This window comes from Coregonus lavaretus, assembly GCF_964263955.1.
Source record: "Coregonus lavaretus genome assembly, chromosome: 34".
Taxonomy (NCBI): Eukaryota; Metazoa; Chordata; class Actinopteri; order Salmoniformes; family Salmonidae; genus Coregonus; species Coregonus lavaretus.
The window spans coordinates 13506244-13650422 of record NC_140021.1 but is presented as its reverse complement, the minus strand read 5'-3'; the positions used below and the strand labels follow the sequence as shown (position 1 = coordinate 13650422).

At 44.3% G+C, this 144179-nt stretch overlaps 6 protein-coding genes across 12 annotated transcripts in view; 3 read left to right on the top strand and 3 right to left on the bottom strand.

Moving 5' to 3' along the window:
- The window catches only part of hnf4g (hepatocyte nuclear factor 4, gamma), an 11521-nt gene extending 8575 nt beyond the window's left edge, over positions 1-2946 (bottom strand). Inside the window, exon 1 of the mRNA XM_084151806.1 lies at positions 2609-2946. The gene's annotated coding sequence lies outside the window, so the exon portion shown is untranslated. The remainder of the gene's footprint in view (positions 1-2608) is intronic.
- A 130-nt stretch (positions 2947-3076) lies between these two features.
- LOC311108955 (putative G-protein coupled receptor 141) lies at positions 3077-11686 on the bottom strand. 2 transcript variants are annotated; one of them, XM_084151736.1, is made up of 3 exons: positions 11646-11686; positions 5971-6379; positions 3077-3776 (listed from the first exon to the last, which is right to left on the bottom strand). In XM_084151736.1, the coding sequence occupies exons 2-3, from the start codon at positions 6372-6374 to the stop codon at positions 3248-3250; spliced, it is 933 nt and encodes a 310-aa protein (XP_084007862.1). In that variant the 5' UTR covers positions 6375-6379; positions 11646-11686; the 3' UTR covers positions 3077-3247. The 2 variants fall into 2 exon arrangements, with proteins under 2 accessions (XP_084007862.1, XP_084007861.1); XM_084151735.1 differs by lacking the exon at positions 11646-11686 and adding an exon at positions 11412-11588.
- Positions 11687-22955: 11269 nt separating this feature from the next.
- pign (phosphatidylinositol glycan anchor biosynthesis, class N) lies at positions 22956-43634 on the bottom strand. The gene is made up of 29 exons (XM_084152037.1): positions 43574-43634; positions 43089-43350; positions 42801-42922; positions 40779-40877; positions 40472-40578; positions 40236-40360; positions 39865-39995; positions 39668-39787; positions 39420-39460; positions 39225-39284; positions 37547-37639; positions 37385-37440; positions 37178-37256; positions 36687-36863; positions 36415-36554; positions 36087-36186; positions 35886-35978; positions 35504-35595; positions 35298-35403; positions 35111-35219; positions 34902-35004; positions 34704-34806; positions 31706-31792; positions 31365-31420; positions 29666-29741; positions 27656-27729; positions 27482-27524; positions 26807-26859; positions 22956-23323 (listed from the first exon to the last, which is right to left on the bottom strand). Exons 2-29 carry the CDS (start codon positions 43313-43315, stop codon positions 23200-23202), a joined length of 2796 nt encoding a protein of 931 aa, XP_084008163.1. The 5' UTR covers positions 43316-43350; positions 43574-43634; the 3' UTR covers positions 22956-23199.
- Positions 43635-44270: 636 nt separating this feature from the next.
- Positions 44271-77821, top strand: LOC311109193 (RAB11-binding protein RELCH homolog). 4 transcript variants are annotated; one of them, XM_084152034.1, is made up of 30 exons: positions 44271-44830; positions 49821-49910; positions 52632-52703; positions 52844-52896; positions 53059-53172; positions 53289-53471; positions 53739-53833; positions 54068-54334; positions 54491-54566; positions 54747-54842; positions 55056-55079; positions 58298-58410; positions 58542-58632; positions 58937-59008; positions 63273-63413; positions 63524-63688; positions 64029-64173; positions 64298-64454; positions 64534-64657; positions 64751-64799; positions 65127-65206; positions 65568-65674; positions 65923-66022; positions 68067-68149; positions 69825-69888; positions 70061-70199; positions 70377-70493; positions 72440-72528; positions 72736-72806; positions 76682-77821. In XM_084152034.1, the coding sequence occupies exons 1-30, from the start codon at positions 44380-44382 to the stop codon at positions 76800-76802; spliced, it is 3549 nt and encodes a 1182-aa protein (XP_084008160.1). In that variant the 5' UTR covers positions 44271-44379; the 3' UTR covers positions 76803-77821. The 4 variants fall into 4 exon arrangements, with proteins under 4 accessions (XP_084008160.1, XP_084008159.1, XP_084008162.1 ...); XM_084152033.1 differs by having other exon boundaries at positions 64026-64173; XM_084152036.1 differs by lacking the exon at positions 55056-55079.
- An 8020-nt stretch (positions 77822-85841) lies between these two features.
- On the top strand, positions 85842-114333 carry LOC311108970 (tumor necrosis factor receptor superfamily member 11A-like). The gene is made up of 9 exons (XM_084151751.1): positions 85842-86169; positions 102904-102979; positions 103340-103465; positions 103639-103788; positions 103986-104067; positions 104438-104622; positions 105180-105229; positions 105337-106297; positions 112079-114333. The coding sequence occupies exons 1-9, from the start codon at positions 86095-86097 to the stop codon at positions 112390-112392; spliced, it is 2019 nt and encodes a 672-aa protein (XP_084007877.1). The 5' UTR covers positions 85842-86094; the 3' UTR covers positions 112393-114333.
- A 1194-nt stretch (positions 114334-115527) lies between these two features.
- On the top strand, positions 115528-131167 carry LOC311109117 (retinol dehydrogenase 12; the record flags this gene model as incomplete). Of its 3 annotated transcripts, none has more annotated exons than XM_084151927.1 (7): positions 115528-115627; positions 115807-115922; positions 116545-116700; positions 116806-116910; positions 117055-117264; positions 117535-117727; positions 117886-118345. In XM_084151927.1, the coding sequence occupies exons 1-7, from the start codon at positions 115614-115616 to the stop codon at positions 117986-117988; spliced, it is 897 nt and encodes a 298-aa protein (XP_084008053.1). In that variant the 5' UTR covers positions 115528-115613. The 3 variants fall into 3 exon arrangements, with proteins under 3 accessions (XP_084008053.1, XP_084008054.1, XP_084008052.1); XM_084151926.1 differs by lacking the exons at positions 115528-115627; positions 115807-115922; positions 116545-116700; ... (2 more) ...; positions 117535-117727; positions 117886-118345 and adding exons at positions 119365-119451; positions 120385-120500; positions 122663-122818; ... (2 more) ...; positions 130749-130941; positions 131065-131167; XM_084151928.1 differs by lacking the exons at positions 115528-115627; positions 116545-116700; positions 116806-116910; ... (1 more) ...; positions 117535-117727; positions 117886-118345 and adding exons at positions 122663-122818; positions 122924-123028; positions 130075-130284; positions 130749-130941; positions 131065-131167 and having other exon boundaries at positions 115889-115922.
- Positions 131168-144179: the final 13012 nt, after the last annotated feature.

The following is a 144179-nucleotide window of genomic DNA, read 5'->3' as shown; positions in this document are numbered from 1 at the left end:
GTCTCTCTCTCTCTCTCTCTCTCTCTCTCTCTCTCTCTCTCTCTATCTATCCTTTCACTGGCTCTGCTCCCTCTCTTTTTCTCTGCCTGTCTTTCTCTCTGTCGCTCTCTTTATTTGTTCCACGTTCTTCGCATCACTTTCTGTCTATTTCTTCTTCTTCTTCTTCTTCTTCTTCTTCTTCTTCTTCTTCTTCTGTCACATTCAGTTCTTCAACCTTTCGGAGTGCAGAAAGTAACCTAAGGTCCCTGCTATTTGATTGGTCATCTAAAGTGGGCGGGCCTTGACGAAGACATCTCACCTAGTTGCACATTACTTATCTCTTTCTTTATTTTATCTGTCCTTCTTTCCCTCACTTATCACTGGGATGGAGAGATAGCGGAGAGATAGATATTCTCTGTTTGTGAGAAATATTGGCAAGTTTGACAGGGTGGTGACGATGTCATTAGGTGTGTGTGTGTGTGTGTGTGTGTGTGTGTGTGTGTGTGTGTGTGTGTTGCCAGTATTCTGTGGCCTCCATAACCTGCCTAATCTAATCAATAGCAGAGCAATACAACAGCATCTAATCTACAGGGAGGCAGAGCACAGAGAAAAACACCACTGATACCACCAATTGACTCCCATTATCTTCCCTCTATCCTGTTGTATTGCTGATCATAAACAAGACATGGTTGACCCTCTACTCCTACTATTCACATAGTTTCACTGCACTAAATACCTCTGTTAGAGATTGAACGCAATCTGATTGAGGTAATATAATGAATCTAAGATAATTGAATGGCCTGCATCATTCTGTTTATGATTGGGGCAATAATCATGACGGTGAAAACGTGTTTGCTTCATGACTTTAGCAGCAAACAGAGTGGACATGTTACTTTCTTTTCAAACACTGCAGCCGAACCATATTACAGTCTCTGTCTATGCTGCCTAGCCTCAATGCCTGTCTCTCCCGCAGCACACGTAGTCACATGTCTGGTTGGTGTGTTAGCAACTAGAACCCTACAGCAGGGCCATTAAGCCCAGAGCTAACAGGCTAGCGCTGTGTGAAACACTCATAACCCTGTCTGTCTGACATTTCAAACATTTCAAACACTGTATATAACAGGTATACAGACCACACACACACACAATGCAAAAAATATGGAGCTATCTTGGTCTATCTTGGTCTTCATTTAGAGATTGTCATTAGAAGTGAGTCTGATGAAACCGGTTAAAAAGTACCTTTTAGTTCAAGTAGAGGACGTGAAATGGGTTTTCATGTGATCTTTACCATCCTGTGTGCAACAAAGATATCTTATCTGTTTTACCTCAAGAAAAGACCTGTGTTGTGTAGATACTGTCTCTCTCTTCCAACCAGGGGAGATTATTCTACATTATAAACTGGGTGGTTCGAGCTCTGAATGCTGATTGGTTGACAGCCATGGTATATCAGACCGTATACCACAGGTATGACAAAACATGTATTTTTACTGCTCTAATTACGTTGGTAACCAGTTTATAATAGCAGTAAGGCACCTCTGGGGTTTGTGGTATATGGCCAATATACCAAGGCTAAGGGCTGTATCCAGGCACTCCGCATTGCGTCGTGCGTAAGAACAGCCCTTAGCCGTGGTATATTGGCCATATACCACACCCCCTCGTGCCTTATTGCTTATTTATCCGATTTAGATATTATTACATAGCAAAAGTTGCAGCATCCCAACTTTTGGATTACTTTTAATAGAATATCTTGAATATTACAATTTCACTATCTCAAGCTGGTGTCATTCTTTGACATTCTTACTGAGAGCCAATGGTCTCATATCAAAGACATTGAATTGATTAAATGATCCTTTAAAACCATTGGTCTAATATAAGGAAGTCATGGTCTAGCTCTACAGTTGATGGGTAGGTAGGTCTACATGCATTGAGAACAATGAGGTTGACTACAGCCATGAGCAAACATAAGTTTTATGGAACTGTATGAGGAAGTTCTCACTTCACACAGTTTTTAAATTCACACAAGTAAATTAACCTATGGCATAGCCCAACTACCACACTCTTTAGTTGTTCTATTTGGGGAAAGGTTTATCCCCCTCAGATTGAACTACATGAATTACATTTATTTTAGTAGGCAACTAATAATATGCCATTTAGCAGACGCTTTAAAAGCGACTTACAGTCATGTGCGCATACATTTTTACATATGGGTGGTCCCGGGGATCGAACCCACTACCCTGGCGTTACAAGCGCCATGCTCTACCAATTGAGCTACAGAGGACCACCCATACCATGGAAAGGTCCTGTGTTTTATGTCTGTGGGATATAGGCTAGGCTACCTGAGAGCTAGCTCACCCTTACTGTAACTCCCATCATCTAGCCTACCTGTCCTGTCCTATCCTGTACAGTTGGGGTAACACCCAACTAGACAAACACAGGACCACGTGACAAGTCAATGTATCTACTTGGAGTGCTACGACCCAAATACAGCTGAACCGACAAGGTAAGGTACGAAAGCAGCTGATGTCTCACTTTTAAACACTCAACAAAGTTAATAATCATGCTATTATTCTGTAATAATGGAACTGTGTACATAATGTTAATTTGTATATTTTCAAAGGAGACCGCTTACCTTTTCTTTGTTTGTCAGCTATGTATATTAATTCAACAGAACGTGAGTCCACCTGTAAACTAGCCACCAGCTTTGAGGCGACACTTGTCCCACGGTGTCACCGCACGAAATGGGAGAGTCGTGGGCGAGGAGTTGAAACAACACACGGAAGGTTGGAAGGGAAAGCTATGGGCCTATAATTCATTGAGCGACACATTTGATGGCGTCGGCTTAGGCTGTCATTACATCGATTTACTAAACAAACTGAAAGTAGGGTGGGGACGTTAAACAGTAACTAGCCTCCATAAAACTCAGAGAGAAAGGAATATAGGTGTGTGTGTGTGTGTGTGTGTGTGTGTGTGGTCAGCATTGCCAATTCTGTCGAGACGGGGGTGTAAAGAGTGAAGAGGAGGTCATGTTTCACAAAATAATAGTAGCAATGTATTTATTTATTACAATATTTAGACCAATATGTCGCCAGATCTCGCCCTTAAAGATAGTTTTAGCAAACATTGAAATCGACATATAGAGAGAAACATCATTGGCACGAGTTATTTTAAATTCCAATATGATAATAAATAGATCATAGTCAAGTACACAGTAAGACATATGTAGCTATATAAATAAGCAGCAGATGGCGCTAAAGTACTGTTTAAAAGGTCACACAGACCGTGTTCTGTTACACGTATAGCAGTGTCCCCTCCCTAGGAAGGTAAGCATGTCGAAACAGCTGAGGGCCGTGATACTGAGGAACACCTCATTAGTGTTCTGCAGCTGCAGGTTTCTCAGGTAGTACATCCTGAACACGTGATAGGGGACGAAACACACCAGCAGCACCAAAGCAAAACCCAGGCTCTTCAGCTGAGCCGAGAACTCCTGGTGAGACAAGCAGTCTCGCCCGTACTTCCTGTTCAGAAGGACCATGACATGACACTGTAGTGCTGTCATCACACAGGCCACAATGATGATCACAGAGCTCATGATGTAATTCAGCACTACGGCACCAACGTGGGTTTCCAGGTGACTGCCGAACTGGAAACAGTAGGAGTCATTGGCAGCCATTTTGTTTGTCTTGTTGTCGGTGGTGTTTTCGTGGACATCAGTGCCGTATTTGAAATAAAGGATGGGGGGAATGACCATAAACATCACCACCCACACTGCCACGCTGGCGCCAAAAGCATGCAACTTCCTGGAAAAGAGATGAGACCCTCTGTGATTTTGTGAGAAACTGATATTTGCCTTGCCCATCCCCCATGCCATGACACACACATTGAGAGGCATATGGTCCACCTCTCTACCTCTACTACCTGTAGAACACAGTTAACTACCTGTAGAACACAGTTAACTACCTGTAGAACACGGAGGGTTAACTACCTGTAGATCAAGGTTAACTACCGGTAGAACACAGACTGTTAACTACCTGTAGAACACAGTTAATTACCTGTAGAACACGGTTAACTACCTGTAGAACACGGTTAACTACCTGTAGAACACGATTAACTACCTGTATAACACGGAGGGTTAACTACCTGTAGAACACAGTTAACTACCTGTAGAACACCGAGGGTTAACTACCTGTAGAACACGGAGGATTAACTACCTGTAGAACACGGTTAACTACCTGTAGAACACGGTTAGCTACCTGTATAACATGGAGGGTTAACTACCTGTAGAACACAGTTAACTACCTGTAGAACACAGAGGGTTAACTACCTGTAGAACACGGAGGGTTAACTACCTGTAGAACACAGAGGGTTAACTACCTGTAGAACACAGAGGGTTAACTACCTGTAGAACACAGAGGGTTAACTACCTGTAGAACACGGAGTGTTAACTACCTGTAGAACATGGTTAAGTTAACTACCTGTAGAACACGGTTAAGTTAACTACCTGTAGAACACGGAGGGTTAACTACCTATAGAACACGGAGGGTTAACTACCTGTAGAACATGGTGGGTTAACTACCTGTAGAACACAGACTAATAACTACCTGTAGAGAACATGGTTAACTACCTGTAGAACACGGTTAACTACCTATAGAACCCGGAAGGTTAACTACCTGTAGAACACAGAGGGTTAACTACCTGTAGAACACGGTTCATTACCTGTAGAACACGGAGGGTTAACTACCTGTAGAACACGGAGGGTTAACTACCTGTAGAACACGGTTAACTACCTGTAGAACATGGAGGGTTAACTACCTGTAGAACACGGAGGGTTAACTACCTGTAGACCACTGTTAAGTTAACTACCTGTAGAACATGTTTAACTACCTGTAGAATATGGAGGGTTAACTATCTGTAGAACACGGATGGTTAACTACCTGTAGAACACTGTTAACTACCTGTAGAACACGGTTAAGTTAACTACCTGTAGAACATGGTTAACTACCTGTAGAACACGGTTCACTACCTGTAGAACACGGAGGGTTAACTACCTGTAGAACACGGTTAACTACCTGTAGAACACGGTTAACTACCTGTAGAACATGGTTGACTACCTGTATAACACGGTTGACTACCTGTAGAACACGGTTAAGTTAACTACTTGTAGAACATGGTTAACTACCTGTCGAACACGGTTAAGTTAACTACCTGTAGAACACGATTAACTACCTGTAGAACACGGTTAACTACAGATGTAGGATCTTAATTTGATCACTCTTTTGCAGGAAATGCAGACTTCTAGTGTACATGAGTTTTAAAAACACTTCTAAAGTTTGTAATTTCCACTTTGAAATTTCAGACTTGATTTGCCGTAACGAAAAAATTATCAACCCCTACAAAGATGTTAATTAATTATAATTCACATAATAATTCACATTTCCTGTTGCTGCAGGATTATTTTCCTGCTGTAGCAAACTGGCTCAAATTAAGATCCTACATCTGTACCTGTAGAACACTGACAGTTAACCATCTGTAGAACATGGTTAACTATCTGTAGAACTCGGTTAATCTAACTACCTGTAGAACACAGTTAACTACCTGTAGAACTTGGTTAACTACCTGTAAAACACGGTTGAGTTAACTACCTGTAGAACACGGTTGTCTGTCTGTAGAACATGGTTAAGTTAACTACCTGTAGAACACAGATGTTTAACTACCTGTAGAACACGGTTAACTATCTGTAGAACATGATTAACTATCTGTAGAACATGGACAGTTACCTACCTGTAGAACACGGTTAACTATTTGTAGAACACGGTTAACTACCTGTAGAACACAGACGGTTAACTACCTGTAGGAGACGGTTAACTACCTGTAGAACACGGTTAAGTTAACTACCTGTAGAACACGGTTGAATTAACTACCTGAAGGACACGGTTGAGTTAACTACCTGTAGAACACAGTTAACAATTTTTAGAACATAGTTAACTTCACTACCTGTAGAACTCGTAGCGATCCTTCTTGCTATGGAACCCCAGCAGTCGTATGACGAGGATGACCACGTAGAAAACAAAAGCCATGTACATGTGCACGTGGATCATGGCACTGACCACCTTACACAGCATCTTCCCCAACCCCCAGTACCCAGCAGCATAGTAGTAGATCCTGAAGGGTACGGTGAGCAGGAACAGGAAGTGGGCCAGGGTGAGGTTGAGCAAAGCGATGGTGATGACTGATCTCATGTTGGATTGGAGGATGTGGATCATCAGGGCCAACCCGATGTTCCCAATGACCAGGACCAGGCTGTAGATGGACACCAGGGTCAGGCGGTTGAGAGAGGACAGGGGGTTGTTGGGCTCAGACCCGGACATGGTAGAGTTAGAGGGAACCTGAGACGCCATCTTAGCTGGAGAATGGGAGAGAGAGAGAGAGAGAGAGAGAGAGAGAGAGAGAGAGAGAGAGAGAGAGAGAGAGAGAGAGAGAGAGAGAGAGAGAGAGAGAGAGAGAGAGAGAGAGAGAGAGAGAGAGAGAGAGAGAGAGAACAGAATGCAGTATAGCAGACACTCTTATCAATTCAAATAAGGAGGGTAAACAACCAACCACACAATATCATCATTGTAGGGATTGACGTTATATCAGTGTTGTGTTTGAGACCACCTAAATAGAGTCAGAGTCAAGACCAAGACCGGAGGGGGGGCGAGACAGAGTCAACACCGAGACCGGGAGGGGAACAAGGTGTCCAGAAAAATGTGAGTCCAATTCAAGACCATGACTGTACTTTTGTCAAATCGCCACCATAATAAGAGTAAAAAATGTCCAGCATTTCTGTGTTCATATTTCAGAACAACATATGGATTCTTTAGACATTCAGAATAGTGAATAAATGCATGCTGAGGGAAAATAGAGCCATTCTACAAATTATTACTAACTCAAACACAGTGGGGAACAATGGGCCTTCTATGCCTTCAGAGAAGGGCTAAGGATTTATAAAATATTTAGTATAATTATATAATTATATTATTATTTTCAATGATGTTCTGATCTAAATCTCTTCAGTTTGTGTTGGAAAGGAAAGGGTTACCACTGAAGAGAAAAGAATATCAGGATTTTTCTTTGCTGTCTCTGGTGAGATAAATCTAGCTAGCTAAGTCAGCTATTGGCTAGGCCATCAGAAGCTACAGTAGATAAAGGCATCTGCCATTCAACTGTATTAGGGCAACATTTTGGAGTGACAGTGGAATCAACCAATCACATTTTGACTTAATGTGTGGGACCATTTTTACAAAAACATATGGAAACTACTGCCTTCTTGAAGGCCAACCGGTCACTGCGCAATAGCGAGCAGTAGTTTTCCCACGGTCTAGCTATCTAGCTTTTGCTGTCAGCTAATTAGCAACATCCTCTGTAGCAGCTGCAGCAGGTGTTATCAAAGAGGATGTTGCTAATTTGTTAGCTTCTCCCTTTTCAAGAATAACTTTCAACAAGAAGTTATGTTTCAAATTATCATCATCAGGTGAGTGGAACTGAGTTTTTTATTGCAGCGCGCTTGCTGTTGTTAGCCATCTCTTTGAAAATAACGTATATGTGTGAAATATTGTTGCATTTAAAATGACAGCATTTTAGCAACATGAAATCATATTAAAATCTGTTCATATACACCCCCAGGAAGAATATGACACTTCACATTTTTTTGGGACAAGAGACCACTTAGATATGGTCATTTTCAAATTTTCATAAATTCTTAGAATCTTTGGGAATTATGTATACTAAGGCATTTGTGAAAATTCTATAGCAATATAGAGTGGGAAAGCGGCCGTGCGTTTGGACAATTAATAAACACTGCAGTAAATAAAACCGAATAAAAACATCTGTCTTGTCCAGGACCGGAGTCTACACAGACCGGTGCGCTATAGCCAATCAGAGCTACAGTAGGCCTTTATACAAACAAGCCATTTACCACACAGGCCTGCCATCATTCACTTTGAACTGGACTGTGTGTTTACAGGCAGTTGCAACAGCGCGACTTTAGTTCATTAGAAGGCATTCGCCAAAAGCCACAAAATACACCTGAATGGATTTCTGCACATATGTAAACACCACGGGAGTCCTCATACATTTGGGAACTTTACAGTCCTATTGATCAAACAACCATGAAAAGGTGGGCTCTCTCGCCCTCAGTTATGCACATCAACAACAACAAGATCAACAACTAATGCAAGCAAGAGCAAGATGACATTTTTTATGCAATGTGGCTGACGCAACAGATCAGAACGTTTAGCTTAAAATGTTGATAAACTATTAGGCTATTTCTTCACATTGTAAGCGCAGCAATGCGCACGTGGTAGTAGGCTATAAGCGCAAATGTTCCATTAGCGGAAAACACCATTATCAAAGTGACCGCAAATGCAATTATGCATGTAATGCTTTTATTATAAAGGTGCATTTTTATGGTGAAAATTATCTTCCCCAAACTTGAAACTTACGCGCTGCTTATGTACAGTTGAAGTCGAAAGTTTACATACACTTAGGTTGGAGTCATTAAAACTAGTTTTTCAACCACTCCACAAATTTCTTTTTAACAAACTATAGTTTTGGCAAGTCGGTTAGGACATCTACTTTGTGCATGACACAAGTAATTTTTCCAACAATTATTTACAGACAGATTATTTCACTTATAATTCACTGTATCACAATTCCAGTGGGTCACACTACGTTGACTGTGCCTTTAAACAGCTTGGAAAATTCCAGAAAACGATGTCATGGCTTTAGAATCTTCTGATAGGCTAATTTACATTATTTGAGTCAATTGGAGGTGTACCTGTGGATGTATTTCAAGGCCTATCTTCAAACTCAGTGCCTCTTTGCTTGACATCATGGGAAAATCAAAAGAAATCAGCCAAGACCTCATAAAAAAAAATGTAGACCTCCACAAGTCTGGTTCATCCTTGGGAGCAATTTCCAAACGCCTGAAGATACCACGTTCATCTGTACAAACAATGGTACGCAAGTATAAACACCATGGGACCACTTAGCCGTCATACCGCTCAGGAAGGAGACGCGTTCTGTCTCCTAGAGATTAATGTACTTTCGTGCAAAAAGTGCAAATCAATCCCAGAACAATGGCCAAGGACCTTGTGAAGATGCTGGAGGAAACAGGTACAAAATTATCTCTATCAACAGTAAAACAAGTCCTATATCGACATAACCTGAAAGGCCGCTCAGCAAGGAAGAAGCCACTACTCCAAAACCGCCATAAAAAAAGCCAGACTACAGTTTGCAACTGCACATGGGGACAAAGATCGTACTTTTTTGAGAAATGTCCTCTGGTCTGATGAAACAAAAATAGAACAGTTTGGCCATAATGACCATCGTTATGTTTGGAGGAAAAAGGAGGTGCTTGCAAGCCGAAGAACACCATCCCAACCGTGAAGCACGGTGGTGGTAGCATCATGCTGTGGGGGTGCTTTGCTGCAGGAGGGACTGGTGCATTTCACAAAATAGATGGCATCATGAGGAAGGAAAATTATGTGGATATATTGAAGTAACATCTCAAGACATCAGTCAGGAAGTTAAAGCTTGGTCGCAAATAGGTCTTCCAAATGGACAAGCCGAAGAACACCATCCCAACCGTGAAGCACGGTGGTGGTAGCATCATGCTGTGGGGGTGCTTTGCTGCAGGAGGGACTGGTGTACTTCACAAAATAGATGGCATAATGAGGAAGGAAAATTATGTGGATATATTGAAGTAACATCTCAAGACATCAGTCAGGAAGTTAAAGCTTGGTCGCAAATAGGTCTTCCAAATGGACAATGACCCCAAGCATACTTCCAAAGTTGTGGCAAAATGGCTTAAGGACAACAAAGTCAAGGTATTGGAGTGGCCATCACAAAGCCCTGACCTCAAACCTATAGAACATTTGTGGGCAGAACTGAACAAGCGTGTGTGAGCAAGGAGCCTACAAACCTGACTCAGTTACACCAGCTCTGTCAGGAGGAATGGGCCAAAATTCACCCAAGCTTGTGGAAGGCTACCCGAAATGTTTGACCCAAGTTAAACAATTTAAAGGCAATGCTATCAAATACTAATTGAGTGATTGTAGACTTCTGACCCACTGGGAATGTGATGAAATAAGTAAAAGCTGAAATAAATCATTCTCTCTACTATTATTCTGACATTTCACATTCTTAAAATAAAATGGTGATCCTAACTGACCTAAAACAGGGAATTTTTACTAGGATTAAATGTCAGGAATTGTGAAAAACTGAGTTAAAATGTATTTGGCTAAGGTGTATATAAACTTCTGACTTCAACTGTATGTCAGTTAGGCTCTACACCCCTTGTAAAGCGGATCAATGTGCTTCATTTGAAGAAGTTATTTGGCCACTTTAGTTGTGATATAAATCTTATCAAAACATATAGGCCTATGGTCTAGGATACATGAGGTGTGCGACTATGATTTGAAAAAGTCGCAAAAACAAGACATTGTTTCTTATGCTGGGCATCTTTCACAAGTGATAATATATAATTCACAAGTGATAGGCTAATATTGTCACCCATCAGACGATTCTTGATTTAATCTTGTCTTTACATATACTAAATAATATATGTGTGAAATTTGTTTTGATTTAGAATGGACCATTATCATGCACCTGTATCGAAACAGGGGCAGTGGGAAAAAATACGTCATCTATGCACTTAAATAGCAAATGGAGGACGCTTTTCCGAGTGGTTTATTTTCATGCCAGCCAGGTAGGCTATACTCCTGTTGTAAATATAAGCAATGTGCTTAATATTAGGAAAGTTGAGAAATAAATATAGTAGGCCTAGCCTATAGAAAGCTGATGGGACACTCCTCTTTTTATTAGCTGCCATCACTCTGTTTTCTGTTTTTGCATTGCCTATAGAAATGTTGCGCAACATGAGCTCATGGGCCCTCATGAAGTGTTTGATTAGATTTTCGAAACCATTTGCATTGATGTCAGAGTGATTAGAGGGACAATAGAGTGCTAATTACCAGGCAGTTAGCACGTTTGGTAGGCTACTAATGACCAGCAGCAGCATCAGAGCTTGGAGAAGCCTAGTTACTGTGACTAAACGGTAATGTGGAATTTGACTGCATTCATGACTCGTGACCGCCGATGTGGCAGTAATACGGTCACCGCAAAAGCCGTAAGTACTACAGCACTGCATTATATACGTACTGTCGGTCACAGTGGGCACATATTGTAATACAGTGACTGATTGTACCTGTCCATATCTACTGGGAGTGACAAAATAATGACAATTCAACTATCAGGAAAACACCAATGCGCAACACAATCCTCCTCACAACCTTAAAATCTATCAAGTCTCATGTCACGATTACAGAAGTCTTAAGTTCTGAATAATGACGATAGCATATATAGCAATAGCAAATCAAATAATTCTGTAGACCTACCTTCTGATGGATCAGGTAGAAACTATTCACAGAGAAGGAAACCAGGGTGGTGTGAGTGTCAGAAGGTTTTTGTGAGTGCCAGGGCATACGGTATGTGTGTGAGAGAGTGTGTCCCCTGCACTTTTACCAGAGCTGCTCACACCCTCCCTTTTCTTTGTATAAATGCGCAATGCGTTTGACAGGTCCTTTTTGCATACTGTGTGCAGTCAGAAACACACACAACACGTTACTCACCAGAGGTGATTATACATATGGCTGCTCAGCCACGGAACTTCAACTTCTACCCTCTAACCAGCTCTATGTTCTCACGCTGACAGAGAAGGCTGTTCAACAGAACTGAAACAGGATGTGGTGAAAATTGAGACATATGCCAAATTAGCCAAGACTTCTCTTCCAGTAATCAAGATCATTACTCCATCGTCGTGCTCAGAAACAGCTGAAATACACTCACCGGCCATCTTATTAGGTACACTACACAGTACACAAAAATGTATTGCTCCTACAGACAGTGTGTCACGTGGCTTGCTATATAAAGCAGGCAGACAGGCATCGAGGCATTCAGTTGCGGTTCGGTTGAACGTTGGAATGGGCAAAGCTAGTGACCTAAGTCACTTTGAGCATGGTATGATCGTCGGTGCCAGGCGCGCCGGATCAAGTATCTCAGAAACGGCCACCCTCCTGGGCTTTTCACACACGACAGTGTCTAGGGTTTACAGAGAATGGTGCCACAAACAAAAAACATCCAGTCAGCGGCAGTCCTGTGGGCGAAAACAGCTTATTGACGAGAGAGGTCGAAGGAGAGTGGCGAGAATCCTGCAAGCTAACAGGCAGGCCACAAACAGACAAATAATGGCGCTGTACAACAGTGGTGTGCAGAACGGCTTCTCGGCACGCACAACTCGTCGATCCTTATCTTAGATGGGCTATTGCAGCAGACGACCACACCGGGTTCCACTCCTATCAGCTAAAAACAAGAAGAAGCGGCTCCAGTGGGCACGCGATCCCCAACACTCTTATGTCAAGTGTTATTGAAGTGTTGTGGTTGCAGGTTCACATGGCACATCTAAAGCCTTTTCTTTTGGGGTGTTGATATAGGCCACCAAGTGCTAACAGTCAGTATCTAAACAATATGTGGGAAATGCTTGATAGTGTATGTGATGTAAACAGAGGTCTACTTTCTTGGGGACCTGAATATTGACTGGTTTTCATCCGCTCAAGAGGAAGCTTCTCACTGTAACCAGTGCCTGTAATCTGGTTCAGGTTATTAATCAACCTACCAGGGTGTTTACAAACACTACAGGAACAAGATCATCCACATGTATTGATCACATTTTCACTAATACTGTAGAAATTTGTTCTAAAGCTGTATCCGTACCCATTGGATGCAGTGATCACATATACAGTGGGGGAAAAAAGTATTTAGTCAAATCAAATCAAATCAAATTTTATTGGTCACATGCGCCGAATACAACAGGTGCAGACATTACAGTGAAATGCTTACTTACAGCCCTTAACCAACAGTGCATTTATTTTAAACAAAAAAAGTAAAAATAAAACAACAACAAAAAAAAGTGTTGAGAAAAAAAATAGCAGAAGTAAAATAAAGTGACAGTAGGGAGGCTATATATACAGGGGGGTACCGTTGCAGAGTCAATGTGCGGGGGCACCGGCTAGTTGAGGTAATATGTACATGTGGGTAGAGTTAAAGTGACTATGCATAAATAATTAACAGAGTAGCAGCAGCGTAAAAAGATGGGGTGGGGGGGCAGTGCAAATAGTCCGGGTAGCCATGATTAGCTGTTCAGGAGTCTTATGGCTTGGGGGTAGAAGCTGTTGAGAAGTCTTTTGGACCTAGACTTGGCACTCCGGTACCGCTTGCCGTGCGGTAGCAGAGAGAACAGTCTATGACTAGGGTGGCTGGAGTCTTTGACAATTTTGAGGGCCTTCCTCTGACACCGCCTGGTATAGAGGTCCTGGATGGCAGGAAGCTTTGCCCCAGTGATGTACTGGGCCGTACGCACTACCCTCTGTAGTGCCTTGCGGTCGGAGGCCAAGTAGTTGCCATACCAGGCGGTGATGCAACCAGTCAGGATGCTCTCGATGGTGCAGCTGTAGAATTTTTTGAGGATCTGAGGACCCATGCCAAATCTTTTCAGTCTCCTGAGGGGGAATAGGCTTAGTAAGCCACCAATTGTGCAAGTTCTCCCACTTAAAAAGATGAGAGGCCTGTAATTTTCATCATAGGTACACGTCAACTATGACAGACAAAATGAGATTTTTTTCTCTCCAGAAAATCACATTGTAGGATTTTTAATGAATATATTTGCAAATATGGTGGAAAATAAGTATTTGGTCAATAACAGAAGTTTCTCAATACTTTGTTATATACCCTTTGTTGGCAATGACACAGGTCAAACGTTTTCTGTAAGTCTTCACAAGGTTTTCACACACTGTTGCTGGTATTTTGGCCCATTCCTCCATGCAGATCTCCTCTAGAGCAGTAATGTTTTGGGGCTGTCGCTGGGCAACACGGACTTTCAACTCACTCCAAAGATTTTCTATGGGGTTGAGATCTGGAGACTGGCTAGGCCACTCCAGGACCTTGAAATGCTTCTTACGAAGCCACTCCTTCGTTGCCCGGGCGGTGTGTTTGGGATCATTGTCATGCTGAAAGACCCAGCCACGTTTCATCTTCAATGCCCTTGCTGATGGAAGGAGGTTTTCACTCAAAATCTCACGATACATGGTCCCATTCATTCTTTCCTTTACACGGATCAGTCGTCCTGGTCCCTTTGCAGAAAAACAGCCCCAAAGCATGATGTTTCCACCCCCATGCTTCACAGTAGGTATGGTGTTCTTTGGATGCAACTCAGCATTCTTTGTCCTCCAAACACGACGAGTTGAGTTTTTACCAAAAAGTTATATTTTGGTTTCATCTGACCATATGACATTCTCCCAATCCTCTTCTGGATCATCCAAATGCACTCTAGCAAACTTCAGACGGGCCTGGACATGTACTGGCTTAAGCAGGGGGACACGTCTGGCACTGCAGGATTTGAGTCCCTGGCGGCGTAGTGTGTTACTGATGGTAGGCTTTGTTACTTTGGTCCCAGCTCTCTGCAGGTCATTCACTAGGTCCCCCCGTGTGGTTCTGGGATTTTTGCTCACCGTTCTTGTGATCATTTTGACCCCACGGGGTGAGATCTTGCGTGGAGCCCCAGATCGAGGGAGATTATCAGTGGTCTTGTATGTCTTCCATTTCCTAATAATTGCTCCCACAGTTGATTTCTTCAAACCAAGCTGCTTACCTATTGCAGATTCAGTCTTCCCAGCCTGGTGCAGGTCTACAATTTTGTTTCTGGTGTCTTTTGACAGCTCTTTGGTCTTGGCCATAGTGGAGTTTGGAGTGTGACTGTTTGAGGTTGTGGACAGGTGTCTTTTATACTGATAACAAGTTCAAACAGGTGCCATTAATACAGGTAATGAGTGGAGGACAGAGGAGCCTCTTAAAGAAGAAGTTACAGGTCTGAGAGCCAGAATTCTTGCTTGTTTGTAGGTGACCAAATACTTATTTTCCACCATAATTTGCTAATAAATTCATAAAAAATCCTACAATGTGATTTTCTGGATTTTTTTCTCTTCTCAATTTGTCTGTCATAGTTGACGTGTACCTATGATGAAAATTACAGGCCTCTCATCTTTTTAAGTGGGAGAACTTGCACAATTGGTGGCTGACTAAATACTTTTTTCCCCCACTGTATGCTGATGATTCAACCACATACACATCAGCAACCATAGCTAATGAAGTCACTGAAACCCTTAACAAAGACTTGCAGTCTGTTTTGGAATGGGTGGCCTGTAATAAACTGGTACTGAACATCTCTAAAACAAAGAGCACTGTATTTGGTACAAATCATTCCCTAAGCTCTAGACCTCAGCTGAATCTGGTAATGAATGGTGTTGCTGTTGAACAAGTTGAGGAGACTAAATTACTTGGTGTTACCATAGATTGTAAACTGTCATGGTCAAAACATATACATTGTGGTTGTAAAGATGGGGAGAGGTCTGTCCGTAATAAAGAGATGCTATGCTTTTCTTGACACCACACTATACAAAGCAAGTCCTGCGGGCTCTAGTTTTATCTTATCTTGATTATTGTCCATCATATGGTCAAGTGCTGCAAAGACCTAGTTAAGCTGTATCGTATATGAAGATTATGTCTTTGTTAAATGTTTTTCATGAAGAAATGGAATGTTGTTTATGTTAGTATCAAAAGGGAATGTTTTAGTGTAACGCCACATACAACAGACAGGAAGTGTGTTGTAGACAGGGGAGACTGGTGATTGGCCAGAAGAGGGAGCATCTTTTTGCATTGTTTATAAATAGGGGTTAAACGAAGAAGAAAGTCAGAACGGCCATGACAATCTGAGACGCCGTTCTCCGGACACCGCGGGTCTGTAACTTATGCTGTAACCTTGTGATATTAATAAAAGCCTCTAAATCATTGTGCAGCATAAGCGGACTCTTTGTTGACAGCAATAATTGCCACCATTCACCCGATACGACAGCTGCAGCTGGTGCAGAACAGAGCGGCACGTCTTTCTCTTCATTGTAATCAGAGGGCTAATATTAATACTATGGATGCCAGTCTCCCTTGGCTAAGAGTTAAAGAAAGACTGACTGCGTCTCTTCTTGTTTTTGTAAGAAACATTGTGTTGGAAATTCCAAATTGTTTGCATAGTCAATTACCCCACCAGACATGCCACTAGGGGGCTTTTCACAGTCCCCAGGTCCAGAACAAATTCAAGGAAATGTACAGTATTATACAGAGCCATGAGTGCATGGAACTCCCTTCCATCTTATGTAGCGCAAGTGAACAGCAAACCTGGTTTCAAAAAATAAATAAAGCAACACCTCAAGGCACAACGCCTCTCCCCCATGTGACCTACTTGTTGTGTGTATGTATTGACATGTATGTGTAACTGATAGATCACACACACTAATTAATGTTTTTAAAAGGTATGTATATTGTAAAGTATTTTGTCTGTAATGTATTTTTCATTATACGTCGGACCCCAGTAAGACTAGCTGTCACCATTGGCGTCGGCTAATGGGGATCCTAATAAATCAAATCAAACACTGGACAATTGAGGAGTGGAAAAACAATCTGCACAACTGCGTGATGCCATCGCATCAGAACGGCCCAACATGGACCAACATCCTCGTGGAACGTTTCCGACACCTTGTAGAATGCCCAAAATAATTCAGGCTGTTCTGGAGGCAAAGGGGGTCCAATTCGGTACTAGATGGGTGTACCTAACAAACTGTCCGTTGAGTGTAGTAGTGCCAAAGAAGATAAGATCATGTTCAACCATTCTTGGAGGAAACAGAAGTTCACTGAAAGATGTCTATTGGGGATGAAGGTGTTAAAATAGGTCTTGCCTCTGGATGTATGTACAGTAGAAACACTACAGGACAATGCACTGGCAGTAAATTAACATTTTAATACACCATCCATCTCCACCAGGTAATACATCATATAGTATCAGTTGAAAAAATTGATGTAATATAATATTAATATGATATCAATAACCCTGTTGAATATAAAAATATTTACCACACATCGAAGTACGAAACAATTCAACAACACATTAGTAACACACAAATACATCCCTTATCCAGCTATCCCTTATCAACTATTAAATTAAGTTAGCTAGGCTACTCTTGAGCATGGTCCTTTGTAGCTCAGTTGGTAGTGCATGGCGCTTGTAACGGTAGGGTAGTGGATTTGATTCCTGGGACCACCCATATGTAAAATGGATGAACGCATGACTGTAAGTCGTTTTGGATAAAAGTGTCTGCTAAATGGCATATTATTATTACTCTTGTTCCATTACTTAATGACTTCATTTAAAATTATACATAACAATGCTTTTGTTTTTGGTGAACAGTAGTTGAAAATAGTGTTGACAATATCATATACAGATCATTCAAATATTCAAGTATAACTTGTCCTATACCTAGACTTAAAGGGTAGAAAGCAGGAGTTTTTACTCAACAAAGTAACAACACAGTGTGGTCAAAGACTCAGTAACTTAGTTGTAGTCACGATCTGGTTACATATAACTCCCAAAATAGTTATGTTTTTGTGTTTTTTAAAATATTGATTAACTTATTTTCGGATAACTTCGGGACTACCCACAATGCACTATTGCCACCGTCATTAAGAGATCGAGTGTTGGCAGTGGTGAGCTACAATCCACCAATCACTATGAAGTGTGATGTAAACAAGCTATCGTATTACACACGTGGGGCATTCTGCATGTTCAGCTTCAACAGACTTTGTGACTTGCCTCAGGCTCACAAAAGGGGAAAATCATTTTACATTTTTAGTCATTTAGCAGACGCTCTTATCCAGAGCGACTTACAGGAGCAATTAGGGTTAAGTGCCTTGCTCAAGGGCACCGACAGATTTTTCACCTAGTCGGCTCAGGGATTAGAACCAGCGACCTTTCGGTTACTGGCACTACGCTCTTAACCACTAAGCTACCACATCCCTGCCTGCTCTAATTGTTTAGTACCTCGTCTGTCCTTCATTTGATTTTCATCCTCCTATTTGTTTTGTCAACTTTTCGGCCTGATCTCTGTGAAGTAGGCTACCGGAGCTTTGTTACTTTTTCAACCTTGGCTTAGTGCTAGCGCGCTAGCTGACTGACATCTGAGTTTGGACTGTGCTGTTGTGTGATCATTTCTACCTGCCTGGAGCCTTCCTCTGATCACCGGCTTGTTGACTGTTCCCCTCGTCTCCTGTGACCTCTGGAGTATTGCCTCTGAAATCTATCTACTTTGGATTTTCCTTGCTATTTCGCTATTGGATTCACTGACTCTCCCTTAGCCCGGTGAAACGGCCTCTCCCTCTGAACCGCCTCTCTCCCCGACTCTCGCTTAGTAACTCAGCCACTCTTTTACCATGGGATGGGCCCCAGCCCTCAACCTGTAAGTCTATGCTCTCGCTTTGCTTTTGATCTGCTTGTTTTGTTGAAGTTGTGTTCTGTGGGTTCCTGCCTGTGCTAGTTGGTCTCGAGTTGTTAACAATGTTGGACTCTGGCTTGCTACTTATGCCAACTGTGGTGGTTGGCTAGCTAGGCTAGTTAGCTGGCTAGCAGGCTAAAAATAATGTTAGCTGGCTGGCTAAGATAATGCTAACTGCAGATAACATTCTCTGATAACTGGTTAGATGGCGTTATGCATTTCCAAAACGTTGGTTTACTTTAATGTGGCTGTATTCGCTATTAAAGCTGTAAATTAGCTAGCTATGTGTTGATAGCAACTGGCTGACTCATGCAGTGCTAACGTACAGTGGGGAAATAAAGTATTTAGTCAGCCACCAATTGTGCAAGTTCTCCCACTTAAAAAGATGAGAGAGGCCTGTAATTTTCATCATAGGTACACATCAACTATGACAGACAAATTGAGATTTTTTTTCTCCGGAAAATCACATTGTAGGATTTTTAATGAATTTATTTGCAAATTATGGTGGAAAATAAGTATTTGGTCACCTACAAACAAGCAAGATTTCTGGCTCTCACAGACTTGTAACTTCTTCTTAAAGAGGATCCTCTGTCCTCCACTCGTTACCTGTATTAATGGCACCTGTTTGAACTTGTTATCAGTATAAAAGACACCTGTCCACAACCTCAAACAGTCACACTCCAAACTCCACTATGGCCAAGACCAAAGAGCTGTCAAAGGACACCAGAAACAAAATTGTAGACCTGCACCAGGCTGGGAAGACTGAATCTGCAATAGGTAAGCAGCTTGGTTTGAAGAAATCAACTGTGGGAGCAATTATTAGGAAATGGAACACATACAAGACCACTGATAATCTCCCTCGATCTGGGGCTCCAAGCAAGATCTCACCCCGTGGGGTCAAAATGATCACAAGAACGGTGAGCAGAACCACACGGGGGGACCTAGTGAATGACCTGCAGAGAGCTGGGACCAAAGTAACAAAGCCTACCATCAGTAACACACTACGCCGCCAGGGACTCAAATCCTGCAGTGCCAGACGTGTCCCCCTGCTTAAGCCAGTACATGTCCAGGCCCGTCTGAAGATTGCTAGAGTGCATTTGGATGATCCAGAAGAGGATTGGGAGAATTTCATATGGTCAGATGAAACCAAAATATAACTTTTTGGTAAAAACTCAACTCGTCGTGTTTGGAGGACAAAGAATGCTGAGTTGCATCCAAAGAACACCATACCTACTGTGAAGCATGGGGGTGGAAACATCATGCTTTGGGGCTGTTTTTCTGTAAAGGGACCAGGACGACTGATCCGTGTAAAGGAAAGAATGAATGGGACCATGTATCGTGAGATTTTGAGTGAAAACCTCCTTCCATCAGCAAGGGCATTGAAGATGAAACGTGGCTGGGTCTTTCAGCATGACAATGATCCCAAACACACCGCCCGGGCAACGAAGGAGTGGCTTCGTAAGAAGCATTTCAAGGTCCTGGAGTGGCCTAGCCAGTCTCCAGATCTCAACCCCATAGAAAATCTTTGGAGGGAGTTGAAAGTCTGTGTTGCCCAGCGACAGCCCCAAAACATCACTGCTCTAGAGGAGATCTGCATGGAGGAATGGGCCAAAATACCAGCAACAGTGTGTGAAAACCTTGTGAAGACTTACAGAAAACGTTTGACCTGTGTCATTGCCAACAAAAGGGTATATAACAAAGTAGAGTAACTTTTGTTATTGACCAAATACTTATTTTCCACCATAATTTGCAAATAAATTCATTAAAAATCCTACAATGTGATTTTCTGGATTTTCTTTTCTCATTTTGTCTGTCATAGTTGACGTGTACCTATGATGAAAATTACAGGCCTCTCTCATCTTTTTAAGTGGGAGAACTTTGGTGGCTGACTAAATACTTTTTTCCCCCCACTGTAGTAGGGCTGGTAGGGCTAACGTTAGCAGGCTAGTTGGCTAGAAGCTGATTTTTAACAGTAAATTCATAAAGTATTTGCTTCTAAGTTGGCAGAAAATGTAGTTGAAACCAGTAGTCATGAGTGCACACGATTTGGTTTAATTTGAAGTTATACATTTGAGGGAATAGACTGGCTGGCCGGCTCCTCTATATGACACGTCGCCCCTCAGAAAAATAAATAATCTGTCAGACTTCAGAATTCTGATCGGTTCTGATCAGTTTTATGTACCATTAAAAACGTCAAATTAATAGCCTGGGAGTTTATTTGCTTCAATCACTGAAAACAAAAAGGGGCTTATTAGAGACAAGCTTCTATTTGAGCCAGGTGTCTATTTCACAGCTTTTCCTCATTTGCATATATATTTTTTTAATTCCAGCAATCACTTCCAGCATTTTAATCAATGTCTTCATTTCCTGCACAAATGTGTTATCATTTAAATTGTCACGTTTCTTTTGTCTTAGTATGGCTATCCAGTTGAAGTCGGAAGTTTACATACTCTTAGGTTGGCGACATTAAAACTTGTTTTTCAACCACTCCACAAATTTCTTGTTAACAAACTATAGTTTTGGCAAGTCGGTTAGGACATCTACTTTGTGCATGACACAAATAATTTTTCAAACAACTGTTTACGGACAGATTATTTCACTTATAATTCACTGTATCACAATTCCAGTGGGTCAGAAGTTTACATACACTAAGTTGACTGTGCCGTTAAACAGCTTGGAAAATTCCAGAAAATGATGTCATGGCTTTAGAAGCTTCTGATAGGCTAATTGACATCATTTGAGTCAATTGGAGGTGTACCTGTGGATGTATTTCAAGGCCTACCTTCAAACTCAGTGCCTCTTTGCTTGACATCATGGGAAAATAAAAATAAATCAGCCAAGACCTCAGAAAAATAATTGTAGACCTCCACAAGTCTGGTTCATCCTTGGGAGCAATTTCCAAACACCTGAAGGTACCACTTTCATCTATACAAACAATAGTACGCAAGTATAAACACCATGGGACCGCGTCATACCGCTCAGGAAGGAGACGCATTCTGTCTCCTAGAGATGAACGTACTTTGGTGCGAAAAGTGCAAATCAATCCCAGAACAGCAAAGGACCTTGTGAAGATGCTGGAGGAAACAGGTACAAAAGTATCTATATCCACAGTAAAACGAGTCCTATATCGACATAACCTGAAAGGCCGCTCAGCAAGGAAGAAGCCACTGCTCCAAAACCGCCATAAAAAAGCCAGACTACGGTTTGCAACTGCACATGGGGACAAAGATCGTACTTTTTTGAGAAATGTCCTCTGGTCTGATGAAACAAAAATATAACTGTTTGGCCATAATGACCATCGTTATGTTTGGAGGAAAAAGGTGGTAGCTTGCAAGCCGAAGAACACCATCCCAACCGTGAAGCACGGGGGTGGCAGCATCATGCTGTGGGGGTGCTTTGCTGCAGGAGGGACTGGTGCACTTCACAAAATAGATGGCATCATGAGGAAGGAAAATTATGTGGATATATATTGAAGCAACATCTCAAAACATCAGTCAGGAAGTTAAAGCTTGTTCGCAAATAGGTCTTCCAAATGGACAATGACCCCAAGCATACTTCCAAAGTTGTGGCAAAATGGCTTAAGGACAACAAAGTCAAGGTATTGGAGTGGCCATCACAAAGCCCTGACCTCAATCCTATAGAAAATATGTGGGCAGAACTGAACAACCGTGTGCAAGCAAGGAGGCCTACAAACCTGACTCAGTTACACCAGCTCTGTCAGGAGGAATGGGCCAAAATTCACCCAACTTATTGTGGGAAGCTTGTGGAAGGCTACCCGAAACATTTGACCCAAGTTAAACAATTTAAAGGCAATGCTACCAAATACTAATTGAGTGTTTGTAAACTTCTGACCCACTGGGAATGTGATAAAAGAAATAAAAGCTGAAATAAATAATTCTCTCTACTATTATTCTGACATTTCACATTCTTAAAATAAAGTGGTGATCCTAACTGACCTAAGACAGGGAATTCTTACTAGGATTAAATGTCAGGAATTGTGAAAAACTGAGGTAAAATGTATTTGGCCAAGGTGTATGTAAACTTCCGACTTCAACTGTATTTCTTCCCCCAAAGACCCTTGCCAGAATACCTATAATTATTCTCCTCTTTGACTGTGCATTTTCGGCAGTTCTTACTGCCAATTTCTGGGGGTCTGTACTCCCGAAGTTGTTGACTTTTTGTGGTTGCCAGTTAGCTAGCAGTTCTCAGCTTTTCGCAGCCAATGGCTACCAGCTTATTACTGGCGATAAAAATGGATGATTGCCATAATTTTTTCGAGTCATTACAGGATTTGTGAAATTTAACAAATCAAACATTAAACCTCGTAAACAATTAATGGCAATGCATGGTAACCTTGTAAACAATTTCATTTAGACCCAGCATTTATTTGAAACAGGTGTTAATTTGCTGAAATGTGTGCCGTTCCCCGGCTACTCAAAAGGGACAGGCAGCTATTTGAGACTGTGTTTAATTGAAGTTTTACGGGAATAACGCCATATATTACATGTGGTTACGTTTTTGCTACACTCACTTTAATAAGCCACAGTTTTAATGTAGACCTCTACAGTAATACAATTCCAGTGCACATCAAAAGTTAGTCCAACAGCATCTTGCTTTGCATAATTGTGCACTTCAGGTAAATCTAATCGAGAATGTTAATAAATAGGCATGATAAAAACTCAAACACGCATGCACACACACACACAGACAGGCACAGACAGACTAACACACACACAGAGAGAGAGAGAGATAGTGTTCAGGGGAAGTGCATCTTGCGTGTCTTCCACAGAGAGACTCTCCTGGAGGTGAGGATGTGGGTCATCAGACTGAGCAGCATCAGGAAAATGGTCATGGACATCACAATCACATAGTGGCTGATGCTGGACAGAGAGATATATATGGTAAGGATGTGTGTGTGTGGTTGCTGGTGGGCAGAGATATAGGAGGACGGGCTCGTTGTAATGGCTGAAATGGAATGAATGGAGAGGTATCAAACACATTTCCATTCGTTATAATGAGCCTGTACTCCTATATCTCCGCCCACTAGCCTCCTCTGACAGCATGGGCTAATTAAGCAATAAGGCCCAAGGAGGTGTGGTACAGTGCATTGTGAAATTATTCAGACCCCTTGACTTTTTTCACATTGTTTCGTTACAGCCTTATTCTAAAATGGATTAGATTACATTTTTTCCTCATCAATCAACACACAATACCCTATAATGACAAAGCAAAAACAGGTTTTTAGAAATACCTTATTTACATAAGTATTCAGACCCTTTGCTATAAGACTCGAAATTGAGCTCAGGTGCATCCTGTTTCCATTGATCATCCTTGAGATGTTTCTACAACTTGGAGTCCACTCTATCTCTCTCAGAATGACCTTCTTGATCCAAACCAGTCAGGTTTCAGGACTGGTCATTCAACTGAGACTGCTCTTCTCTGTGTCACGGAGGCTCTCCGCACTGCTAAAGCTAACTCTCTCTCCTCTGCTCTTGTCCTTCTAGACCTGTCTGCTGCCTTTGATACTGTGAACCATCAGATCCTCCTCTCCACCCTCTCCAAGCTGGGCATCTCCGGCGCGGCTCACTCTTGGATTGCGTCCTACCTGACCGGTCGCTCCTACCAAGTGGCGTGGCGAGAAGCTGTCTCCGCACCACGTGCTCTCACCACTGGTGTCCCCCAGGGCTCAGTTCTAGGCCCTCTCCTATTCTCGCTATACACCAAGTCACTTGGCTCTGTCATATCCTCACATGGCCTCTCCTATCATTGCTACGCTGACGATACACAACTAATCTTCTCCTTTCCCCCTTCTGATAACCAGGTGGCGAATCACATCTCTGCATGTCTGGCAGACATATCAGTATGGATGACGGATCACCACCTCAAGCTGAACCTTGGCAAGACGGAGCTGCTCTTCCTCCCGGGGAAGGACTGCCCGTTCCATGATCTCGCCATCACGGTTGACAACTCCGTTGTGTCCTCCTCCCAGAGTGCGAAGAGCCTTGGCGTGACCCTGGACAACACCCTGTCGTTCTCCGCTAACATCAAGGCGGTGACCCGATCCTGCAGGTTCATGCTCTACAACATTCGGAGAGTACGACCCTGCCTTACACAGGAAGCGGCACAGGTCCTAATCCAGGCACTTGTCATCTCCCGTCTGGATTACTGCAACTCGCTGTTGGCTGGGCTCCCTGCCTGTGCCAATAAACCCCTACAACTCATCCAGAATGCCGCAGCCCGTCTGGTGTTCAACCTTCCCAAGTTCTCTCACGTCACCCCGCTCCTCCGCACACTCCACTGGCTTCCAGTTGAAGCTCGCATCTGTTACAAGACCATGGTGCTTGCCTATGGAGCTGTGAGGGGAACGGCACCTCCGTACCTTCAGGCTCTGATCAGTCCCTACACCCAAACGAGGGCATTGCGTTCATCCACCTCTGGCCTGCTGGCTCCCCTACGTCTGCGGAAGCATAGTTCCCGCTCAGCCCAGTCAAAACTGTTCGCTGCTCTGGCACCCCAATGGTGGAACAAGCTCCCTCACGACGCCAGGACAGCGGAGTCACTCACCACCTTCCGGAGACATTTGAAACCCCACCTCTTTAAGGAATACCTGGGATAGGATAAAGTAATCCTTCTACCCCCCCCCATGTGAAAAAAAATATATATATATATATATATTTAAAAAAAATTGTAAAGTGGTTATCCCACTGGCTATAGGCCAATTTGTAAGTCGCTCTGGATAAGAGCGTCTGCTAAATGACGTAAATGGTAAATTCAATTGATTGGACATGATTTGGAAAGGCACCCACCTGTCTATATAAGGTCCCACAGTTGACAGTGCATGTCAGAGCAAAAACCTAGCCATGAGGTCAAGGAATTGTCCGTAGAGCTCCGAGACAGGATCGTGTCGAGGCACAGAACTGGGGAAGGGTACAGAAACATTTCTGCAGCATTGAAGGTCCCCAAGAACACAGTGGCCTCCATCATTCTAAAATGGAAGAAGTTAGGAACCACCAAGACTCTTCCTAGAGTTAGCCGCCCGGCCAAACTGAGCAATCGAGGGAGAAGGGCCTTGGTCAGGGATGTGACCAAGAACCCGATGGTCACTCTGACAAAGCTACAGAGTTCCTCTGTGGAGATGGCAGAACCCTCCAGAAGGACAAACTTCTCTGCAGCACTCCACCAATCAGGCCTTTATGGTAGAGTGGCCAGACGGAAGCCACTCCTTAGTAAAAGGCACATACAGCCCGCTTGGAGTTTTCCAAAAGGCACCTAAAGGACTCTCAGATCATGAGAAACAAGATTCTTTGGTCTGATGAAATCAAGATTGACCTGTTTGGCCTGAATGCCAAGCATCACGTCTGGAGGAAACCTGGAACCATCCCTACGGTGAAGTATGGTGGTGGCAGCATCATGCTGTAGGGATGTTTTTCAGCGGCAGGGACTGGGAGACTAGTCAGGATCGAGGGAAAGATGAACGGAGCAAAGTACAGAGAGATCCCTGATGAAAACCTGCTCAGAGCGCTCAGGACCTCAGACTGGGGCGCAGGTTCACCTTCCAACAGAACAACGACCCTAAGCACACAGCCAAGACAACACAGGAGTGGCTTCGGGACAAGTCTCTGAATGTCCTTGAGTGGCCCAGCCAGAGCCCGGACTTGAACCCAATCAAACATCTCTGGAGAGATCTGAAAATAGCTGTGCAGTGACATTCTCCATCCAACCTGACAGAGCTTGAGAGGATCTGCAGAGAAGAATGGGAGAAACTTCCCAAATACAGGTGTGCCAACTTGTAGCGTCATTCCCAAGAAGACTCGAGGCTGTAATCGCTGCCAAAGGTGCTTCAACAAAGTAGTGAGTAAAGGGTCTGAATACTTATGTAAATGTGATATTTCCGTTATTTTTTTTTTTTTTTTATACAAAATCTAAAAACCTGTTTTTGCTTTGTCATTATAGGGTATTGTGTGTAGATTGATGAAAGGAAAAAAACAATTTAATCAATTTTAGAATAAGGCTGTAACGTAACACAATTTGGAAAAAGTCAAGGGGTCTGTGTACTTTCCGAATGCACTGTATATGGCCAGTATACCACGGCTACGGGCTGTTCTTAAGCAAGACTCAACACAGAGTTCCTGGATACAGCCTTTAGCCGTGGTATATTGGCCATATACCACAAACCCCCGAGATGCCTTATTGCTATTATAAACTGGTTACCAATGTAATTAAAAGAGTCAAAATAAATGTCATACCCATGGTATACGGTCTGATATACCACGGCTTTCAGCCAATCAGCATTCAGGACTCAAACCACACAGTTTATAATGAGCCATAAGACATGCAAAACCTCTCTCTCTGCTGGGTCCTACCTGGTGCCAATGTCCAGCCAGCTCCCATAGTCCTGCACTAGGAAGAAGAAATGCTGGAGAAAAAGAGGAGAGAAGAGAGGGATGGAGAGAGAAAGAGAGGAGAGCGAGGTAGTGAGAGAAATAGTTGATTGGAGAATATGGTGAAATTTCCAGTTTATCAGAGGCAACCATATTGCTAATATCTGTCCCATTCCTTACCAAAGGCAACCATATTGCTAATATCTGTCCCATTCCTTACCAAAGGCAACCATATTGCTAATATCTGTCCCATTCCTTACCAAAGGCAACCATATTGCTAATATCTGTCCCATTCCTTACCAAAGGCAACCATATTGCTAATAGCTGTCTAGTTCCTTACCAGAGGAGACCATATTGCTAATAGCTGTCTAGTTCCTTACCAGAGGAGACCATATTGCTAATAGCTGTCTAGTTCCTTACCAGAGGAGACCATATTGCTAATAGCTGTCTAGTTCCTTACCAGAGGAGACCATATTGCTAATAGCTGTCTAGTTCCTTACCAGAGGAGACCATATTGCTAATAGCTGTCTAGTTCCTTACCAGAGACCATATTGCTAATAGCTGTCTAGTTCCTTACCAGAGGAGACCATATTGCTAATAGCTGTCTAGTTCCTTACCAGAGGAGACCATATTGCTAATAGCTGTCTCATCCCTTACCAGAGCCATCAGGTCAGAAATCACCAGGACGATGAGGAACAGACTGGAAACAAAAGAAGAGAAAATTGAATTATTAATTCAATAATGGCCTCATGAGCTAATTTCTCAAAATACTGTATGTCTTCTGTATGTGTACTTGATTTTCACATGATGGAACCAAGCTAAATAACCTACCTTCTGGAGGAAAGTTGTGTAGAGACCTGGATGGTTTCAAATGTACACATAACAATGATGAATGGGATTATCACCTGAAACAACAACAGTATCACCTTCACTCTGTTAGGCAATGTAGGGAGGTTACAACACAACAATTTTTTTTGTATTTGCAAAGTTGTGATCATTTTTGTTGAAGATATCTGTATTTTTGCTCTGTCAATATGTCACTCAGTGAGTTGAGTGAGAGACTACCAGACAATACTAGAATCCATTAAGACGCATATTGTGTGCGCAGACCAGTATGTAGACCTAAACTAATGTAACCTACAACTGTTGTTAGAATAGTTGTGGTTTACCATCATCTCTTTGACACCATTATGAGTAGAGCATTGTTTCCTTTTAACATACAGTTGAAGTCGGAAGTTAACATACACCTTAGCCAAATACATTTAAAGTTAGGATCACCACTTTATTTTTTATGTCAGAATAATAATAGAAATAATTATTTATTTCAGCTTTTATTTATTTCATCACATTCCCAGTGGGTCAGAAGTTTACAAACACTCAATTAGTATTTGGTAGCATTGCCTTTAAATTGTTTAACTTGGGTCAAACGTTTCGGGTAGCCTTCCACAAGCTTCCCACAATAAGTTGGGTGAATTTTGGCCCATTCCTCCTGACAGAGCTGGTGTAACTGAGTCAGGTTTGTAGGCCTCCTTGCTCGCACATGCTTTTTCAGTTCTGCCCACAAATGTTCTATAGGATTGAGGTCAGGGCTTTGTGATGGCCACTCCAATACCTTGACTTTGTTGTCCTTAAGCCATTTTGCCACAACTTTGGAAGTATGCTTGGGGTCATTGTCCATTTGGAAGACCAATTTGCGAACAAGCTTTAACTTCCTGACTGATGTCTTGAGATGTTGCTTCAATATATCCACATAATTTTCCTTCCTCATGATGCCATCTATTTTGTGAAGTGCACCAGTCCCTCCTACAGCAAAGCACCCCCACAGCATGATGCTGCCACCCCCGTGCTTCACGGTTGGGATGGTGTTCTTCGGCTTGCAAGCTACCACCTTTTTCCTCCAAACATAACGATGGTCATTATGGCCAAACAGTTATATTTCTGTTTCATCAGACTAGAGGACATTTCTCAAAAAAGTACGATCTTTGTCCCCATGTGCAGTTGCAAACCGTAGTCTGGCTTTTTTATGGCGATTTTGGAGCAGTGGCTTCTTCCTTGCTGAGCGGCCTTTCAGGTTATGTCGATATAGGACTCGTTTTACTGTGGATATAGATACTTTTGTAAAGGTTTCCTCCAGCATCTTCACAAGGTCCTTTGCTGTTGTTCTGGGATTGATTTGCACTTTTCACACCAAAGTACGTTCATCTCTAGGAGACAGAATGCGTCTCCTTCCTGAGCGGTATGACGGCTGCGTGGTCCCATGGTGTTTATACTTGCGTACTATTGTTTGTACAGATGAACGTGGTACCTTCAGGCGTTTGGAAATTGCTCCCAAGGATGAACCAGACTACAATTATTTTTCTGAGGTCTTGGCTGATTTATTTTGATTTTCCCATGATGTCAAGCAAAGAGGCACTTAGTTTGAAGGTAGGCCTTGAAATACATCCACAGGTACACCTCCAATTGACTCAAATTATGTAAATTAGCCTATCAGAAGCTTCTAAAGCCATGACATCATTTTCTGGAATTTTCCAAGCTGTTTAAAGGCACAGTCAACTTAGTGTATGTAAACTTCTGACCCACTGGAATTGTGATACAGTGAATTATAAGTGAAATAATCTGTCTGTAAACAATTGTTTGAAAAATTATTTGTGTCATGCACAAAGTAGATGTCCTAACCGTCTTGCCAAAGCTATAGTTTGTTAAAAAGAAATTTGTGGAGTGGTTGAAAAACAAGTTTAAATGACTCCAACCTAAGTGTATGTAAACTTCCGACTTCAACTGTATCTTCATTAGTATGACATTGTAGTGCGTGTGTGTGTGTTTGTGTGTAGGCTGCGGTACCTTCCACATCATCAGGCCTCCCATGATAAAGGGGTTGAAGACAGTGAGGAAGCAGTACACTGAGGCTGGATCAAAACTACAGAGAGAAGAGAAAGAGATAGAGAGAACATCAAAAAACATCAAAAGGAACATAGAATTTGACATACCAATTAGGATCTAGCTAAAAATACATGAATCAGTTATATAACCCATTGCCCTTTATGGTTGTGAGGTCTGGGGTCCACTCACCAACCAATAATTCACAAAATGGGACAAACACCGAATTGAGACTCTGCATGCAGAATTCTGCAAAAATATCCTCAGTGTACAACGTAAAACATCAAATAATGCATGCAGAGCAGAATTAGGCCGATACCCGCTAATTATCCAAATCTAGAAAAGAGCTGTTAAATTCTAGAACCACCTAAAAGGAAGTGATTCCCAAACCTTCCATAACAAAGCCATCACCTACAGAGAGATGAACCTGGAGAAGAGTCCCCTAAGCAAGCTGGTCCTGGCGCTCTGTTCACAAACACAAACAGACCCCACAGAGCCCCAGGACAGCAACTCAATTAGACCCAACCGAATCATGAGAAAATAAAAAGATAATTACTTGACACATTGGAAAGAATTAACAAAAAAATTGAGCAAACTAGAATGCTATTTGGCCCTAAACAGAGAGTACACAGTGGCAGAATACCTGACCACCGTGACTGACCCAAAATTAAGGAAAGCTTTGACTATGTACAGACTCAGTGAGCATAGCCTTGCTATTGAGAAAGGCCGCCGTAGGCAGACCTGGCTCTCAAGAGAAGACAGGCTATGTGCACACTGCCCACAAAATGATGTGGAAACTGAGCTACACTTCCTAACCTTCTGCCAAATGTATGACCATATTAGAGACAAATATTTCCCTTAGATTACAGACCCACAAATAATTCAAAAACAAATCCCATATCTATTGGGGGAAATATCACAGTGTGCAATCACAGCAGCAAGATGTGTGACCTGTTGCCACAAGAAAAGGGCAACCAGTGAAGAACAAACACCATTGTAACTATTTGCACATCATTACAACACTCTATATAGACATATGACATGTCTTTATTCTTTTGGAACTTTTGTGAGTAATATTTAATGTTAACTTTTTATTGTTTGTTTCACTTTTGTTTATCCATTTCATTTGCTTTGGCAATGTAAACATATGTTTCCCATGCCAATAAAGCCCCTTGAATTGAATTGAGAGAGAGAGAGTGTGTAGAGGAAGAGCAACAGAAAGAGAGAGAGCGAGAGGGAGAGAGTAGAGTGAGAGCGAGAGGGAGAAAGAGTAGAGAGAGAGAGAGGGAGAGGGAGAGAGAGAGTGTAGAGGGAGAGCGAGAGAGAGTAGAGGGAGAGAGGGAGAGCGAGAGGGAGAGAGTAGAGGGAGAGCGAGAGGGAGAGAGTAGAGGGAGAGTGAGTAGAGGGAGAGCGAGGAAGAGAGGAAGAGACAGAGAGAGAGGAAGAGACAGAGAGAGAGGAAGAGAGAGAGAGAGAGGGGAAAAGGAGAGTAGAGGGAGAGAAGGAAGGCAAGAAGAAAGAGGAAGAGTAGAGAGAGAAAAATAGAACCCAGAGAAAGACAAGAGGGGTTTCAGAGGTCAGAGAGAGAGAGAGGGAGGGAAAAGAGAGAAAGAAAGAATGTAAATGTGAAAACCAACCAGCCCCAGTCTCCACCATACAATACCTGTTAATGGATGCTATGTTCCCTGTACCAAAGAAGGCTGTAATTATGAAGAAAACCTGAAAGGCTAATGTCAAGGAACCAGACAGTGGTTTTACAGAATAGCCAGTGGTTTAGAGAGAGACGGTCAAAATTATATTTGTTTGCATAAGGTCAAGTTAAAGTTGATGTTAGGGTTTGTGCTTAAAAACCAATGTGACCAGATAGCACGGTTCTTCTTCTTTAGCCAGCTCAGACAGCAACTACATCAGATAGGGACAACTATCACCAGGGTTAAACTAGCGCCACCTATAGGTCATTAACAGTCATAGCAGTCATAGCAGTGTCACCAAGGAAAAGGATACAAAGAAGTAGGATCTTCTGATGTCATCCAGCTTTAGTTGTCTGATCTTGGTGATGTCAATGTTTTCAGAGAAGTCAAGGGTGGACAGCTGAAAAACAATGACACAAACCTATTTCATAATAAAGACACAATGACTTGATACAGTGTAACACTGCATCGTATAATGCTATACCCGACATTCTACACCAGGGGTGTCAAACTCATTTTAGCTCAGGGGCCACATGGAGGAAAATCTATTCCCAAGTGGGCCGGACCGGAAAAGTCATGGTATATATAACTTAAAAACAACAACTTCAGATTGTTTTCTTTGTTTTAATACGATCAACATACAACATAAAGCTGGAGCCTGAGGACAGTGTGTCCAAAATAGTACAAGCACAACATCACTATTAATCATAAAACACGTCAAGTTTATTTGAAAATTCTAAAGAAAAAGAACACACAAACACACAATGCCTCAGTGATTAACAGAACTGTTTCACAGATCACAGAACTATATCAGGGTGTCATTTCTCAGGCAGAAATGTAGATAAAAAGAATGAAATCCTGTTCCCCAAACAAGTGCAAGAACCACAGAGTCAAGAATAGGTTAAATATACAAATAAAATAAATTAAAAACAATAGCACATCAACATAAAAACATATAAACATAAAGCTGGAGCCTGAGGACAGTGTCCAAAAGCACAACATCACTATTAATCATAAAACACCTCAAGTTATTTGAAAGTTCTGAGGACAAAGAACACAATGCCTCAGTGATTCACAGAAGTATATCACAGATCACAGAACTATATCAGGGTGTCATTTCTCAGGCAGAAATGTAGATAAAAATAATGAAATCCTGTTCCCCAAACAAGTGCAAGAACCACAGAGTCAAGAATAGGTTAAATATACAAATAAAATAAAATCAATTAAAAACAATAGCACATCAACATAAAAACATATAAACATAAATCTGAAAGCGTTGCTCAAACTCCCGTAACAGTCCCGTTATTTTATCTTTGAACCGCTTCATGTCTGCCACATGTTGGGTCGCGCACACATTTTTCAGACAGGGGAAGTGAGCTGCATCACCACCGGCAAGTTGCGTCTCCCACAATGACAGCTTCAACTTGAAAGAACGTATGCTGTCATAATACTGCGTGACAACTTTGTTGCGCCCTTGCAGCTGTTTGTTCAAGTTATTCAGGTGCTCTGTAACATCCACCATAAATGCAAGGTCCTGCATCCATTCTGCGGAATGAAATTCTAACACTGGTTTGCCCTTTTCTTCCATGAACTGTTCAATTTCTTCTCGTAAATCAAAGAAACGCCTCAGCACAGCACCTCGGCTTAACCATCTTACCTCAGTGTGGTATGGCAGGCCATAGATGTGGTCTTTCTCTCTGAGAAGGCTGTCAAACTGACGGTGATTCAGGCTTCTGGATCGGATGAAATTAACAGTTTGGATGACCACCTTCATGACGTTATCCATCTTTAATGACTTGCAACACAAAGCCTCCTGGTGCAAAATACAGTGAAAAGTCAAAAAATCACGTCCTCCATTTGCAGATTGCACTTTCTCTCTGAACTTTGTCACAACGCCTGCTTTTTTCCCGATCATTGAGGGCGCACCATCTGTAGCCAGGCTGACAGCGCGGGACCAGTCCACTCCGACCCTGTCCAGCGCGCCGACGAGTGCGGTAAAAATATCAGCTGCTGTCGTTGTATCTGTCATCGGCACCAACTCCACGAACTCCTCGGTGATGGTCAATGTGTCATCAACTCCGCGGATGAAAATGGCCAGTTGTGCAACATCTGTAATGTCCGTGCTTTCATCAATTGCAACCGAAAACGCAATAAATGACTTTACTTTTTGCTTCAACTGGCTGTCCAAATCCACTGAAAGATCAGAAATCTTGTCTGCAACTGTGTTTCTTGTCAGGCTGATATTTGCAAAAGCCTGCCGCTTTTCAGGGCACACAATCTCCGCTGCCTTCATCATGCATGTTTTTACAAATTCACCCTCACTAAATGGTTTTGAAGCCACTGCGATTTCATTAGCAATGAGGTAGCTAGCTTTCACTGCAGCGTCACTGATGTCTCGGCTGTGAGTAAACACAGACTGCTGTTTCTTCAGACCCGCCAACAGTTCATTCACCTTCTCTCATCTCCGCTGTCCTTGAAAGTTGTCATATTTGTCGGCATGAAGACTCACATAGTGGCGACGAAGGTTATATTCTTTCAGCACTGCAACATGCTCTGAACACACCAAACATACAGCTTTCCCATTCAATTCCGTGAATAAATAGGATGACCATTTTTCTTGGAACACTCTGCACTCTGCGTGCACTTTTCCCTTTTTTGACAGAGACATATTGGGGCAATGAGGGTGCCAAAGCACATAATGTTAAAAGTAGAAGCCGTAATAAATATCGCGGGCAAAACAAAGTAGCTCATTGGCTGCACGTGCTTGACCTACTTGCTCTGCCCCGGTATAAACAGTTTGCTTGCTTAACACAATTGCTGTTGCGCCATCCAGTGGACGCAATTGGAACAGCAGTTTATTTTATAGAAAAATTGCAGCGCATTTTTATACTTTACAATTATTATTATTTTTTATTTTTTATTTTTTTTTCAAAATCATCTCGCGGGCCGGATTAAACCCGTTTGCGGGCCTGATCCGGCCCGCGGGCCGGACGTTTGACACCCCTGTTCTACACCAATAGGGTTTTCTTCTACGCTCAGAGGATTAACCATGGCATTGTGCCAAGTGGAGGGACTAGTTGTGGTTACCTTGTTTACCAGGAAGTAGCTGTATTAGACAAGGGTGATTAACATGAGACTGGTCCTTGACACAGTGTCAGTGCATAGAGGGTGTTGTGTATATATTTACATGGCTTCAGTCATTTAGCAGTCACTCTTATCCAGATCAACATGCAATAGGAACATTCAACTAAAGTACATTGCAAGTAGAACCATTCTTCAATAGAAAACAGTAACAGCGTAAAGGTATATACCTCCTGTCTCCCAGAGATACCCTGAGAGAGCATGGCTTCCTGTTCCATGTTGATCCACACAAACATCAGCCAGGACAGGACTGGGGGGAACAGAGCCTCAGACCTGACACACACACAAACAATTAGTACAGGTACGATACCGGCTAATCACTGCAGTGTTAGCTTACACTTGTTGAACATTGCCTGACTATCTCTTACCCGGTACTCAGTAGTAGGTAGGTGGATGTGAGGGAGAGGAAGATACTGAGCAGACGATGGAACAGACGAGTAGAACTCAACAAAGGAACAAACAGAGAAGAACCTGGGAGAGAGAGATGTCAGTTATCTTTATAAGCCTGATTTTGATGATCATACAGATATTTCAAGGACTTTTATCATAAAGAAAGAAAAAGAGAGTTGGTGCCCACCCAGTGTAGTCCAGCTGATGATCTGGTTGAGGAGAGGCAGACCCTGTTTCAGCTGCAGACTGGAGTGGGTGCTGGTGGGCACATAGGCACACACTGCTACATGGAGCATCTATAGACATAGGAACAATACTGATTAACACACACGCACGTGCGCCCATGCACACACACATTCACACACTCTCGTTACCTGGGAGATGAAGAGGTAGCGGTCAGTCATGTGTAGTGTAGTCCGTTTCCGTGCTGACCAGAGGTAACAGGCGGAAATGAACAATGAGAGTACACCTGCACAGGTACTACAGAGAGAGGAAAGAAAGATACATATATCATGCTCATTTTAAAAAAAGAGTGGCAAGAAGCATTGCTGTAATGTTGTAGAAAGGTTAGAATACTTACACCATGTGAATGTTGGGTTCTCTCCCCACAACTGGCATCATGGGAAATGTGGCCAGAAACAAACAACCCAGGACCCAGCTTACTGACCTAAACTACAGAGAGAGAGAGAGAGAGAGAGAGAGAGAGTGAGAAAGAGAGGACAGAGAGAGAGAGGACAGAGAGAGTTATTTAGAGTGAAAGAGAGGGAGAGATATTTAGAGTGAAAGAGAGGGAGAGATATTTAGAGTGAAAGAGAGGGAGAGATATTTAGAGTGAGATATTTTACAGGTGCTTTGTACTCCTGCCATATTTCTTGCTATCCAGTCCTTTCAGATTTGTGCACATCAAAAGGGAAGGAGCTAGACCAGACTACCTAAGAACTACAAGCCACTCCTTGTCTTACCTTGGCCTTGCTGTAGAGGCCAGAGAGCAGGGGCCAGAGAGAGAGAACCCCCAGGCCTACAGTCAGCATGGCCCGATGGAAGAAACTCACCACCTGGGGGAGACAGACACAGAAGCAGCTTTTTACAAGAGCTCCAGTAGAAATGCAGATTACATTGAATTGAGCCATTAGTGAGATAGTGACTGTATGATGGCTGCTTACCAGAAGTTCAATCCCAAATGTGACCAGGACAAAGTAGCCAAAGCATTTACCCAGTGGTAGCGAACTGTACGAACGAACCAGGTCTGTTAGAGTTCCAAACCTGAAACACACACACACACACATTTGTATGGTTGATAACATCAAAATAAACACAGAACAAGTAAAATACCTCCCTTTCATCCATTCAACTCATACAGCATGAATGAACATCAGATCACTTCAAAGCTGAATAATCATCAAATGATCAAACGCTCATTAAAATTCTATTAAAATCCACATCGACCAAACGTGTGCGTGTGTATATGTATGTATGTGTGTGTGTACTCACTCTTTGAGGACAGAGTACCAGACAGGGACAGGCAGTAGACAGTAGATGTAGTAGGTAACTGGACTTCTCTGGATCGTCAGGAACATTCCAATCAGCAGCGTTGCTCCCACACCCATCCACCACAGGGTTTTACCAGACACCTACAACACACACAAAGGGTTTGAATTGTGAACGCATCTCTTCAGTATCGTCAGAATGATATAGGAGGTGTGTGTGCCTGCCTGCATGTGTGCGTCCATGTACAGTGTGTGAGTGTGCATGTGTTTCGTCACCTGGTCAGTGGGTGGTCTCCTGAGACTGGCGTGTGTCTTCAGTATAACTAGAACCACGTAGGAGGTCCAGCCTGTGAACCCCAGCACAACACTACAGCCCAGGAAGAACCGGTCATAGGTGTGGTAGTAGGACAGACCCTCCAACGCATGGCCCATCAGAGACCTACACAGAGAGATCTGAGAGAGAAGGAGAGGTGAGGGGAGAGAGAGAGAGAGAGAGAGAGAGAGAGAGAGAGAGAGAGAGAGAGAGAGGTGAGGGGGTAGAGAGAGAGAGAGAGGTGAGGGGGTAGAGAGGTGGGGAGAAAGAGGGGGAGAAAGAGTGAGAGAGAGAGAGAGGGTAAATGAGAGAACATTCAGTATATTAGCAGCAAGTGTCTGTCATCAGTCATCATGACAATCGTAACCCAAGAAAAAACATAGGCTTTAGCTCAGTGGGCTAACACGGTATTCAGTTGTACAGATAACCGGGGTTTGATATCCAGTGTACTTACAGCTTCTTCATATTCCTCTAGCTGGATCAGAACCCTGGCCTTGTTGATAAACTCTGCCTGGCGTGACTCTGTCAGCAACCTGAGGGACAGACAGACCGGAGGACACACTGGAGTTACACACAACTGGTCATGTCACTCTCTTTATACGAGTTGTACTATAGAATTACCATTACATTCAGTAGTTATATCTCTATGGTTGGTACTTACTGGTATGGTGTGAAGAGAAAGGATAAAGTTGTTTCCTTTTTCTGAGCCATCTTCACCTGGAAACAGAGCAGAATAGAGATGGTATTTTAACAAATACATTTGGTTATGTAATGTATAATATAATCATCATAACAACAACATTATTGTTATCCTCCATGTTACCTTAAACTGTTCCAGTATCTGGATGGCATTAGAGTACATACTCTCAGCTTTAAACTGGTCACTGTTGTTCAGGTACTGCAGTGGTAACACACCCTACACAAAAAGACAGTTATAAAACATATTACACACACTTTATCAACATAATAAAGACACCATATACCCAATTCCATATTTCACACACTCCCTATTGAGAAGGTACTGTATATATGACATGAGATGATACCTTAATCGTCTGCACATACACTACCGTTCAAAGGTTTGGGTTCACTTAGAAATGTCCTAGTTTTCGAAAGAAAAGCAATTATTTTGTCCATTAAAATAACATCAAATTGATCAGAAATACAGTGTAGACATTGTTAATGTTGTAAATGGCTATTTTAGCTGGAAACTGCTGATTTTTAATGGAATATCTACATAGGCGTACAGAGGCCCATTATCAGCAACCATCAGTCCTGTGTTCCAATGGCACGTTGTGTTTGCTAATCCAAGTTTATCGTTTTAAAAAGGCTAATTGATCATTAGAATACCCTTTTGCAATTATGTTAGCACAGCTGAAAACTGTTGTGCTGATTAAAGAAGCAATAAAACTGGCCTTCTTGAGACTAGTTGAGTATCTGGAGCATCAGCAATTGTGGGTTCGATTACAGGCTCATAATGGCCAGAAACAAATAACTTTCTTCTGAAACTCGTCAGTCTATTCTTGTTCTGAGAAATTAAGGCTATTCCATGCGAGAAATTGCCAAGAAACTGAAGATCTCGTACAACACTGTGTACTACTCCCTTCACAGAACAGTGCAAACTGTCTCTAACCAGAATAGAAAGAGGAGTGGGAGGCCCCGGTGCCCAACTGAGCAAGAGGACAAATACATTAGTGTGTCTAGTTTGAGAAACAGATGCCTCACAGGTCCTCAACTGGCAGCTTCATTAAATAGTACCCGCAAAACACCAGTCTCAACGTCAACAGTGAAGAGGCGACTCCGGGATGCCGACCTTCTAGGCAGAGTTGCAAAGAAAAAGCCATATCTCAGACTGGCCAATAAAAAGACAAGATTAAGATGGGCAGTCTGAGATATGCTTTTTCTTTGCAACTCTGCCTAGAAGGTCAGCATCCCGGAGTCTATTTAATGAAGCTGCCAGTTGAGGACCTGTGAGGAGTCTGTTTCTCAAACTAGACACTCTAATGTATTTGTCCTCTTGCTCAGTTGGGCACCGGGGCCTCCCACTCCTCTTTCTATTCTGGTTAGAGACAGTTTGCGCTGTTCTGTGAAGGGAGTAGTACACAGTGTTGTACGAGATCTTCAGGTTCTTGGCAATTTCTCGCATGGAATAGCCTTCATTTCCCATAATGGGCCTCTGTACGCCTATGTAGATATTCCATTAAAAATCAACCGTTTCCAGCTACAATAGCCATTTACAACATTAACAATGTCTACACTGTATTTCTGATCAATTTGATGTTATTTTAATGGACAAAAAAATTGCTTTTCTTTCGAAAACAAGGAAATGTCTAAGTGACCCCAAACTTTTTAACGGTAGTGTATATTTTATTTTGCATCTCAGAGCAGCTCTGTAACCACAGTGCAGATAGTAGTTCTGTACAACAGCATTTCCGCTGAGATGTCTCTGTTGATTATGGTATTATAAAGTTACTGACATACTGTCATGTGGCGTTACTCACCACAGAGTTGAGAGGGATAGGTACTCCAATAAGAGATGACATCAGTGGTGCTACGTCTGCCTGTAACACACATCTAGCATCAGACTCGGAACAGATTACTGTTGTTTTTGGACTATTTTCAACACACAGAGGAAATATGTGGTTGTGACATCATCAGTCAGCGCCAGATGCTGTGAGGCTACATGGGTGTCTCACCTGATTGACATCAACCCTGCGGAGGCCCTCCAGCTGCCATTCTGAAAGAGAAACACCAACAAACACATTGTTTTATGTCAGCATTATGACCGTTTTATACAGGTAAAACAACTGATGGTTGGAGTAAAGTGTTACAGAATTATACAATCTCTGACCTCCCTTTTCCCCTCTAGAAGAGTTGAAAGAGGAGAGGAGAGTAGGAGGACAGACACACACATACACACACCAATAGTACTGAGTTATTGTACCTTGTAGGTATCCATCTGAGTAGTTCTGGGGGTCAGTAACTCTCTGAGCAGTGTGAACCCCAGCCCCCCACACCAACAACGGGGTCAGGGTCTCAGAGGGGTGGCCTGCACCGTGGGAGCCTGGAGAAAAACAGCAATAAATGATCTACTACTTCACTACCATGGTGACCACCTTTCTGAGCTAGCTGAAGTCGTACCCCAGTTGGTCATGCCGTGGTCAGAGGTGAACACATAGGCTGTTCTTCCATCGTTGTCAAAAAAGTCCTCGACCATGGAGACCAGCTCTTTCACCCCTGAGTCAACCAGACGTATGTTCTCTAGATACTCCCTGAGCACAACGCACACAAAGGGGATTTTTAAGAAACAAAATCAAACGGGTTCATTAGTGGTCTAATTGAGTCGGTGTTTCCTGCCATCCATTGTGTAGACCCCACTACTGCAGTCCTTCATTTAAAGGTACTAGAGAATAATGTATCACTTGTTTGTACATGGTTTCTGTACATTCTGTATATTCCTGTACATCTAGAACATGTGATATTTCTGGTCTGTAGAGGGTGTCTTATCTCACTGTGACATGGGTCTGTGGGCATGTCCATTGGTGTCAATGCCCAGTAGGTGGAGGAAGAAGACATTCTGATCCTTCTGTAGACTGGACATCAGACTGGAGTTCTCTCTGGCAGACTGGAGGAACCACTGGGAGAGAAGAGGTGGGGGAGAGAGCCAAATAGATACAGTGTATGTACACCCATGCTGAGACAAACACACATATCCTAACACACACCCTATTCTCATCATCAAAACTACCTTGACTTCATCAAAGACCCAGGTGTCCAGTCTGGAGGCGTCGGTGGAGGCAAAGTCCTCTCTCTCTGCTGGGTAGGTGTGGGTGTACACATGGTCCCCACTGGCACCTGCAGGAGAGGGGGGCAGAGGTGTAGATGGAGATGATGGCAAGAATGATGAAAAGAAAGCGATGGGGGGGGGGGGTCGAGAGAGAGAGAGAAAAGATAGGATGATTTTATTTCCGATCTAATAAGCCACACGTGCATGGTGGTGTATGTGTGTATCTCCTGTATTTTAATGGTTGTGTATTGTACATGTGTTTGTTTACCTTTGGCGAACATGGGCAGGATGTCAGGGCTGCCCCAACACCAGGTGTGTCTGCTCTCATTGAACACTGAGTCAAACTCCACTGGGTTCTCCTTCCAGCCTACACACACACACACACACACACACACACACACACACACAAAGAGAAACGATTATGACACTAGGGAAATTCCACAGTATACCTTGTGAGACTCAGATTTTTCACTTTAGAAATGTACAGTACCAGTCAATGGTTTGGACACACCTACTCATTCAAGGGTTTTTCTTTATTTTTACAATTTTTTACATTGTAGAATAATAGTGAAGACATCAAAACTATGAAATTACACATAGGAATCATGTAGTAACCAAAACAAGTGTTAAACAAATCAAAATATATTTTATATTTGAGATTCTTCAAATAGCCACCCTTTGCCTTGATGACAGCTTTGCACACTTTTCTCAACCAGCTTCATGAGGTAGTCACCTGGAATGCATTTCATCTAACAGGTGTGCCTTCTTAAAAGTTAATTTGTGGAATTTCTTTCCTTAATGCGTTTGAGCCAATCAGTTGTGTTGTGACAAGGTATACAGAAGATAGCCCTATTTGGTAAAAGACCAAGTCCATATTATGGCAAGAACAGCTCAAATAAGCAAAGAGAAATGACAGTCCATCATTACTTTAAGACATGAAGGTCAGTCAATACTGAACATTTCAAGAACTTTGAAAGTTTCTTCAAGTGCAGTCATAAAAACCATCAAGCGCTATGATGAAACTGGCTCTCATGAGGACCGCCACAGGAATGGAAGAACCAGAATTCCCTCTGCTGCAGAGGATAAGCTCATTAGAGTTACCAGCCTCAGAAATTGCAGCCCAAATAAATGCTTCACAGAGTTCAAGTAACATACACATCTCAACATCAACTATGCAGAGGAGACTGTGTGAATCAGGCCTTCTTGGTCGAATTGCTGCAAAGAAACCACTACTAAAGAACACCAATAAGAAGAAGAGACCTGCTTGGGCCAAGAAACACGAGCAATGGACGTTTGACCAGTGGAAATTTGTCCTTTGGTCTGGAGTCCAAATTTGAGATTTTTGGTTCAAACCGCCGTGTCTTTGTGAGACGCGGTGTGGGTGAACGGATGATCTCCGCATGTGTAGTTCCCACCGTAAAGCATGGAGAAGGAGGTGTTATGGTGTGGGGGTGCTTTGCTGGTGACACTGTCTGTGATTTATTTAGAATTCAAGGCACACTTAACCAGCATGGCTACCAAAGCCTTCTGCAGCGATACGCTTTCCTATCTGGTTTGGGCTTAGTGGGACTATCATTTGTTTTTCAACAGGACAATGACCCAACACACCTCCAGGCTGTGTAAGGGCTATTTTACCAAGAAGGAGAGTGATGGAGTGCTGCATCAGATGACCTGGCCTCCACAATCCCCCGACCTCACCCAATTGAGATGGTTTGGGATGAGTCAGATGGCAGGAAAAGCAGCCAACAAGTGCTCAGCATATGTGGGAACTCCTTCCAGACTGTTGGAAAAGCATTCCAGGTGAAGCTAGTTGAGAGAATGCCAAGAGTGTGCAAAGCTGTCATCAAGGCAAGGGGTGGATATTTGAAGAATCTCAAATATAAAATATATTTTGATTTGTTTAACACTTTTTTGGTTACTACATGATTCTATATGTGTTATTTCATAGTTTTGATGTCTTCACTATTATTCTACAGTGTAAAAACATTTAAAAATAAAGAAAATCCCTTGAATGAGTAGGTGTGTCCAAACTTTTGACTGGTAGTGTATGTCAAACAAAAACCAATGATTGTAAAGTTAAACAAATCATACAACTCTATGCACAAGGACTACTTTTAACAATTACTTCTTTTTTTTATTCACTAAAAATATTTATATAACATTTACTTTAAGAACAGTGCAGATACATACATTTTTAAGTGGAACATTTGGGTCTCAGTGTCACTCTGTTACTGTGGAATTGCCCACTGCCATTAGTAACACGAACAAACACACACACACACACACTGACCTTTAGCTACAGCGCTGACATCTTCGTAGAAGCCAGCGATCAAAGCAACGTGTCCAGGTCGAGACTCAGTGGGAACACGAGTGTGTGACACACCCCAACTCCCTGTTTCCTCCATCACACTCCTTCAGAACACACACACACACATACACACTGTGAGAAATGCATCTACGCGCCTGAGCATACACATACACCACTCCGATTCCACACACTCCCCCACCCCCATCTCACAAACCATCTGAGTCCACACACACTTCCATACAGCCAGTTAATCTGAAAGAGCTCAGTTACCTTAAGTAAGGTGCCCTGGTGGACCCATTGGCATCAGGCTTATAGAGGCTGTCTGCCCTGAGTCCATCTGCAACCACCAGCAGCAGGCGGGAGGCAGGGGGAGGCAGGGGGGACACCTGGGGGGCCATGCCGTGGACCAGGGGCGACGTGAAGTAGATGTCAAAGATGGAGATGAAGAAAATGACATGGACCAGAAGTCCAACCAGGAAGAACATTATCATCCTCATGATGAAGACTGGAGGCTGGGGAGACCCCAGAGGTTCTGGAGACAGGGATGAATGAATGGAGAGGAACAGAGAGAGCAGAAAATAGTTATTATCGACAAAAGAGCAAAGCAGGGAAATATAGGCATCAGATAATCTGTAAGGTGCTACCGTCCATTCATACATTGTCAGAAACTCTAGCTATCTCATCCACTCACTAGAACACAAATGTGTTCCACATGTCAACAACATCAGACGTGCTAAACAGAATAAAGATCTTACCTTTCCACACTTTCTTGTTTCAAGCCGGTGGCAGACTAGTCACTTGGAATCTTGAATAAATGAGAGTTTCAAGTCATTCAAACACACACAAGACACACACCTGCCACTGCTTGCTGTCTAGCGACCCAACTTCACCCATCAACAGAGCCTAGTTTCAGGTTAACTAAATTAAGAAACACACTTATACAACCTTTAGGACAGTGTGTCACGCTTATCTACCGGCGCGACAGGCTTTAAAAACCTGCTGTCTGTCTTTCTAAGCAGCTTAGAAAATAAATCAGTCCACACTTTAACGCTACAGCGCCACTTCCTTGTTGTAAATATGACGTTTCAACTGAGCTACAGCAATGGTCCGTGGGTATTGTAGTTCTAGTACTGGCATTTTATTTCGCAGTTGGCTACAGAAATGAAATAGGTCATTGTCGCTATTTGGGATTCACATTGTTATAACTATATAGCAATGGTCCGTCCATCCATGCATTATTTTAGTGATGGTGAGAAAATGATCACTCTCCACCAGCAAGGTTAGCTAGCTGTCAAACCGATGCTGTCAGCTGTCAAAGCTCCTGCCCTGCCCAGTTTCTCCCTAAACACTCCCGTATCCAATCCAATCCCGCTATTACATGGAGAAGGCGGGTGTTGGAATGACATTCAACCAAACGCTACCCTGCATTCACCCCTTTTCATGTTGATCGGGGAAGGAAGGGTTCAGCCAGCTAGCCTCCTAGCTAGCCATCCGTCCAGGAAGACGGGTCCAATTCTAAGCTAGCTAGCTAGCTAGTTTGCTACTAAAATCTAGTGGGAAAATGGCGGCGGGTAACGTCAACCCGTTTAATCTGAGCGATTCTGACGATGAGGCAGAGCAGAGAGCAGAGGACGGGGTTGACATCGAAAAGAGCCCTAGCGATGGAGCGCCAGGCCCCCTGTCCAACAACCCATTCTCCCCGCAAGCGGACGCCGAGGCCCCGGGCCTTTTAGTGTCCAGCACCCGGACCAGCCCCAGTGTGGAAGGCATCTCGGTATCGGCCTCAGCTGCCGCTATGGCAGAGACCCGGGTATCCGTAGATGTGATCGCCGCTCAGCTAATACGGGATCATTACATCCTCACGGCCCTTGAGTTTCATACCGAACTGTTGGAGTCAGGGAGGGAGCTTCCGCGGTTGCGTGATTATTTCTCCAACCCGGGCAACTTCGAGAGGCAAACCGGCACTCCGCCCGCTTGTAAAGACCAAGGACTGGGGCCAGGGGGACCGCTAAGTAAGTAGCTAGCTAGCTAGCTATTAGTTAACCTTACTAGCTAACAACCCAATGCGTTATGATGTAGCTATCTGTGTGTGCTAGTTCGCTTCCTGACAGTATTATTATTCAATGGGGAAACAATGCTGGTAGAGTAACGTTATAGCCAGTAGTCTACTGCTCGCACTGTGCTTATCAGCCAACATTGGGCTGGTTATACAGAATAAACGAAATTCGATACGATACCTGTCTTTCTCTCCAACTGGCTAACAATGGAAACAACGGAAACTTCAACGTGATCATGATTATTCACTAATCATAGACAATTAGCGCACCTACCTTCGTTAACCTGCTGTGGGGTGAGTTTCTCCCCAGCCTATGTGCCAGCTGGCTTTGAACAGGTGCAACCAGAATAGTATTGACCATGTATAGCTGGCGACCTGAAAAGGCCTATCAGACATTCATGTGCAAATGATGCCTGGCACCTTCTTTATAGTGTAGTAATTAATATATTTGCATCATGCCATCATGTAGGCTGCTGCTAAAGGTGGCTATACATGGCGCTGTGCTACTCCAACACTAACTAGGCCTGTCTCTCTAACTGCCTTTAGCTGTCTGTAGGCCTAGATGGTGGACTTAGGCATATTGATCATTGTTAGAGCCATCATTACATTGGTATTACACAGTGGTACATGGTATTATAACTCCTCTCTGTGTTCATTCAGCATGACAATGGTAGAATAGTTGGCTACAGTACATAATAAATCCACCTGGCCTACAGGTTGTAAGGAATTATTCCTAGAAGTTGAAGAGGAGAGTGTAGGGTCAATGGGTAGATAGAGGTGTGTCTCCTGTGGTATTTGCCCCCTTCCCCCTTCTACGGCATTGATTTGAGACACACAACACAAATAGTACGCTGACACAAATGAGCTCCTAGAGTGTGCAGCTCTCCTTATCTTTTTCAAATTGGTGCACCACCACGACTGCTACTGCAACATCAAACCACACATTCAACTGCCCCAAATCTTAAGGGAATGGGTTCTTTGACATTTCCATCACTGAACACAGGAATGCATGTGTAGGCCTAGTTCAGATCTGTGTATTCTGTGTTCTACTGTTGCAGGTACAATCAAGGTGTGTGACCTAATTAGCAATTTTGCATCCCTTTCTACTACTAAAAGCTACGATAAGAACAGTGGCCTGAGCTGTGTAAACTACATTTCCATGATTGTGTGACGTGCCTCCCACTTTCCTTCCTACCTGATCTAACACAACTGGATAGATGAATGCAGGGGTTCCGTTACAAAGCCTTCACCAGCCCAGTCATGTGAGGTCAGTGATAAGGCTGTCTTGGGAGGGAGGAAGGATGCTTGTCATGATATAATTATTTAAATTAATGTACCTAATAGCCTCTATCTATAGCTGCCATTGTTCAGCGCATGGCTAGGCCTAATTGCTTCTGTCTGTCTGGCGCCTCGCCGGTTGTTGTGGAGCTTGAGGACTAAGGTATCCCAGGGGGCATTGCTCTCTACGGATGGGAGGGGGCTTGGCAAAAGGCCTCAGAACAGCAGTGGCATATGGCACTACAGGCAGCCACACCCAGTGTTTCCCTATATGCATTTAGCAGAGAGGCACACATAAAAAAATTTTATCAGGTAGATGTATGCCCCCAGGATGAATTTTTTTGTGGGGTAAGGGGGGGGTTAGAAGGATTACTTTATCCTATCCCAGGTGTTCCTTAAAGAGGTGGGGTTTCAAATGTCTCCGGAAGGTGGTGAGTGACTCCGCTGTCCTGGCGTCGTGAGGGAGCTTGTTCCACCATTGGGGTGCCAGAGCAGCGAACAGTTTTGACTGGGCTGAGCGGGAACTGTGCTTCCGCAGAGGTAGGGGAGCCAGCAGGCCAGAGGTGGATGAACGCAATGCCCTCGTTTGGGTGTAGGGACTGATCAGAGCCTGAAGGTACGGAGGTGCCGTTCCCCTCACAGCTCCGTAGGCAAGCACCATGGTCTTGTAACAGATGCGAGCTTCAACTGGAAGCCAGTGTAGTGTGCGGAGGAGCGGGGTGACGTGAGAGAACTTGGGAAGGTTGAACACCAGACGGGCTGCGGCATTCTGGATGAGTTGTAGGGGTTTAATGGCACAGGCAGGGAGCCCAGCCAACAGCGAGTTGCAGTAATCCAGACGGGAGATGACAAGTGCCTGGATTAGGACCTGTGCCGCTTCCTGTGTAAGGCAGGGTCGTACTCTCCGAATGTTGTAGAGCATGAACCTGCAGGATCGGGTCACCGCCTTGATGTTAGCGGAGAACGACAGGGTGTTGTCCAGGGTCACGCCAAGGCTCTTCGCACTCTGGGAGGAGGACACAACAGAGTTGTCAACCGTGATGGCGAGGTCATGGAACGGGCAGTCCTTCCCCGGGAGGAAGAGCAGCTCCATCTTGCCAAGGTTCAGCTTGAGGTGGTGATCCGTCATCCATACTGATATGTCTGCCAGACATGCAGAGATGCGATTCGCCACCTGGTTATCAGAAGGGGGAAAGGAGAAGATTAGTTGTGTGTCGTCTGCGTAGCAATGATAGGAGAGGCCATGTGAGGATATGACAGAGCCAAGTGACTTGGTGTATATAGCGAGAATAGGAGAGGGCCCAGAACTGAGCCCTGGGGGACACCAGTGGTGAGAGCACGTTGTGCGGAGAGACAGCTTCTCGCCACGCCACTTGGTAGGAGCGACCGGTCAGGTAGGACGCAATCCAAGAGTGAGCCGCGCCGGAGATGCCCAGCTCGGAGAGGGTGGAGAGGAGGATCTGATGGTTCACAGTATCAAAGGCAGGATGCTGAGGAACTCAGCCTGTCCTATGTTGTGTTAATTTCACTGATAAACAGGAAAAGAGATGAGAGAGGGGGGCAGCTTGAGGGTCTGTCCCTACTAGAGACAGTAGGTCTACAGCCCAGGGTGGGTTTCCTTGCCAATGTCCCCTCTGCTTGCTCTTTCCAGGTTTTGGTCAGGACTGTACACAAATACAATGACATTGATTTGTTAATGTGGGGTTTAAGATCCAGTAGTAGAACTAAAGAAGTGGCAGTTGATGTTTTAACATTGAATGTTAGAAACTCCATTTGATGCCACATCATTTAAAACTAATAGGTGTCATGCACCACGTCGGGAGCGTATGGAAAAATATAGGAAAAGGTTTTTAGTGGTCACTGGGTAAAGAAGCTGTCTCACACAGGCCTAGGCTAGGCATCAAAATGGTCACTTGTTGCTGTTAGCACTCCCATAATATTATGATCTGGCTAGATTTCTGTCACCACCCTGCTAATTTAACAGACTTAGCAGCAAGCATGCTACACTGGTCACCTGCAGCAGGCCTCTCACTGCACAACTCAACACCATAACCCACTGAGCTGAAGCCTAAGCATTATACCTAATTCCAGGAGCTAATACAAGTCTTCAGGTTCTGAAGACTCAGGGGGTGGTTAGGCTATTCATCGAGCAAGAATAGCTGGACGAGCCACCATCCATTTGCACAATGCTCCTCTCGCCCACTCTCTCTCTCGCCCTCTCTACCCAGCTCATTGTTTTCTCCTCTGTAGCTCGCTGATTAGCATCTCGCTACAGTCTGCTTGTTCAACTCCCAGTTCAATCAGAGACTAAGGTGTTAGCATTAGCGCTCCATTTTAGCTAGCTACTCTGTTCCTTGAAAGACTTAGCTAAGGGCTATCCTACTACCCTGCTCTCTTTGGCACTAGCAGGCACACGCAGGCAAGCACACACTTGCTCACACAGATCAAGAAGAACACACCCTTAATCGGTTAGAAGAAATCACTCACATAAACATGCACGCAGTCAGAAGAAAACACACAGACACAGATTTGCTGCAGGGCTGTGAGATGCTGATTAATCACACTGTGGGACGTTTGGCTCTGCTCAACCTGTTTCTGTTCTGGCCTGTCTGAGCTCCTGCTCATCTCTACCTTTTATGTGTGTGTGTGTGTGTGTGTGTGTGTGTGTGTGTGTGTGAGTGAGAGAACGGGTGTGTGTGCACATGCACATCTCAGTGTGTAGGCCTACACTGTCTGTGTACCTGATCATCCATGCTGTAGAACACATCTATTGTTATATTGAGTCTGTTTTGAGACTTTATTTGAACAGGGAGTCCCATTGAGACCAAGGTCTCTTTCGCAAAGGAGCCCTGCATACACACAATTTACAAAATACAATATGTGTCACTGTTCTTCACGTCCCTGTCAGTGGGTATAGAGGTGAGGAGTCTCCTGTAGAGTCAGACAGCTGTTGGGCCAGCCAGGCCTAGAACCATATATAGAGCTTGAATAAGCCTACATCACACACACACACACACACACACTGTCTTTGATATGAGTGAATTGCAGGGAGGGAGGGAGGAGCAGTGCAGTGTAATCACCTGGACTTGGAACATCCCCTCTGGTTTGGTAAGGAGAGGAAGAGGGGTAGGCCTTAGGGAAGAAAAGCCAACTACCCTACTCTGCACTACCATACAATCCCTACTCATTACAGGGTAATTCAGTCTTAGTCTCAAAATGAATGGTCATCTCTCCCTTTACTTTCGCTATGCTATCTGTGTTGAGATGGGAGTGAATGGCAGGCTATATAGTTGGACAGGCATATGAGGTTACTAGAAGGAAAGCTAACTCTGTCACTCACTGAAACAATAGTTATAAAATGGTCCTTATCACATTCTACATCTAGATCTACATTTCCATTGTTTAGGTATGTTTCTGAAACCAGGGTGATCTATTGCATAGAAAACTAACCGGTTTGGGTGTTGAGTCTACCCCCATGTTCTCTCCTGTCTACACATATAGTGTTTGGTTTATATTCTGTTATGATTTCTTCCAAGCTGTTGTTTATAGTCAAGGTGATGAGGTGAATACTGTAATAATCACTGGACGCTCTGTTAATGAATATGCTGTTTACCATTGATTGATTCATTGATTGATTCATTGACAGCGCTCTGTCTCTCTCCCATCAGACCGAGCGGGCAGCATCAGCACATTGGACTCTCTAGACTTCGCTCGTTACTCTGACGACGGGAACCGGGAGTCGGACGAGAGGGTGGCAGGTAAGACGAGGCGTACCTGTGATGTCCTGACCGGGCGGAGACTGAGAGACGGACATGAAGAAGGAGAGAAACAGAGAAAAGGGAGACAGACAACAGACAGAGAAGAGCAGGGGAATGAAGAGACAGAGACAGCAGAGTATACAGGACCTTTCCTTGTCCTTTATGATGTCGAGGTGTAACTACAGCCCTTTATAATGTCACAGAGTAACTACAGCCCTTTATGATGTCACAGTGTAACTACAACCCTTTATGATGTCACAGTGTAACTACAACCCTTTATGATGTCACAGTGTAACTACAGCTCTTTATGACGTCACAGTACACACCCAGCCCTTGATGTCATAATGTAAATCCAGCCCTTTATGATGCCATAGTAGTACTCCAACCCTTTATGATGTCACTGTAAATCCAGCCATTTATGATGCCATAGTAGTACTCCAGCCCTTTATGATCTCACGGTGTACATCCAGCCATTTATGTCACAGTAGAACTCCAGCCCTTTAGGATGCCACATTAACATTTATGGCATCATTAGGCCACACCAGCCCTGTAGACTTCACTGATGATGACTATGGTATCACTATGGTTCCATTCCAGATTTACCTACCCATTCAAATATCCCTGTTTAACCTACCTAAGCCTTCCATGGGCCTTTCTAGTATGTCTACAGCTCAGAGAGATTTACCTCCATGTTCCTCTTACTAAGCCTTCCTGGTTTACATAAAGCAGCAAATGTAATTGAGACAGTGTTATTTTCCCTCACAGGACCTGTCAGTGTCACTGGATGTTGTGAAATTGCACACTTAAAAAAAAAAAAAAAGCTGTTCTCACAACACCCACCAGCTAATCTTTGCTGAATACGTTAAAGATCAGAGGATGAACTGAATACGTTAAAGATCAGAGAGGATGAACTGAATATGTTAAAGTGCAGAGAGAATGAAATGAATACGTTAAAGATCAGAGAGGAGGAAATTAATACATTAAAGATCAGCGAGGATGAAATGAATACGTAAAATATCAGAGAGGATTAACTGACCAAGACGACGAGTAGAGGACCAAGGTATCCATCCAGGAGGGGCTATACTACACAGACCTCTCTGTTTGTTTTCTACATTTAGCCAGACAGGATGTGATGACTAGAGACCAGTACTGTGAATAAGATGCAAATTACTATAACTGGAATACTGATAACTGGACACTCTGCTCCACATAGGAGCTCATCTTTTTATGTGACTGTTAATTGGCCTGTTGTGTTTTATTTTCTGAATGCCAAAATGCCAAATGTCAATTCCAACCCTTTAGCTTTGTAAGATGAAAGTTCTGGACAATTCTCCAGGAACCATGCAGCAGAGCAAGCCTGTGGTCCCTTCTTCACAACCACAGACCCTCTACTCCTCCATCCTGCCATCCCTCCATCCTGCCCTCCCTCCATCCCTCCATCCTGCCCTCTCTCCATCCCTCCATCCTGCCCTCCCTCCATCCCTCCATCCTGCCCTCCCTCCATCCCTCCATCCTGCCCTCCCTCCATCCCTCCATCCTGCCCTCCCTCCATCCCTCCAATTTGGCATCTCCTCCTCCCTAAACCTGCCTCTCCTCCGTCGTCCCAACATGTCGCCCCCAGCTGTCTGACTCTGGGTTTTCTGGCTGTTCTGATCAAACCCTGGCCCAATACTGGACATCCCTCCATCCAGGCTAGCAGCTCTCCTCTTTTTTCCCCCCTTTTTTTCTTCTTCTTTTTTTGGGGGGGGTTCTTCAGTTTTTTCTCCATTTTGTTGTCTTTTGTTGCGTCCTGTGTACTCTTGACCTGCAGTGGGAAGTATTGTCTGGACCTCGTTAACTAGGACAGAATTGAACAGCCACTGAGTCCGACTGCTGAAGCGGCAGATCTTCAGTTCACAGCCATGCAACATCTCCTCTCTGCTCGCCATTGCTTCTCTTCCTCCCGTGTGGTTTTCTTCAATGTGTCTGAAGAGCAACCTGTGGAGTATTTCCCTGCTCATGCACTTGTTATTTGATTGAATCTCACTACTGTAGTCATTGATAGACTTCTTACATGAGGTTTTAGAGCCCTCTTAATGTAGCATACTGTAATTACAATCCATATGTTAGTTTTTCTCCTGTATGTAAGTAGCGGCTATAGTATCCACTCCTATGCTTAGGCCTAATCATATACTGTATTAAAACACAGAACATTTGACCAACCACAAATCAAAAAGTGCCACTTCAAATTTGAGCAGAGTCTAATGTTTTGCATAGCCTGGAACTCACTTTTTTATCTATTGATTGTACAATCCCTGGTCAGACAGCTATTAGCATATTATTTAGGCTGCATTCCATTTAGTGGTTTCATCTCTCTGTCTCACTCCTGTCTATACTGATCTTAAACAACTGGAAAGGTGAAAGCAGATTCATAGAAGGTATCCTCCACATTGCTTTTACCTATCCTGGGTTTTCAGATCGGTGCAAAGGAGATGAGGAGAGGTAGCTGCTTGACATTCTTTCGATGCACCCTTAGACACTTAGACACTATTCCTTAGTCAGCTATCCCAGGATCCTCTGCTGCATGCGTTCATTAGACCCCATAGTTTGCATGTCTCCTGTTTTCAAAACAATTTTTGTTTGTTTGTTTCATTTTTCATGGCCATGTTTTTGTTTGTTTGTTCCCACTCCTTGGTTGGATGCACTTCCTTCCTGTGTGTTGTGATGTCACTTCCTGTCCAGTGCTGGAGTTTGAGCTACGGAAAGCCAAGGAGACCATTCAGGCTCTACGCACCAACTTGACTCAGGCAGCAGGTGGCGTACTTAACACTTCTACTCCTCCATTTCATCCCTCTCTCGTCTCTCTCTTTCTAAGGAGATTCTCTCTAGCTCCTCCCCTGTTTTACTGAAGGGTGGAAGGGTTCATCTGTTCTGTTGCTTTATTGTCTTTCTAGAGAGCGACACTCAGGAGAGAAACAAGAACTACAGTTCACATCCTGAGACTCAGGTAGGCTGGACACTCTCCTATACAGTGCTAGTAACTGTATGCAGTTCACTTGTGGAGTACCACTGCAGCAAATACACAATGTTTCTTAAAAAACACTGTTTGTTGAGAAACTTGACTTTTCAAGTTGATTCATGGTTTATTTCCCTCTGTCCTCTTCCCCAGGAACCTATCCGCCCACTAGAGAAGCGAGCCTTAAATTTCCTTGTGAATGAATATTTATTAAAGAATGAATACAAACTGTCGGCCATCACGTTCTCTGATGAAAATGATGACCAGGTAATGTTTGTTTCTTTGAGTTGTTGGCCTGAACATTTTACAACTAGAACATTTAGTGCTGCACAAAATGCTATATAGTAAACGTAATCGTGATCCCATCTTTTTTTGTCGTTCAGGACTTTGAGTTGTGGGACGACGTGGGCCTGAACATTCCAAAGCCTCCCGACCTATTACAGATCTACAGGAACTGTGGCTCCGCCCTCCCGTCGCCACGGGATACCGTGGACGTAGCCGTGGGGGTGGAGTCAGGCGAACTCACTGGGAACTACATTACCCAGAAATCGGATCTCTTACAGCAGGTAGGCGAGAGAGAGAGAGAGAGAAATTGTGGGTGTGTGCATTTGTGTTCTGCAGTGATGTGACTTGGAAACTAAACAAGCCACTCAGAATGTTTACATGCCAGTGTGATTTTGGGTACAGAGCTTATTGATTTAGTCTACACACCTTTTCTCCATTGGCAATGTATACTAAAATCCTCTCCTCTCTCTCTCTGTCTCTGTCTCTCTGTCTGTGGCTTCTCTCTGTCTCTTTTCTCTCTTTCTCTCCTCTCTCTCTCTCTTCTTCAGCAGCAGACGGAGGTAGTTGAGGAGTTGGAGTATCAGATTAGTCTACTGAACGAGGAGAAACAGAGTCTGGCTGACCAGATCAAGAAACTACAGAGGTGTGTGTGTGTGTGCGTTGGGAGAGGATGGGGTAATGGCTTTAGACTACCCTATGTGGTCACAGGTAGATGCTAATTAAAAATGTTACTGCCACAACATGTGACCTTTACCCTTTGAACTGGCATTTTCATCAGTCAGCTCTCTGTCCACCCAGGGCCTATTCAGTTGGCTGCAATCCATCAGAACTTTACAGCTATTCTGAAATTATTTGTTTTCTGTCCTCTCTTCTCCAGTGAGATCCAAAGCCTGAGAAGGACAGTGTCACCCCCTCCTCCTGACCAGGGCTCACAGCCCAACACCCCCTCCTCCTCCACCATCCCTCCCCAGCCCCCCCTGGAAAACGGTCAGTACCTGGATATCAGGGGCGCCTCAGAACCTGACAACCCCCCCACTGAGAGCAACCCCTCCACTCAGACTGTCAGTAACCCTACACACACCTCTTCACAACCCCATGCCAAGCTAAAGAGCAGAGGGATGGTGGTGTTTGACCAGCCCAACAGGTGAGTCTGAAAATAAAATTTATTTACTCAGTATGATCAGTAGATGGAGCCAGTGGTCCGTAATAAACAGTCTGATTCTCCCTCAGCTTGACTGGAATGAGCTTCTTGATTCCTGTTCACTCTCACTCTCGTCTTTTTGTCATTTCTTGTCTACAGGAAGTTGTCCCCGGCATTCCAGCAGGCCCTGCTGTCCTTCTGTAAGATGTCAGCTGACAGTCGTCTGGGGGCAGAGGTCAGAGGTCACCCCTAATCACGGTCACATGACCATAGTGTCAGATATCTATGTCTTATAAGTATAGTATAATACTACTGAAACCATTTGAATACACAGTCCTCAGAGCAGTGACATATCAAAAAGTATCATCTGCATCTCTCTCTTCCCCCCCCCCCCCTCCCCCATCTCTCTCTCTAGGTGTCGAGGATAGCAGACAATGAGGAGAGTGTGATGCTGATGTTGGGTCGCTGTCTTCCTCACATCGTCCCCAATGTCCTCCTGGCCAAACGAGAGGTACCTCCCTCCTCTCCCCCCTCCTCACCCCTCTCCCCCATCCTCCCATCAACACGGTCTTCTTTCTGTCTTCAGTTTGGAATTCAACGTCTGACTCCACAGTTTTTTCACCGGTGCTCATCTCTCATCTCTCCTTCTCCCTTTCCTTCACTTTTTTTGTCCTTTCACTCTCTCACTCACTCTCTCGCTCTGTGCATGCCTCTCTGCTCCTAGAGAATGGTTGCACACCTGTGCCAGGTAAGTTAGACGCCCCCACATCTGCATGACCTCACTTGACCTCACACCCAGGTGTAACACAGACCCACGCCACAGGCTATAACCACCCAGTCTCTCATCTGATTGGCTAGTTATTCAAACTCGAGCAAGACAAAGTCATGGTAGAATTTGGATAATTTATGAAAACACTTAGGTTAGGGGTATTGTTAGTTTTAGTCATTAAGATTGCATCTGTGGTTGTGGTCTGTATAGTGGACTGTTTTACCTCTCTTACCCTGTGTGTTCTCACCTTGCTCCTTTCTGATTGGTTCCCAATAGCACACATTCTTCTCATTGAGTGATTCTTTAATCTCTGATTGGCTGAAACGGTGGCCAATCAGAGCTGATTGAACGACTGTGTGCATTTTGTCTAATTTCACGAAACATTTGTATTTGATTTATAAACTAATTGAAGTGCATTGTGTAACAGACATGCAGTGTAACTGACTAACCTATTAGAAAAACGCTATCTGGCGTTGCTGTAAAGTAAGTCATCACTCTTAATGGTAAATGCTGATGGTTTCTTTCCGTGCATTAGTCTACAGCATGTTTAAAGAGCTAGTGTGGTGAGCTAGGTTTGGAATTGTGTGTGTTTTTGTGTGTAACAGTGTGGTCTGTGTGAGGGAGTGCTAGGGAGAGTCAGGTGGGCTCACCACACTGTATGTGATTTGTATATCACAGTTGTGGTTTTAATGATCTACTGACAGTTCTGAAGAATTCCTGCCCAAATCTAGGGAAAACAAAGTGGAGGAGAAGTAAAGAGAGATTGTCTTGTTCTGCCTCCGGGCGGGAATGGACTTTGTTCTGCGACTGTTAGGCAGACAGAATCAACACACACACACCTTTGTGCTCCTACTGTTTGTAAGTCACCTACTGCCAGCTCAAAGACACACCTTAGTTCTTAACTCTACAGACTATGGACTAGGAACAATAGACGTTTGACTTTGATGACTGACTGAATGAGTGAACAGCAAAACAGTAAAAACCTGCCTGCCACCTGTCGCCTATACTATCAATGATCATAAATCATTATAGTCTTATGGCAGACAGACCAAGCCTACTCTAAGATACTGCCCAATACCTGTATGGGCTTCTGGAGAACCAGGACCATAAAGAGAGTCAACAATCCCACTTCCTTTTTTCTCTGTTTGAGGTTTAATGACTACCTGATCTACCTGGCAGAGAGCCAATTATACCATGACATTCGGGGGTCTCTATTTTGTATTGGCCTAATAGTAAAGACAAGTCGTTTAACGGTACAAATGTTTTACCGGTCCTTTTTAATGTGGCATGAACAACCAGTCATGATGTTTTAATCTTATTGTTAAACAAATCTGTGCACGTTTGTCCACACAAATAATTCCAGCATCCAAACAGAGCACTGTGCCTCTGCTATTTGATGAATGAAAAGATACATATTTTACAAAGCACCAAATAGTTTAATGACATTTGGCAATTGTCATTAAGCCTACAGTCTTGTAGCCTGAATTACAACATGTTACCATGGTGTCACTGCTATAGTTGCTACTTGGCCTCTGCAGGTCTAAACATGTTACCATGGTGTCACTCTGCTGTAGGTCCTAGTTGGACACCCCTGGTCTAAACGTGTTACCATGGTGTCACTCTGCTATAGGTCCTAGTTGGACACCCCTGGTCTAAACGTGTTACCATGGTGTCACTCTGCTATAGGTCCTAGTTGGACACCCCTGGTCTAAACGTGTTACCATGGTGTCACTCTGCTATAGGTCCTAGTTGGACACCCCTGGTCTAAACGTGTTACCATGGTGTCACTCTGCTATAGGTCCTAGTTGGACACCCCTGGTCTAAACGTGTTACCATGGTGTCACTCTGCTATAGGTCCTAGTTGGACACCCCTGGTCTAAACGTGTTACCATGGTGTCACTCTGCTATAGGTCCTAGTTGGACACCCCTGGTCTAAACGTGTTACCATGGTGTCACTCTGCTATAGGTCCTAGTTGGACACCCCTGGTCTAAACGTGTTACCATGGTGTCACTCTGCTATAGATCCTAGTTGGCCATCTCTGGTCTAAACATGGTAGTACCATGGCGTACCCCTGGCCGCTCTACCTACCCACATGTTGACCCAACGTTTTTCCTTGGAACAGATCTGACTGTCGCTTGGTTCTGGAATAGAACAACGTCAGATAGGGTTCACTGAAGAAAAAGTCATAGAAGTTTACGCTTTCTCTTTCCTCAGAAGTAAATATCTGAAACAAAATAACAAACTTTGATGGTAACAGCTTGTTGACCTTTACCTTTTAATGTCCCATTCCTTCTTTTAACGCTTGTGCCACTTGCAATATTTAATTTAAAAAAGAAACATACATGTTGGGGAAGTTGTTTACTTAACACTGCCCAAGCATCTGTTCTTTAGCTTTTAAAAATATTTTCTCTAACATTTGGTGAAAGCATAATCAGAATACTTATTGTCAGTGCCATATATGTCTCTGGTGGTTGTGTTGTATGTGAAGCACGTAATATATTTTATTTGAATCAATGACAGTTGTACTCACCATCTACAGACATCCAGCATACATTCACTGAGTGACTCATTTCAGGTCTCCCCCTCCCAAGCCTCTCTTTGGTTGGGCTTGGTTGTTCTGCCAACATTCAACTTTGGGTTTGTTTCGTATGCCAACATTCAGCAGGAAAATATGAAACCTTCCTGGAAAACCCTGCTGGTTAAAAAGAAAATACATATTTTGAACTGTGTTTTTAATAGTGTATCCTTTCTCTCTAATTTGGTTGTGTGTGAGGCAGGAAGTTTGAGCTAACCACAGTTTGGCCACGAGGCAGTATGAAAGGCCCCACCTCGGCCTGGGACTACGCTTTAGTTTTAGTTCTCTCTCTCTCCAGGCTGGCTCTCGCATGAACTTCATATGAACTTTACTGTTCATAAAGGAACTTGATGTAAACCAGGGGGTATCAGTCATTCAGATTAGAAAACCATGAGACATTGTCATCATGATACATAGATGTATATAACAGCACATTGTTTCATTTGACCCTCTTCCTGTTTCTGTTGGTGGTGGTGTTGTCCTCTCTCCTACCCATAACCCCCACCCACCCACCCCTGCCTGCAAACCCTTTCTGTGCTGTGAATGCCCAAAGAGCCACAAACCCAAGCTGATCTCCCTCTTTTCATATCTGTCTCTCGCCATCCCTCTATCTCTCTCTAGGAGTTGATTCCTCTCATCCTGTGTACGGCGTGCCTCCACCCGGAGCCTAAAGAGAGAGACCAGCTCCTCCACATCCTCTTCAACCTCATCAAGAGACCTGACGACGAACAGAGGTGTGTGTGTGCGCGTGTCTGCGTGTGCGTGTGTGTTCTTATACTTAGCTGTTCTCTCTGTGTGTTTATGGGCTGATGATCAAGGGTGATCTTGACGGTGTGTGTATATTGACTCCTGGTTGTGTTTGTAGGCAGATGATCCTAACAGGTTGTGTGGCGTTTGCCAGACATGTTGGTCCCACTAGAGTTGAGGCTGAACTCTTACCACAATGCTGGGAACAGGTAGCTACTCCTCTCTCCTTACTCCTTTTCTCTCTGTTTTTCTTTCTGAAAATATTCCTCATTTATGGGGTTTTCTTCATGTGTGTAAAGTGTTGATACACAAACAATTATCTGTTACTATGGATACGACCAATATTTTGGGCCATAGGTCCAATAATATCCCAATAAAGACTCAGAATCTCATGTTGTCTCTTTCTTTCTCTGTGTCCCCCTCACCCCATCCTCCTCTTTCTCTCCTTTCCCTCATTAATATCGCTCTCTCTCTTTCTCTTCTCTATCTCTCTTATTCTCTCTCTCTCTCCAGATCAACCATAAGTATCCAGAGAGGAGGTTGTTGGTAGCAGAGGCCTGTGGTGCCTTAGCACCTTACCTGCCTGTAAGACTCTCTCACACACACACACACACACACACACACACTTGCTAGTGATGCGTAAGTTGACTCATAACCCTCAGTCCCCGCTGTTATATCCGCGGGGCGGGCGGGTTTAGGGGTCATTCAATATTGTGTGGATGAAGGGCGGGTGGGTGGCTGGCAGGTTGAATAAAGAGAAAACATAAAGAGAGTTGAAAATAAAGACATTGGAGGGCCAGAAAAGTCATGTTTGGGATAGATTTGGTGAAGTGGTAAAAGAGGATGATAGCAGTGTCAGCTATGTTATGTGTGATTATTGTGAGGCGCTATACAAATTTGACATTCACAAGATGGGGACTTGAAATAGGCCTATGGCACGTCAAGGGAACTGTAGCCTACTGTTCAGATGGGTTAAATGGAAACTGAAATCTGGACACTGACTGTTTGATTATACACCAAATGTAGGCTAAATTGTGACTTTCTTTCAGCATCTTGAGAGAATGTGAATGTGCGGTTAGATACTGTCTGTAAAGGTGCTATCTTTATCAGCATCATAAAAGCTGATAGTATTTCAACCACATAAAATATGCATCCAAGCCGAACTGAAATCTTATCAGAAACATGTTGGGTCATTTTCACAGCTTTAAATTTCCTTACAACTGGTGAAACATATGTCATTTTAAAGTTTTGCACAGAAAATTGTTCCCTTTTTTTTTTGTAATTGCATTTTCTCCCCAGTCCCTAAACGTCTTTGCTCTGCGAAAGAATCAGAGATGACAGAGAACTTTAGCGATGTCAACTATATTGAAGCATTCATTCTATTGATTTATGACATTATTCTGGTGAGCAAGGGTTTATTTAGTCTTCTAAGGCAACATGTAATGACAGAAGAGAAGCTGCATGTATCTAATTATTGACAAGTTGACTAACAAACAGCCTATCAAAATGTTGGAAATTATAAGCAGAAACATCTCTAAATCAGGCAAAAATAAATCCTGCATCCCCTGTCCAAAAATCGTTCTTAGCGGGTTAGGGTCGGGTGCGGGTCTAGGGCTGTGGCGGTCATGACATTTTGTCAGCCGTGATTGTCAATCAAATAACTGCCGGTCTCACGGTAATTGACCGTTAATTAACATAAAAACATTTAGCATCTCCTGGCTTTCACACATAGCCTACAAGCCACTGATGCAGACCTTTGGAGCATCTACATTTTAAAAAGTCAAAAAAATCAATTTAATATAGCTACACTACCACAATAAATCCATGACTTATTTTAGACCGGTCTAAAGAAACATGATAGGAAGAAAATGTAGTCTATTTCAGAAGAACAGAATAGCATACTCTGAGTTGTCCTTATGTTAGGCCCTGATCTGGCTATGCCATATGGGTGTGGGCTACACTAGTTAATATAGCAAACAAGATTTGCTTAGAATTCCGTGGCATTATTTTATATTATTTTATAGTATGAAGAATAGAACAGTTGAACATAGCTGAATTAAATAGAAAGCATGTTTTCTCCAAACGATTTCTGAGGGAGTGCGCACATGCAGCTAGCTATTCTGTGTTGAGCTGTTAACAAAGAAATAAGTCCTCCTGTGGTCGTAATGCCCCTAAAAAAATCCATGCCTTTTGCGGCCAGTGGCCGTTCTGCCCTTGGGCTGAATGTAATAATTATAATTCCCTTCTCCCAGCTGCGTGTTCCGAAGCACCTCTCACTCACATGGCTCTCTCAGATATCTAAATTCTTCTGTGCGAGAAATAAATATTCCAAACATAGTCTGGGACAGTTGTGGGATGCGATAGATCCCAAATTAATATAACCACTCGCATCAAAAAACATTTTAAAAGCAATGAGGCTGATGCAACGGATCAAACTATTAGGCTATTTCTTCACATTATAAGCGCAGTGATGCGCACACAGTGGTAGGCTATAAGCATGAATGTTCCAAAATGCAATCAATTATCGGGAAAACACTATTCTCAAAAGTGACAACAACTGTGATTATGCATGTAATGCTTTATTTTAAAGGAGCATATTTATGGTGAAAATAATCTTCCCCAAACATGAAACTCACACGCTGCCTATGTATGCCAGTTAGGCTCTACACCGGTTGTAAAGCGGATTCATGTGCTTAATTTTAAGAAGTTATTTGGCCACTTTAGTATTGATACAAACCTTATCTAAACATATAGGCCTATTGGCTAGGCCTAATGATGTGTGCAACTATGATTTAGTATTGATACAAACCTTATCTAAACATATAGGCCTGTTGGCTAGGCCTAATGATGTGTGCAACTATGATTTGAAAAAGTCGAGAAAAAAAGGCATGCACTGTTTCTTCCCTTACAGCACACAAGCTGGGAATCATTCACAAGTGATAATATATCATTCACAAGTGATAGGCTAATATTGTCACTCATCAGACTATTCTTAATTTAATCTTGTCTTTACATATACAGTACCAGTCAAAATTTGGACACACCTACTCTACTCATTCAAGGTTTTTCTTAATTTTTACTATTGTCTACATTGTAGAATAATAGTGAAGACATCAAAACTACGAAATAACACATATGGAATCATGTAGTAACCAAAAAAGTGTTAAACAAATCAAAATATATTTTATATTTGAGATTCTTCAAATAGCCACCCTTTGCCTTGATGACAGCTTTGCACACTCTTGGCATTCTCTCAACCAGCTTCACCTGGAATGCTTTCCCAACAGTCTTGAAGGAGTTCCCACATATGCTGAGAACTTGTTGGCTGCTTTTCCTTCACTCTGCCGTCCGACTCATCCCAAACCATCTCAATTGGGTTGAGGTCGGGGGATTGCGTAGGCCAGGTCATCTGATGCAGCACTCCATCACTCTCCTTCTTGGTCAAATAGCCCTTACACAGCCTGGAGGTGTGTTTTGGGTCATTGTCCTGTTGAAAAACAAATGATAGTCCCACTTAGCCCAAACCAGATGGGATGGCGTATCGCTGCAGAATGCTGTGGTAGCCATGCTGGTTAAGTGTGCCTTGAATTCTAAATAAATCACAGACAGTGTCACCAGCAAAGCACCTCCACCGGTCTAATGTCCATTGCTCGTGTTTCTTGGCCCAAGCAGGTCTCTTCTTATTATTGGTGTCCTTTAGTAGTGGTTTCTTTGCAGCAATTCGACCATGAAGGCCTGATTCACACAGTCCCCTCTGAACAGTTGATGTTGAGATGTGTCTGTGACTTACATTTATTTGGGCTGCAATTTCTGAGGCTGGTAACTCTAATGAACTTATCCTCTGCAGCAGAGGTAACTCTGGGTCTTCCATTCCTGTGGCGGTCCTCATGAGAGCCAGTTTCATCATAGCGCTTGATGGTTTTTGCGACTGCACTTGAATAAACTTTTTGAAAGTTCTTGAAATGTTCCATATTGACTGACGTTCATGTCTTAAAGTAAGCTCTGTGGAGTGTATGGCTTAAAGTGGTCCTATGGACAGATACTCCAATCTCCGCTGTGGAGCTTTGCAGCTCCTTCAGGGTTATCTTTGGTCTCTTTGTTGCCTCTCTGATTAATGCCCTCCTTGCCTGGTCCGTGAGTTTTGGTGGGCGGCCCTCTCTTGGCAGGTTTGTTGTGGTGCCATATTCTTTCCATTTTTTATAATGGATTTAATGGTGCTCCGTGGGATGTTAAAAGTTTCGGATATTTTTTTATAACCCAACCCTGATCTGTACTTCTCCACATCTTTGTCCCTGACCTGTTTGGAGAGCTCCTTGGTTTTCATGGTGCCGCTTGCTTGGTGGTGCCCCTTGCTTAGTGGTGTTGCAGACTCTGGGGCCTTTCAGAACAGGTGTATATATACTGAGATCATGTGACACTTAGATTGCACACAGGTGGACTTTATTTAACTAATTATGTGACTTCTGAAGGTAATTGGTTGCACCAGATCTTATTTAGGGGCTTCATAGCAAAGGGGGTGAATACATATGCACGCACCACTTTTCCGTTATTTATTTTTTAGAATTTTTTAAAACAAGTTATTTTTTTCATTTCACTTCACCAATTTGGACTATTTTGTGTATGTCCATTACATGAAATCCAAATAAAAATCCATTTAAATTACAGGTTGTAATGCAACAAAATAGGAAAAAAGCCAAGGGGGATGAATATTTTTGCAAGGCACTGTACACAAACACCTGTACACACATCTTTCATCACATCTTATCCACCTGTAAGAGACTTGGCTACACCTGTGTGATTGTGTGTGTGTTCTAACTCTGTCTGTGTGTGTGTGTGTGTGTGTTAACAGAAGGAGATCCGTAGTTCCCTGGTGTTGTCCATGCTGCAGCAGATGCTGGCTGAAGACAAGGCAGACATGGTCAGAGAGGCTGTGGTCAAAAGCCTCGCTATCATCATGGGATACATCGACGACCCTGACAAGTACTCCCAGGTGTGTGTGCGTGCATGCGTGTTAGAAAGGCTTTCTGACCATTCTTGTGTTTGTTTGTGTTGAATGTGGTCGTGTTATACTGACTGTGGTTGTGTTCATGCTGCCGTCAGGGTTTCGAGCTGATGTTGCTGTCCCTTGGTGACCCATCCGAGAGGGTGGTCAGTGCTATCCACCAGGTGTTCATCCCAGCATTCGCTGCCTGGACCACAGAGCTGGGAAACCTCCAGACCACTCTCATCCCCTCTCTACTGGCCCGCATAGAGAAACTACTCAAGGTAGGTAGACCCACAGGGCTTTGTTTATTTGGTATATGTAAGAAAAGCTTTGCTTTTGATCCCAATGGTGACACTAACATTCTAGAATCTAGGTATAGAAGTGAACACTCTAACTGCCCTCTCTCGCTCCTTCCCTCTCTCTCCTTCTCTATCTCTCCTTCATCTCCTCCCTCTCTCACCTCCCTCTCTCTCCTTTCCTCTCCCTCCCCCTCTCTCTCTTTCTCTCTCTCTCCTTCCCTCTCTCTATCTCTCCTTCATCTCCTCCCTCCCTCTCTCACCCCCCTCTCCCTCCCCCTCTCTCTCTTTCTCTCTCCCCTCCCTCTGTCCTTCTCTCCAGCAGGGTGAACATGGTCTTGATGAACACAAGCTCCACATGTTCCTGTCTGCCCTCCAGTCTCTCATCCCTCCTCTGTTCTCTGTGGTGATTCAGAACGCTCCCTTCACACACAGAGTTAACCTGCAAGGAGACATCCCCCCCATAGAGGGTAGGAAGCACAATCGGTGACCAGTAACCTTGCTATATTCTGACTACAATATTCTCCCAAAATCTCTAGTATTTTCCTTCCCTGAACTTTAACCCCAACCTCTGACCTCTGTTTGACCCCTCAGTGACGCGGTTCCCTCGGCCGGCGTCTCCTCTGCAGGATGTAGCGACTATCGTGGGCAGCCGGGAGACGCTGAGCGCCCTCCTCATCCTGTATGATTACCAGCTAGAACATGAAGGCACTACAGGCTGGGACAGTCTGCTATGGGTGGTCAACCAACTGTGAGTGGTCTATACAGGACACACATTCACACACACACAGCCACACACTAACTCCTGACGCCCTCTCCTCTCTCTCTAGTCTTCCCCAGCTGATAGAGATAGTAGGTCGTATTAACGTAACCTCCACTACGTGTGTCCATGAGTTCTCACGTTTCTTCTGGAGACTCTGTCGCACGTTTGGCAAGATCTTCACTAACACTAAGGTAAGAGTATACTGTAGGCCTTGTGCCGGAAAGAATCTGCGCTGTTTTATTAATTTCAATGGTGCAGACTATAGCAGTCTCTCTTTCTTTCAGGTAAAACCACAGTTCCAAGAGATCCTACGGCTCTCTGAAGAGAATGTGGGTAGGTGGAAGACACACACACACACACACACACACACACACACACACTAACCTACACACACACACACCCACACACACCTACACACACACACACACACACACACACAGTAGGATTTTAAAGTTAAAAGTTAAAACAGGCGTGTGGTCAGATATCTCTGCCAAGAGTTTTAGTTTGTTGTTGTGGTTTGTGTGAAGTGTTTGTGTCAGGCCTTGTGTGCCTGCCAACTATTCTCTGTTTTATAAGCTCACTGAACTGGAAATCAGTTACATGGTCATATGTCAATTTCTCATTTTTTCTCTAATCTATTGTGTTTTCTGTTTCTCCTAGATGCTTTAACTGGGAATGGTATTCTGACCAAGGCTACTGTCCCCATCTATGCTACAGGAGTACTGACATGCTACAATCAGGTAAACATGTCTGTCATTGGGACAGTCTGTTGATACTCAGCATATAATGTTTGTATTAATAATGTATGTATTATATAGTGTGTACATTATATAATGTGTGTATTATATAATGTGTGTTAATAATGTGTGTATTATATGTGTGTATTATAATGTGTGTATTAAAAAAGTGTGTTAATGTATTAATAATGTTTGTATTATATAATGTGTGTATTAATAATGTGTGTATTATATAATGTGTGTATGAATAATGTATGTATTAATATATTAATAATGTGTGTATTATATAATGTGTGTATTATATAACATCTGTATTAATAATGCGTGCGTGTGTGTGTGTGTGTAATATGTGTGTTTCCTGCAGGATGATGATCGTAAGCTGCTTGTTGGTTTTCTAGAGGACGTCATGATGACACTGTCTCTCTCTCATGCCCCCCTGGACAGCCTCAAAGCCTCCTTTGTGGAGCTGGGGTAACACACACACACACACACACACACACACACACACACAGACACACACAAGTAAGAATGAATGGGCAACAATCACCTAATAAACTGTTTACTGTTACTTACTTGGATCTCCTTCTCCGTCTCTCTCCACCTCCCTCTCTCTCTATACCCCCCCCCCCCCTCCATCTCTCTCTCTTTGTCTCTCCACCCCCCTTTATCTCTCTCTCTCTCTCTCTCCCGCTCTCTCTCTCCTCTTTCCTCTCTCTCAGGGCTAACCCAGTGTACCATGAGTTGTTACTGACAGTCCTGTGGTACGGAGTGGTCCATACCTCCGCTCTGGTCCGCTGTACCGCCGCACGGATGTTTGAGGTCCGACGCCCTGCCACAACACGCCACACTCAACACTTTCACACACACACACACACACACACATTCGCTCACTAAATAACATGCTTTATAGTCTAGTGGCTAATGTCAGACGATATAAGAATGACACTGTATTTTGTTTGATGTATGTTGTATCTAAAAATGTTTATTGAGACCTGTTTTGTCATGGACTAGAAGTAGTTTTCTTGCTGATTTAATCTTACAGTTTTAATAAGTAAGGATTGTTGGAACACTGACTGAATTGTAAAGGTTTTTGTGTTGTATTATGCAAACTATACTGGTTTGAAATGCCTCCCTATGTCTTTCCCCTGATGCAGCCTCTGCTTGTTATTGCCTGCCCCCTCTATGGCCTGATTCCATTTAGATCCCTAGCCCCTTCCCAGAGCCCCTACCCCTTCATTGTGAACACCAAAGAGGTAGGAGCTAGGGAAAAGCATTGGATCGAAATGGAATCAGGCCTACATAAAATACACTTATGGTGAGGAGGAGGTGTTGTAGCACTATCCCCCTTCACTGTCATAGTGGTATAGACATCCCCCTTCACTGTCATAGTGGTATAGACATCCCCCTTCACTGTCATAGTGGTATAGACATCCCACTTCACTGTCATAGGGGTATAGACATCCCACTTCACTGTCATAGGGGTATAGACATCCCCCTTCACTGTCATAGTGGTATAGACATCCCCATTCACTGTCATAGTCGTATAGATATCCCACTTCACTGTCATAGTGGTATAGACATCCCACTTCACTGTCATAGTCGTATAGATATCCCACTTCACTGTCATAGTGGTATAGACATCCCCCTTCACTGTCATAGTGGTATAGACATCCCCCTTCACTGTCATAGTGGTATAGACATCCCACTTCACTGTCATAGGGGTATAGACATCCCCCTTCACTGTCATAGTGGTATAGACATCCCACTTCACTGTCATAGGGGTATAGACATCCCCCTTCACTGTCATAGTGGTATAGACATCCCACTTCACTGTCATAGGGGTATAGATATCCCCCTTCACTGTCATAGTGGTATAGACATCCCCCTTCACTGTCATAGTGGTATAGACATCCCACTTCACTGTCATAGGGGTATAGACATCCCCCTTCACTGTCATAGTGGTATAGACATCCCACTTCACTGTCATAGGGGTATAGATATCCCACTTCACTGTCATAGTGGTATAGACATCCCCCTTCACTGTCATAGTGGTATAGACATCCCACTTCACTGTCATAGTGGTATAGACATCCCACTTCACTGTCATAGGGGTATAGATATCCCACTTCACTGTCATAGTGGTATAGACATTCCCCTTCACTGTCATAGTCGTATAGACATTCCCATTCACTGTCATAGTCGTATAGATATCCCACTTCACTGTCATAGTGGTATAGACATTCCCATTCACTGTCATAGTCGTATAGACATCCCCCTTCATTGTCAGTGGTATAGACATCCCCCTCCTCCCCTTCACTGTCATAGAGGTATAGACACCCTCCTCCCCCCTTCACTGTCATAGTGGTATAGACACATAACCCCCCTATCACCATCTCATAGTGGTATATCCCTCCCTACCATTATCTGCAGGCTAGGCAGAAGTTGCCCCTAACCACAGATCTAGGATCAGATCCCTCTGCCCCCAGTCCTAAACATGACTATTAGGGCATGAACAAAGATCTGACTCTGGACCACTGGTTAGGGGGTAACTTCTACCAACTCTGTTCAGCAGCTCTGTTTGCTTGGCTTCTCACTTATTATCAGTTTTTCTTTTTTTTGTTTACGTGTGTGTGTGTGTTTACATGTGGGCTTGCGCGTGCGTAACATGCGTACCTACCTTGGCGCTGCTGCTACTTCTTGTCGTTGTATATCACTTTCTTTCTTTCTTTCTTTCTTTCTTTTTGTTTTCCTTTTTCCCCCTCCTCCCTCTCTCGGCGTGTTGCCATGACACTGCTGGCTCTGTCCATGCCCCGCCCCTGGGCTGTGACATCACTGTGACCTCACGGATGTGTTGTCCAATCAGCTGCTGGTGAAGGGGGTGAATGAGACGCTGGTGGCTCAGAGGGTGGTGCCCGCTCTCATCACGCTCTCCAGCGACCCTGAGATGTAAGTGTCTCCTGCTGCCTCGTCTGGCCACCTCGACCCCTCCTCGAACCTCGCAGGAAGAACCCTAACCTCTATGATGAGGAGATATATTGAATAACACCAGATCTTTCAGGACTGTAGTTGTTATGGAAACATACAACCCTTGTTAAAGGAGTCAATGATTTGACTTAGGAATTTTTTCTCAAAACTCAGGGACAATGAGGCTTTGCAACATGAATCAATTCCAAAGTAGGTGCTTTCTCTAAATGGTGTATCTTTATGGTAGTTGCCCTGTCTGTGCTCCTAGATGGTTCAAGGTCTCTCTGACTCTGGGTAAAAGTCTTCTTTGGGCTTTCTTCCTGTAGAGGTTGAGGTGCGGTCAATGCGGTTCTGTGTTTACTGTCACTAACACCAGGCATCATCAGTGTGCGACACTAACCCACACCCCGCTAGTCACTATATAACCATGCTTGAAAGGACAGAAGTATGATGCTTTCTAAACACTAACCCAAACCCTTACCTCTAACCTTAATCGTAACTAGTCCTCAATTAAGACAAAATATGTAATGTACTTGCTCATCAGTTCTGACAATATAGGTCATTTTGTCCTTTCTGGCATGATCTACCCAATCATGTTCATCGCATCATCAGTCTGCTACACTACCCCAACTCGCGCTCTGATTGGCTGCATGTGGAAAACATCCCAGCATGCTCAGCTGTAATGCCTTACCCCCCCTCCCCCTTCCTCCTCCTCACCCCCCTTTTAGCAGATCCTCCCTAACCCTCCAACCCTCAGGTCCTGGATGATTGTCTTCACCCCTACCTCACTCTTCCTCCCTCCTAACCTCTTCCTCTCTCTCTCCCTCCCTCCTAACCTCTTCCTCTCTCTCTCTCTCTCCCTCCCTCCTAACCTCTTCCTCTCTCTCTCTCCCTCCCTCCTAACCTCTTCCTCTCTCTCTCTCTCTCTCTCTCTCCCTCCCTCCTAACCTCTTCCTCTCTCTCTCTCTCTCTCCCTCCCTCCTAACCTCTTCCTCTCTCTCTCTCCCTCCCTCCTAACCTCTTCCTCTCTCTCCCTCCCTCCTAACCTCTTCCTCTCTCTCTCTCTCCCTCCCTCCTAACCTCTTCCTCTCTCTCTCTCTCCCTCCCTCCTAACCTCTTCCTCTCTCTCTCTCCCTCCCTCCTAACCTCTTCCTCTCTCTCTCCCTCCCTCCCTCCTAACCTCTTCCTCTCTCTCTCCCTCTCTCCCTCCTAACCTCTTCCTCTCTCCCTCCCTCCTAACCTCTTCCTCTCTCCCTCCCTCCTAACCTCTTCCTCTCTCCCTCCCTCCTAACTGTTTCCAGTTGATTCTGCGAGGCATGTCAGAGGCTTTAATAGACCGCCGGGTGGCCCCGGCTCTTATAACACTGTGCAGTGGCCCTGAATTGTGAGTCAACGAAGATGAGACGTTTCCTCTCCTCCTCTCTCTATCCCTCCTTCCTCAGCATCCTCTTGGTTCTATTTAGTGTATTATATTATTTAAATCCATACGGACACTGGAATGATCTAACATCACCATTAACATTGGCATTAACATACATGATACACACTGATGATTGGTTGGTGTTGGTCAGTTTTATATTGTTATCTTCTGAGCTGCATCTTGTAGTTTTAATAAAGCAGAGACCTGGTTCTATTCTAACTCCTGTCTGGGTTATAGTTCAGTCAGGATATCTACTATCCCTGCCTTTGGCACCATCATGGAGACGGTGACACAAAAAGAGGTACGAACATGCAGATTTGCGTATATGCACATACTACACACTCGCATTAAACAAGTCTGGGTTGTATGATTGAGCACAGGTGTTTTTAGTATTGTGGTATCGTATCCGTGTGTATAAGGGGGAGTATCCATGTTGGCATACATGCATGTATTAATGTGTGTGTGTGTCCCAGCTGTTGGAGCGTGTGAAGATGCAGCTAGCGTCGTTCCTGGAAGACCCACAGTACCAGGACCAACACTCTCTACACATGGAGATTATCAGGACCTTTGGACGGGTCGGACCCAACGCTGAGCCACGCTTCAGAGACGAGTGTCAGTACTACTGATAACACACACCACTTAACCACGCTTCACAGACGAGTGTCAGTACTATCACACACACACACACTAATGCAAAGGCACACTAAAACAAGAGCGCAGACACGCACACATGGACTCAAATCCACACACACATACTCAGTGATATTGTCTGTGTTTTCTGTCTTCCAGTTGTGCTGCCTCACCTCCACAAGCTAGCGTTGGGTAACAACGTCCAGGCTACAGAGAGTAAGAGGATAGACATCGCTACTCAGCTGTTTGAGGCCTACAGCGCTCTCTCCTGCTGTTGTATCCTTCACCCAACACTGACGTTTGTGTGTGGATGTGCGTGTTGTTGTGTGTGTCAAATAAAATGTATTCGTCACATACAGCAGGTATAAAAGGTGCAGCGAAATGCTTGTGCTAGCTCCCTCAACAATGCAGTACATGAATCAATAATAACAATGAAATGAGTCAAGTCAAAAATAACAAGTCATAGAAGAGGTACTATGCATAGTAATAATGCACTGTATGTACAATTATAAAGTGGGTAGTGGAATCAATATTATATAATAGAACAGCAGCTTTGTCTGCCTGTATGAGTTGTGTGTGTGTTTATGGGTGTTTGTGTGTAAGGGTTGGCTGTGTGGGTAGTCAGTGAAAATAATTTCCAACGTGCATATAGTCTCTCCGGTGCAAATACTCTGTAAGGTGCAGGTCTGTGCAGGGAGACAACTAGGTTTAGCTTTTCAGCAGTCTGATGGCCTGGTGGTAGATGCTGTCTTGGAGCCTGTTGGTCCGAGACCTGATACTCCGATACAGCTTGCCAGATGGTAACAGAGTGAACAGTCCGTGGCTCAGGTGACTGGAGTCCTTAACGGACTTTTGGGCCTTCCTCAGACACCGCCTGGTGTAGAAGTCCTAGAGGGCAGGGAGCTCACCCCCCAGTGATGTATTGGGCCGTCCGCATCACCCTCTGTAGAGCCTTGCGGTTGAGGGGGATGCAGTTGCCATACCAGGCGGTGATGCAGCCGGTCAAGATGCTCTCAATGGTGCAGCTGTAGAACTTCTTTAGGATCCGAGGGCCCATGCCGAATTTCTTCAGGTGCCTGTGGTTGAAGAGGCTGTGCTGCGCCTTCTTCACCACTGTGGTGTGATTGGACCATGTCAGGTTCTCTGTGATGTGCACACCGTGGAAACTTGTTACCCTCTCCACTGCAGCCCTGTTGATGACAATAGGGGCGTTCCCTGTAGTCCTCGATCTGCTCCATGGTGATCAGCTGTGTGTGTGTGTGTTCCCTGCTACTGTGTCCTTCACTTACAGAACTTACCTCACCCTTTATTAATGGTTGAGGCAAACAGCTACATATTAATGAGTTGTGTCAAGAGGCCTTTAAAAGGAAAAGCTAAAAGAGGGCAATAGTTCATGAACTGCTTTTTAAATGTGTCCAACTAGCGGTATGTACTTATTAAGACCTTTCAAGAACTGTACCCAGAGCAGTGTGTTGGCTTGGCTAGGGTTCAGGGGAGAGGTTTTATTTGACTTTCATAGCTGTACATGTGTTTATGAAATGGTTGCCTGTCCTGCTGGTGAGTTGAGAAAGGAAAATAAACTAGAGAGAGAGAGAGAGAGAGAGAGAGAGAGAGAGAGAGAGAGAGAGAGAGAGAGAGAGAGAGAGAGAGAGAGAGAGAGAGAGAGAGAGAGAGAGAGAGAGAGAGAGAGAGAGAGAGAGAGAGAGAGAGAGAGAGAGAGAGAGAGAGAGAGAGAGAGAGAGAGAGAGAGAGAGAGAGAGAGAGAGAGAGAGAGAGAGAGAGAGAGAGAGAGAGAGAGAGAGAGAGAGAGAGAGAGAGAGAGAGAGAGAGAGAGAGAGAGAGAGAGAGAGAGAGAGAGAGAGAGAGAGAGAGAGAGAGAGAGAGAGAGAGAGAGAGAGAGAGAGAGAGAGAGAGAGAGAGAGAGAGAGAGAGAGAGAGAGAGAGAGAGAGAGAGAGAGAGAGAGAGAGAGAGAGAGAGAGAGAGAGAGAGAGAGAGAGAGAGAGAGAGAGAGAGAGAGAGAGAGTACTGTGGCCCTCGGTAATGTAGTCATAATAACCTCACTAATCTTACTTACTTGTTTTTCAACTCTGTGTTATAATATTAATTCAGTCACCACGGTTCAGTAGTCTTTAACTCTGTGGTGGTGTTTGGTTGTCCGGTAAGTGTTTGCTTAAACTTTGTGTTAGTGTTTGGTTGTCCGCTCCTTGACGTCCTGCTCCAGTCATCTCAGAGGAGCTGATGGTGAATCACTTCCTGCCTGGCCTGAGGTGTCTGAGGACCGACATGGAACAGCTATCTCCTGAACACGAGGTACACACACACACACACACTGACCACACAGTAGCTCTCCCAAACTACATCAAATGACCTGTTTCCCATGCCAGCTAAAGACCAGCTGATCCCATGTCCCAGACCACTTACCACACAGCGTGGAGGGAAACTTACCAGGCATACTTTCCACAGCACAGCAGTCTTAACTGGTATATTTTATGCTGTGTGTCTCCTGTCCTGTTGCAGGTGATTCTGAGCTCCATGATCAAGGAGGGGGAGATGAAGGTAGAGAACAGAGGGATCGGACAGGCCGAGGGGTGAGTACTAACACACCCCAGTAAATCAGAGCCCATGTGTCTGTGTGCTGTGTCTGTGTGTATGTCGGAGCATTCAAAATAAACACACACAAACAAAACTCTCCTAGCCTTTATCCGCTGGTTTTCATCCCACACCATGAGTGCTGTTGACTTGCTGACCCTCTGGAAGCCTGGCTGCATAAACAGTAGATCATCTTGGAAACTACAGCCTTTAGATTCAGGACAGTGGTGAGGGAGGGAGGTTAGGGGGAGGAGAGAATAGAGCCTGTAAAGAGCATTGGGACCCAGCCATAGTGTGGGTGAGAGAGGGAGGGGAGGTAAGGGAGTAGAGGGAATCAACTATTAAAGACTGTTGGACCACAGCCCATAGTGTGGCTGTCTTTGGGAGAAGTTTCTCCATCTTGTGGACATGTGTTTCTGCCTCATTAAATGTGTGTGTGTGTGTGTGAGGCTGTAGCCTAGCAACACACAGTCACACACCCCAATGATTTTCTGCCTTAGTCGTATTGAGTCTTGTTTTGAGGTTGTTGTTTTTCTCATCATGTTTAATTATAACTTTAGAATCTCTGTCATCATCATCATGCACATTGTTAGAGACAAGAGATGGGTCTGTTTTAGACTTAAAGCATCTGTCAACAACCATGTTACTACACTACGCCACTCAACTCCAGCATTTTACATAACTTTAATTTGACTACTGACCATATTTGTTCCCCTACAGTTCTTTATCTGCTGTTGTTCAACCAGAGTTAGCCAGAGAGGGAAGAAGAGGAACTATCCTAACTGTCAGTCAGTAGAGAACAGAAGAGACTGTTACTGTTAACACTTAGGAAACAGCTTTTACAATTACCTGTCCAGATATATGGACAGAGAGACTGAGACAAGAGCAGAACAAAGCAAACAAATTAGCATCTTGCATCTGACAGTTAACAACAGACTGTCAATCACTCTTAACTGTATGTTTAGGGAGAGAGCGGGAGAAAGATTGTAGAGATTATAGGGAAATATTCTGGATGAATGATTTGTATACAGATTATTGTTGTACAGGCTATATAAAATACAGTATGTGCCATTCTATAGGCTATATAATATATCCCATTCTACAGTATTATCATCAATACCCTGTGTAGCCCCTGTGTAGCTCAGTTGGTAGAGCATGGCGTTTGCAACGCCAGAGTTGTGGGTTCGTTTCCCACGGGGGACCAGTATAAAAAAAAAAGACAAAATTATGTACTCACTAACTGTAAGTCGCTCTGGATAAGAGTGTCTGCTAAATGACTAAAATGTCAAATGTAATATAACCCATATATACACTCAGTGGACAGTTTATTAGGTACACCACCCCGTTCACAAAAATGGTCACGTGGCTTGTTACAGTGGGGGAAAAAAGTATTTAGTCAGCCACCAATTGTGCAAGTTCTCCCACTTAAAAAGATGAGAGAGGCCTGTAATTTTTTTGTTGGCAATGAAACAGGTCAAACGTTTTCTGTAAGTCTTCACAAGGTTTTCACACACTGTTGCTGGTATTTTGGCCCATTCCTCCATGCAGATCTCCTCTAGAGCAGTGATGTTTTGGGGCTGTCGCTGGGCAACACGGACTTTCAACTCCCTCTAAAGATTTTCTATGGGGTTGAGATCTGGAGACTGGCTAGGCCACTCCAGGACCTTGAAATGCTTCTTACGAAGCCACTCCTTCGTTGCCCGGGCGGTGTGTTTGGGATCATTGTCATGCTGAAAGACCCAGCCACGTTTCATCTTCAATGCCCTTGCTGATGGAAGGAGGTTTTCACTCAAATTCTCACGTTACATGGCCCCATTCATTCTTTCCTTTACACGGATCAGTCGTCCTGGTCCCTTTGCAGAAAAACAGCCCCAAAGCATGATGTTTCCACCCCCATGCTTCACAGTAGGTATGGTGTTCTTTGGATGCAACTCCGCATTCTTTGTCCTCCAAACACAACGAGTTGAGTTTTTACCAAAAAGTTCTATTTTGGTTTCATCTGACCATATGACATTCTCCCAATCCTCTTCTGGATCATCCAAATGCACTCTAGCAAACTTCAGACGGGCCTGGACATGTACTGGCTTAAGCAGGGGGACACGTCTGGCACTGCAGGATTTGAGTCCCTGGCGACGTAGTGTGTTACTGATGGTAGGCTTTGTTACTTTGGTCCCAGCTCTCTGCAGGTCATTCACTAGGTCCCCCCGTGTGGTTCTGGGATTTTTGCTCACCGTTCTTGTGATCATTTTGACCCCACGGGGTGAGATCTTGCGTGGAGCCCCAGATCGAGGGAGATTATCAGTGGTCTTGTATGTCTTCCATTTCCTAATAATTGCTCCCACAGTTGATTTCTTCAAACCAAGCTGCTTACCTATTGCAGATTCAGTCTTCCCAGCCTGGTGCAGGTCTACAATTTTGTTTCTGGTGTCATTTGACAGCTCTTTGGTCTTGGCCATAGTGGAGTTTGGAGTGTGACTGTTTGAGGTTGTGGACAGGTGTCTTTTATACTGATAACAAGTTCAAACAGGTGCCATTAATACAGGTAACGAGTGGAGGACAGAAGAGCCTCTTAAAGAAGAAGTTACAGGTCTGTGAGAGCCAGAAATCTTGCTTGTTTGTAGGTGACCAAATACTTATTTTCCACCATAATTTGCAAATAAATTCATAAAAAATCCTACAATGTGATTTTCTGGAGAAAAAAATTCTCAATTTGTCTGTCATAGTTGACGTGTACCTATGATGAAAATTACAGGCCTCTCTCATCTTTTTAAGTGGGAGAACTTGCACAATTGGTGGCTGACTAAATACTTTTTTCCCCCACTGTATATAAAGCACGCAGACAGGCATCGAGGCATTCCGTTACTGTTCTATTGAACATTAGAATGGGCAAAATGAGTGACCTAAGCGTCGGTGCCAGCCGCACCGGTTCCAGTATCTCAGAAACGGCCGGCCTCCTGGGCTTTTCACGCACGACAGTGTCTAGGATTTACAGGTATGGTACAACAAACAAAAAACATCCAGTCAGTGGCAGTCCTGTGGGCGAAAACAGCTCATTGATGAGAGAGGTCAAAGGAGAATGGCAAGAATCGTGCAAGCTAACAGGTGGGCCACAAACAGACAAATAACGGTGCAGTACAACAGTGGTGTGCAGAACGGCATCTCGTAACGCATAACTTGTGGGCCCTTGTGAAGGATGGGCTATTGCAGCAGACTACCACACAGGGTTCCACTCCTATCAGCTAAAAACAAGAAGAAGCAGCTCCAGTGGGCACACGATCGCCAACACTGGACAATTGAGGAGTGGAAAAACATTGCCTGGTCTGACGAATCCCGGGTGCGTCATGCTGATGGCAGAGTCAGGATTTGGCGTAAGCAGCATGAGTCCATGGCCCCATCCTGCCTGGTGTCAACAGTACAGGCTGGTGTCGGTGGTGTAATGGTGTGGGGAATGTTTTCCTGGCACACGTCAGATCCCTTGATACCAATTGAGCAACGTTTTGAAGGCCACAGCGTATCTGAACATAGAATCCATGCCCTGAAGAATTCAGGCTGTTCTGGAGGCAAAGGGGTTCCAACCCGGTACTAGATAGGTGTACATAATAAACTGGCCACTGAGTGTAAATAGCTCCCTGTGTGAGGATGATGCTATGTCTAACCTCCTTTAATACATGTACACATTTACATTTTAGTGATTTAACAGACACTCTTATCCAGAACTACTTACTTAGTGCATTCATCTCAAGATAGCTAGGTGGGACAACCATATATCACAGTAGTAAGTACATTTTCCCTCAAAGTAGTTATCAGCAAAGTCAGTGCTAGTAGGAAAAGTCATGCTGGCCAACATGTGTTCATTGTGTTTCTGTTCCTGTAGCTCTGTGTCCATTGCTGCCAGTCTGGTTGGTGAAGACGCTAAAACCAAGTTCCTGAGTAAGATGGGTCAGCTGACCACGTCCGGTGCCATGCTGGCCAACGTCTTCCAGAGAAAGAAATGATCTATCCTTCCGCCGGCTGCCTGGGGCCCAGTGCACTACATATCCCATCAGCCTCCAGTGTCTGGGAGCACCGGCCCAGCCACCAGTGATAGGCCAGGTCAGGGTCTCTGTTCGAATACCTTCTAAATGCATCCTTCACTCCTCCCTGACTTGAAAGGGGAGAGCTATCTGGCTGAACCCTAGGAAGGGAGGGTGCGCTTTGAAGTATTCAATCAGGGCCAGGGTGTATATCAATACTCTGAAGTGACTTCCTCCGCTCGTCTCAAGGAGAGAAGACGAGATGAGTAGAGGAAGTCATTATAGACTATTGAGATGCACCCAACTGGGTTTGATTTAGAATTTTTGCTTGCGCCATGTCGGCACCAAAAGCTTTATGAATGTTGCAGTCCAGTCTAGTTAGAATGTTAGTGGCGTTCTATGTCAGAATGTGATTGTTCCGGAACCTTTTGGTGTCAACATGGAGAGGACTAGCTTACTAACTGACGTCTGTATGTTCATGGCTCTGGGGAATCGCCTACTTGAAGTCAAAATCGCCTGCCTTTATTTCGTTGTTGTTTTGATAGTCTCTATTTTATAACTTATTTATGTCTTAAGACTTTATTGGTCCAAAGAAATGTGCACATCACTTTATGATTATCTTCTCTTTATTCTGTGTATGTTGATGCAGAGTCGTCTTATTATATATGATGTACATGATCATCACTATTCATTGGCTTTGTTTGTTTCTGTTGGAAATGTCAAGATGAAGAGAACACTGATTCCCTCTCTCGATTCCTTCCTCCCTTCCTTCCTTCCCTGTCTCGTTCTGCCTCTGCGTGTTGGTTCTTATCTAAAGTGGCTGTTCTGATTTGGGTTTTGTTCTTTTCTCTTTGGATATGCTCTACAAGTAAATAACTGTATGATACACTGAAATGAAAAGGACTGTACCCATATTATTATGTACATTTGAAATTGGTGTCATGAAATAATAAAAGACGAAAGAAACAATTGTGTACTCATATACAGTGCATTCGGAAAGTATTCGGACCCCTTGACTTTTTCCACATTTTGTTACGTTACAGACTTATTCTAAAACGTTACAGACTTATTCTAAAAATCCCTCAACAATCTACACACAATACCCAGTAACAGATTTTTAGAAATGTTTGCAAATGTATTAAAAATAAAAAAACAGATATCACATTTACTTAAGTATTCAGACCCTTGACTCAGTACTTGAGTATTCGCTTGGGTATGACGCTACAAGCTTGGCACACCTGTATTTGGGGAGTTTCTCCCATTCTTCTCTGCAGATCCTCTCAAGCTCTGTCAGGTTGGATGGGGAGCGTTGCTGCACAGCTATTTTCAGGTCTCTCCAGAGATGTTCGATTGGGTTCGAGTCAGGGCTCTGGCTGGGCCACTCAAGGACATTCAGAGACTTGTCCCGGAGCCACTCCTGCGTTGTCTTGGCTGTGTGCTTAGGGTCGTTGTCCTCTTGGAAGGTGAACCTTCACCCCAGTCTGAGGTCCTGAGCACTCTGGAGCAGGTTTCCATCAAGGATCTCTCTGTACTTTGCTCCGTTCATCTTTCCCTCGATCCTGACTAGTCTACCAGTCACTGCCACCAGTCACTGCCACCACCATTCTTCACTGTAGGGATGGTGCCAGGTGTCCTCCAGACGTGACGCTTGGCATTCAGGCCAAAGAGTTCAATCTTGATTTCATCAGACCAGAGAATCTTGTTTCTCATGGTCTGAGTCCTTTAGGTGCCTTTTGGCTTCATGTGCCTTTTACTAAGGAGTGGCTTCCGTCTGGCCACTCTACCATAAAGGCCTGATTGGTGGAGTGCTGCAGAGATGGTTGTCCTTCTGGAAGGTTCTCCCATCTCCACAGAGGAACTCTGGAGCTCTGTCAGAGTGACCATCGGGTTCTTGGTCACCTCCCTGACCAAGGCCCTTCTCCCCTGATTGCTCAGTTTAGCCAGGCGGCCAGCTCTACGAAGAGTCTTGGTGGTTCCAAACTTCTTCCATTTAATAATGATGGAGGCCACGGTGTTCTTGAGGACCTTCAATGCTGCAGACATTTTTTGGTACCCTTCCCCAGATCTGTGCCTCGACACAATCCTGTCTCGGAGCTCTACGGACAATTACTTTGACCCCATGGCTTGGTTTTTGCTCTGACATGCACTGTCAACTGTGAGGCCTTATATAGATAGATGTGTGCCTTTCCAAATCATGTCCAATCAATTTAATTTACCACAGGTGGACTCCAAGTTGTAGACACATCTCAAGGATGATAAATGGAAACAGGATGCACCTGAGCTCAATTTCGAGTCTCATAGCAAAGGGTCTGAATACTTATGTAAATAAGGTATTTATATTTAATACATTTGCAAAAAATTCTAAAAATCTGTTTTCGCTTTGTCACTATGCTGTATTGTGTGTGTGTGTAGATTATTTAGGGGAAATACATATTTTATCGATTTTAGATAAGGCTGTAACGTAACAAAATGTGGAAAAAGTCAAGGGGTCTGAATACTTTCTACATGTACTGTGTACACCTGCCTCTGATGGTTATTGTGCGTGTGTGTAAAAACATCCACCATTGCCATACAATGCACAGCTCAAAGTTTCAGCAGGTGTTCAGAGTAGTAAAACTAAGCCGTTGGTAAATATACAGAATCCCCCCTCATCTGTCACACACCCACACACACACACACACACAGCCACTACTACTATAACTTCAAAGAGCGTTATGTCCCTTTGTCTGTCCAGGATTCCAAAGTTCAGTAGATGGGACAGACAGAGTTGCTGGCCTGTAGACTGGGTCAGAGCCATTACAAAGTCCTAGCTTGGGTATACAGTGTACTGTAGGGAGTGATGTGTGACGCTACGCCCTGTTCTGTCAATATATCACCCTGTCCCCACCCCTCCACAAAGAACAGAATTTGCATATTCACTTTAATATTTAACATTGTTACTGATTACTCACCAGGTTGACAAATAATGTATACATTTTAGGACCGTGTACTCTATGGGTAGGAATGGAACATAGTGGGAGCATGTTGGTATTTGTCAGCGTATAATAATAATACACTGAACAAAAATATAAATGCAACATGTAAAGTGTTGGTCCCATGTTTCATGAGATGAAATAAAAGATCCCAGAAATGTTCCATATGCACAAAAAGCTTATTTTCCTCAAATTTTGTGCACAAATTTGTTAGTGAGCATTTTATACTTTGTCAAGATAATCCATCCACCTGACAGGTGTGGCATATCAAGAAGCTGATTAAACAGCATGATCATTACACAGGTGCACCTTGTGCTGGGGATAATAAAAGGCCACTCAAAAATGTGCAGTTTTGTCATGCAACACAATGCCACAGATGTCTCAAGTTTTGAGGGAGCGTGCAATTGGCATGCTGACTGCAAGAATGTCTACCGGAGCTGTTGTCAGAGAATTTAATGTGAATTACTATAAGCCGCCTCCAACGTTGTTTTAGAGAATTTGGTAGTACGTGCAACCGGCCTCACAACCACAGACCGCATGTAACCCCAGCCCAGGACCTCCACATCTGGCTTCTTCACCTGCGGGATCGTCAGAGGTGGGGGAGTGGGGGTGCTGAGGAGTATTTCTGTCTGTAATAAAGCCTTCAGGTGGGTGGGCCTGGCTCCAAAGTGGGTGGGCCTATGCCCTCCCAGGCCCACCGATGGCTGCGCCCCTGCCTAGTCATGTGAAATCCATAGATTAGAGCCTAATGAATTTTTTTCAATTGACTGATTTCCTGATATGAATTGTAACTCAGCAAAATCTTTGAAATTGTTGCATGTTGCGTTTATATTTTTGTTCAGTATACATGGGATTTAAATAGCGCTTTTCAAAGACCCTAAGTCGCTTTACCATTGTAGAAATGAAAAGAAAAACAGGAGTCAAAACAAAACATCAGACTAAACAAAAACATGAATAAAGAGAGGGGTGGGCTCAAATAATGGAGAGAGTTTGATTTATCAGTGTATGGGGAGGGTTGGGATTTGGATACGAACCCTGTTTAGGGTAAAGGGCGGGATCGGGGTTAGGATACGAACCTGGTGTAGGGTAAGTGTTTGCGTTAGGTGCTGCTCAGTATGGTGAAGAGAGGAGTTTCTTTGTAGTGTATTTCTTTGCGTGTGTGTGTGAGAAAGAGAGAGTGTGTGGGTGATTTGCATGAGAGTTTAGCAATGTTTGCAGTGTGTCAGAAGAGGCTTTTAAGCCCAACTTTGGTGAATGATGACTTTCTTGGGGCCCTGTGTTTGTGGAAAGGGCCTCAATCGGGACTTCTTAGTCATACGACTGACTTTGGGCGAGTGTGTGCTGTGGTGACTCAGAAAATCATGTCTGTTTCCAAAGCAAGCAGCAGAAATGGTCTTCAAGTCTCAACCATGGGAACATGGTGCCTCTACTCTGCAGTTGTTACTGCTCTCCAGTGTGGCTGTGTGTGTGTGTGTGTGTGTGTGTGTGTGTGTGTGTGTGTGCCAGTGACACGACTGCAAACAGGATACGGAAGGAACCCTTTGAGCCGAGTCCAGTGCTGTGGTCACTTTTATGGCAGAAAACACACACACACACATTCAGTGTGTGGCAGACCACTAGAGAGCTTATTAATGGAATCCTTCCCAGACCTTTCCTCCTTTTCTGGTTGTCCGTGTTTTACTATCCCTTTATGAGTGGGTTGCCTGTAGAAGAAATTAGGGTGGGCGCAGGCTTATTTCTTGAACATGCATGACCAATGAATTATTTGCTTTTGCCTTTTGGGCAATGTTTAGCCTTGAACACACACACAGCCAGATGGCTCTGTGGCTTTAGCCATGTTTGGTGTCAGAGGCTAAATTGAAGCGTTGAACTGTTAGCGATATGTTCAGAGTTTAATGTTCAGAGTTTAAGTTGAGGCATTTCATTGCTACACTAGTCAGTTCCAGCTCCTAATTGCCCCTCTGCTAACTGTAGGGAGGCTCGCCACAAATATGCCTTGCTCAGCGGGAGCTTACGGGAATGGCTAGGGAGAGAGAGAGAGAGAGTGAGGGAGGAGGAGAGACAGAGAGAGGGGGGAGCAGAGTGAAAGACTTACATTGGCTCTAACTGAGAAAATAATACGTTATAATACATACATTTTAAACATGTACTTTTTTTTTAACTCTCATTATAAAGCTCTCATTAATGAAAGAGAGAAACTTTAGTGGCATAGAAAGACTGAGAACTTACATAAAAGTGTAGGCTCTATAACAGGAACAAGAGCAACAAATCATAATGTGTTTTCAAACATACACTGAACCAAAATATAAACGCAACATGCAACAATTTCAAAGATTTTACTGAGTTACAGTTCATATAAGGAAATCAGTAAATTGAAATAAATGCATTAATCTATGGATTTCACAACTGAAAATACAGATATGCATCTGTTGGTCACAGATACCTTAAAAACCAGTCAGTATCTGATATGACCAACATTTGCCTCATGCAGTGCGACACATCTCCTTCGCATAGAGTTGATCAGGCTGTTGATTGTGGCCTGTGGAATGTTGTCCCACTCCTCTTCAATGGCTGTGCGAAGTTGCTGGATATTGGCGGGAACTGGAACACGCTGTCGTTCACGTCGATTCAGAGCATCCCAAACATGCTCAATGGGTGACATGTCTGGTGAGTATGCAGGCCATGGAAGAACTGGGACATTTTCAGCTTCCAGCAATTGTGCACAGATCATTGCGACATGGGGCTGTGCATTATCATGTTGAAACATGCGGTAATAGCGATGGATGAATGGCACAACAATGGGCCTCAGGATCTTGTCACGGTATCTCTGTGCATTCAAATTGCCATCGATAAAATGCAATTGTGATCGTTGTCCGTAGTTTATGCCTGCCCATACCATAACCCCACTGGTCTCAGACAATCCTGCTGGTGAAGAAGCCAGATGTAGAGGTCCTGGGCTAGCATGGTTACACGTGGTCTGCAGTTGTGAGGCCGCTTGGACGTAATGCCAAATTCTCTAAAATGACGTTGGAGGCGGCTTATGGTAGAGAATTGTGTTGTGTGACAATACTGGACATTTTAGAGTGGCATTTTATTGTCCCCATCACAAGGTGCACCTTTGTAATGATCATGCTGTTTAATCAGCTTATTGATATGCCACACCTGTCAGGTGGATGGATTATCTTGGCAAAGGAGATGAAAACAAATTTGTGGAAAAAAATTGAGATAAATAAGGTTTTTGTGTGTATGGAAAATTTCTGGGATCTTTTATTTCAGCTCATGAAACATGGGTCCAACACTTTTCATGTTGCGTTTATATTTTTGTTCAGTATACATATACACTACCAGTCAAAAGTTTGGACACACCTACTCATTCAATGGATTTTCTTTATTTTTACTATTTTTTTACATTGTAGAATAATAGTGAAGACATCAAAACTATGAAATAACACATATGGAATCATATAGTAACCAAAAAAGTGTTAAACAAATCAACCAGCTTCATGAGGTAGGCACCTGGAATGCATTTCAATTAACAGGTGTGCCTTCTTAAAAGTTAATTTGTGGAATTTCTTTCCTTCTTAATGCGTTTGAGCCAATCAGTTGTGTTGTGATAAGGTAGGGGGGGTATACAGAAGATAGCCCTATTTGGTAAAAGACCAACTCCATATTATGGCAAGAACAGCTCAAATAAGCAAAGAGAAACGACAGTCCATCATTACTTTAAGACATGAAGGTCAGTCAATCTGGAAAATTTCAAGAACTTTGAAAGTTTCTTCAAGTGCAGTCGCAAAAACCATCAAGCGCTATGATGAAACTGGCTCTCATGAGGACCGCCACAGGAATGGAAGACCCAGAGTTTCCTCTGCTGCAGAGGATAAGTTCATTAGAGTTACCAGCCTCAGAAATTGCAGCCCAAATAAATTATTCACAGAGTTCAAGTAACAGACACATCTCAACATCAACTGTTCAGAGGGGACTGTGTGAATCAGGCCTTCATGGTCAAATTGCTGCAAAGAAACCACTACTAAAGGACACCAATAAGAAGAAGAGACCTGCTTGGGCCAAGAAACACGAGCAATGGACATTAGACCGGTGGAAATGTGTCCTTTGGTCTGGTGTCCAAATTTGAGATTTTTGGTTCCAACTGCCGTGTCTTTGTGAGACGCGGTGTGGGTGAACGGATGATCTCTGCATGTGTAGTTCCCACCGTAAAGCATGGAGGAGGAGGTGTTATGGTGTGGGGGTGCTTTGCTGGTGACACGGTCTGTGTTTAATTTAGAATTCAAGGCACACTTAACCAGCATGGCTACCACAGCATTCTGCAGCGATAAGCCATCCCATCTGGTTTGGGCTTAGTGGGACTATCATTTGTTTTTCAACAGGACAATGACCCAACACACCTCCAGGCTGTGTAAGGGCTATTTTACCAAGAAGGAGAGTGATGGAGTGCTACATCAGATTACCTGGCCTCCACAATCCCCTGACCTCAACCCAATTGAGATGGTTTGGGATGAGTTGGACCGCAGCGTAAAGGAAAAGCAGCCAACAAGTGCTCAGCATATGTGGGAACTCCTTCAAGACTGTTGGAAAAGCATTCCAGGAGAAGCTGGTTGAGAGAATGCCAAGAGTGTGCAAAGCTGTCATCAAGGCAAAGGGTGGCTATTTGAAGAATCTCAAATATAAAATATATTTTGATTTGTTTAACACTTTTTTGGTTACTACATGATTCCATATGTGTTATTTCATAGTAAAAAATAAAGAAAAACCCTTGAATGAGTATGTGTGTCCAAACTTTTGACTGGTGCTGTATATCTGTTTATTCACTGTGTGTTTGGATGTACTGTACAATTTCAGATATGACGTCACCGATGCAACACATCTCTGCTTCTTTGCATCATCGTTATCAGAAGCAAAATGTATGGTCTCTGTCACAGCTGAGGTGGTGAGCAGAGCTCTAGACTTAGCTCCAGTAGGTTCCGTTGTGTCACGGAAACCTGCAATGACAGAATTAGAACTCCAAAAATACCTGTCTGTTCTGTGTTCCTGGAACATGGAGTTCTATCAAGTTCCAGAGAATGCCTCCAGGAAATATTATCCCGCTCTCTCTCACCTAGTAAAAAAATAAGAAAAAATAAAGAAAACAAGAGCGTAAAGCCTCTGAATTTGCATGTGAGGTTATGCTTGTCCCTGGCAAGGGAGAGGAGAGAGTGGCGCAGAGCTGAGAAAAGGTGAAGAAAGCCTTCCTTCTAAAATAAAGTGACGGTTATGCAAATATTAAATTACACCTGAGGGCTTAGAATGGATGCAGGAGGAAGGGAGGGAAGAGGGGTAGGCAGGGGGAGCAAGGTAGAGAGGATAGATGAGGCTGTTACAGAGGATCCCCAAATACCACTCACCCATTTTGTTACATATAAGATACCAGCCAGCGTAGAAGGCAGGAGAGAGACAAGGGGAGCAGTAGCTGCCTAGTGGTGGCTATTCAGCAGCCTGATGGTCTGGGGGTAGAAGCTATTGGCCAGTCTCACAGTCTGACTAGGATCCTACAATGGCAATGAATATATTACAACATTCCTCACAGAATGTCATGTCAGTTTAAGACAGTAGAGAGGAAGAGACAAACTAGATTTAAACAATTATGTTCATTTAAATGGATAATATGGGTTCATTTACACTGTGAAACAACATTAGGGCCTACTTTAGGTGTGAGACTCACATTTACAGTATGTCTGAGGCAATCGACACCCACACACACATTATGTCTGAGGCAATCCAACACACACACACACTGATTATTTTCTTCAATGGCATGGGAGGAGTTTAGACTATGGGAGAATCTCAATTGTATACTCCTCGCGTCCTCTCTCCTTGTCTCCTCAAAACCCATTGGAGGAGAAGGTCAGAGAGGCGGGACATCTGGCTTTCTCATCCAATGGGTTTTGAGAAGGAGACGACGCGAGAGGACACGGTGAGAATGCAATTGAGATTGTCCCCAGCTCGCTCTCCCCTAGTCCTAGTAAATTTACTGTGTTTCCACCAGAGGCTGCTCACTCAAGAACGCGTGGGTGACACTAGAAGAGAGCAGAGCGTGCATTACCGGGCATGCGAAGCGAGAATGCCAGACTGGTTTGGAGGCGCCACACTGTATCCCCAAAGATCCCTATAATTACCGACAAAAACAGATATCCCTATAATTACCGACAAAAACCGTACCGGTTACTTTGATATCGACAATATCGATAATCCTAAATCTGTACAAGACAATTGGATTTCTTCTCTGATTTGTGTCTCTAGCAGGAGAGATGAGAGTTAACTTCCCTACCAGTTGGATATTTCAAGGCTGGGTCACCCATCTGGTTCTCACTCTGTGCGCACAGGTAAGTCATAGGCTACTCAAAAACTCATCGCATACATAAAAAAAAGTGCTGTATATAGATACTAGTTTTATTTAGTTGATGTATAGAGTTTTCTCTAGATCTAGAATAGGCCTTCATCTAGCCATTGTTATTGCTCTGGAGGAGTTGGAAGAAAAAATACATTAAAAGATTAGTTTATGCTTGAGCATCAAGTGGAAACATTTATGTTTGGGTCGTATCCATGCGCCCCCCGCCCTCTACCGGTACGGTAAACCACAGAAGCCGCGCTAGGCTTGATGCAGCTGGATGCACTCTTGCTGGCCTTAAGGTTGTTTTTACCGGACGTTCCCGTTTCGGCTCCAATATGTTGTGGGGGTGTTGTTTTGTTACAGTGTAAGTCAGGATCATGTGTCTGGGATTTAGGACGTTTTCTCTTCCGTCTTTCTCCCCATCCTACGGGTTTGTGTTGCAACTGTCTGAGGAATAGGCTGCATGTCAGATATTCCATTGAGAAATGCAGGACCTACAGTTGCCTTCAAGTAAATTGGCACCTTTGCACTTACCCCATTCATAGACGGCTACCTACCTTTAGGACCTATTGATGATAGTATCGTCTGGCCTGCGAAGTTTTGTTAAAAGCCCCGACGCTTGTTCTAAACGTACGGTTTTGGAAACAAAAGGAACGTATCTTTCATATCAGCCAGAAATAATTTTCCAAAAACAAAAGCTTAAATTACTACACACCTGTATAGGGTTAAGGTTCCCACATGGCCATATTCCCATGTTGCAGCGCTTGTTTGGTGAAAGAGGGAAGAGAGAGTGGACTACCTGTACTAATTAGCTAGGACTATCTGCGTTTCCAAACACCTGTGAGTAAGTCGGACACGCCACAAAAGTGTTGTCACTGAAAAATACTGTTGGCTGAAATTGTGTTACAACAGTGTACAGTAAGTGTGTATTTAGTATTTGTGGAATTATTTTGATCTGATGTGAAGGTAAAGGGCTTTATGTTTCTAGAACCTTACCACAATTGAGAATCGATTCAAGTTTAGATGGAGAATTTGGCTGTTTTGGCTGCCAGAGCCAATTCGCCTCTAAACAAAACATGTAAGGTTATTGGACAATAAGGAGTAACTTTAGGCTCCTTTAGTGCAGTTGTACACCAAACGTTTTTTGTAAATGTCAGTCTATTTGGCCTCAACTGTATACCATTTTTAAGTCACTGAGTTGTACATGTCCATCTTTTTAATGGCAAAGCTCTTGTTGTTACCAAAACATACATTTCTTGTCATATTTTCTCTTGTACTGACTCTCTTCTAATGAGAGATAATTTGTCAGTCTTTTATGCAATACCAAACACTAGTATTCATTCAGTCATTTATGTTTTGTCTACTGTGCAGGCAAACGATAAGTGTCTACAATATCTAAACGATAAGTGTCTACAGTACTAACTAGACCAGCCCAGGTGTTGCCTCATTCTCACTCCTGTAGGACAAGTCTTAACCTGACAGAGTGACAGACGAAGAAACCAACCAAGTTATGGACTGTGATACACATGGCTTCTATTTTGGGAGAAAATACATTCTTTAAAACGAAAATATATTGTAGAACCTAGATATAGGCCTATATATAGTATAGGCTGTTTTTAACCTTCAGCCTTATGACAGGTTTAAATGAGTTCCCCAGCCAGCCGTTCCGCACACTAAAATCACAATGTTTCCATTCCTTTAACCATTTATATACAATAATTATAACCGTACATGATTTAATGAAAAGCATTAAACATACACATTGTTTCACATTCTTTAATAACAGACTCATAAACACAGTCACGCAATAGGGTACCGCTTGCTTCACAGTTTCCCGGGTGTTTCACAGCTTCCCCCGCGAAAACGTGACTTAATGGAGCCTCGCGCGTACTAAAGAGTAGTGGACGAAGGAGTTCGCTTCTGCTGTAGCGTTCGTGGTAAAATATAACGCGTTGTGGTGGTGCTTCGATGACAGACAGACAGTCTACCACTGCCCACGTCCAGAGGCAGACAATACTTTAGATGGAGATCTGTATATAAAGGGCTGTAAACCATTGTTACATTTGTTAACCATTAGTAAACTGTTTGTAAGTCGTTACATATCATTTATATCACTTGTTAAGTAACATGAATGGACATGATATTATCATGCAATAATTCACAAAGTACCTAGATTTTAGTCTCTAGTCTACAAAGACCCAAGTGTTAAATCCTTAATGTGAGGGAAGTTGTTCTTGGCCAGATGTCAGAGCTTGGGGTGGCAGTTATGCAAATCTGAGAAAGTCTGGAATATATCTCATGTCAGAGGAGATGATGGGGATCAGGGATCACATCTCTCTCTCTCTCTATCTATCTATCTCTCTCTCTCTCTCTCTATCTCTGTCATCTGATCAAAACAAATAAAGATAGTATTCTACAGGTGCTACTGGTTGTGAGAACTGTCAGACACTCTTTCTCTAGTCCGCTATCTCGCTCACTCACTCATTCACACATGCACACTCAGTCAGTCACTCATCTCTCTCTTTCTCTCCCGCTCTCTCTTCCCCTCTCTCTCTCTTCCTCTCTATTTCTCTATTTTATTCTCTCGCTACCTCTCTCTCTGAATTCAATTCAATTCAAAGGGCTTTATTGGCATGGGAAACATATGTTTACATTGCCAAATCAGTGAAATAGATAATAAACAAAAGTGAAATAAACAATAAAAAATGAAAAGTAAACATTAAACTCACAACATTTTCAAAGGAATAGAGACATTTCAAATGTCATATTATGGCTATGTACAGTGTTGTAACGATGTGCAAATAGTTGAAGTACAAAAGGGAAAATAAATAAACATAAATATGGTTGCCCTTTTCTTGTGACAACAGGTCACAAATCTTGCTGCTGTGATGGCACACTGTGGTATTTCACCTAATAGATATACGAGTTTATCAAAATTGGATTTGTTTTCGAATTCTTTGTGGGTCTGTGTAATCTGAGGGAAATCTGAGTCTCTAATATGGTCATACATTTGGCAGGAGGTTAGCACCTCGTTTTGTGGGCAGTGTGCACATAGCCTGTCTTTTCTTGCGATCCAGGTCTCTCTATCACGCACTCTCTCTTCCTTTCTCTCTCTCTCTCTCTCTCTCTCTCTCTCTCTCTCTCTCTCTCTCCCCCTCTCTCTTTCTCTCTATCTCTCTCTCTTCTCTTTAAGCTTTCGATGGTTCACAGCACACACAAAAACAGTTTGGGAACCACTGTTTGTAACAGAACTGACTGTAGTTGCACTCTCAGATCAAGTTAGAATGGATGGAGGTTAGAGGAGCCTATGTTATATCCTGGCCTTTCTCTCTAGCCTGTAATCATTTAGGGTGGATCCAGCCATGCTCTTATATATTTAGTGAATTAAAACATATTGCAGCAACGTCTCATAATTATGGCCTGATGTTCGGAGGCAGTGGAAACAGAAATACGATTCCTAGCATTCTTTTGGTTTCCTGTCCCCTTTCGCCCAAATCTGTCACTGACCAATACTGTCTGTCAAGGTTGGGTGTCAATAGTCTCACCCTGCCTTCTTCCCTCACCTCCTTCCTTCATATCCTTCCCTCGTCTCTGAAACAATGATCCATCACAGTTATACAGTAAGGCAGCGTTTCTAAAACTCGGTCCTCGGGACCCCAAGGTTTTTGCCCTAACACTACACAGCTGTTTGAAATTATCAAAGGTTGATGATTAGCTGATCTGAATCAGCTGTGTAGTGCTAGGGCAAAAACCAAAACATGCACCCCTTGGGGTCCCGAGGACCGAGTTTGGGAAACCCTGCAGTATTAAAGGCCTATCTATATATGGCCCATCCAGGAATCAAACCCACAACTATAGTGTTTCCAGCATCATGCTGAGCCATCGGAACTTCTTCTTCTTCTTCTTCTTCTTCTTCTTCTTCTTCTTCTTCTTCTTCTTCTTCTTCTTCTTCTTCTTCTTCTTCTTCTTCTTCTTCTTCTTCTTCTTCTTCTTCTTCTTCTTCTTCTTCTTCTTCTTCTTCTTCTTCTTCTTCTTCTTCTTCTTCTTCTTCTTCTTCTTCTTCTTCTTCTTCGATGTATGGGAACTGTGTCCTTCTCCAACAGCTGTATGTTGATGCATGGCAGCATTGCTCTGATCTCAGTCAGCTTGTCTCCTCTAACACATGTTGATCATTATGACTGTGGTCACAACTATGAGTGGCATTCATCATTAAAAGCAAAACAATGACTGATGTGAGACACTGTGGAAGTAATTAAACACTGGTTGGGATCTCTGGCACTACAGACACACAGACTAAAACCATATCAGTGGGGTTTTTCAAAGGGTTGGTCGCAGAAAGCTGATTTGTTCTGAGTTGCAGCTTAAGACGTGGCCACAGACTTTGTTTTTGTTTACTTGGTGGGTCACAAGAAAAACTTGAATGAGAAAAGCTTTAGATGAGTTTCTGTAGTCTTTGACTGGGGGATGGGACAGGCATGGGGGAGAGGGGCACCGACAGCAGAGGGAGGGATGGAGAGGGGCAAGTGTTGTACCATGTGACAGTAAAGTAAATCTACTGTAAGATGCTTTAGGTTGGGGGCCAGTAATACTAGGCAGAAGCACTCTGTGCCTGTGGTGTTTGTGAAGGTTTATATAAATGGAGTATGAGATGTTTTTGTTAGTTCAATTCCTTCACAAAGAAACTGTTGGTTCGGCATATTTTCTCTCATAACACAATTATTCTGTAATTCAGCACACTGGCTGGCTGGGGGGTGGGGGGGGGGGGGTACATGCATATGTGTGTTTGTGGTGAGGGGTATTATATTAGCTTACCATTGCACCCCTGCCAACAGCAGTGGGTGGGTAGACCACAACACGATCAGTGTTCACAGCAGAGAGATACTCATAGACTCATGTTTTAAGTGTCCATTATACAGATGTAGGATCTAAATTTGAGCCAGTTTGCTACAGCAGGAAAATAATCCTGCAGCAACAGGAAATGTGAATTATTAGGTGAGTTATAATTAATGGCGATTTATGTAGTGGTTGATACATTTTTCATAAGGAAAAATCAAGTCTGAAATTTCTAAGTGGAAATTACAAACTTCAGAAGCCTTTTTAAACCTCAAATAAAGTGCATTCGGAAAGTATTCAGACCCCTTGACATTTTCCACGTTTTGTTACATTATAGCCATATTCTAAAATTGATTAAATTGTTTTTCCCCCTCATCAATCTACACACAATACCCCATAACGACAAAGCAAAAACAGGCTTTTAGAAATTTTAGCAAATGTATAAAAAATAAACAACTGAAATAATAAATTTACAGTGGCTTGCGAAAGTATTCACACCCCTTGACATTTTTCCTATTTTGTTGCCTTACAACCTGGAATTGATTTTTGGGGGGTTTGTATCATTTGATTTACAAAACATGCCTACCACTTTGAAGATGCAAAATATATTTTTTTGTGAAACAAACAAGAAATAAGACAAAAAAACACGGACTTTCAACTCCCTCCAAAGATTTTCTATGGGGTTGAGATCTGGAGACTGGCTAGGCCACTCCAGGACCTTGAAATGCTTCTTACGAAGCCACTCCTTCGTTGCCCGGGTGGTGTGTTTGGGATCATTGTCATGCTGAAAGACCCAGCCACGTTTCATACATGGCCCCATTCATTCTTTCCTTTACACGGATCAGTCGTCCTGGTCCCTTTGCAGAAAAACAGCCCCAAAGCATGATGTTTCCACCCCCATGCTACACAGTAGGTATGGTGTTCTTTGGATGCAACTCAGCATTCTTTGTCCTCCAAACACGACGAGTTGAGTTTTTACCAAAAAGTTCTATTTTGGTTTCATCTGACCATATGACATTCTCCCAATCCTCTTCTGGATCATCCAAATGCACTCTAGCAAACTTCAGACGGGCCTGGACATGTACTGGCTTAAGAAGGGGGACACGTCTGGCACTGCAGGATTTGAGTCCCTGGCGGCGTAGTGTGTTACTGATGGTAGGCTTTGTTACTTTGGTCCCAGCTCTCTGCAGGTCATTCACTAGGTCCCCCCGTGTGATTCTGGGATTTTTGCTCACTGTTCTTGTGATCATTTTGACCCCACGGGGTGAGATCTTGCGTGGAGCCCCGGATCGAGGGAGATTATCAGTAGTCTTGTATGTCTTCCATTTCCTAATAATTGCTCCCACAGTTGATTTCTTCAAACCAAGCTGCTTACCTATTGCAGATTCAGTCTTCCCAGCCTGGTGCAGGTCTACAATTTTGTTTCTGGTGTCCTTTGACAGCTCTTTGGTCTTGGTCATAGTGGAGCTTGGAGTGTGACTGTTTGAGGTTGTGGACAGGTGTCTTTTATACTGATAACAAGTTCAAACAGGTGCCATTAATACAGGTAACGAGTGGAGGACAGAGGAGCCTCTTAAAGAAGAAGTTACAGGTCTGTGAGAGCCAGAAATCTTGCTTGTTTGTAGGTGACCAAATACTTATTTTCCACCATAATTTGCAAATAAATTCATTAAAAATCCTACAATGTGATTTTCTGGATTTTTTTTCCTCAATTTGTCTGTCATAGTTGACGTGTACCTATGATGAAAATTACAGGCCTCTCTCATCTTTTTAAGTGGGAGAACTTGCACAATTGGTGGCTGACTAAATACTTTTTTCCCCACTGTACCTTCTTCCATATGTTTGGGGAGTCCCCCACATGCCTTTTGGCGAACACCAAACGTGTTTGCTTATTTTTTTCTTTAAGCAATGGCTTTTTTCTGGCCACTCTTCCGTAAAGCCCAGCTCTGTGGAGTGTACGGCTTAAAGTGGTCCTATGGACAGATACTCCAATCTCCACTGTGGAGCTTTGCAGCTCCTTCAGGGTTATCTTTGGTCTCTTTGTTGCCTCTCTGATTAATGCCCTCCTTGCCTGGTCCGTGAGTTTTGGTGGGAGGCCCTCTCTTGGCAGGTTTGTTGTGGTACCATATTCTTTCCATTTTTAAATAATGGATTTAATGGTGCCCCGTGGGATGTTCAAAGTTTCTGATATTTTTTTATAACCCAACCCTGATCTGTACTTCTCCACAACTTTGTTCCTGACCTGTTTGGAGAGCTCCTTGGTCTTAATGGTGCCGCTTGCTTAGTGGTGCCCCTTGCTTAGTGGTGTTGCAGAATCTGGGGCCTTTCAGAACAGGTATATATATACTGAGATCATGTGACAGATCATGTGACACTTAGATTGCACACAGGTGGACTTTATTTAACTAATTATGTGACTTCTGAAGGTAATTGGTTGCATCAGATCTTATTTAGGGGCTTCATAGCAAAGGGGGTGAATACATATGCACGCACCACTTTCCCGATATTTATTTGTTTGAATTTTTTGAAACAAGTTATTTTTTTCATTTTACTTCACCAATTTGGACTATTTTGTGTATGTCCATTACATGAAATCCAAATAAAAATCAATTTAAATTACAGGTTGTAATGCAACAAAATAGGAAAAACGTCAAGGGGGATGAATACTTTTGCAAGGCACTGTACATAGGTATTCAGACCCTTTACTCAGTACTTTGTTGAAGCACCTTTGGCAGCGATTACATTCTCGAGTCTTCTTGGGTATGACGCTACAAGCTTGGCACACATGTATTTGGGGAGTTTCTCCCATTCTTCTCTGCAGATCCTCTCGAGCTCTGTCAGGTTGGATGGGGAGCGTCGCTGCACAGCTATTTTTAGTTCTCTCCAGAGATGTTCGATCGGGTTCAAGTCTGGGCTCTGGCTGGGCCACTCAAGGACATTCAGAGACTTGTCCCGAAGCCACTCTTGCATTTTCTTGGCTGTGTGCTTAGGGTCGTTGTCCTGTTGGAAGGTGAACCTTCACCCCAGTTTGAAGTCATGAGTGCTCTGGAGCAGGTTTTCATCAAGGATCTCTCTGTACTTTGCTCATTCATCTTTCCCTCGATCCTGTCTCCCAGTCATTACCACTGAAAAACATCCCCACAGCATGATGCTGCCACCACCATGCTTCACCATAGGGATGGTGCCAGGTTTCCTCCAGACGTGACGCTTGGCATTCAATCAGAGTTCAATCTTGGTTTCATCAGACAAAATCATCTTGTTTCTCATGGTCTGAGAGTCCTTTAGGTGCCTTTTGGCAAGCTCCAAGCGGGCTGTCATGTGCCTTTTACTAAGGAGTGGCTTCCGTCTAGCCACTCTACCATAAAGGCCTGATTGGTGGAGTGCTGCAGAGATGGTTGTCCTTCTGGAAGGTTCTCCCATCTCCACAGAGAAACTCTGGAGCTCTGTCATAGTGACCATCGAGTTCTTGGTCACCTCCCTGACCTCCACCTCCCCGATTGTTCAGTTTGGCTGGGCGGCCAGCTCTAGGAAGAGTCTTGGTGGTTCCAAACTTCTTCCATTGAAGAATGATGGAGGCCACTGTGTTCTTGGGGACCTTCAATGCTGCAGACATTTTTTGGTAGCCTTCCCCAGATCTGTGCCTCGGCACAATCCTGTCTCGGAGCTCTACAGACAATTTCTTCGACCTCATGGCTTGGTTTTTGCTCTGACATGCACTGTCAACTGTGGGACCTTATATAGACAGGTGTATGCCTTTCCATATCACATCCAATCAATTGAATTTACCACAGGTGGACTCCAATGAAGTTGTAGAAACATCTCAAGGATGATCAGTGGATGCACCTGAGCAAAATTTAGAGTCTCATAGCAAAGGATCTGAATACTTATGTAAATAAGGTATTTCTGTTTTTTATTTTTAATAAATTAGCAAAAAAATATACAGTACCAGTCAAAAGTTTGGACACACCTACTCCTTCAAGGGTTTTTCTTTATTTTTACTATTTTTTACATTGTAGAATAATAGTGAAGGCATCAACACTATGAAATAACACATATGGAATCGTGTAGTAACCAAAAAAGTGTTAAACAAATCAAAATATATTTTATATTTGAGATTCTTCAAATAGCCACCCTTTGCCTTGATGACAGCTTTGCACACTCTTGGCATTCTCTCAACCAGCTTCTCCTGGAATGCTTTTCCAACGGTCTTGAAGGAGTTTCCACATATTCTGAGCACTTGTTGGCTGCTTTTCCTTCACTCTGCGGTCCGACTCATCCCAAACCATCTCAATTGGGTTGAGGTCGGGGGATTGTGGAGGCCAGGTAATCTGATGCAGCACTCCATCACTCTCCTTCTTGGTAAAATAGCCCTTACACAGCCTGGAAGTGTGTTGGGTCATTGTCCTGTTGAAAAACAAATGATAGTCCCACTTATCCCAAACCATGGCGTATCGCTGCAGAATGCTGTGGTAGCCATGCTGGTTAAGACAGTGTCACCAGCAAAGCACCCCCACACCATAACACCTCCTCCTCCATGCTTTACGGTGGGAACTACACATGTGGAGATCATCTGTTCACCCACACCGCGTCTCACAAAGACACAGTGGTTTGAACCAAAAATCGGCAATTTGGACACCAGACCAAAGGACACATTTCCACCGGTCTAATGTCTATTGCTCGTGTTTCGTGGCCCAAGCAGGTCTCTTCTTATTATTGGTGTCCTTTAGTAGTGGTTTCTTTGCAGCAATTAAACCAAGAAGGCCTGATTCACACAGTCCCCTCTGATCAGTTGATGTTGAGATGTGTATGTTACTTGAACTCTGTGAAGCAGTTATTTGGGCTGCTTTTTCTGAGGCTGGTAATTCTAATGAACTTATCCTCTGCAGCAGAGGTAACTCTGGGGCTTCCATTCCTCTGGCGGTCCTCATGAGAGCCAGTTTCATCATAGCGCTTGATGGTTTTTGCGACTGCACTTGAAGAAACTTTCAAAGTTCTTGAAATGTTCCTTATTGACTTCATGTCTTAAAGTAATGATGGACTGTCATTTCTCTTTGCTTATTTGAGGTGAGACCATGGCCGTTGTGGAACGGGTAGGGGTTGTAACTTCCCCCTGGGCAGGTGTCTAGGCGCCTTACACTGGGCGCACACCGAGCAGGAGGAAACATAAACCCTCACATCCTTCGCTAAAGTAGTCCACCAGTACTTCCCATTAAGGCAGTGCACTGTCCGACCAATACCCGGATGACCAGAGGAGGGTGACGTGTGAGCCCAGTATATCAAACGATCGCTAACCTCGAACGGCACGTACTTCCGACCCTCTGGACACTGTGGAGGAGTAGGATTGGAACGTAACGCCCGCTCGATTTCCGCATCAACCTCCCACACCACCAGTGCCACCAGACAAGACTCCGGGAGTATGGGAGTGGGCTCAATGGACCTCTCCTCTGTGTCATATAGTCGGGACAGGGCATCTGCCTTAGCGTTTTGGGACCCTGGTCTATAGGTGAGCTTAAATACAAAGCGGGAGAAAAACATAGCCCACCTTGCCTGGCGAGGGTTCAGCCTCCTCGCTGCCTGAATGTACTCCAGGTTACGATGGTCAGTCAGAATGAGAAAAGGGTGTTTAGCCCCCTCAAGCCAATGTCTCCACACCTTCAGGGCTTGAACCACAGCTAGCAGCTCCCTGTCCCCCACGTCATAATTGCGCTCCGCCGGACTGAGCTTCTTAGAATAGAAAGCACAGGGGCGGAGTTTAGGTGGCGTACCCGAGCGCTGAGACAGCACAGCGCCGATCCCAGCCTCGGAAGCGTCCACCTCCACCTGGAATGCCAAAGAGGGATCCGGATGCGCCAGCACCGGAGCCGAGGTAAACAGGTCCTTCAGACGTTTAAACGCCCTGTCCGCCTCAGCCGACCACTGCAGGCGCACCGGACCCCCCTTTAGCAGAGAGGTAATGGGAGCTGCTACCTGTCCAAAGCCCCTGATAAACCTCCGGTAGTAATTGGCAAAATCCAAGAAGCGCTGCACCTCCTTTACCGGTCAATCTCCATCTCTACCCCTGACGCGGACAACCAATGTCCCAGGAAGGAGATGGACTCCTGGAAGAACAGACATTTCTCCGCCTTCGCATACAGGTCATGCTCCAACAGTCTACCAAGCACTCGACGCACCAGGGACAAATGCTTGGCTCGTGTAGCGGAGTATATTAGAATGTCATCAATATATACCACTACACCCTGTCCATGCAAATCTCGTCCACAAATGATTGGAAGACTGAAGGAGCATTCATTAAACCGTATGGCATGACGAGGTACTCATAGTGACCCGAGGTGGTACTGAATGCTGTCTTCCACTCATCTCCCTCCCTAATGCGCACCAGGTTATATGCGCTCCTGAGATCCAATTTTGTGAAGAATCGCGCCCCGTGTAATGACTCCGTCATACTAGCAATCAGAGGGAGAGGATAGCTGTATTTGATTGTGATCTGATTGATACCACGGTAATCAATACACGGGCGTAAACCCCCATCCTTCTTCTTCACAAAAAAGAAACTTGAGGACGCAGGGGAAGTGGACGGCCGAAAGTAACCCTGTCTCAGAGGTTCGGTGACGTAGGTCTCCATAGCTGCCGTCTCCTCCTGAGACAGAGGATACACGTGACTACGTGGAAGCGCAGCGCCTACTTGGAGGTCTATCGCACAATCCCCCTGTCGATGAGGTGGTAATTGAGTCGCCTTCTTTTTACTGAAGGCGAGTGCCAAATCGGCATACTCAGGTGGAATGTGCAAGGTGGGAACTTGGTTCGGGCTTTCCACCGTCGTTGCCCCTACGGAAACGCCTACACACCGCCCAGTACACTGATCAGACCATCCCTTGAGAGCTCTCTGTTGCCATGAAATGTTGGGGTCATGAGATGTTAACCAGGGAAGCCCCAACACCACGGGAAACGCAGGAGAATCAATCAAATACAAACGTAATATCTCCTCATGGCCCTCCTGCGTTTTCATCCGGAGAGGCGCCGTGACCTCCCTAATCAATCCTGACCCCAAAGGGCGGCTATCTAGGGCATGGATAGGGAAGGGCACATCAACAGGTACGATAGGAATCCCTAACTTATAGGTGAACTGGCGATCGATACAATTCCCAGCTGCGCCTGAATCTACTAGCGCCTTATGCTGGGAGTGAGGAGAAACCTCGGGAAACACCACTTTAATACACATATGAGCAACAGAGAGCTCTGGGTGAGTTGGGTGTCTACTCACCTGGAATGACTCATCAGTGCGTCGCCCACTGCCTCGATTCCTAGGAGACCCTCCCCAGCACCGACCAGCAGTGTGTCCTCTGCGGCCACAGTTGGTGCAGGGGACGGCTTCCCTCCTGGTCTCCCTCCTGGTCTCCCTAGCACCAGCACCCCCGAGCTCCATAGGGGTCGGCTCGGAAGTGCTGGGGGATGGAATGGACGGCCCCGAATCCGGACGTCCGCGGGTAGCCAACAGGGTATCCAGGCGAATAGACTTGTCCACCAGTTGATCAAAGCTGAAGTTGGTGTCCCTGCAGGCCAATTCCCTGCACGTCCTCCCTCAGGCTACATCTATAGTGGTCGATGAGGGCCCTCTCATTCCATCCCGCGTTGACAGCCAGCGTCCGGAAGTCCAGCGCGAACTCCTGCGCGCTCCTCCTCCCCTGTCTAAGGTGGAATAGACGCTCACCCGCCGCTTTACCCTCTGGTGGATGATCGAATACTGCCCGGAAGCGGCGTGGAACTCCGCATAGTTGACCGTAGCGGCGTCTATCCCACCCCACTTGGCGTTGGCCCACTCCAGTGCCTTGCCGGACAGACAGGAGATGAGGGCGGACACGCTCTCGTATCCCGAGGGCGCCGGGTGAATGGTTGCTAGGTAGAGTTCAACCTGGAGTAGGAAACCCTGGCACCCGGCCGCTGTGCCATCATAAGCCCTCGGGAGCGAGAGCCGAATCCCACTGGACCCTGGAGGTGAAACGATGGGCATCGCCGATGGTGGTGGTATCGTTGGAAGGGGTATAGGTAGACCCCCTCTTTCCCATCGCTCAATGGTGTTCACCACCCATTCCATGGCGGTGCCGAGAGCCTGGATCATGGCCGCTTGGTGTTCGACGCGTGCCTCCATAGATCCAGCTGGCACCGCCGCTCCTGCTGACTCCATGAGTGGTGTGTGATTCTGTCAAAGTGCGACGTGAATGCAGTAGGCGAAGTCAAACGCAGGACACCGAGCTACTGGAAACGTACTTTTACTAACAAAGTAACCAGAGTACAAAACAACCTCCAAACAGGGAGGAGAATACCCGCACAATAGCAACTGCCGAAAATGACGAAAACAATCACACACAACACACAATGAACGACAGAGGGTTATATAGGGAATACAATACAACATAATAGGAAACAGGTGTACACAATCAAGACAAAACAAGTCAAACACAGAAACATAGATCGGTGGCAGCTAGTACTCCGGGGACGACTAACGCCAAAGCCTGCCCGAGCAAGGAGGAGGAGCAGCCTCGGCTGATTCCGTGACAATGTGGAAAAAGGGAAGGGGTCTGAATACTTTTCGAATGCACTAGACACTACAAGTAACACATTTAACAGGGAAGTTGTAAAAGGAAAGTTCTCCTGCAACAGAGTGATCAAATTAAGATCCTACATCTGTACACCAAGCTTTAACGAGCCACTGAGGGGACCACCCTCCCTCCACAGCCTAGTATCCACTCTGTTGACTACTAAGGTGCCTGTATGCACTGCTGAGGTGGGCACTATTTGTATTTTATGGTTTTGTTTAAAAGGGCTTGATCGTTAGAACAGTTTGGAATCAAATCATTAGAACAAAGTTTTATTCAAGCAATGTTTTATTCCAAAAGGAGTTCTGTTGACAGTGAGAATGTTTGCAGTGGTAACAGACATAAGCCATGGAATGCCTTCAGGGGATGAGGGATTGGGGGTTTTCTGTTTCTTTCTTTCTTTTTTTTCAGACGACAGGAAAGAGTTGGGCAATCCTCCTCTCTTTCTCTCCTACAACCACTGTTTAGTCTTACAGATAGACGTATGTCTCATGTCTACAAATTAATGAAGGAATGAATGACCCTTACAAAATACACACATGATAAATGAGCATTTTCACATGTGGAATAGCTGTTTTTACATGTTGAGCTGAAATTTTCACATGTGAAAAGAGACACGTGAAGTCAGTTGTTCACATGTAAAACCATATGTTCACATGTATTAAAGTCCATTTAAAGTACACGTTTTCTCCTCACATGTCTATTGCCCATTCACGTGTCATTTTTCACATGTTGTAACGATGACACTGGGAGTCGAGAAGCAGGTGGCGCGTGGCTCCAGCCGCAGGACGACGCCTGCCAGGGGGATGGCCCTGAGGGTGAGGAGCGGGCCGGTCAAGGCGGCGAAGGTGGAAATCACGGATGATGTTGGGATCCAGAATGTCCTCCACCGGAACCCAACACCGTTCCTCTGGACCGTATCCCTCCCAGACCACCAGGTACTGGAGCCGACCCCCACGACGTCGGGAGTCCAGTAGGGATCTGATGGCATAGACGGGACCTCCCTCGACATCCAGGGCGGGCGGAGGGGTGTCGTGGGGGACAGCCTCATCCAGGGGACCAGGAACCACCGGCCTGAGAAGGCAGACTTGAAAGGAAGGTGAGATACGGTAGTCACTGGGGAGCTGTAATCTATACGTCACCTCGTTGACCCCCCGGAGAACCTTGAACGGCCCCACAAACCGGGGGCTCAGCTTCTTGCAGGGCAGGCGGAGTGGGAGGTTCCTGGTAGAGAGCCAGACACGATCACCAGGATGGAACACGGGAGTCTCAATGCGGTGGCGGTCCTTCTGACGTTGGACGGCGTGCTGGAGTCTCACGTGGGCATCGCTCCACACTTCGTCTGTGCGCCTGAACCACTCATCCACCGCAGGAGCTTCGGTCTGGCCTGGGGTCCATGGAGCCAGGGCCGGCTCATAACCCAGAACACACTGGAAGGAATTCAGTGTGTTCTGGGCGTACTCCGCCCATGGAAGGAATCGGGCCCACTCCCCCTGCTGGACCTGGCAGTGTGGTGCTAGGACAACAACCTCTCTCTCAACATAAGCAAGACAAAGGAGCTGATCGTGTGGATGGGAAAGCAGGTCATCCGGTATTCGGGTGCCCAGTCCGTGATTTTCATCCTCGACCATGAGATGGTGGGGTTATGGCGTTGGAGCCATGGGAGGCCGAGGATGATCTTGTGAGCTGGTGCACTAGTGATGAAGAAGGGAATGTTCTCCTGATGGATGGACTCCACGGTGAGGGTGAGTGGTGTGGTGATGTGTGTGATTGTCCCGGATCCTAGTGGCCGATTATCAAGGGCTTGAACCAGAAACGGAGAGGAGAGCAAGTATGAGGTGATGTTAGGAGAGGAGGCAAGGGTCTGGTCAATAAAGTTCCCTGTGGCACCGGAATCCACTAGCGCTGTAGAAACAGTACATGAGGGACAGTCTGCTAGTGTGATCGACACTAAAAAGGGTTTGGCAGAAAGTGATGAAGAGGGGATACTCACACCTGCCCCAGGGGGTGGAAGATCACGTGACCATCCCTCTGCTCTCGTGGATCCCGAGTTGAGACGTACCGGACAGTACTGGAGCTGGTGCCCTCCTTGACCACAATAGAGACAGAGCTCCAGCTGTCTCCGTCCCTCCGCCGCGGGGAGGTGTGTGACCCCTACCTCCATGGGTTCAGGCTCTGAAACAGAGTGTTCACTGAGGGAGGGAGAGAAGCGATGAGGGTACCGATGCTCCCCAAGTAGGTTACCCAGACGGATGGCCATCGCGATGAGTGCGTCCAAGCAGAGGTTGTCGTCTCAACATGCCAGTTCCGTCTGGACCTCCTCGCGCAGTCCTCTTCTGAATAGCATACGGAGCGCCGGCTCATTCCATCCGCTGGATGCTGCTACTGTCCGGAAGGGGAGGGCGTACTCGGCAGCGGTCTGGCCATCCTGCCGTTGTTGGAGTAGTCGCTCACCCCCCCCCTCTCTGCCCTCCGGTGGATGATCGAAGATACCTCTGAACAGAGCCATGAACCCCTCATATGAATCCAGACCCTCCTCTCCTCTCTCCCAGACGGCCGTGGCCCATTCCAACACCCGCCCAGTCAGTAGAGAAATAGCGTGGCAACCCTGGACCTCTCGGTGGTGGGGGCTCCCATCTGGTGCGCAAAATAGAGGGAGCACTGTAGTAGGAAGCTACGGCATTTAGATGGGGTTCCGTCATATTTATCCGGGAGGGACAAATGGGCATCGCTGACCTGGGCGGGCTGCTGAATGGACTGGTGTGCATTGCTCGCTGGGTCGACTGGTGGCATAGTATCCTCCGCTTGTTGAAGGCATAGCCGTCCCCAGTTGCGCCAGCTGGTCGTGGTGTTGACGAAGTAGGTATCCCTGTTTGTCGACCGTCTGGGAGATGTCCTGATGGAACGATACCAAACAGGAGTAGCGTCTGGACATGAAACACATAATCAATACTGCCTGTGGAATGAACCTAAGGGAGTGACAGATATAAGGGAAGTAATCAGTGAAGTGATGGAGTCCAGGTGAATCTCATGATGAGGCACAGGTTTGTGTAATGATGGTTGTCAGAGCCAGTGATTAGTAAACCGGCAACGTCGAGTGCCAGAGAGGGGGAGCAGGAGTAAACATGACACGTCCCAAAACCACCTTTTTTAACATACTTTTTTTCATGTGTTTTCTTTTTGTAAGGTGATTAAACGAATGAATGACATTTTTCTTACATTTACTGTCAACTGCCAATAGTTGTTTTAGGCCTTGACACAACCAGATTGGCCATAGTAGTCTGTGTTTTGTCTTCCAGAGAGCCCTCTCCAGACCCACCTGTACCCAGCAGCAGTACCTCAAAGACAAGAGATGCTGCAGCAAGTGTGAACCAGGTAAACTAAACCAGAGAAATACATGAATGGCCATTACCACCATTGCCAACCAATATGACCACTCTACAGTACCAGTTGTCTGGGCTTTAGCAGTGAGCTTTAGCATGGAAGAAAGAAACTGCCATGTTTGATTTTTCCTGAAAGGATGTCAAAGAGGAACTGACTTGCTGCAATACATACACGTGCACACGCACACACCCTACACATGCTCTAATCCCCAAATAACTGTCCATCTCTAAGCGTGACGGAAATGTATCTATTTTAGCCTCTTCCTCTTTCCTTTCTCTTACCTCAGTAGATCACTGCAACCTTGGTATATTAACCTGTGGCTAGTCTAACCCTCTCTTCCCCACTCCCCAGGGTCCTATGTGTTTGCAGAGTGTGCTGGGTACTCTGACACCAAGTGTCGTCAGTGTGGTAGTGATGAGTACCAGCCTGACTGGACCAACGAGACCAAGTGTCTGCCACAGAAGTTCTGTGACACAGGTCAGTAGGTGACTGAGGGAGTGGAGTCTAGTCTAGTTGAATGGACTTTAAGTCTATTGTTGAAGCTTTGTTTTCTATACATTTTAGCAAAGGCTTTTAGAGATGTTGATGTCTGTGGTGTTTGCTTTGGTTAACCACTAACCCCTGACCCCTGAACTGTGTGTGAACCCCAGGTAAGGGTTTTAACCGTGAGAGGCCCAGTAACCCCCAGGCTGCGGTACCCTGTCAGTGTCAACCTGGTCTAGAGTGTTCTCCTATCAACTGTGAGTTCTGTGAAAAGATTCCTACCTGTGGACCAGGATATGGACTGGAGACTGACACTGGTGAGAGGGACATACAAACGCAGACATGCACATGCACACACTCGCACACACACACACACACACATGCTGGCATACATATACACACACACATGAAGGCACAAACACACACACACACTTATGTGTTGCACGTCTGTGTTGCCACTGTTGTCAGCTGTCCAGTTTTTAACTATTCTCTGTCGTGTGTGTTTTAAACTCAGAGGGCAGGAGAACTTGTGTTGCGTGCAAGAGAGGATATTTCTCTCCCAACACCTCTATAGAACCATGCAGACTGTGGACCAAGTGAGTTAACACACACACATATACCGTGTCCCTTCATACACTGTCCCATTCAGTAAGGCAGGAACAGGGTTCTGCAGGCGCCCAAAGCTCCACCACACCGGTGTTCTGACTAATGCTGCACCACTTCCACTGGAACACAGAGCAGCTTCTACCACTGCCAGGCTCTGTGGTCAACCAAGAGAACAGAGAGAGAGAGCAGAGAGAGAGAGATAGAGGGAAAGAGAGAAGGATAGATGGAAAGAGAGAAGGATAGAGGGAAAGAGAGAAGGATAGAGGGAAAGAGAGAAGGATAGAGAGAAGAGGGAGAATGCCTGAATTGCTATAAAACAGAAATAATTACCATGTGTCCTTGGGTGTTTTCTCCTTCCAGTTGTAAAGGCCTGGGGAAGAGTGACAAAAAGACTGGGAGTGACCAGACTGACGCTGTCTGTGGACCCCATCTCTCTGGTTCCTCTACCTCCTGGGTCCTAGTGTGTGTTCTGTCAGCCATCACTGTCCTCTGTCTCCTCATCCTCCTGCTCTTCTGCTACAAGGACAAACTCAAACTACTCTCAGGTACCTGAGTGGGAGATTACATTTGTCCGCCTTGTCTCATAGACTAGACGTAACATAGTAGAACTTAAATCCTGGACACTCGCGGTCGGGGTGGATGGGTGGGTATATAATGTGAACATCTAGCAACCCAAAGGTTTTGTGTTCGAATCTCATCATGGGCAATTTTAGCTAATTAGCAACTTTGCAACTACTTAGCATGTTAGCTAACCTTAACCCTTTAACCTAACTCCTAATCCTAACCTTAACCCTAACCTTAACCCCTAACCCCTAGCCTAGCTAACATTAGCCACCTAGCTAACATTAGCCACAACAAATTGGAATTCGTAACATATCATATGAAATGGATGCTGGACATCCACAAATGAATTACATACCATACGAAACATAACATATTATACTAAATGGAGGGAGACAGATTTACGTTTACTATGTTATGTCTACCCAGGTTGAATTTGTTGCAGAGGACAATAGTCTTGAGGGAATCATTTTTTATAGCAATATGCCTTGGCATAAAATGTATCTGAAATTAATGACTGTCATCCTCTTATGTCTTACAGTGAATTTGCGATTATGTGTCCAGAATCTGAAAAGGACCAGGATACAGCAGGTAGGGTAGACTCTTTTTTAGTGGCAGAGATGACATGCATAAACAGTAGACTAAATAAAACATTCAGTGGCTCTCAGACTAACCTATCTGTCTGTCTTTCTCTCCAGGAGACTCTGGCCCCTCTCTACCACAGTGGGGGTGAAGGAGGCGGGGTAGGGGGTCAGAACTGCACCCTGTGTGAGAAAACCTGTCTGATTGGCCTGGCACACACCCCCTCTGAAACCCTACACACCTGTCCTACAGCCATACCTGGTGACCGGGTCAAACTACCACCCATTAAAGAGATGAAGGAGGAGAGGAGGGAGGAGGAGGATGAGGGGATGGGAAGTGAGGGGTCAGGGGAGGCGGAGGAGGTTTCCGAGGAGGGTGTGTGTGAGGAGGGTGTATCAGAGGGTGTGTGTGTGTCTCCAATGTGGGCTGGCTCCTGTGTGTGTGTGTTGTCTGTGAGGGAACCTTTAGAGGTAGGAGAGAATGAAGACTGTAGTCAGGCCGTCAACCCTGGAACCCTCGGGACCTGCTCCTGTGGAGGAGAGGGGGAGAGCAGGGATGGAAAGAAGGATGAAAGGAAAGATGGAGGGAGGGAGAGGGCCAATGTGGTTGAGGGCTTGCAAGGGAAGAGCTCTGAGAGGAGCTGTAATATCTCCCCCTACTCCCTCTCTCCCATCTCCTCTCCCCTTTCCCCCGCCATGCCGTCATGTGACCTCTACCTGCTGCTGACCCCAGCCAGGTCAGAGGTAAAAGGTCAGCTGATTGACAGCTCACAGGGGAAAGGGGATGGGCTATACAGACTGAACTCTAGCATAAGCTCCACCCCCACCCCCACCCCCACCCCCACCACAGACACCACATCCACTTCAACCTCCACAACCTCTCCTGAACCCTCTGTAACCTCTGTAACTGTGGGAGACTGGCAGTCCAAGCTGAGCTCTGAGGCCTCCAGCAGTGAGCCAGACCAGGGACTTTCCTGGAGGGACAGTGGAGGAAACAAGCTCTTATCTGGGGGCGCGGAGCTGGAGTGTGCCCCTGATAGCCTCCAGAGCCAACTCGCGGAACCAGCACTCACCTCAGGTAGATACTGCACAGCAGAGCCACACTTTTACAAGAAAAAGGCTAAATACAGTATTCATACCCCTTGACTTAGTCCACATTTTATTGTGTTACAGCCTGAATTCAAAATTGATTAAATTGTTGTTGTTTTTTCTCACCCATCTACACACAATACCCCATAATGACAAAGTAAAACATGTTTTTAGAAATGTTTGCTAATTTATTGAAAATGAAATACAGAAATATCTCATTTACATAATTATTCACACCCCTGAGTCAATCATTTGTAGAAGCACCTTTGGTGGAGATTACAGCTGTGAGGCTTTTTGGGTAAGTCTCTTAAGAGCTTTGCACACCTGGATTGTACAATATTTGCTCATTATTCTTTTTTAAATTCTTCAAGCTATGTCAAGTTGATTGTTGATCATTGATAGACAGACATTTTCAAGTCTTGCCATAGATTTTGAAGCTGATTTAAGTCAAAACTGTGACTATGTTGTCTTGGTAAGCAACTCCAGTGTAGATTTGGCCTTGTGTTTTAGGTTATTGTCCTGCTGAAAGGTGAATTTGTCTCCCAGTGTCTGTTGGAAAGCAGACTGAACCAGGTTTTTCTCTAGGATTTTGCCTGTGCTTATAGCTGTATTCTGTTTATTTTTATCCTAAGAATCTCCCTAGTCCTTGCTGATTACAAGCATACCCATAACATGATGCAGCCACCACCATGCTTGAAAATATGAAGAGTGGTACTCAGTGATGTGTTGCGTTGGATTTGCCCCAAACATAGCGCTTTGTATTCAGGACCAAAAGTTCATTTCTTTGCCAAATATTTTGCAGTATTACTTAAGTGCCTTGTTACTTTTATTTTTATTTATTTTTGTTACAAACAGGATGCATGTTTTTGAATATTTTTATTCTGTACAGGCTTCCTTCTTTTCACTCTGTCATTTAGGTTAGTATTGTGGAGTAACTACAATGTTGTTGATCCAACCTCAGTTTTCTCATATCACCACCATTAAACTCCCTGAGCAGTTTCCTTCCTCTCTGGCAACTGAGTTTGGAAGGACGCCTGTATCTTTGTAGTGACTGTGTGTATTGATAAACCATCCAAAGCCTAATTAATAACTTCACCATGCTCAAAGGGATATCAGCGGCTGCTTTTTTAATTTTTACACATCTACCAATCGGTGCCCTTCTTTGCGAGGCATTGAAAAACCTCCCTGGTCTTTGTGGTTGAATCTGTGCTTGAAATTCACTACTCTATTAAGGGACTTTACAGATAATTGCATGTGGGGTACAGAGAGGGGGTAGTCATTCTAAAATCATGTTAACCACTATTATTGAACATGGAATGAGTCCATGCAACTTATTATGCGATTTGTTATGCAAATATTTACTCCTGAACTTATTTAGGCTTGCCATAACAAAGGGGTTGAATACTTATTGACTCAAGTCATTTCAGCTTTTCATTTTTTATTAATTTCAAAAATGTTCTACAAACAAAATTCCCACTTTGACATTTTGGGGTACTGTGTGTAGATCAGTGACACAAAATCTCAATTTAGTCCATTTTAAATTCAGGCTGTAACACAACAAAATGTGGAAAAAGTAAAGGGGTGGGAATACTTTCTGAAGGCACTGTACACATACATTCCAACCATTGTTAAAGAGGAAAGATAAATACATCCACTGGTGTTTCTCCTGGGTTATTGCATCTGGGTTATTGTACACTGTTTTGTCTAGGACTGTAACTGTGAAAAGACGTTTCTGAAATCTCAATGTTGCTCCTCCAAAATAATTATATTGGTTTCCTCCTAATATCCTACACTGTTGGCTTGTTTTAAAGACCACACACAGTAAGAATGGGAATCTGTGTGATGAGCCAGTGATTACACCAGAACCACGCTGTAACATTGTGTGTGTGTGTTTAACTCTCTGAGTGTTAGCTCTGCCCACCACAACACTCCTGTTTACCCTGTTACAGAGTTCCACAGGGTTTTGGAAAGTGACCACAGGTCTAATTGAAACAAGATGTGGTCTGAATACACATCCCTTGAGTAATACCCAGACTCACACACTTTCAGACTCTCGTTGATCACTGTATACTTTAATTATGCCCCAAAGCAGCAGTAAGTAAATAAACATCATTTCTCATAATGCAGTAATAACATGTCATTAACTGGACTTCCCGCTCAGAGAGGTTAATTATGGCAAAACCTCCCAAACCTTTTCACTCAGAGCCCCCCTTCCAGCATTGGGGAACATCCCACTCCCCCCTGCGCGCGCACGCACACACAACATGTCTATTTCTATAGAAACAAGCACTGTTCATGACACAAACTGTTCACACCCCTCTTGTTGGTGGAAATGTTGCAGGTTTAAAGCTTATTTCCTGCAATTCTACACATTTTGTCATGGGGTGCAAATAACATTTAGCTGTTTTAAATCACATTTTCTTGCAATTCTATATATTTTGCCATGTCTAATGTGTATTCGTGATATTTGAGTGACAAAAAAATTACAACAATATCTATGGGCTAAAAAATCTAATTAGAAAAACGTTAGTTGACGTAGGCTAGTTGATCTGGACATACAGTGGGGAGAACAAGTATTTGATACACTGCCGATTTTGCAGGTTTTCCTACTTACAAAGCATGTAGAGGTCTGTAATTTTTATCATAGGTACACTTCAACTGTGAGAGACGGAATCTAAAACAAAAATCCAGAAAATCACATTGTATGATTTTTAAGTAATTAATTTGCATTTTATTGCATGACATAAGTATTTGATCACCTACCAACCAGTAAGAATTCCGGCTCTCACAGACCTGTTAGTTTTTCTTTAAGAAGCCCTCCTGTTCTCCACTCATTACCTGTATTAACTGCACCTGTTTGAACTCGTTACCTGTATAAAAGACACCTGTCCACACACTCTCAAACAGACTCCAACCTCTCCACAATGGCCAAGACCAGAGAGCTGTGTAAGGACATCAGGGATAAAATTGTAGACCTGCACAAGGCTGGGATGGGCTACAGGACAATAGGCAAGCAGCTTGGTGAGAAGGCAACAACTGTTGGCGCAATTATTAGAAAATGGAAGAAGTTCAAGATGACGGTCAATCACCCTCGGTCTGGGGCTCCATGCAAGATCTCACCTCGTGGGGCATCAATGATCATGAGGAAGGTGAGGTATCAGCCCAGAACTACACGGCAGGACCTGGTCAATGACCTGAAGAGAGCTGGGACCACAGTCTCAAAGAAAACCATTAGTAACACACTACGCCGTCATGGATTAAAATCCTGCAGCGCACGCAAGGTCCCCCTGCTCAAGCCAGTGCATGTCCAGGCCCGTCTGAAGTTTGCCAATGACCATCTGGATGATCCAGAGGAGGAATGGGAGAAGGTCATGTGGTCTGATGAGACAAAAATATAGCTTTTTGGTCTAAACTCCACTCGCCGTGTTTGGAGGAAGAAGAAGGATGAGTACAACCCCAAGAACACCATCCCAACCGTGAAGCATGGAGGTGGAAACATCATTCTTTGGGGATGCTTTTCTGCAAAGGGGACAGGACGACTGCACCGTATTGAGGGGAGGATGGATGGGGCCATGTATCGCGAGATCTTGGCCAACAACCTCCTTCCCTCAGTAAGAGCATTGAAGATGGGTCGTGGCTGGGTCTTCCAGCATGACAACGACCCAAAACACACAGCCAGGGCAACTAAGCCGTAAGAAGCATCTCAAGGTCCTGGAGTGGCATAGCCAGTCTCCAGACCTGAACCCAATAGAACATCTTTGGAGGGAGCTGAAAGTCCGTATTGCCCAGCGACAGCCCCGAAACCTGAAGGATCTGGAGAAGGTCTGTATGGAGGAGTGGGCCAAAATCCCTGCTGCAGTGTGTGCAAACCTGGTCAAGACCTACAGGAAACGTATGATCTCTGTAATTGCAAACAAAGGTTTCTGTACCAAATATTAAGTTCTGCTTTTCTGATGTATCAAATACTTATATCATGCAATAAAATGCAAATTAATTACTTAAAAATCATACAATGTGATTTTCTGGATTTTTGTTTTAGATTCCGTCTCTCACAGTTCAAGTGTCCCTATGATAAAAATGACAGACCTCTACATGCTTTGTAAGTAGGAAAACCTGCAAAATCGGCAGTGTATCAAATACTTGTTCTCCCCACTGTATTTGAGAAGTTATAAATACTGTAGTTTTCTAAGGTATGCAATGACTAACATGACAAGAGGAACTGATGATGCACTACCCAATTTCAAAATTGCACCTTGTGCATTTTACTATTACAACTTTCAAGAGTAAGTTTAAAGCCGGACTAAGTTCCTTTAAAAGTTTTTTTTTTACGTTGTTTTTTGCCGACCCATTGGTGGCGCGCCCCACAGTTTGGGAACAACTGAATTATGGGATCACACCTCGGAGAGAAGATGGGCTGCATCTCAATAGTCTATAGAGGTTTCCTCTCCTTGTCTCTCCTGGACATAGACCTGCACGATAAGTGAACATTGTATAGCGAGCGAAGCAAAGACAGTTCTTCCACATAACTACATCAGCTCCATAAGGAGATGAGAAGCGGAAGCCACTTTAGACTAGAATGAGATGCAGAGCAAGTTTCACAATCAGTTTATGTCTGTTCCATTCTTTCCCTATCATAGTTGATGTTATCTGCCCTCCTAGGGTAGTTAAACTGTAGACAGTCTGCTGTAAACAGAGACACAAGGGGTTGTTTGTTTTCGTGATGGTGGTGAAGTGACATTTTTACACCAGGCTGGCCAGACTGGTATTCCAGTTCCAGTAAATGATTTCAGATGGGATTCCAGACACTGACACATAATATGTTATGATGTGTGTGCATGCATGTGTGTAAATGAGGAGAGAGAGAGAGAGAGATGTAGTTTTCCAGTTGTGTTTATAAATACCGTCAGCGGTGTGAACTATGAACATGGAAATAAGGGACTAGATGGCAGTTTGTTCCTCTTCATTTGAATGCAAATGCCAGAGTTGTTCCGATGGCTCAGTTGGTTGGAGCATGGTGCTTCTCACAAGTTGTGGGTTTGATACTACATTAGCTGTAATTTGCTTACGATACAAGCGTCTATAACAGTAATTCTATTTCAGCAGTGAAACGGACATGTCGTCTGTAATAATGTTATGACAAACTATACTTCTCTACGTCTAAGTGGCGGCTTGAATAAAGTTTGACATTTTCACATACAATGAAAACTGCTGGTCACACTGAAACCCTGATGTTAAATGATATGGTGATGATGTCCTTGACCAGGACTATGGTCAAAGGAACCGCAGCCGACCACGGTCTTTCTATGGTCACTGTGCACAGTCATCATCACTCCTACTCGCTATTAGTCATCTGAGGTCGCCCCTAACATAAACAGTTTTTTATATCACAACTTAGAGGACGCTGTGTGTTTGTGTGTGTTACTGCATAATTACACAACCATATCATGCATTGGCCTCTGTACATATTTCAAAAGAGGTTTGGTTCTCTGCGTTGGTTACGTCCCTTAACCTCTGGTAGTGAAATCAAACCTGATACCAGCTTGGGAAAGAGGCCACAATGCCTAGACTCTTAACTAGGCTAACTGGCTAAACTGACCCCTTAATTCTCTCTCTCTCTCTCTCTCTCTCTCTCTCTCTCTCTCTCTCTCTCTCTCTCTCTCTCTCTCTCTCTCTCTCTCTCTCTCTCTCTCTCTCTCTCTCTCTCTCTCTCTCTCTCTCTCTCTCTCTCTCTCTCTCTCTCTCTCACTTTCTCTTTCTCTCTCTACGCCAGGTCAGGTGACGGGGAACAACAACACCACCTTCATCTCCAGCGGTCAGGTTATGAACTTCAGCGCTGATGTCATCGTCGTCTACGTCAGCCAGACATCGCTAGGCAACGAGGAAGAAGGGCCAGATGATGCGTTCGGAATCCCCGTCCAGGAACAGACCAATGAGAGAGCTCCATTGTTCCAAAGTTCTGTGTCCTCCAAAAGTGTCAGTCATTCACCACCACTGTCTCCAGGGAACTCCATTACCCATAACCCCCCACAGCAGGATGACAACCTGCCAGTTCAGGAAGTGACTGATGAGTGGCCCAGTGACTGATGAAGTGAGACAAGAAAATGGTGGATAGTGTACCATAAGCCATGAGAGTAGTGACGTGACACACTTGTTGCCACTCCAAAACCTATCGCTACGACCTACTCCAAACAATAGTCCATAATCTTCCTGGGTAGGTGCTAGGAATTGGAACTGGGCCATAGACTTAGAACTGGAACCTGGAGGACTGTGATCCTCATCTGGACCTTATGGCTGTCTCAATAGTCTCATGTAGCTTCCTTTCCTTCATTGTCTCCTTTCTTTCATTCTCACTGATCTAAAAGAGCTGGACAACTGAAATCAGGTCCATAAGTTTGACTCTCTTCTTGTTGTTATCCTTGGTGTTGATTTGTTCTCAGAGCACCACGAGTGCGTTTAGTTTTTAAGAAAAATGCTATGCATTTGTTGAGTTATATACTATACATGTAAATGTGTTGTTTGTTTTCTAAAATGTTTTTGATGCTGTCTGATGTTGGACTAATGAAGAAATCTTTGGAACGAAAAGCCTTATTGTCGTACTACAAAAACCATGGAAGTGGATCGGTGATCCACACTCGTGTGATGAGTAACCTTGTCTAAAAATACTTGTGTTAGCTTTAGCTCAGAGGGCTAACACAGTCGTGTGGACAGCAGGAGACCCGGGATTCATCCACCTTAATCAGTTGTGTTGACCCAAAGAGAATACTTTGACCCAAAGTAACTTAATCTGTGACTTAAAACTACCCTATGCAGAAATCACTCTGCCATATCCTGGTTGCTAAAATTGGAATAGTTCACCTAATTTCAGTTGATGTGACAAAACAAGCATGTATAGTGTAGAGAATCATTGTAGCATCTAAATCGCTGCGAAATATATTTTCCATAACCAAAAATATTGTATTTTCAGCTGTTTGAAGCTGGTGTACAAAACTGAAAGTAAAAGAAGCAAAAACCAAACTTAAGAACGGGAAGCATAGAAATAGCGCATATAGAACAGATCTACTGCTTCTTAGACTTGCTTTGAATGATAATGACAGATCGATAACTCCCGTTTCTATGTGAATTTGGTTGGGTCGCCCAAAAAGTTACATATTGCAGCTTTAAGACTTTACCTAGTTGAACAACATAGTGTCTCAGAGGATTTCGTATTATTCTATATGTAAATCTGAGATGCTCCATTTAGTATGATCTGTTACGTTTTGTATGGTATGTATTCATTTGTGGATGCCCATCATCCATTTCGTATGATATATTACGAATTACAATTTGTATGATATGTTACGAATTTGCAAAATGTACAATATGTTACAAATTTGCAAAATGTACAATATGTTACAAATTTGCAAAATGTATGATATGTTATGAATTCCAATTTGTTGAGGCTAACGTTGGCAAGGTGGGTAGGATGCTCACATTTGCTAGCTGGCAAACGTTAGCTATGCTAGGGGTTAGGGTTAAGGTTAGGAGTTAGGGGAAGGGTTAGCTAAAAAGGTTAAGGTCAGGGGAAGGGTTAGCTAACATGCTAAGTAGTTGCAACGTAGCTAAAAAGTAGTAAGTTGTTGAAAGTTGCTAATTAGCTAAAATTGTCTGTGATGAGATTCGAACACACAACCTTTGGGTTGCTAGATGTTTGCATTATACGCCCACCCATCCACCCCCTGTCCTTTCCTTTTTGCCTTAAGTAAGCTTCTGTCTTATGTAACCATACCAAACGTAACATATACTCATTCTACTGTCTCGGTTTTACATTTACTATGTTACGTCTAGTCTATGAGACCAGGCTCGGTTGAAATGAAAACCAGCTCACACAGTAAATCTACAAGACCAAGTCTGAGACCAGCTATTGAATAGCTAACCAATCAAATAAAGCTTTCGAGAGTTGAAAGTGGAAACTTTTACCTTGTCTGTAAATAAACTATAAATATTGATTCAAATCAAATTTCAATAAATTACAGAACTGTTTTGATTAAAATGTAATGTTTTTTTGTGACAGCAGTCTTACCGTTATTCCATGGTTTACTGTCTGCTATCTGGTAATTACATTGAAGAGTTATTTATCTTCTCTCTGAGCCATAATGACTGGAAAACAGAACTAATTACACATGTGGCCGGGCTTCAGTTTCTGTCACTGTCCCAATGCAGACAGACAGACAGACTGACAGTCTTTCATTATCACACAAGATAGCTGCCAGTATAGGGCCAACGTAGCATTGGCCACGTTTAGCTAGCGTAGCATCTAGGATAGGGCTATTTTCTCTAAAACCACATGAGAAGGGCTGGCGACGCTGATTTGGGGCCTGGTTTGGGTCGTTTGTGTTTGTGTGCAAGTGTGCATGCGTGTGTGCCCTTGGGAACCAGAGGCCCACCAGGAGAGGAGGGTATTTTCTGTTGTCTGTGAAAACAGGAAGTTATGACTAGCCTGCACATGGTTTACATCAGATGCCATCAACTCAGCTGCTTCTAGAGAACATAAGAATAGAGAGTGTGTAGATTTAGAGGGTAATGTATTGGAGAACATTGGCACTAAACTATGATAGGCTGCCACCTAGTGGAGGATTTATTACTTGTATTACATGTATTGTACACAAACACATACACACACACATACACACACACACTGCATTCCATGTAGGGATGCAGTGTTCTGGTTCGCTGCTGGTGACACAGGTCAACAGGTTCTCGCCTGGAAACTACCAGAAACTTCTTAGACAGAAATGCTGAAAGTGGAATATCTTCACCTGCTGTTTAGACAGGCTTGAATTACACCTGAGGTGAAACAGAACCTGTATGGAAGTGTGAGACTCCATTCTTATGTAGGGACCTGGGTTTTTACTGACCATACATGTGACACTAGGATTTCACAGTCAAGTCACATGGTCAGGATAAAACATGGTGGCCCACTAATAGGAGGAGCCTACGGCTGGATATCTCTCTTGACTAACTCCCTCCACATTTCTACTTATCACAGAATACTGTTACTATTCAGATACACATTTTGTAAGAAAGAGTTTCTCTATGACACACTAATGAATTAGATACAGCTCTCCCCTGATGAAAGAATGGTTTATCTGGAGCCTATCAATAGTCCGTTAAGAATTTGGAGGCATGACACACACACACACATAAGAGTCTCAACACAGCTTCCTCCAACACATCAGTTGGAGAAAAGACAGAAAGACAGACTGGTTGAAGAGGGGATTTCTGAAGTCTCCCCAGAGGATATCAGTTTTCTATCAGAAAAAACAGAGATGGAAAAGATCAGGTAAAACCAATCCCTATGGTGCTACTGTAAATAGATGTAAGGACATCAGAGAGAAAATAACTTGAATTCAACATTTATGCTGTTAATATTAATGTAATTAATTGTGTTGTTCCAGTCAATATCAACAACAAATGTCAAACAGTTTATTTGTTTATCATATCAGTTCTCTCTTTTTCAAGGTCCCTAATTACTAAGCGCTGGTCGTCTGACGTTCGTCTGGACGGGAAAACTGCGATCGTGACGGGAGCTAACACTGGCATCGGCAAGGAGACCGCCATGGACCTGGCCAAGAGAGGTAGACCATACCATCTTCAATTCTCTTCCTCTATATTCTATTGCTTCCCTTCTCTTCCTTACAGTCGATATCTGCGCCCCTCGTGGAAATCAAATTAGCATAATAAAAACATCCCCATAAAGATCTGTCTGTTTAAGCTAGACACATGGGTTGCGTCTCAATCCACCACATCCTCCGATGTCGGCCTTCTGCATCTGCGGTGAAATGTGGCAGTGCTACAGCAGTGTTTGTCAGATCATGAGACATTTCGAAAATTGGTCTTCTCACGAAAACGTCTGTAGCATCCAAACTATTATGACCCCTCTATGGAAAGACGAGACTCTGAGCCCCACAATCGTCACTGGACTGAAGTCGGTACCGCCGATCTGCCAACCTCTGTCTGTAGCGTCCGAACAGTTTGGGCTACACACTAATATGACCCCTCTATGGAAAGATGACTTTAGGGGTATATTATTAATGAGAGAGGTAGGAACCAGTGGTGGTGCATTGCAGTGTATATGCCGGGAGTTTTACAGGCTACTGAAGTGTCAGAAATGTGCTAGACATCATGGACAGTATGGTAGTTTGATACTTTTTGTAAGTGTAAAGATAATTGAATAAAAAAGGGTTTCTCTTTCTCTAGGTGCACGTGTCATCCTGGCCTGCAGGGACATGGAGAATGCGGAGCTAGCGGTCAGTGACATAGTCAGGGAAATGGGAGGGGCCAAGGTGGAAGCCAGGAAGCTGGACCTCGCTGACACCAAGTCCATCTGTGAATTTGCTGAAAACATCTACAACAGTGGGTTAAAACACACACAAACAACACCATATAATGTAAAACCTATTAAATACCATACTGTCAGGGTTCCGATAAAGAGGCGTTCTGACTCTTTTTGTTCCCTAGCGGAGAAGGTGCTTCACTTCCTGATCAACAATGCAGGCGTGGCCATCTGTCCCTACAGCACCACTGTGGATGGATACGAGATGCAGCTTGGAGTCAACCACCTGGGTACGAGGCAAAACATCTGGTTTATTAACAAGACTGCAAGCAACACTTTTTTCCATTGCCACATAAAGAGAAGATATTATCACTGATTGATTGCCATTGATTGAAACCTATCCATATTAACTACTTCCTGTTTCCCTTTTCCAGGTCACTTCTTTCTGACTTTCCTCCTATTGGATCTGCTGAAGCACTCTGCCCCCTCCCGTGTCATCACTGTGTCTTCATCGGCCCACACCATGGGCAGGATCCACTTTGAGGACCTGAACAGTGAGAAGGAATACCACCCTGTCAAGGCCTATGTCCAGAGCAAACTGGCTAATATACTGTTCACTAGAGAGCTGGCCAAGAGGACCGCGGGTGGGTATGGGTGTATGTGTTTCCATGCGTGTGTGTTCACCCTGCAGCATCCTGTAGAGAATGGATCTAAGCGTACACCAGTGCGAGTGTCTCATGTCTTAACCACCATCACTCTGTGGTTGGAAATAGAGCAAAGATGCCCTGAGTACTTGGACAATGTATGTGTTTGTGTTTGTGTGTGTGTGTGTGTGTGTGTGTGTGTGTGTGTGTGTGTGTGTGTGTGTGCGTGTGTGTGTGTGTTTGTGTTTGTGTGTGTGTGTGTATTAACAGTTCTAGGTGTGACAGCCTATGCAGTGCACCCGGGGGTAGTGAACACTGATCTGATGCGTCACATAAAGCGCCCCCTACAGGTCATGCTTAAGAAGTTCAACTACTTCCTCAAGACACCAGCAGAAGGAGCCCAAACCACTCTGTACTGCATCCTGACCCCTGATTCTGAACTCACCTCTGGGGGTTACTACAGGTCAGTGACCTTTCACCTCTCATCCCTGACCCTGAACACTAACCTGTACTGTACTTGATTACCCCTGAAAGAAGGGTGTAAACTAAAATAATTATTTATCTCTCTCTCTCTCTCTCTCTCTCTCTCTCTCTCTCTCTCTCTCTCTCTCTCTCTCTCAGTGAGTGTGCACAGGCAGTGAGTGCCAGGGCTGGTAGTGATGAAGGCACCGCTCTCAAACTCTGGGCTGTTAGCTGTCATCTACTGGGCATCTGCTGGAGATGAACAGACATACAATAATACTATCTTTACACCAAATTGCTTCTTTCTGTCACGCCAAATACTGCAAAAATATTGCTGTCATAAGTCCTACTATGTCAAATGATAAATGTGATGGTACAATGTGAAGAGGGAGACAGACAGGTGATGTATGATGGGGCTGATGGTGAGCATAGGTGGAAGTGGTACAGACAGGTTCTAGAATATTGAGAGACTGTTGCTGTCAGTAAACTATCTGAGACTGGTCAAGGAAAGCTATATGTCATATATTCAGTTAAGCTAAATCATGTATTTCTCTTCTGTTTTTACGTCTTCGATTCCTGAGCTTTCTGGAGAAAGTAAAATGCTATCAAATGCTGTACCAACAGTCTGTTGCCTTTTCTTGTTGGGAATAATTTAGGCTTTCTAACAATTATTTAGACCAGCAATAGCTTTCTCTACAGAAATTATCTATTAGAACACGATTTAAGAGGTCTGACAAGTATCACTAAAATTGGCCTATGGGGACATCTAGTGGCCAAAGCTTCAGACTACAAGACGAAGTCTTAAAATGAGCGCTCAATCTGCTCACTGACATAGCATAACAGCGGTAGAAAATGATGATGATGATGTAGCCAATTGAACCTCGGATTATAAAAAGGAAAGGTTGTGAGTTTTCTACAGGATACTCTGTTAACCGCGTCTCACAAACGTTGTTAGTCACTCAGGATGTGTGGGCCAGATTTTTCCAGGAAATGAAAGTTATATTATTTGAACAAGGAAATATAGTTTGTAAACATTTGTTCTCTGACTGTCAAGGTGTGCCTACCTTGTTCAGGGCGAAACGAGTAGTAATGTCAACTGCCATAATAAACCAATTCGTTTAGTGTCCTTTTATATTCTAGGGAAAAGGAACACACATTGTGGGCTAGGCCTTTACAAAACCTGAATTGGCTACCAGTAGGCTATCTCAGAATTGTTAAAAAAACTGAACGGATCCGATAAAAGGCAATAATTCCACTGAATCAACTTCGAGCGCCTCATTTATCACATCGTCTGGTGCGCACTGACCTAAATCTCACTCCACTCATGGGGAAATTGGTCAGAGAGGACCCCTGAGCAGTCATCAGTTCGAGACAGTAATTCAACATAGTCATGCTGCGCATATATTGTAAGATCTCACAACATCTGGAGAATAAGTTAAACTATTTTCTTAAGTCATTCATTTAACCATTGTTCAAACAGACAACCATAACCAGTTCTCAATTAACCACTACTATATTATGGTAATAATAAAATAAATATTATTTGCGCAGCACAAAGACGGGCTGGAACACACCCATAGTGTGACAGACGTCGGGTGTGCGGGCTGCAACGCTGAGGAATGTATCCGTTGATAAAACCTTGGGTCGATAGGAAACTCTTGTTTAGATGAACTTGAGGTGTTGAGGAGAAAGTTTGTTCACTGGGAAAGGAATGCATTCAATCAGGTAGGTCAATTACTATTTATATTGGGAAAAACAAAGATGCTATGGTGGCAGTCATTTTCTCTTTCAGTATACAGAACTATTTTATGTTATTTTTAATGTTATTTTCAAATTTGAACTGTTATTACTGTTGTAACTATGAAACATTGAGCAAATTGTTGTTACCACTATAGGGTACTGATATTAAATTGCTATTAGACTAGTCCAGGGCTCTCCGACCCTGTTCCTGGAGTGCTAGAGTCACTCCAACCCTAATCTAGCACACCTGATTCTAATAACTAGCCGGTTGATAAACTGAACCAGGTCAGTTATAACTGGGGTTGGAGCAAAAACTTACAGGAGGGTAGCTCTCCAGGAACAGGGTTGGAGACCCATGGCCTAGTCTATATCATATTAAAGTAAATTAAAACAAAAACATATTTCTACTTCATAACACATTTTATTATTGGTTTTCACTAAAACAATATTATTTATCCAGTTTTGATAGCCGATCTATTGAATTATTTCCATCTATCTGTAATATTTAATCTAGTCTTATGCTCCATAGAAGATCATAATCTTTTTCACTTATCTACAGTTAATCATAAAACTAAGTATTTATATTTTATAATGTGGTTCCGTGCTTAAGCTGGTATTCTTACTAGTAGCTAGTTACTTCATTGACTTGCTGACATCTACGTTAAGTTGACATTCTGTTTGTTGTCTGCTCTGGGTGTCAGAGTAATGTCGTGTGTCTTATGTGTGTAATATGTATGCTGTTGCGTTATGTTGTAATATCACTACATTTCCTGTCTCTGTAATAAGCTGTTTTACCACATCCCCGAAACGATTTCTACTGTGTTTAACTCTGTGTTGGTTGACTGTGTTGATTGACTGTGTTGATTGACTGTGTTGATTGTGTATTTGACTCTTGCTGTGTGTATCTGACTCTGTCAGGAACTTCTTCTGTGGCCGCTGGTCATGTGACGTGCGTCTGGATGGTCAGACTGTCATCATCACAGGAGCTAACACTGGCATTGGCAAAGAGACAGCCAGGGACCTGGCCAAGAGAGGTAGAGAAAACACACACACAGTTTTGTATTGCTATCGTTGTGGGGACCAAATAATTGATTCCCATCCAAAATAATGTTTTCCCCAACGCCTCACCCTAAACCTAACTGTAACTCCTAACCCTAACCTTAATTCTAACCCTAACCCTATTTGTAACCCTAACCCTAAACCTAACCCCTAAGCCTAAAATAGCCTTTTTCCTTGTGGGGACCGGCAAAATGTCCCCACTTGTCCAAATGTTCCTTGTTTTACTATCCTTGTGAGCACTTCTGGTACCCACAAGGATATTTAAACAAACACACACACAAACACACGCACAAACACAGAAGCCGAAGTCTACTCCCCTTCGCCGGTGATTGGTCAACAGTACTACTCCTTGTCGGAGTGGGAACTATGGACAAGATTCTTCAATTAAGTATTTGTTGTCATTCAACGAGACGACTAATTTTCATTCACATTTTTTCACTTGAGAAATGCTGCACCAAACATCTTAGTTCGATGTAAAATTGTGTGAAGAAGACCTCCTTGGCAAAAACGTCCAAATTAATTACAGATTTCTTGATTTATCTTAGATTAATTCGGACTATTTTGAGGAAGGCTATGTTGTTGCTATGGTGTCTCAAGAGGGACACATTTTTTATGTTTATTTTTTTTAAAGCCATTTTCTTTTTTCTAAACCTAGTGTGTGGGCGCCTTTAGCCTAATGATATTCTCAGTAGCAGTCAATAAGGATCCAGGAGAGGTGAAGACAGAGAGGGCATTGTCAGAGTAGACCGTTAACCATCCGTCCTTTGCATGCGATGGGGCACGCACACACACACACACACACACATGCATGCACACACACAGAGGGAGATTAAAGCTGGTTCTGTGTACGTGGTCTGATTTGTTCCGTTGGCTGCACTTGAAAAGCTCTGTGTGGAACCAACTTCCTCTTACAAAACACAACCGTTTGTGTTTGTGTGTGAGTGTGAATATGTGTGTGTATTGCAAGCATCGGGGCTCTGTTAAAAGACGTTATCAGAATGACGTTTCACTCATTCACGACTGAGGTTAGAGCTGGGAACGAAAGATTCATAACTGTCTGTCATTTTATTTCCTAAAGTAATTTGTTATATGAGGAAATATTGATCATACTTTACGATGTCAAGAAGTAGGCTAGAGGAAATAAATGAAAGAGAGTGGTTATATTAAATTATCAATGTAATTGTATAACCAATAGGGTAAATTGAGATTTGGTTGTCTTTTTTTAGACAGGCCGGGCCAAGACAAAGCCTTGCATGCATCACGTTCTATTTCCTGGCTTACTGGAAAACAGTCTTTTACTTAAAGATCTGAAACTAGAATCCTCAAGTTACCTTCCTCTGTCCTTCAACTCACTTTTGTGTAATTTAAAATGTTGATGTATATTTTAATTTAACTCAATGAAAATTGCTGTGACGGTATAACAAAATAGAATCACTAAATGTGTTAATTATGTACTGTAAACAACAGCTAGATAAAAAATAAACTTTGCAGTGTCCAATGCACACATACACACACACTACTCACCCATGTGGAACAAATAAACGCTGTCAGCATAAAATCCCCCTGGATCATCACTGTGTGTGCGATTGGCTCAACTCAAACTCTAACTTTCCTCTTAATTGTTTGTTTATCGTTTGTGTTTTAATTTTGATTGGCTGCTCTGCCAGGGAATTTGGGAAACAATTCCGATTCCCACATCGGAGCAAAGAGAGGGGAACAAAAGCACTTTGATAGCTTCCAGACGGAACGCTCCCATGGAATAATGACGCTTTCTATTCCATAATTACTGGGCCACCACAGCTATTGTGTGTGTGTGTGTGTGTGTGTGTGTGTGTGTGTACTCATAGGCCCTCTCAGCAGGGCTGGGCTCATTAAAATAGGATAAGCAGTACATTGTTTGCCAAGTGAAGATGAGAAACACTGTGAAATGAACAGTTAAATATTGTGTAAACTGAGATATTAAGCTTGTGTTTTTAGAGATTTCTATGATATTTAGTTAAACTGTAGAGAACGACCATCCTATGATGTGCAGGGATTTTAAACACAAATGAACATCTTTCACATTTGTCCTCCCGTGTGCTATTAACCTTATGACCTGCCTATGTGTAACCTCTGACCTCTCTGAACCCCCTCTCAGGTGCTCGCATCATCATGGCGTGTAGAGACATGGAGAAGGCGGAGGGCGCCAGGAAAGAGATCACAGAAGATTGTGGAAATGAAAACATTGTCATTCACAAACTGGATCTGTCTGACACCAAGTCTATCAGAGAGTTCGCTGAGCTGATTAACAAAGGTATGTAACATTCAGGGTATAGGAATGGATGGATGGATGGATGGATGGATAGATAGCTGGAGGGAGGGAAAGCTTTTGCAGTGACTGTTTTTCTTGTGTTTGCAGAGGAGAAGCAAGTTAATATCCTGATCAACAACGCTGGCATCATGATGTGTCCCTACTCTAAGACCAAGGACGGCTTCGAGATGCAGTTTGGAGTCAACCACCTGGGTAAGATAAATCAATCAATCAACTTGTATTCATGTAGCCCCTTTCATAATGCATTTGCCATAAAATGCTGAGGTGCAACCAAAGCTTAAACCCTTCCCCATAGTAAGCTGGTAGTGGGAAGGGAAAAACCCCTAGACGATTCAACGTTCCATTACTTATTAAGCTATATACAGTGGGAAGAACAAGTATTTGATACACTGCCGATTTTGCAGGTTTTCCTACTTACAAAGCATGTAGAGGTCTGTAATTTTTATCATAGGTACACTTCAACTGTGAGAGACGGAATCTAAAACAAAAATCCAGAAAATCACATTGTATGATTTTTAAGTAAATAATTTGCATTTTATTGCATGACATAAGTATTTGATCGCCTACCAACCAGTAAGAATTCCGGCTCTCACAGACCTGTTAGTTTTTCTTTAAGAAGCCATCCTGTTCTCCACTCATTACCTGTATTAACTGCACCTGTTTGAACTTGTTACCTGTATAAAAGACACCTGTCCACACACTCAATCAAACAGACTCCAACCTCTCCACAATGGCCAAGACCAGAGAGCTGTGTAAGGACATCAGGGATACAATTGTAGACCTGCACAAGGCTAGGATGGGCTACAGGACAATAGGCAAGCAGCTTGGTGAGAAGGCAACAACTGTTGGCCCAATTATTAGAAAATTGAAGAAGTTCAAGATGACGGTCAATCACCCTCAGTCTGGGGCTCCATGCAAGATCTCACCTCGTGGGGCATCAATGATCATGAGGAAGGTGAGGGATCAGCCCAGAACTACACGGCAGGACCTGGTCAATGACCTGAAGAGAGCTGGGACCACAGTCTCAAAGAAAACCATTAGTAACACACTACGCCGTCATGGATTTAAATCCTGCAGCGCACGCAAGGTCCCCCTGCTCAAGCCAGCGCATGTCCAGGCCCGTCTGAAGTTTGCCAATGACCATCTGGATGATCCAGAGGAGGAATGGGAGAAGGTCATGTGGTTTGATGAGACAAAAATATAGCTTTTTGGTCTAAACTCCACTCGCCGTGTTTGGAGGAAGAAGAAGGATGAGTACAACCCCAAGAACACCATCCCAACCGTGAAGCATGGAGGTGGAAACATCATTCTTTGGGGATGCTTTTCTGCAAAGGGGACAGGACGACTGCACCGTATTGAGGGGAGGATGGATGGGGCCATGTATCGCGAGATCTTGGCCAACAACCTCCTTCCCTCAGTAAGAGCATTGAAGATGGGTCGTGGCTGGGTCTTCCAGCATGACAACGACCCGAAACACACAGCCAGGGCAACTAAGGAGTGGCTCCGTAAGAAGTATCTCAAGGTCCTGGAGTGGCCTAGCCAGTCTCCAGACCTAAACCCAATAGAAAATCTTTGGAGGGAGCTGAAAGTCCGTAATGCCCAGCGACAGCCCCAAAACCTGAAGGATCTGGAGAAGGTCTGTATGGAGGAGTGGGCCAAAATCCCTGCTGCAGTGTGTGCAAACCTGGTCAAGACCTACAGGAAACGTATGATCTCTGTAATTGCAAACAAAGGTTTCTGTACCAAATATTAAGTTCTGCTTTTCTGATGTATCAAATACTTATGTCATGCAATAAAATGCAAATTAATTACTTAAAAATCATACAATGTGATTTTCTGGATTTTTGTTTTAGATTCAGTCTCTCACAGTTGAAGTGTACCTATGTCAAAAATTGCAGACCTCTATATGCTTTGTAAGTAGGAAAACCTGCAAAATCGGCAGTGTATCAAATACTTGTTCTCCCCACTCAAAAGTCAAAAGTTTGGACACACCTACTCATTCAAGGGTTTTTCTTTATTTGTAAAATGTTCTACATTGTAGAATAATAGTGAAGACATCAAAACCATGAAATAACACATATGGAATCATGTAGTAACTACAAAAGTGTTAAACAAATCAAAATATATGTTATATTTGAGATTCTTCAAATAGCCACCCTTTGCCTTGATGACAGCTTTGCACACTCTTGGCATTCTCTCAACCAGCTTCATGAGGTAGTCACCTGGAATGCATTTCAATTAACAGGCGTGCCTTCTTAAAAGTTACTTTGTGGAATTTCTTTCCTTCTTAATGCGTTTGAGCCAATCAGTTGTGTTGTGACAAGGTAGGTGGGGTATACAGAAGGTAGCCCTATTTGGTAAAAGACCAAGTCCATATTATGCCAAGAACAGCTCAAATAAGCAAAGAGAAACGACAGTCCATCACTTCTTTAAGACATGAAGGTCAGTCAATCCAGAACATTTCAAGAACTTTGAAAGTTTCTTCAAGTACAGTCGCAAAAACCATCAAGCGCTATGATGAAACTGTCTCTCATGAGGACCGCCACAGGAATGGAAGACCCAGAGTTACCTCTGCTGCAGAGGATAAGTTCATTAGAGTTACCAGCCTCAGAAATTGCAGCCCAAAAAAATGCTTCACAGAGTTCAAGTAACATACACATCTCAACATCAACTGTTCAGAGGAGACTGTGTGAATCAGGCCTTCATGGTCGAATTGCTGCAAAGAAACCACTACTAAAGGACACAAATAAGAAGAGACCTGCTTGGGCCAAGAAACACGACTGATTGACATTAAACCGGTGGAAATGTGTCCTTTGGTCTGGAGTCCAAATTTGAGATTTTTGGTTCAAACCGCCATGTCTTTGTGAGACACGGTGTGGGTGAACGGATGATCTCCGCATGTGTATTTCCCACCGTAAAGCACGGAGGAGGAGGTGTTCTGGTGTGGGGGTGCTTTGCTGGTGACACTGTCTGTGATTTATTTAGAATTCAAAGCACACTTCACCAGCATGGCTACCACAGTATTCTGCAGTGATAAGCCATCCCATCTGGTTTGTGCTTAGTGGGACTATCATTTGATTTTCAACAGGACAATGACCCACACGCCTCCAGGCTATGTAAGGGCTATTTTACCAAGAAGGAGAGTGATGGAGTGCTGCATCAGATGACCTGGCCTCCACAATCCCCCGACCTCAACCCAATTGAGATGGTTTGGGATGAGTCGGATGACAGAATGAAGGAAAAGAAGCTGGTTGAGAGAATGCCGAGAGTGTGCAAAGCTGTCATCAAGGCAAAGAGTGGCTATTTGTAGAATCTCAAATATAAAATTTATTTTGATTTGTTTAACACTTATTTGGTTACTACATAATTCCATATGTGTTATTTCATAGTTTTGATGTCTTCACTATTATTCTACAATGTAAAAATAAAGAAAAACCCCTGAATGGTAAGGGGTGTCCAAACTTTGACTGGTACTGTATGTATATATATACACTGCTCAAAAAAATAAAGGGAACACTTAAACAACACATCCTAGATCTGAATGAATGAAATATTCTTATTAAATACTTTTTTCTTTACATAGTTGAATGTGCTGACAACACAATCACACAAAAATTATCAATGGAAATCAAATGTATCAACCCATGGAGGTCTGGATTTGGAGTCACCCTCAAAATTAAAGTGGAAAACCACACTACAGGCTGCTCCAACTTTGATGTAATGTCCTTAAAACAAGTCAAAATGATGCTCAGTAGTGTGTGTGGCCTCCACGTGCCTGTATGACCTCCCTACAACGCCTGGGCATGCTCCTGATGAGGTGGCGGATGGTCTCCTTAGGGATCTCCTCCCAGACCTGGACTAAAGCATCCGCCAACTCCTGGACAGTCTGTGGTGCAACGTGGCGTTGGTGGATGGAGCGAGACATGATGTCCCAGATGTGCTCAATTGGATTCAGGTCTGGGGAATGGGCGAGCCAGTCCATAGCATCAATGCCTTCCTCTTGCACGAACTGCTGACACTCCAGCCACATGAGGTCTAGAATTGTCTTGCATCAGGAGGAACCCATGGCCAACCGCACCAGCATATGGTCTCACAAGGGGTCTGAGGATCAAGGGGTACCTAATGGCAGTCAGGCTACCTCTGGCGAGCACATGGAGGGCTGTGCGGCCCCCCCAAAGAAATGCCACCCCACACCATGACTGACCCACCGCCAAACCGGTCATGCTGGAGGATGTTGCAGGCAGCAGAACGTTCTCCACGGCGTCTCCAGACTCTGTCAAGTCTGTCACGTGCTCAGTGTGAACCTGCTTTCATCTGTGAAGAGCACAGGGCGCCAGTGGCGAATTTGCCAATCTTGGTGTTCTCTGGCAAATGCAAAACGTCCTGCACGGTGTTGGGCTGTAAGCACAAACCCCACCTGTGGACGTCGGGCCCTCATACCACCCTCATGGAGTCTGTTTCTGACCGTTTGAGCAGACACATGCACATTTGTGGCCTGCTGGAGGTCATTTTGCAGGGCTCTGGCAGTGCTCCTCCTGCTCCTCCTTGCACAAAGGCGGAGGTAGTGGTCCTGCTGCTGGGTTGTTGCCCTCCTACTGCCTCCTCCACGTCTCCTGATGTACTGGCCTGTCTCCTGGTAGCGCCTCCATGCTCTGGACACTATGCTGACAGACACAGCAAACCTTCTTGCCACAGCTCGCATTGATGTGCCATCCTGGATGAGCAGCACTACCTGAGCCACTTGTGTGGGTTGTAGACTCCGTCTCATGCTACCACTTGAGTGAAAGCACCGCCAGCATTCAAAAGTGAACAAAACATCAACCAGGAAGCATAGGAACTGAGAAGTGGTCTGTGGTCACCACCTGAAGAACCACTTCTTTATTGGGGGTGTCTTGCTAATTGCCTATAATTTCCACCTGTTGTCTATTCCATTTGCACAACAGCATGTGACATTTATTGTCAATCAGTGTTGCTTCCTAAGTGGACAGTTTGATTTCACAGAAGTGTGATTGACTTGGAGTTACATTGTGTTGTTTAAGTGTTCCCTTAATTTTTTTGAGCAGTGTATATATACAGTGGAGAAAAAAAGTATTTAGTCAGCCACCAATTGTGCAAGTTCTCCCACTTAAAAAGATGAGAGAGGCCTGTCATTTTCATCATAGGTACACGTCAACAATGACAGACAAAATTAGGGAAAAAAAATCCAGAACATCACATTGTAGGATTTTTTATGAATTTATTTGCAAATTATGGTGGAAAATAAGTATTTGTTCAATAACAAAAGTTTCTCAATACTTTGTTATATACCCTTTGTTGGCAATGACACAGGTCAAACGTTTTCTGTAAGTCTTCACAAGGTTTTCACACACTGTTGCTGGTATTTTGGCCCATTCCTCCATGCAGATCTCCTCTAGAGCAGTGATGTTTTGGGGCTGTCGCTGGGCAACACGGACTTTCAACTCCCTCCAATGATTTTCTATGGGGTTGAGATCTGGAGACTGGCTAGGCCACTCCAGGACCTTGAAATGCTTCTTACGAAGCCACTCCTTCGTTGCCCGCGCGGTGTATTTGGGATCATTGTCATGCTGAAAGACCCGGCCACGTTTGATCTTCAATGCCCTTGCTGATGGAAGGTGGTTTTCACTCAAAATCTCACGATACATGGCCCCATTCATTCTTTCCTTTACACGGATCAGTCGTCCTGGTCCCTTTGCAGAAAAACAGCCCCAAAGCATGATGTTTCCACCCCCATGCTTCACAGTAGGTATGGTGTTCTTTGGATGCAACTCAGCATTCTTTGTCCTCCAAACACGACGAGTTGAGTTTTTACCAAAAAGTTATATTTTGGTTTCATCTGACCATATGACATTCTCCCAATCCTCTTCTGGATCATCCAAATGCACTCTAGCAAACTTCAGACGGGCCTGGACATGTACTGGCTTAAGCAGGGGGACACGTCTGGGCACTGCAGGATTTGAGTCCCTGGCGGCGTAGTGTGTTACTGATGGTAGGCTTTGTTACTTTGGTCCCAGCTCTCTGCAGGTCATTCACTAGGTCCCCCCGTGTGGTTCTGGGATTTTTGCTCACCGTTCTTGTGATCATTTTGACCCCACGGGGTGAGATCTTGCGTGGAGCCCCAGATCGAGGGAGATTATCAGTGGTCTTGTATGTCTTCCATTTGCTAATAATTGCTCCCACAGTTGATTTCTTCAAACCAAGTTGCTTACCTATTGCAGATTCAGTCTTCCCAGCCTGGTGCAGGTCTACAATTTTGTTTCTGGTGTCCTTTGACAGCTCTTTGGTCTTGGCCATAGTGGAGTTTGGAGTGTGACTGTTTGAGGTTGTGGACAGGTGTCTTTTATACTGATAACAAGTTCAAACAGGTGCCATTAATACAGGTAACGAGTGGAGGACAGAGGAGCCTCTTAAAGAATAAGTTACAGGTCTGTGAGAGCCAGAAATCTTGCTTGTTTGTAGGTGACCAAATACTTATTTTCCACCATAATTTGCAAATAAATTCATTAAAACTCCTACAATGTGATTTTCTGGAAAAAAAAATCTCAATTTGTCTGTCATAGTTGACGTGTACCTATGATGAAAATTACAGGCCTCTCTCATCTTTTTAAGTGGGAGAACTTGCACAATTGGTGGCTGACTAAATAATTTTTTCCCCACTGTATATATACACACACTAGGCCTACTCGTGTGTATCTGTGTTATCAGATTAGCTAGATTAAATCAGTGCAGGCATGTTCTTAAGCAGGCTAACATGGTATATTAGCCCCTATTTCCTTCCTAAATGGAGAACTAATTAGGGGCTACCTTACATGGCTGTAGTAATTGCTCTCTGTCTCCGGCAGTAAAGCTATTAGCAGTCACAGATTAGGACGGAAATTCAATCTGATTTGAATGGAAGTGAGTCTGTGACTTTTGCTGAAGTTCAGTTTCTGTAAAAACTGTTTGAATTCTCGCCATACATCCTTGGTCCGTAAATATACACACACTGATGAACTATTCATACTGAAGAGGACAGAATTAAGGACAGTTCATTCCCAGTCTTACAGATAACATAAACATTCTTATGCATGCACGCGCGCACACGCACACGCACACACACACACACACACACACACACACACACACACACACACACACACACCCTGACAACATGCACATTTGCCAGAAAGAACGCACACACACAGTTCATTGATCCTTCCCTAACCTCTGACTTCCTGTAGGTCACTTCCTGATGACCAACCTGTTGTTGGACCTGATTAAGCGCTCGGCGCCAGCCCGCATCATTAACGTGTCGTCAGTGGCTCACACCTGGACCAGCATGAGACTGGACGACATCAACAGTGAGAAGAGCTACGACCAGGTCAAGGCCTATGGACAGAGCAAACTGGCCAATGTCCTCTGCACACGCTCACTGGCCAAACGACTGCAGGGTAAGAGCTGCACTCGACAGCCATGTCCGACAATGGCCGAACTGGAGAATGGGAGTTGACTCAAAACATTTCCTCTTCCTCATAATCTCCACAGGATGTTTAATGTAGTCACCTCTGTGTGTGTGTATTAATAACAGGATACTGTACTGTGTCCCACACATAGACTGCGTCCTGTTAAGATCCCTCATATAGACCATGTCATGTTTTCGCTCCAAAGCACCCTCCATGAACTCTGAAATGGACTTTGTTCATTTAGGCCACTGCATGTTAGTTTCTCCAACTTGAAGACTCTCTCAAACCTCCTCTGTTAGCTACTCAGAATTAGATGATCTATGGATAACCCTGTATACCTACAAACCTAAGATTGATCAAATATCTGACCCTGTAACAGTGGCTAGAAGCAACTTGTTCCTACTACTCATCATGACACGACTGAACGTCCAGTTTATGTGTGTTGTGTGCAGGCACTGGTGTGAGTGTGTTCTCCCTCCATCCGGGCGTGGTCCAGTCAGAACTGTGGAGACACCTGAACAGTCCTGTCCAGGTAGCGGTCAAGGTGTTCCGGCCATTCACTAAGTCCGCTGTAGAGGGAGCTCAGACCTCCATATACTGTGCTGTGGAGCCAGGACTGGAGAAGGAGAGTGGAGGATACTACAGGTACACACACACACGCATGCACGCACATACTGTTAGATTTTGTGAAAGTGTAACTTACAGTGTTAATCAGGTAAGTTATTGTATACCTGCTCATTGACACTCATTGTGTTTGTGTGTGAACAGTGACTGTGCACCTGCGAGGTGCTCCAGGATAGCCTCTGATGACGACTTGGCCCAGAAACTGTGGGAGCTGAGCTGCAAGATGCTGGCCATCACCTGGGAGTAAACACACGACACTAGGCTGCATCTCAAATGGCACCCTATTCCTCATGTAGTGCACTGAATACATTCCGGATGTAGTGCACAACGTGGCTTTAGCCAACAGTAGGGCACTGTATGGCAAAAATGCTATTTGATATTTACCCAGTGTATTTCTACAGGTAGTATATTCTCACTATGTAGATTACAATGTGTAAAGAGCATTACTACTGTATGTGTGTATATATATACAGTGAGGGAAATAAGTATTTGATCCCCTGAACACACGGCCAAGGCAACAAAGGAGTGGCTCAAGAAGAAGCACATTAAGGTCCTGGAGTGGCCTAGCCAGTCTCCAGACCTTAATCCCATAGAAAATCTGTGGAGGGAGCTGAAGGTTCGAGTTGCCAAACGTCAGCCTCGAAACATTAATGACTTGGAGAAGATCTGCAAAGAGGAGTGGGACAAAATCCCTCCTGAGACATGTGCAAACTTGGTGGCCAACTACAAGAAACGTCTGACCTCTGTGATTGCCAACAAGGGTTTTGCCACCAAGTACTAAGTCATGTTTTGCAGAGGGGTCAAATACTTATTTCCCTCATTAAAATGCAAATCAATTTATAACATTTTTGACATGCGTTTTTCTGGATTTTTGTTGATGTTATTCTGTCTCTCACTGTTCAAATAAACCTACCATTAAAATTATAGACTGATCATTTCTTTGTCAGTGGGCAAACGTACAAAATCAGCAGGGGATCAAATATTTTTTTCCCTCACTGTATGTATATATATATATATATATATATATATATATATATATATATATATATATATATATATACATACAGTTGAAGTCGGATACATTTAAGTTTTTCACAATTCCTGACATTTAATCCTAGTGAAAATTCCCTGTTTTAGGTCAGTTAGGATCACCACTTTATTTTAAGAATGTGAAATGTCAGAATAATAGTAGAGAGAATGATTTCTTTCAGCTTTTATTTCTTTCATCACATTCCCAGTGGGTCAGAAGTTTACATACACTCAATTAGTATTTGGTAGCATTCCCTTTAAATTGTTTAATTTGGGTCAAACGTTTCGGGTAGACTTCCACAAGCTTCCTACAATAAATTGGGTGAATGTTGGCCCATTCCCCCTGACAGAGCTGGTGTAACTGAGTCAGGTTTGTAGGCCTCCTTGCTCACACACGCTTTTTCAGTTCTGCCCACAAATGTTCTGTAGGATTGAAATCAGGGCTTTGTGATGGCCACTCCAATACCTTGACTTTGTTGTCCTTAAGCCATTTTGCCACAACTTTGGAAGTATGCCTGAGGTCATTGTCCATTTGGAAGGCACATTTGCGACCAAGCTTTAACTTCCTGACGTCTTGAGATGTTGCTTCAATATATCCACATAATTTTCCTTCCTCATGATGCCATCTATTTTGTGAAGTGCATCAGTCCCTCCAGCAGCAAAGCACCCCCACAGCATGATGCTGCCACCCCGTGCTTCAGGGTTGGGATTATGTTCATCGGCTAGCAAGTACCCCCTTTTTCCTCCAAACATAACGATGGTCATTATGGCCAAACAGTTCTATTTTTGTTTCGTCAGACCAGAGGACATTTCTCAAAAAATTAAGATCTTTGTCCCCATGTGCAGTTGCAAACCGTAGTCTGGCTTTTTTATGGCGGTTTTGGAGCAGTGGCTTCTTCCTTGCTGAGCGGCTTTCAGGTTATGTCGATATAGGACTCGTTTTACTGTGGATATAGATACTTTTGTACCTGTTTCCTCCAGCATCTTCACAAGGTCCTCTGCTGTTGTTCTGGGATTGATTTGCACTTTTCGCACCAAAGTACGTTCATCTCTAGGAAACAGAACGCGTCTCCTTCCTGAGCGGTATGACGGCTGCGTGGTTCCATGGTGTTTATACTTGCGTACTATTGTTTGTAGAGATGAACGGGGTACCTTCAGGCATTTGGAAATTGCTCCCAAGGATGAACCAGACTTGTGGAGGTCTACAAATTGTTTTCTGAGGTCTTGGCTGATTTCATTTGATTTTCCCATGATGTCAAGCAAAGAAGTTTGAAGTTAGGCCTTGAAATACATCCACAGGTACACCTCCAATTGACTCAAATGATGTCAATTAGCCTATCAGAAGCTTCTAAGGCCATGACATCATTTTCTGGAATTTTCCAAGCTGTTTAAAGGCACATTCAACTTAACTTCTGACCCACTGGAATTGTGATACAGTGAATTATAAGTGAAATAATCTGTCTGTAAACAATTGTTGGTTGGAAAACGTACTTGTGTCATGCACAAAGTAGATGTCCTAACCGACTTGCCAAAACTATAGTTTAACAAGAAATTTGTGGAGTGGTTGAAAAACGAGTTTAAATGACTCCAACCTAAGTGTATGTAAACTTCCGACTTCAACTGTATATTATAGTGTTACTGTAGCTGTATTTAAACCATGAGTAGCTATACTTTCATAAACAGACAGAAAAACAGATTTGTTGAGGACTGAATAAAGACAATGGTTGTGACTCGTGTCTCAAATCCTGTTCCCCATATAGTGGCCAGCTTTTGGCCCGAGCCCTGACGGAGATGTCCTGTTTCAAAACTCTGAAAATACATCCTTGTCACGGTCGTCGAGGAGTGAAGGAGACCAAGGCGCAGCGAGTGAAAAGAACATGTTGACTTTATTTACTAAAAGCAACCAAAAACAACAAATCAAAGCGACGAATGTGAAGTCCAATAGTGACAAAGACTAAACAGGAACAATAACCCACAATGCCCACAAGAAAACATACAGAATAAATATGGCTCCCAATCAGAGATAACGAGCCGACAGCTGACACTCGTTACCTCCGATTGGGAGTCAATGACCAAACCTAGAAATACACACAACAGAACTACCAACATAGAAATACACCCAAAACACAACCAACCGAATACACCCTTACCACCACCCCCACAACAAATACCCAACAAAACAAATACACCCTGGCTCAAATCCAAAAGTCCCGGAGCCAGAGTGTTACAGTACCCCCCCCTAAAGGTGCGCACTCCGGGCGCACCAGCATACAGTCTCGGGGAGGGTCTGGGTGGGCGTCTGTCCACGGTGGCGGTTCTGGCCCTGGTCGTGGTCCCCACCCCACCTTAGTCACCACCCGCTTCCCTAGCCTCCTCCACATGACCACCCCCCAATTAAACCCCACTGGATTAAGGGGCGGCACCGGACTAAGGGGCAGCACCGGACTAAGGGGCAGCACCGGACTAAGGGACAGTACCTGACTAGCTGGTTCTGGCGGATCCTGGCTGGACGGCTCTGGCGGATCCTGGCTGGACGGCTCTGGCGGATCCTGGCTGGCGGAAGGCTCTGGCTGATCCCGGCTGGACGGCTCTGGCGGATCCCGGCTGGACGGCTCTGGCGGATCCCGGCTGGACGGCTCTGGCGGATCCTGGCTGGCGGAAGGCTCTGGCGGATCCTGGCTGGCGGAAGGCTCTGGCTGATCCTGTCTGGCGGAAGGCTCTGGCTGATCCTGTCTGGCGGAAGGCTCTGGCTGATCCTGTCTGGCGGAAGGCTCTGGCTGATCCTGTCTGGCGGAAGGCTCTGGCTGATCCTGTCTGGCGGAGGGCTCTGGCTGATCCTGTCTGGCGGAAGGCTCTGGCTGCTCCTGTCTGGCGGAAGGCTCTGGCTGATCCTGTCTGGCGGAAGGCTCTGGCTGCTCCTGTCTGGCGGAGAGCTCTAGCGGCTCCGGTCTGGCGGACGGCTCTGAAGGCTCATGGCAGACGGGCGGCTTTGCAGGCTCAGTACAGACGGGCAGTTCCTGCGGCGCTTGGCAGACGGACAGTTCAGACGGCGTTGGGCAGACGGGCAGTTCAGACCCCGTTGGGCAGACGGCAGACTCTGGCCGTCTGAGGCGCATCGTAGGCCTGGTGCGTGGTGCCGGAACTGGAGGTACCGGGCTGAGGACACGCATCTCAGGGCTAGTGCGGGGAGAAGCAACAGGGCATGCTGGACCCTGGGGACGCACCGTAGGCCTGATGCGTGGTGCCGGAACTGGAGGTACCGGGCTGAGGACACGCATCTCGGGGCTAGTGCGGAGAGCAACAACAGGACGCACAGGACTCTGGGGACACACAGGAGGCTTGGTGCGTGGTGTATGCACTGGTGGTAAAGGGCTGGAGACACGCACCATCGAGCCAGTGCGTGGAGGAGACACAGGGCTCTGAAGACGCACAGGAAACCTGGTGCGTGGTGTAGGTACTGGTGGTACTGGGCTGGAGCGAGGAGGTGGCGCCGGAAATACCGGACCGTGCAGGCGTACTGGCTCCCTTGAGCACTGAGCCTGCCCAACCTTACCTGGGTTGATGCTCCCCGTCGCCCGACCAGTACGGTGAGGTGGAATAACCCGCACCGGCCTATGTGGGCGAACCGGGAACACCATGCGTAAGGCTGGTGCCATGTACGCCGGCCCGAGGAGACGCACTGGTGACCTGCTGCGTGGGACCGGCTTCATGACATCCGGCTCAACACTCAATCTGGCCCGGCCGATACGTGGAGCTGGACTGTACCGAACCGGGCTATGCCTGCGTACAGGAGACACCATGCGCTCAACTGCGTAACACGGTGTCTGCCCGTACTCTCGCTCTCCACGGTCAGTCCAGGGAGTAGGCGCAGGTCTCCTACCTGACTTCGCCACACTCCCTCTTAGCCCCCCCCCAAGAAATTCTTGGGTAGTACCCACAGGCTTCCAGTCTTGCCTCCGTGCTGCCTCCTCATATCGCCGCCTCTCGGCTTTAGCTGCCTCCAGCTCTTCACGAGGACGGCGATATTCTCCCGGTTGTGCCCAAGGCCCCTTACCATCCAGAATCTCCTCCCATGTCCATGAATCCTTTATGGGTGGATATAAATCCTGTGTAGGTGGATCCTGTTGCCGCTTGACACGCCGCTTGGTCCTTTTATGGTGGGTTATTCTGTCACGGTCGTCGAGGAGTGAAGGAGACCAAGGCGCAGCGAGTGAAAAGAACATGTTGACTTTATTTACTAAAAGCAACCAAAAACAACAAATCAAAGCGACGAATGTGAAGTCCAATAGTGACAAAGACTAAACAGGAACAATAACCCACAATGCCCACAAGAAAACATACAGAATAAATATGGCTCCCAATCAGAGATAACGAGCCGACAGCTGACACTCGTTACCTCCGATTGGGAGTCAATGACCAAACCTAGAAATACACACAACAGAACTACCAACATAGAAATACACCCAAAACACAACCAACCGAATACACCCTTACCACCACCCCCACAACAAATACCCAACAAAACAAATACACCCTGGCTCAAATCCAAAAGTCCCGGAGCCAGAGTGTTACAATCCTTTCTGTTCCTCCCTTTTCAGACATGAAGGCTGCATTTACAATTACTAGCAAAAGAGCTGATTTGATTAGCCAATTACGGGGAAAATATTCAGAATTGGGCTGTCTGTTTAAACGCAGCCTAAGGGTTCAATTCAATGTGTAGCGCAGAAGATCAGCGTTACAGCGGGATTCACCTTTAAAGGCAATTTTTCCGCGTTCGCAGAGACTGCATTCACGGAAAAACGCTGAATATGTCGGCTCAATCGGAAATTACCTTTCAATTTAAACTGCGCTACAATGCAGATCTTCCGCGCTACGGATTGAATCGAGCCCTTAGGCTGTGTTAACACAGACAGCCCAATTCTGTTATTTTGCCCAGTTACTGGCAAAAGAGCTGATCTGATCGGTCAAAAGACTTAGTGAATAAAAGATCAGAATTGGTCTGCCTGTGGTAGACGCAGCCTATGTTAGATGGCATTGGATTTCATTTTGTAGCACATATTATTAAAGGTATTGTATCAATATGTTGTAGCCTATGGCATTGTATTAGACGGCATTGTATTTTTACAGTAAAAGTACAATCTGTTAGAATTATTTGTAACAATGTGATGTATATTTTTGTAATAGCTGGATGCACTCTTGCATTTTGGAAGTGGTTATATTCCTATCTTCTATGGCTGCGTTTAGACAGGCAGCTCAATTCTGATATTTTTTTAACTAATTGGTCTTTTGCCCAATCAAATCAGCTCGGAAAAATATCTGATGTGAAAAGATCTGATATGACTGGTCAAAAGACCAACTACTGGAAAAAATATCAGAATTGAACGCAGCCTATTTCATAAGGGTGGTGTTCTTGCTTGAGATCTGCATGCTGAACTCTGTCGAAGTTACACACACTTATTTCTACGGTCTTTCTGAATGGCCTGTAACAGAAGAATACTATGACAAATGACAAACCATATTCAACCACTTAGAGAAAAAGTTGTTTATAGAGAGTGACAGTTGAACTGTAGGCCTACCACTGTTATCAGGCAGGATTAGGCCTGGCTACACGTATGGTGGAATTTGCCTTTGTACCCCCGGGCCTGAGTGTTTAAGCTTAGCCCGGGACATTAATGAGTGAGTTTATGGACTGCCCACACACATACTCACTGTCACGCCCTGGCTCTGGGGACACTGTTATGTTGAGCCAGGGTGTGTAGATCTATGTATTCTATTTCTATGTTGGCCTGAGTGACTCCCAATCAGAGGCAACGAGTGTCAGCTGGGGCTGGTTGTCTCTGATTGGGAGCCATATTTAAACTGTCTGTTTTCCCGTTGTGTTTGTGGATTCTTGTTCGTGTTAGACCGTGAACTGTCACGTTATCGTTTTGTTGTTTTGATCGTGTTCATAAATAAAGAGTATGTTCGTCTGCAACGCTGCGCCTTGGTCCTCATCTGTTCCCGACGATCGTGACAGAAGAACCCACCAAAACTGGACCAAGCAGCGTGTCCAGGAGCCATCGCCAGGGGAATCGCTAGCAGATCTCCGTGGCAACCTCGACTGGGTCAAGCCTAGTGAGGAGCAGAGAGGGTGGACTTGGGAACAGTTGAGGAAGAGCTTCGACTGGGTCAAGCCAAATGAGGAGCTGAATGGCGGGAGTTGGAAGCAGAAGAGCGAGAGTTGGGCGAGAACTATAGAGGCCTGGCCCACGGGGAAGAGAGACCCCCAGAAAATTTTTAGGGGGGGCTCACGACGTCGGGGCAGCAGGAGGCCGCGATAGAGCGGTCCAGCGGGTTGGCAGAGGAGGCCGCCAGGTTACGGGGGCCACTGGTCGAAGAGGGGATGGAAGGTGTAGAGGCACGGCGAGAGGTACTGGGGTGTGTTACCAGTCCGGTCCGGCCCGTTCCAGATCCCGGTGTAGGGCCAGTGGTGTGTGTCCCCAGTACGGTCCGGTCTGTTCCTGCTCCTCGCACCAAGCCTACGGTGCGCGTCGCCAGCCCGGCCCGGCCTGCTCCTGCCCCTCGCACCAAGCCTACGGTGCGCTTCACCAGCCCGGCCCGGCCTGTTCCTGCTCCCCGCACCAAGCCTATGGTGCGCGTCGCCAGCCCGGTCCGGCCTGTTCCTGCCACTCGCACCAAGCCAGGGGTGCGAGTCGTCAGCCCGGTCCAGCCCGTTCCTGCTCCACGCACCAAGCCAGGGGTGCGTATCGTCAGCCCGGTCCGGCCCGTTGCTGCTCCACGCACTAAGCCAGGGGTGCGCATCGTCAGCCCGGTCCGGTCCGTTCCTGCTTCACGCACCAAGCCAGGGGTGCGCATCGTCAGCCCGGTCCGGTCCGCTCCTGCTTCCCGCACCAAGCCAATGGTGCGCGTCGCCAGCCCGGTTCGGCCCGCTCCTGCTCCTCACACCAAGCCAGTGGTGTGCGTCGTCAGTCCAGCACGGCCCGTGCCTGTTCTCCACACCAAGCCAGTGGTGGGCGTCGTCAGTCCGGCACGGCCCGTGCCTGTTCCACTGGTGCCTGGTCCGGCACCGGTCAGATGCGTTACGCCGGAGCTAGAGCAATCCGCTCCATCAGTGTGCAGTCCAGCTCCGGTCAGCGGGGCCAGACCGGACCAGGGGTACTTTGGGGGGTTGGAGAGGGAGTGGGGATCAGGCCCGGAGCCGGATCCGCCGCCAAGGCGGAGTGCCCACCCGGTCCCTCCCCTGTGGTATTTAGTTGGCGCGGTCGGAGTCCGCGCCTTTAGGGGGGGGTACTGTCACGCCCTGGCTCGGGGGACACTGTTATGTTGAGCCAGGGTGTGTAGATCTATGTATTCTATTTCTATGTTGGCCTGAGTGACTCCCAATCAGAGGCAACGAGTGTCAGCTGGGGCTGGTTGTCTCTGATTGGGAGCCATATTTAAACTGTCTGTTTTCCCGTTGTGTTTGTGGGTTCTTGTTCGTGTTGGTTTGTGTTAGACCGTGAACTGTCACGTTATCGTTTTGTTGTTTTGATCGTGTTCATAAATAAAGAGTATGTTCGTCTGCAACGCTGCGCCTTGGTCCTCATCTGTTCCCGACGATCGTGACACTCACATACAGGTATGTACGCACTCACACACATGCACACATAGAAACACACACACACACATCCCATGATGATCAATCCCATGATGAAGTTTTGATGCATGAAAATCACCCCTGGGTGGTCTTTCTCATAAAAAAAGAAAAACTACAAAATTGGAATGTGTATGATTTTATTTTTAAAAAAATGTCATTTAGCAGCCACTCTTATCCAGAGCAATTTACAGTAGTGAGTGCATACATTTTCATATTTTGTTTGTACTGGTCCCCCGTGAGACGTGAACCCACAACCCAGGTGTTGCAAGTTCCATGCTCTACCAACTGAGCCACATGGTTGTTATTGTCAGTGTTATTGAATGTTGAGTGTAATAAACGAGAAATTAACAATTGATCATCTCTTATCAATGACTAATCTCGGTTAACCCAGAAGTAAAATCTTGCGTAATTTGTTCAGCTGCGTGATTAACTTCTGGGTCTATACGTGTTAGAAATGGAGAGTTCCGGGGGATTGCGAAGTCTCCAGCCTCGCAAAAGGAAACTCTCAGCCAAATCCATCAACTGATTTCCTGGTCCTCACTCTATGCAAATTGCTTGACAGCTATTGTTTCAAAATAATATAAATGTATTTATTTAAAAACTGTAATATCATATGTTTCACAGTGAACAAGAACATGGATAACATATAGTTAGCTGGGTTTTCCGTGCATCAGCAATACAGAACAGCAACCTCTGGTAAGCTCAAGGGAGATGGGTTGTATGTCTTTGTCAACAGCAGCTGGTTGCCGATCGCTAATATTAAGGAAGTCTCAAGGTTTTGCTTGCCTGAGATAGAGGAGAGATGAGAGAGGAGAGGAGATGAGAGAGGAGAGAGAGAGAAATCTCAGTAACAAAAATAATAGTGTGCCAAAAAAGGTCCAGTTGCCAGGACCACAAATACAAATTCCATCTAGACACCGTTGCACAAAAAACTGTACATACCTCGGCCTAAACATCAGCGCCACAGGTAACTTCCACAAAGCTGTGAATTATCTGAGAGACAAGGCAAGAAGGGCCTTCTATGCCATCAAAAGGAACATAAAATTTGACATACCAATTAGGATCTGGCTAAACATACTTGAATCAGTTATAGAACCCATTGCCCTTTATGGTTGTGAGGTCTGGGGTCCGCTTACCAACCAAGAATTCACAAAATGGGACAAACACTAAATTGAGACTCTGCATGCAGAATTCTGCAAAAATATCCTCTGTGTACAACTTAAACACCAAATAATGCATGCAGAGCAGAATTAGGCCGATACCTGCTAATGATCAAAATCCAGAAAAGAGCCATTCAATTCTACAACCACCTAAAAGGAAGTGATTCCCAAACCTTCCATAACAAAGCCATCGCCTACAGAGAGATTAACTTGGAGAAGAGTCCCCTAAGCAAGCTGGTCCTGGGGCTCTGTTCACAAACACAAACAGACCCCACAGAGCCCCAGGACAGCAACACAATTAGACCCAACCAAATAACCAAAAGATAATTACTTGACACATTGGAAAGAATTAACAAAAAAACAGAGCAAACTAGAATGCTATTTGGTCCTAAACAGAGAGTACACAGTGGCAGAATACCTGACCACTGTGACTGACCCAAACATAAGGAAAACTTTGACTATGTACAGACTCAGTGAGCATAGCCTTGCTATTGAGAAAGGCCGCCGTAGGCAGACCTGGCTCTCAAGAGAAGACAGGCTATGTGCACACTGCCCACAAAATGAGGTGGAAACTGAGCTGCACTTCCTAACCTCCTGCCAAATGTATGACCATATTAGAGACCCATATTTCCCTCAGATTACACACACCCACAAAGAACTCGAAAAAAAAAACACTGTTTGGAAAGGATGTAGCCCTGGGTAGATTTAGGCTATGCCATGTTGTCTTCAGGAGATGTTTTGTTTAATATATTTATTTCACATTAGCTGATGCAAGTCAGTGGAACAATTCCTATTCCATATGATGGGCTAACATATTATAGGATCATTTGTGTGGTTGTCTGCAAAAACAGTACTGTATTCCTCATTCTTCTTCTATTTTTCCACTTCTTCCCAATGTTGCTGGTGTAACTATTTGAAATCTAATATGCCTACTTGTGTCTTTGGAAATAAATCCCAAGAGGCTATGCAAGGTAGTCTATGTCATGGACATGTTGATTTTAAGTCATGAGAATAGGCTACATTGAAATGCCTCTTCCCTCAATTATTTTGTCATTTTAGTAGTGTGCACAAGACTCTAAATAGCTCATAAACACAAAAGATCTTGCCTATGCAGGCCTACTGTAAGATCTTGCCTATGCAGGCCTACTGTAAGATCTTGCCTATGCAGGCCTACTGTAAGATCTTGCCTATGCAGGCCTACTGTAAGATCTTGCCTATGCAGGCCTACTGTAAGATCTTGCCTATGCAGGCCTACTGTAAGATCTTGCCTATGCAGGCCTACTGTAAGATCTTGCCTATGCAGGCCTACTGTAAGATCTTGCCTATGCAGGCCTACTGTAAGATCTTGCCTATGCAGGCCTACTGTAAGATCTTGCCTATGCAGGCCTACTGTAAGATCTTGCCTATGCAGGCCTACTGTAAGATCTTGCCTATGCAGGCCTACTGTAAGATCTTGCCTATGCAGGCCTACTGTAAGATCTTGCCTATGCAGGCCTACTGTAAGATCATGCCTATGCAGGCCTACTGTAAGATCTTGCCTATGCAGGCCTACTGTAAGATCTTGCCTATGCAGGCCTACTGTAAGATCTTGCCTATGCAGGCCTACTGTAAGATCTTGCCTATGCAGGCCTACTGTAAGATCATGCCTATGCAGGCCTACTGTAAGATCTTGCCTATGCAGGCCTACTGTAAGATCTTGCCTATGCAGGCCTACTGTAAGATCTTGCCTATGCAGGCCTACTGTAAGATCATGCCTATGCAGGCCTACTGTAAGATCATGCCTATGCAGGCCTACTGTAAGATCATGCCTATGCAGGCCTACTGTAAGATCTTGCCTATGCAGGCCTACTGTAAGATCTTGCCTATGCAGGCCTACTGTAAGATCTTGCCTATGCAGGCCTACTGTAAGATCATGCCTATGCAGGCCTACTGTAAGATCATGCCTATGCAGGCCTACTGTAAGATCTTGCCTATGCAGGCCTACTGTAAGATCATGCCTATGCAGGCCTACTGTAAGATCATGCCTATGCAGGCCTACTGTAAGATCATGCCTATGCAGGCCTACTGTAAGATCATGCCTATGCAGGCCTACTGTAAGATCATGCCTATGCAGGCCTACTGTAAGATCTTGCCTATGCAGGCCTACTGTAAGATCATGCCTATGCAGGCCTACTGTAAGATCATGCCTATGCAGGCCTACTGTAAGATCATGCCTATGCAGGCCTACTGTAAGATGACAAGTGTCTGCAACTAGTCCGCCTCAACCACCTTTAGATGTTTTTTGAAGGTGGGGTGACAAATTAATGAATTGTTATAGCATGAACATTTTCAAAACCCCTGCACTTGGAAACCCTATTTTAAAGGGATAGTTGACCCACATCATTTATTTCTATTTTATTTATTTATTTCTAAATAAAAATTATTAGTAGATCTTATCTCTCAATGTTCATCTCAAAGTGCACCAGATCGATGCATTTAGCTGTTCAAATTCAAAAAATGTTCTTCTGGCGAGGATCCCTCCAGACCAATAGGAGCTCAACGCATCATCATTCTGCTCTCGCGCCTGAGGGGGGACAGAGGAACACAAGGACTCATCAGCCTTAGACACAACGCAGTACAGTAGCATACAGTGCCTTGCAAAAGTATTCATCCCCCTTGGTGTTTTTCCTATTTTGTTGCATTACAACCTGTAATTTAAATGGATTTTTATTTGGATTTCATGTAATGGACATACACAAAATAGTCCAAATTGGTGAATTGAAATGCAAAAAATTACTTGTTTCAAAAGATTCTTAAAAATAAATAACGAAAAAGTGGTGCGTGCATATGTATTCACCCCCTTTGCTATGAAGCCCCTAAATAAGATCTGGTGCAACCAGTTACCTTCAGAAGTCACATAATTAGTTAAATAAAGTCCACCTGTGTGCAATCTAAGTGTCACATGATCTCAGTATATATATACACCTGTTTTGATAGGCCCCAGAGTCGGCAACACCACTAAGCAAGGGGCACCACCAAGCAAGCGGCACCATGAAGACCAAGGAGCTCTCCAAACAGGTCAGGGACAAAGTTGTGGAGAAGTACAGATCAGGGTTGGGTTATAAAAAAAATATCCGAAACTTTGAACATCCCACGGAGCACCATTAAATCCATTATAAAAAAATTGAAAGAATATGGCACCACAACAAACCTGCCAAGAGAGGGCCGCCCACCAAAACACACGGACCAGGCAAGGAGGGCATTAATCAGAGAGGCAACAAAGAGACCAAAGATAACCCTGAAGGAGCTGCAAAGCTCCACAGCGGAGATTGGAGTATCTGTCCATAGGACCACTTTAAGCCGTTAACTCCACAGAGCTGGGCTTTATGAAAGAGTGGCCAGAAAAAACTCTGGTCAGATTGAGCTTTTTGGCCATCAAGGAAAATGCTATGTCT

Excerpts from the sequence above, each read along its gene's own strand:
- LOC311108955 (XM_084151736.1), bottom strand. The coding sequence starts at position 6,374 with ATGGCGTCTCAGGTTCCCTCTAACTCTACCATGTCCGGGTCTGAGCCC. Across the intron at positions 3,777-5,970 it reads GATCGCTACGAGTTCTACAG|GAAGTTGCATGCTTTTGGCG; the intron begins GTAGTGAAGTTA and ends TCTCTTTTCCAG.
- pign (XM_084152037.1), bottom strand. The coding sequence starts at position 43,315 with ATGAGGATGATAATGTTCTTCCTGGTTGGACTTCTGGTCCATGTCATT. Across the intron at positions 39,996-40,235 it reads GCCCACAGACCCATGTCACA|GGAGTATCTAGAGAACATAC; the intron begins GTGAGATAAGAC and ends CGTTGTGCTCAG. Across the intron at positions 39,461-39,667 it reads CTCAGATGGATACCTACAAG|AATGGCAGCTGGAGGGCCTC; the intron begins GTACAATAACTC and ends TTTCTCTTTCAG.
- LOC311109193 (XM_084152033.1), top strand. The coding sequence starts at position 44,380 with ATGGCGGCGGGTAACGTCAACCCGTTTAATCTGAGCGATTCTGACGAT. Across the intron at positions 44,831-49,820 it reads GGGGCCAGGGGGACCGCTAA|ACCGAGCGGGCAGCATCAGC; the intron begins GTAAGTAGCTAG and ends CTCTCCCATCAG. Across the intron at positions 54,843-55,055 it reads TCCTCCTGGCCAAACGAGAG|AGAATGGTTGCACACCTGTG; the intron begins GTACCTCCCTCC and ends CTCTGCTCCTAG.
- LOC311108970 (XM_084151751.1), top strand. The coding sequence starts at position 86,095 with ATGAGAGTTAACTTCCCTACCAGTTGGATATTTCAAGGCTGGGTCACC. Across the intron at positions 86,170-102,903 it reads TTCTCACTCTGTGCGCACAG|AGAGCCCTCTCCAGACCCAC; the intron begins GTAAGTCATAGG and ends TTTGTCTTCCAG. Across the intron at positions 103,789-103,985 it reads TGGACTGGAGACTGACACTG|AGGGCAGGAGAACTTGTGTT; the intron begins GTGAGAGGGACA and ends TTTTAAACTCAG.